Source organism: Arvicanthis niloticus, chromosome 6, assembly GCF_011762505.2.
Source record: "Arvicanthis niloticus isolate mArvNil1 chromosome 6, mArvNil1.pat.X, whole genome shotgun sequence".
NCBI classification, from domain to species: Eukaryota; Metazoa; Chordata; class Mammalia; order Rodentia; family Muridae; genus Arvicanthis; species Arvicanthis niloticus.
The window spans coordinates 79421919-79566097 of NC_047663.1; the positions used below are offsets into that span (position 1 = coordinate 79421919).

General features: G+C 39.9%; 4 protein-coding genes across 8 annotated transcripts; 3 read left to right on the forward strand and 1 right to left on the reverse strand.

Annotated features, from left to right (window-relative positions):
- Positions 1–33591: 33591 nt before the first annotated feature.
- On the forward strand, positions 33592–40064 carry Ccng1 (cyclin G1). The gene is made up of 6 exons (XM_034505133.1): positions 33592–33901; positions 34822–35082; positions 36252–36505; positions 37033–37111; positions 37192–37290; positions 37508–40064. Exons 2-6 carry the CDS (start codon positions 34822–34824, stop codon positions 37697–37699), a joined length of 885 nt encoding a protein of 294 aa, XP_034361024.1. The 5' UTR covers positions 33592–33901; the 3' UTR covers positions 37700–40064.
- A 6950-nt stretch (positions 40065–47014) lies between these two features.
- Nudcd2 (NudC domain containing 2) lies at positions 47015–52901 on the reverse strand. 2 transcript variants are annotated; one of them, XM_034505134.2, is made up of 4 exons: positions 52403–52901; positions 50689–50737; positions 50331–50482; positions 47015–47890 (listed from the first exon to the last, which is right to left on the reverse strand). In XM_034505134.2, the coding sequence occupies exons 1-4, from the start codon at positions 52589–52591 to the stop codon at positions 47807–47809; spliced, it is 474 nt and encodes a 157-aa protein (XP_034361025.1). In that variant the 5' UTR covers positions 52592–52901; the 3' UTR covers positions 47015–47806. The 2 variants fall into 2 exon arrangements, with proteins under 2 accessions (XP_034361025.1, XP_076793146.1); XM_076937031.1 differs by having other exon boundaries at positions 52302–52424.
- A 201-nt stretch (positions 52902–53102) lies between these two features.
- Hmmr (hyaluronan mediated motility receptor) lies at positions 53103–82974 on the forward strand. Its single transcript, XM_076937032.1, has 18 exons — positions 53103–53245; positions 56691–56789; positions 57444–57523; positions 60227–60286; positions 61857–62045; positions 63585–63671; positions 63762–63862; positions 69399–69473; positions 69931–70106; positions 70520–70668; positions 71987–72201; positions 75023–75139; positions 76904–77050; positions 77347–77499; positions 77592–77691; positions 78958–79134; positions 81065–81227; positions 81961–82974. Exons 1-18 carry the CDS (start codon positions 53200–53202, stop codon positions 81978–81980), a joined length of 2154 nt encoding a protein of 717 aa, XP_076793147.1. The 5' UTR covers positions 53103–53199; the 3' UTR covers positions 81981–82974.
- A 3028-nt stretch (positions 82975–86002) lies between these two features.
- On the forward strand, positions 86003–101367 carry Mat2b (methionine adenosyltransferase 2 non-catalytic beta subunit). Of its 4 annotated transcripts, none has more exons than XM_076937034.1 (8): positions 86003–86301; positions 91480–91557; positions 93006–93200; positions 95562–95676; positions 96095–96247; positions 98464–98657; positions 99914–100027; positions 100489–101367. In XM_076937034.1, the coding sequence occupies exons 1-8, from the start codon at positions 86272–86274 to the stop codon at positions 100657–100659; spliced, it is 1050 nt and encodes a 349-aa protein (XP_076793149.1). In that variant the 5' UTR covers positions 86003–86271; the 3' UTR covers positions 100660–101367. The 4 variants fall into 4 exon arrangements, with proteins under 4 accessions (XP_076793149.1, XP_034362795.1, XP_076793148.1 ...); XM_076937033.1 differs by lacking the exon at positions 86003–86301 and adding an exon at positions 88446–88636; XM_034506904.3 differs by lacking the exon at positions 91480–91557 and having other exon boundaries at positions 86009–86301.
- The last annotated feature ends 42812 nt before the right edge of the window (positions 101368–144179 follow it).

Genomic DNA, 144179 nt, shown 5'->3' on the forward strand with positions numbered 1-144179 from the left:
AGCCTCAAGTCTCTCACAGGTTAGGTTCGTCTTCTCTCACAGAGGCCAGACTAAGCAGTACTCTGCTGTATATGTGTCAGGGCCCTTATATCAGCTGGTGTATGCTGCCTGGTTGGAGGCTCAGGATCTGAGAGATCTCAGGGGTTCCAGGTCAATTAAGACTGCTGGTCTTCCCATGGGGCCACCCTTCTCCTCAGCTTCTTCCAGCTTTTCCCCAATTCAACCACAGGGGTCCCTGATTTCCGTCCAGTCCATTGGTTGGGTGCTAGAATCTGCATCTGACTCTTTCAGCTGCTTGTTTGGCCTCTCAGAGGGCAGCCATGCTAGGCTCCTGTCTGCAAGCACACCATAACATCAGTTACAGTGTCAGAGCCCTGGGCCGCCTCTTAAACTGGATTCCAATTTGGGCCTGTCACTGGATCTCTCTCTCTCTCTCTCTCTCTCTCTCTCTCTCTCTCTCTCTCTCTCTCTCTCTCTCTCTCTCTCTCTCTCTCTCTTCTGTCTGTGTTAGTACCGTTACTATGTTATCTGATCATTTCCCGTCACTTTCACTCAGAGACCTCTGCCATAAGAAATTGAGCAGGGGACATGGTTCATGCAAGAATAATCATCCTCATTTAGAGAACGCCAGGGGGTGGGGAAGTGGAAGTTTCTTCCCCAAAACTCATTATTACGTAAAATCCAAGGCATGTTTCTGATTAACCAACCTGCTTACAGGCATCTCCTCATTGCAGCCAGTGTTACAAGCTGACATGGTCAAATGATTTACTGATGGCCCCAGATGTGCGTTCCTACAACCAGCATCGCCAGCTGACCTGTAATTAAGAAATGGAAGCGCCTATAAAAGCAGGGACAGTGATGTAACACAAAGGAGTAGTAAACATACTGTTTTTTTTTTTTTTTTTTTTTTTTTTTTTTTTTTGATTGAGGAAAAAAAAAACAGTTCTCCATTACATCAGGGTTACCTGATGCAAGACATCACAACCTTTGAGGGGTTAAACAACTCTGACGTTGGATCTGTGGTCAGGGATTAGCGCTAGCAATACAGCTAGCTCACCCTTGCTGCAGGCCTAACATGAGCAGCAAAGGCAAAGGCAGAATGCTCAAGCAAGGACATGTGACTCTAGAGGATGCAAATAAAAGATGTAGACAAGAACCATGTGGAAAGAGGATAAATTTTCCACTCCTGCACAGCAGATTTTATTTCCAAACATCTCATTTTCCTCCCCAAAACTGCAGTGCAGATTTTGCAAACATGATGGGTTATATAAGTAGGATTATGTACTCTTCGTGCAAACTCCACAGCCAGCTGTCCATCCGGTTCCACTTCCCAAATAGGAAAAAGGATTACTACCCAGCTCCGACACAATGCTGGATAGATATTGATCAACTTCAAATTAGAATGGGAAAATTCCTATTCAACCAGAGTCTTTTCAAAGGCAATGGCATTTTGATTACATGACGGTGGCCTATATTTATAGAGACGATGTGTGTACCAGAGAACCACACAATTCATTCAAGTGTGAATAGTTTCTTCCCCCCCAAATCCGAATGTGAAAGTTTTGTTCCTTTGTTTTTGTGTTTGTTTGTATGAAACAGCAGCTTCATGGAGCCAGAAGGAATCCTAAAAATGGATTGTTTTATATCTGTTGTTTTAAAGCAAGGTTTCATATAGCCCAAGAGAGCCTCAAACTTGCTAGGTAGTCAGGCATGACCTTGCACTGACAATTCTCTTGATTCTGACTCCAGGATTCTGAATTTAAATTACTGGCATATACACCAACATACCCAGCTTTGAAAACCTTAAACATACGCATACAACAGAGAGAGAGAGAGAGAGAGAGAGAGAGAGAGAGAGAGAGAGAGAGAGAGAGAGAGAGAGAGAGAGAGAGAGAGAGAGAGGCCTTATTAGGAGATAGGGCCTTTATGGAGGAAGCCAAGTTAAAAAATGAGGACATGAATGAACATAGACTCTAAATGGATAGTGTATAGAAAGAAAATATTATGTGAAGACAAAGAATGAGAACAATAAGATGGTCCCCCAGAGAACACAGAAGATGACCTGCAGACTAGCAGAAGGCAGTGAGAGCCATGAAACTGATTCTCCCTCCCAGTCCTCAGCAGGGGTCATGTTTACCAATATCTTGGCCCTGCACACCCAACTTACAGAATGACAATGCAATAAATACCCATTGTGTAATTCATAGTGCTTCATTACAGCAACCATAGAAATCTATGTTGGGCAAGAAACACGAGAAAAAGAAGTATTACCTATAAGAACAGCCTGACTATGTTCTTATTGTATTTTCTCTAACAAAGTTATTTGGTTTTCTCCAGACCAAATAAAAATCTCTAAGTGAGAAAATTGCCCTTGTGACACACATTCAAAACTCATCTGTTTTATTCGGTAAAAGTAGATTTGCTCCTGATGTAACTTAGGAATTATCCAGGAAAGAACCTTAGCCGTCAACTTTGACTGTTCTCTGTGAAGTGTGCATGACCTCAAGTAAACTAGCTCAGGCCACCTTGGGCCGTGATGATTTAATTTCTCTAATTAACTATGTTCATTGATCCAAAGAGCTGGGAACAAAGGCCAGGCTTTCCATCCTCTAACCTTCTCTGTTTAGTGACCAACTTGGCCCTACTTCTAATGTCTGCCATGAACATTCTTTTCATGCTTCCTGGGTCCATGTGTTTTGCTCTACTCAGGATGGTATGAGAATAAGGATAACATGGGAAAGGCAAACGAATCTCAGCCTCCGTGAGTGTCCACTCGTCAGGTAACAATCAGGATGCTGCATCTGCTTAGGAGATTATCTAAAGCTTCTCATCATTTCTGCTGTAAGTGCATCGGCATCCCACCTAGCCAAGAAAATAAGATGATAAATCTGTTGTTCCTAATATCTCAGCATCCACCAGTTTCTCTTAAAGGCTGCTTTACTGGTGGAACAGTAGGAGTCCTAGCTACCTGCTCAGTGCTGAATTTGGGCATGAAACTTATTTTTTTTTTCATCAGTAAGTAGCAAGAAAGCAGAATTCACTGAAGGTGGCTGTCAAGATTCCAAGACAGCCCGGGGAATCTCAGATTGCTGCCGTTGCAAGCTCATAAGGAAGTGCAAGCAAACATAAAAGCAAAACATGTCTGGGGTATAGCATCACTCAAGAAATAAGCACACAGTTTTGATTTTGATATTGTTATCTTTTTTTATTAGAAAAGATAGCTCTTCATCAATAGCAGGGGCCCACTCAGGAATGCAAAGAACACAACAAATGTGTCAGCATACGCATTTACCATTTACGATGACAAATGCCAAGCTGTTTTATGTAAGTAGACTTCAAGATACATATGGCTGAGGCAGAAATAATGCTGCAAAGCCTCAAGGAATGTTTTCCATTTCAGCACATTCTTCCTCATTCCAAGCCTGCCCAATCCAACCAGCAGACATGCTTTGCTTCAGGATTGCTTATGCCTTTCAGTGAGCCTACTGGATTTGGAATTGGAATTCTCTTTTTGATTCTGCAACTCTCTTCGCATAAATTGTTCGATTTATTTCAAACTCCCATCCCTACAACCGAGAGTCATCTTTACCATCACCCATTACCAACTAGATGAGCCAAAGTCCTTGTTGTGGTTTCATTAGACCTGCCCTGTTTTAAGAAAAATCAGTTGTTGATGTCAAATGCCATATTTTAGTTTGCAGAGGCTGTCTTAGCTGCCATGTGTAGAGAAAAGATTCTGAGATAGAAGAGGAAAAGTGCAACACAAGACTAAGCCATCCTCACTAAGAAATGCAAAAATAAAGCACTTGTTTTGCCATTGCATCTCTCCTGTGTACCACTGAATTCCGTATTCTTTTAATTATTATCACAAATACACAGGTCATTTTAGTTAGTTCTATCTTCTTATATTTAGTTACTTTGCCACATGATTAAGTCCATTTTATCCACGTAGTAGCTGCCTTGCATTGCTCAGAGCTTTGGAAATGAGGTTAGCAAACTTAACTTAGAAAACGACAATGCTAACCTGACACATTATGAAACATTAACACATGCACTTACACTCTCTAGCCAGATTGCCTCCAAAGGTAATGAATAAAGACAGAATCAAATAAGTCATGTTCATGCAGCAGCAGATGGAAGAGGTGCTTTTTCAAGCATGGGTATAGGTCTATAGGGTCAATATTAATAAGATACAGGGACTTCGGATGATGAAACTGAGAACATTCCAGAAGATTCTGGAGAAAAGGAAGGTGCTTCAGGAAGGAAAAAGCATCAAAAACCAATCTCTTATTTTTGAATTTCTGAGTGTAGATGTTGAGTGTAAGGAACATCCTGTGAACAAGCTGGTGTTATATTTCAATTCTGGAATGTATAGCTTTGAAAGTGAAATTCACAACCTAAAAAACTACATGAATTAAAGCTTCCATGGTCTATTTTTAAATATATTTTGGGGTGGGGTGGGATTAAAACCAGCATTTAGAAAAGCATCCTTCTCTTGACACAATGATTATTGTTTCACGTTGGCAGGAAGACTTCACTTCCAGTGATATTTTCCAATTGTTAAAATAAAATTTTAAAAAAAAGTCCCTACTGCTTTCTGTGCAATCCATAATTTTGTGTTTTTAATTTAGATAACTGAAATGTTTCAAAGCAGAAATAAGCTGCATATTCATGAGCCCTGATTTGCTGTAATCATTAATTCTAAGGCTGTGCATCAGTGAAGACTTGAGTACCGAATCCTATTCTCGGGCAATTAGATCAGATGACTAGAAACTGAGGGAACAGGGGACCTTGTTCTTCCTTTCCTCTTTGAAGAATTCTGTTGGTCTATCAGAGGTCAAATTTCCTTGCTCCCAACCAGGGCTGATAATTAGTTTTTTTCAACCTCGGTAGGAGGGATAAAAGGCTATTTAATATACTAACTACAGGACTCATAACTTATCGTCAATCTGTCTTTAGTCAGAGACAACCAAGGGAAAATGGCATGTTGAAATGAACTGAACAGGTACCTGGAGAGATGGCTCAGTGATTAAAAACACATCTTGTTCTTGCAGAGAACCTGGGTTTGGTTCCCAGGACCTACTTCAGACAGCTCACAGCCACACTCCAGCTTCAGGGGATCTTAAAACTTCTTTGGGCCTCTGTGGGCACCGTATTCATATACACATACCCACTCAGAGAAACACTCATATCCACATCATTAAAATAAACTAAAAGTCTTAAAGAGAAGTCACAGCTTTTTTAGCCATCATTCTAGACTAGAACTAGCATTTCATTTAGGTTCATTCTTTCAAAGAGAAGGTGTGCAGAAGAGAAAGGGGCTCCAGGTGCCACCACTGATTTACCTTCAGTAAGCCCTCTGTAAAAATAATAGAACACAAGCCAGGCCATGTGACACAAATCTATTGTTTACTAGCTTTAGAACATTGGGATACTGAACTACTTTATCTGCTTCATGAAGCTACTTCATCCGCAAACTAGGGGTGAGATATTTATATCATTACATACTCCATTATGATTAAAAGATTTACATTATATGAAGAGACCACCATAGTAACTGAGCAAAGTGGTAGATCAAATGATATTTGTGTTGTGTCTATATTTACTTTTTATGTCCTCCAAGAAAAAAAAAAAAAACAGCAAGAAGAAACAAACGTAGTTGAGAACTGAAATTTCTTGAAATTTTCATGATTTTTTTTCACAGTTGAATAATATGCCATTATGGTACATATGCACACATTTTCATTATCTGTTCATCTGTGGATGGGTGTTTATGCTATTTCCTTTCCCTTGCTCTCATGAATATAGCAACAATAAACACATGCTAGTGTCTCTGTGGTAGGGTATGGACTCCCTTGGGTATATGCCCAGGCATGAAATAGTTGGGCCATATGGTAGTTCTATTTTTAATTTTTGATGATTCTCCATGCTGATTTCCATAATGGCTGAACTAATTTGCACTCCCAATGGCAGTGAATAAGGTCTCCTCTTCTCCGACATTTCTTTTAAAGTTTGTTGTCAGACTTCTTAATGATAGCCATTCTGACTGAGATGAGGTGGTACCTCAAAGCAGTTTTAATTTGCATTTCCTGGGTGATTGGGGATCTTGAGCGTTTTTTAAAATGTAGACTGGCCACTTACATTTTTTGTTTTGAGAACTACCCGAGTATGTATGTTCTGATTCCATCTTTAACATAAGTCTTTTCGAAGGTCTTAAGCCAAGCTCTTTCTGCCATGAGCACCTGAAGATAAATAAGCCTAATGTAATAAGTCTACAGAAAGGTATGGTTTAAGGCTGACTAGTTTCAATAGAATGGCTATCCATAAAGCTGCTGGCCGACTATGCTGAAAATACACAGCAAACCAAAGTAAATAATATTCTCTTCTGAACTATTTTAAGACTGGTGGTAAATGATCTTGAAAATATGCACTAGATAAATAAATAGATAAATATTCGTGGGATAGAAAAGAGAATAGACTCTTGACTCCTTTCTGAGAACAAGAGGTATAAGGTATTTTGACCATCTCTGACCTTGGATCTATCTAATGGTAAATATTCAAATATTTTTATCCATGATAGTTTCTATATATAGAATAGTCCAAACAATTTAGCAATTCTTCTGTCTAAACCAAATGATTGTATATGTTCACTTGGTAATGTGTGTTTGTACGTATGTGTGTGTGTGTGTGTGTGTGTGGGTGGGTGTGTGTGTGGGTGTGGGTGTGGGTGCACGCGCGAGCGCGCGCGCGCGTGCACATGCCTCCAGTCATTTGGAAAGTTCTTAGCACTAAACCTCTTTGAAAACATTGTTATAATTCATTTCAAAGAAATAGTTTACATAGGAAACAATCTCACATATACACTGGGTTTCTAGTGAACTGTAGTTTTTTTTTATAAGTGTGCTGAGTGCAGTTGAGATTAAATAACCCTGGGAATGATATATCCATATTTTTATTCCCTAACAATTTGGTATTAGCATTCAGTGTAATTTGACTCAAACTTTTTAAAGTACTTTGGTGATTAGGTAATTTTCCTCTTAGCTATCAATTTTTCTGAAGCTCATCTCATGAATTGAGTGCATTAATATTAAAGTTTGCGAAATAGCAATCTTGGGGAGGCAGGGGATGTATGCCCTAACTTTTCCCTTCCAGAAGTGACTTCATCATTGCCCCAGCTATTTGATGATCAATCGGTTGAATAATAATGATTATAATTAATATTAATTAAGCAGTTAAAATATGCCAACACAGTGCCAAGCACTTAACACACCTCATTTAATGCCTACAGCAACACTATTTGACAAATATTATCTCTATTCTGTAGACGAGAGAACTGGAGCTCAGAATAATAAGCTAGTAGAGTTTCACTTCTGAGAAATGGTGCAACTGGAAGGTAAAGCCAGGCAATCTGGCCCCAGAGCTCACCTACCTAACTACTTAGGAATAATTTCATTTAACCGATTGTTTTCTGGTAAAGGAAAAATCTCTTGACAGTGATGGATCTTTTTTCTATATGAGGCATTATGGTAACAAAGGCTCTACAGCCTGAATTTCCAACCACTGAGTTCAATATTTCTTATGGTCAATTATTCAAAACAATTCAACTGATAGTGACTGTAGATAAAAGTTTTCCAGTTGGGCAGCAAGGCACGCAGACACCCTTGTATCCACTACATCATCTTAAAAGATATACCTTCAAAAATGATGCAGCTTTTTATCTTCAAAGTAAGTATTGATTGAATTTTTTCCCCTATAACTTGAAAAGGTCGTGGAAGGAGAGTGAAGGAGTACGTTAGGCTGAGAATAGGATCAAGAAGGTGAAGATCAAAAACTGAAAGAAAGAATGTTTCTAATCACTCTTCTATTATAATGTTTCTCTTAATAGCTAATAGCCCCCACTTAAGCTCGGTAATTTGTCAGGAAAACTGATACCCTCTTGTGAAACTCTCCATTCCTTCCTGAGTCATATTAATCAGTACCTTAGTCTTTCGGTACTACACTTGAGGCAGGGTGATTTAGGAATAATAGAATAATTGTCTTTTCTTTCAGTTCTATCAGCTGGGAGTTTCCAGACCAAGGCTCAGGCAAGGGTGGCTATGTAGGGAAAACTGGTCTCTGCCCCCAAGCTGGAAACTTGTGACTGCATCATCACATAATAGAAGGTGGAAAGGCAAAGGAACCCAACTTGCTTCAACCCTTTCATGGAGCCCTGGTAACCTAACTATTCACCTCTTATTTTCATTACTTTGACCACTAAGTTTCAACATCTGAATGTAGGTTGGAGGGGATGTGTTCAAACTATAGCACAAGCGAAGCACAAAAAGGCTCATCAGAAATCTGTGGAGATCCTTGTGTGGTACAATTCCCCACCACCATCTCTCTCTCTCTCTCTCTCTCTCTCTCTCTCTCTCTCTCTCTCTCTCTTTCTCTCTCTTACACCATACATATATATACACATATATGTATGTGTGTGTATATATACATATATATATATGTATGTATGTATATCCTGTCTCTGTCTCTGTCTCTCTGTCTCTTTCTCCCACTCTGTCTCTGTCTCTCTGTCTCTGTCTCTCTGTCTCTGTCTCTGTCTCTCTGTCTCTCTCTCTCTTCTCTCTCTCTCTCTCTCTCTCTCTCTCTCTCTCACACACACACACACACACACACACACACACACACACACGGGCGCAAACACAAAACAAAAATGACCTTTCCTTTAAAAAGCTGTATGTTACCTCAACTTCTTATAGACATCTATGATCCCAATATTAATATTCATTCATTGCCACATGATCTCATCAAATATACATTAAGTTATGTGTCAGCATTACACCATGAATGTGGGGAGCCGACAGAAGGTGGCTATCATCCTTGCAGCCACCTTGAGCCATATACCCTGATAAGAAATTTGATTACAATAGCCTACAACAGCTGAGCACACTCTGATAACATCTTGCTTTAGATACCCAGGATCTTCCCTTGGGTGTTCAAGACTTAAAGCTGTGATTTAGAGCGGAGACTTAAGGATGTGACTTAGAGATCAGATTTAGAGACAAGGCCTAAGGGCATGACTTAAAGGCATGACTTAGAGGCGTGGCTTAGAAGTGAGGCATATAAAAGGAGAGAGGCAGACAGAAGAGTACAGTACAATTTGGAGTAGGAATTGGGCATTGAGGAAGAAGACACTTGGATTAGAGAACTCGAAAGAAGGATTATTAGGTGTTAGGCACTAGGCACTTGGAGGAAGAACTTGGAATTAGACATTAGGCACTTAGCACTTGGAAGAAGTAACTTGGAACTTGGAGGCACTAGGAACTAGGGACTAGGGACTAGGAACTCAAGACTTGGGACTTGGAGAGAAGAAGAGAGACTGAAGAATAAACGGGATTGAATCACACTCTGTCTGGTCTCCATTCTTCGAGTCCGACCTCACTCTCTCTCTCTTGCTGAACCCCAATCCACAAACCAGAGCTACTTGGGGCTGTGTGGTCCTCAACACATGAACATTATCAAAGATGAAAGAGCAAACATTTCAAGGCCAGCCTGGTCTACAGAGTGAGTTCCAGGACAGCCAGGGCTATACAGAGAAGCCCTGTCAAAAAGAGAGAGAGAGAGAGAGAGAGAGAGAGAGAGAGAGAGAGAGAGAGAGAGCAAACATTGCTGATTTTTAAGTATCTTTCAACAAATGCATTTTAAAAGTAGAGCTAGTACTTTTTGACCATTTCTACACCAAACTGTGTGATACCTGTTTTCACTGCCTCCAGAGCCTCCTGATGCAGGGTCTGTCATTTTCTCCATTTGTCACTTGAGATAAACTGAGCCTCAGATAAGGCAAGTAACTTAGTTATTTGCCCAGGATTACAGCCATATTGGCAGAACTGCTGCTACCTTTAGCAATAGAAATTCCCATCTATTAAGCATCTACTGTGTACTCAGGAAATGTGTGAAGCACTTTGTATCGTCTCCCATGTACTCTCATTATTCTCATTATAATAACAAGAAGATGCCTTTAATCCAGCACCTCAGAAGCAGAAGCAGGCTCTATGAATTTTGTGTTAGCCAGATGTACATAGCAAGTTACAGGCTAGCCAGGGCTAAATAGGAATACACTGTCTCAAAAAAAAAAAAAAAATAGTTAACAACTAACACTATCACAGTAGGATATTATGATGATAATCTTCCTAGCCAGAGAAAGTGAAAAAAAAAAGTATTTGAGAGCTATAGTTCTGATAACAAATCTAATTTCTTTCATAATTTTTCATAACCTTTATCCCAATCTACAAAGTATACTCTGAGGTCACAAAATCAGCTGAAAAGCAGGGCTCCATTCAAGTGCAACCACATAGTTTGCCACCTGATGCTCAAGTAAGTGGTTATTAACCATGTGTCTCAGAGCAATGCCGTCCAACCCTGAACATTGTATCTCATTAAACACTGTGATCACAGAAATTAAAACCATTTACTATCGTCTTAAATACTGTTCTAGAGATGTGGCTAGCAAGTAACTTTTTATTGATAAAAGTTGAAAAACATTCTGTATAATACAAGCGCGTTGGAGTACTTCAGAGGCTGGCACAGGGCAAGCAATTAATGCCCCTATCCAGGTACAAATTTATAGAGAATCAAGAAGATTTCTTTGTGATACTATGCTTCTGCACCACACTGATAGGGATTATGCATTTGTCTAAAAACAGTTGTTTTGCTCACCATGATGACTTTGCATTAATTTTGTCTTGATCAGAGTCACATACTCTTGCTCTGTTGCTATCACATGGACATTAAAAGAAACTTTTAATGTCCTGCAGAAAATCAAATAAAAATATGTAGCAGTGGGGAATGAGGAACGGGAGGTAACCACTAGAAAGTGTCGACCATCGAGAGGTTCCCAGGACCCAACAAGATGACTTTGGCAGAAATACACAAAAAAGGGGAGATAGAACCTGTAAAGACCACCTCCAGAAGATAGGCATGGCCCCCAGTTGAGGGATGGGTCATCCAACCATCTCAAAATTTTTAACCCAGAAATATTCCGGTTCAAACAAATGAAAGGGACCAAGAAATGTAACAGAGACTGAAGGAAAGGCCATCCAGATACCACCCCAGCTAAGGATCCATCCCATTTGCAGACACCAAACCCCCACACTATTGCTGATGCCAAGAAATGCTTGCTGACAGGAGCCTTGTATGGCTGTTCCCTAAGAGGTTCTATCAGCACCTGACCAATACAGATGCAAATACCCAAAGCCAACCATTGGACCAAGTCTGGGGACCCCAATGGAAGAGCTAGGAGAGGGACTGAAGGAGCTGAAGGGGATTGCAACCCCCTAGGAAGAACAATATCAACTGACCTGACTACCCAGAGCTCCAAGAAACTAAACCATCAACCAAAGACTATACATGGAGGGATCCATGGCTCCAGCTGCATATGTAGCAGAGGATGGCCTTATCTGACATCAATGGGAGGGGAGGCTCTTGGTCCTGTGGAGGTTTGATGCCCAGTGTAGTGAAATGCTAGAGCAGTGAGGCAGGAGTGGGTGAATGAATGAAGGAGCACCCTCACAGAGGCAAAGGGGAGGGGGAGAAGGGGGATGGGATGGAGAGTTGATGAGGGGTAAGCAGGAAGAGGGATATCATTTGAAATGTAAGCAAATAAAATGGTTAATATAAAAAAAAGAAAAAGAAAAGAAAAAGAAACCATCCTGACACTCTGTTCTTTAATCATGGCTGGAGAACTCAGGGTTCCTCACACCAGGCTGTGTGTAGTTGGCTGGGAATGCTCTGGGTTCCTCCAGGCTGGAAGTTAGGCCCCGCAGCTGTGGCTCCATGGTTCTTCACAGCTCGGCCCCAAACACGAGAAAGTCCATGGGTTTTTACAGGCTTTATTGTCATGGAGGATGGTGGATGGATCTGGATGGACCGCGCCCCCCACCCCCACCCCCCCCAGTAAAACCTAGGGAAGTCCTGAGTTAAATAGGGAGGGAAAGAGGGAGGAAGGGCTGGGGAGGAAAGCTTAATTGACTCCACCCTCTGGCCTTCAGGTACCTCATTAGTATGTAAATCTCTCTAGGGCCTGAGGTCTGTTACCTGTGCCCTATGTGACTGAAGGGTGCAGGTTGAATGGAGATCAGACCTCATGTCAGAAGCCTGGGTTCTGGGGGCGTGGCTGAACACCCACAACCCAAGAACCAGGATACCCTTCCACAGCCCGACAAAGGAGCACCCTCACAGAGGCAAAGGGGATGGAGAGAAGGGGGATGGGATGGAGAGTTGATGAGGGGTAACCAGGAAGAGGGATATCATTTGAAATGTAAGCAAATAAAATGGTTAATATAAAAAAAGAAAAGAAAAAGAAACTGTTCTGATACTCTATTCTTCTTGGAAAAAATGGGTATAAATATTTAATATATCTAATTGTTATAAGGAGTGACGGAGATATGTGCAGTCCCTGGCTCAACACCTGGAATTAGCTAATACTCAATATATGCAGCTTCCACCCCTTGGGGAAGAAGTGTCTATTGAGTATTTTCTTGGTTCACCCTTTCATTCCATTGTTTCCGTAATAATTTAAGAAGATCAAACAATCTTTATATTATCTGTCATTCAAACTGAATTTCTTTCCCAATAGGAAGCTATGTCGGTATGATGCCAAGGTGGTACTGGATTCAGAAAATTCTACTTGGGAGAAGGAACAGCCAAATATTGTTTGGCATGTTAGAACAACTTCCACAATCCATGGCATATACCCTGTGGTTTCATTTACCAATTAGACTCACATCCAGACCTAGCATAAATTCTTCTACCAGACTTACTGCATAAAATCAAAAATAAGTCTATTCTCTCTCAAACGTAGGCACCCCAGTAAACAGGACATTTTGAGTGCTAGAGGTTCCCATAAGTACTGGCTGGATTTGTATCAACTTGACACAAACTAAAGTTGTCAGAAAGGAAGGAGCCTATGTGAGGAAATGCCTTCATGAGATCCAGCTGTAAGGAATTTCCTCAATTAGTAATCAATGGGGGAGGACCCAGCCCATTGTGGGTGGTGCTATCCTTGGGTTGGTGGTCTTTGGTTCTATAAGAAAGCAGGCTAGGCAAGGCATGAGGAGCAAGCCAGTAAGCAGCACCCTTCCATGGCCTCTGCATCAGTTCCTGCCTCCAGGTTCCTCCCCTGTTTGAGTTCCTGATCTGATTTCCTTCGGTGAACAATGAAGTGGAAGTATAAGAAGAATAAAACCCTTTCCTCCCCAACTTGCATTTTGATCATGGTGATCCATGGAAGCAATAAAAATCCTAAGACACCATGTGACTTTATGGAGTAACCACACACTTCTGTTCTCTTCAGCTGAGTTATAGACTTACTAAGGGTATGCATCTAATTAGAAAGTACAATTAAATTCTGGCAATTAAGAAACGTGAATACAGGAGGAAGAGAGAATACATTGTTTCCACAGTAATTATTTAAATTACTTTTAGCATTTAGCTTTGGGTACAACTCAACAAAGGCAATAGAAGACAAGAATATGAGTAGTTAACTGAAGGACAAATCTCATCATTCCAAATTTATGTGCAAAAAAATTTTAATGCAAATAATCTTTGCACAAAATAGAAAGTGGTGCATGCTGTAAAAAGAAAAAAAAATCATACTTTGTGTGTGTGTGTGTGTGTGTGTGTTTGTGTGTGTGTGTGTGGTGTGTATTCAGTGTTTACAGTTTGTTGGCAGCTTACAGAAACAGGAGCTCCAGACTCAAGTTTGCCACCCAGGTGAGTGGTTGTGAACTCATTAGTAAGCCAGGATCTTGGTATCTCTCAGTGTAGAACAAGAAGTGATACCGCCTGTCTCAGGATGTTATTGTAAGGACTAGATGAAACAATTTATGTAAAGCCCTCCCCATGGTGAATTACTTCCTCTAGCTTGAATCTACACCCCTATGGGTTTAATTAAAACTCTGGCTTTCTTCTCAGTGAACAAAAACTTTGAACCTTGGTTGTCAAAAGGAACCAAGACCTCTTTTAAAACAAAATATTAAAAAAAAAAGAAAAAGAAAAAAGAAAAAAGAATGTCATAACAATGTGCTTGTAAGAAAGGTATGAACTAGCATTCTTTTCAAACTCTTAAACTCAGTGCCGATTTCTCAGGAAGCGGCACTATGCTGCCATCTAGTGGTCCTACAGAACCTTCCAAAAGTTTTTGTAATTAAAAAAAAAAAAAAGTACAAGTCTCAATTGGCAACAAAGTAGCAACTTCCTCCATCACAGCAATAAAGCTACTGCCAAAAGCAAGCAGCTTTCTCAAGTTCTCTTCAATCACGTGCCCACGCTTCAACCCAGGGTCTATCTTAGGTATAGTTGCAGTATTTATTCTAAGAGGTCCAAAAAACCATGGAAATGAAAATTTTTCAGTTTCCCAGGAAAATGAACAAGGCTCCTCAGGGGAGCCAGGAACAATGATCCACTAATCAATGATGGAGCTGACATTGAACCAAAAGGGAGGAAGACTCAGACCGAAGTCAGTTTCTGGGCTATAGTGGAAGGAGAAAACAAGACTGGAGCTGAATCAGTTCTTAAAATGCTTCAAGGCCTCATCAAAAATAATAGAACTAACATAGCAACCAATCAAAATTGTACTAAGGTCATTGCTGCACTTCTAGCCAATCATGTTAGAGGTTACCTAACCCTTCTAGAAAATTCCTTCAGCGATTCTTGAACACTAGCAGTCAAATCCTGTTGTCAGCCAGCTAGAGTGCTAAGGTAATCTAGTTAATTCACAACATGGTTTGTTGAACTTCTATGCCTCAAAATTATCCCATGGGGATTTGCATTTTGATTTGATTTCATTTAAGAGCCCATTTTAGTTTGCATCCTGTTTTATTCTGTACTTAGTGAAGGAGATACATCCTTAGAGCAATCTCTCAAACTTTTATGTACATCAAAGTATTCTGGAAAGCTGTCTAAGGCTCAGAAAACTGACTGCATGGCTACCTGTGTTTTATGAAATGTCAGGTTCTAATGGGTCTTGGGTGATAGGGTGATGGTGGTCCAGGGCGCAAACCTGAGTGCCAATGTTATCACTTCACTGGCCTCAGGACCTGATTCAAACAAGCCTTGTAAGAACCTTTATACCATAGTCCTTCCTCATGTCCACTTCAACTCCGGGCAACCTGTTCTTCATTCATTGCATTCTTGCTATCACGAGATTTCACAAGTCTTGTCTCTTTGCAATCTGACTGAGACCACTATAGAAAATACAGCCAATCAAAATGCAGAGCTGTAGAGCATAGTCCGAATGGACACATCTATACAACCCCCACAGCTAAGGCTCAAGACACAAAAAAGATGGGGTAGAAAGATTTTTGGTTTTGTGTTTCTTTTGGAGGGGTGGGAACTGTTTGGTTGCTTGGTTACAGTTTTTTGTTTTGTTTTGTTTTGTTGTTTGTCTCTCTATGTAGTCCTGTCTGTCCTACAATATCCTAAGTAGGCCAGACTGGCCTTAAACTAACAAAGATCCTCATGCCTCTGCCTCCAGAATGCTAAGCTTAAAGGCATATGCCACCACACCCTGCAAGGGGGTGAAAAGATTTTAAGAGCCAGAGATCAGGGTGTTTGCTGTGAAAATTGTGTCCTGGTAATGTCAGAAACTACATCTATAAAGTCTCACCAGTATTACTGCCCAAACATGATGTGAACAAGAACACCACCAATAGATATGCCAAACTGAACCAGAAAGGCTAATGAGGCTTCAGCACTACAGAAACAACTGTAGGCAACAAAGAACACTGAGAATGAAGAAATCAGTTTCTTCAGAGAAGAGCACACAGGCTGGTTTTTCAATACCAAATGGTCAGACCCCAAAACATGCATATGATGCATATGAGTAACATACAGACTGAACAAGTTATATTTAGGTATATGTATATATATATATATATATATATATATATATATATATATATATATATAAACAATTAATGAAAAGCTATGGCATGAATTTGAAAAAAGATCAGGGAGAGGTATATGGGAGGTTTGGGTAGAATGAAGTGTTTGGTTGGAATCCCTGCTTAGCCCTTGCATAAGTTAAAAACCCTGATTCTTCCCCCAATCACTGTCAGCAAGAAAAACTTCTGAGCTAACATGTCATCTCTCCTTATCTCCATTACCTACCCACCAATGCTTGCCCAGGGGCTCAGCTTTTTCACCTTATGTGTTCACAATCCCAGCTCCTAACATACACGTCATCATTCTGCGCTCAAGAAAACCAATAAAATCCCCTTGCTTTTAGCCCAGGAGTGTGACTTCCCTAACCTCTACCTGTGAGATCAGTGAACTCTCCCGGGGACTGCCTCTTAATAAACCTGCCTTTATAGTTTTGATTTGGCTTCAATCGGTACATATTGTCAGTGGAGAAACATGTTAAGACTTATGTAAGATGTTATGTTCTAGGTAATTGTTACTTGGCTAGCTGTTACTAGGAAAGTTTCTCATGCCAAGATTGATTACATATTCTGCTATGTTTTGTGCACTTGAAAACCAATCACAATAAAGGTCAGTAGAACTATTTTGTGTAGTTACCCACAATAAACTTGGACCTCAGCCAATCACCCATCAGCACTTCCTATACATGTGTATAAGTTTTTATGGTATAAGCTTCCCCTGGGACAGACCCCAACATAAGAGATACGATACCTGCACCAATATAAGAAACTATTTGGAATAAGTTTTCCATTTTGAGTAGAGGTCCAGTAAAGTTTAAGTTCCCGAGACCGCTCCAAAAGCTGGCATCCTACTTGGAGGAAAGAGACATGTATGTGGGTAACTGACTTCCTGGTTGGCAAGTTGAGACATGAATATTAGACAAGTCCTACTCTGGTAGACAAGTTAGGACATGCATATTAGACAAAGCGAGTCCCTTGCTATAGTTTAATACCCCAATCAGTGGGAGCTGGATAAATGTACAACAAAGACATGTTCCTAAGGAAATCCTTTATCCCTAAATCCTTATTGGCGAAATAACTTGGCACAGATGTTTGTAGAGTTGGAGTTTTAAGATCCTGTAGGATCTTAACTCAGGATCATGGTTCAGTTTCCGAATCTGGATCATGGCCCTGGTCGACTAGTCCTTGGGTATATGCTCAATAAACTATCCCTGTCTTACTGAGATTGGTGTCCGTGTGGTTTGTGATTGTGGGTTCAATTCCTGGACCCCAACAAAACCTATTAGAAAAGAAGAGAGAAATTATGTCACTATATTGTAACCTAAAAGGATTTTTTTAAAATAAGGCATAGAGTGATAAAGAACGGCATCTACTAACCTCTGCTCTTCACAGGTGAACACACAGGCGAGCATGCCTGCACACATACACCTACAGCACACATAAAGAAATAAAAAATAATACAGATAGATAGATAGATAGATAGATAGATAGATAGATAGATAGATAGATAGATAGATAGATCTGCTGTCCAAGAGAATAATAGAGTTGGTGAAACAGTGTGTTTAACTGACAATGTTAGGGTTTTCTTACCTCTAACATACTGTTCTCGAGAGTAAACAGGAGATTAAAGACGTGTAATATTATGAAGAACCACACGGAGCACCAAGCTTTAGTTCTCAGTCTAGAGTAGCAATACCTCGCACAGCTCCATAGTCACCTAATGCTCTTGTCCAGTAACCTTCCATTTTTAGTGCGAGCAACCAGACTGATTTGCATTAAAAACACAAAATGTGACCACTTCTGGAAGTCTGGGAATGACATTTAAAATGTCTCTTTGTCTTACTCCCACACCAGTCCCTGCCATGTAATGCTTTCTCGATAGGTCTGTATTTAATGAGGAAAATTCAAATGCCAATCACTCAGCCCTTAGTTCAAACCCAGTATGAATGTCACTGGCAATAGTCTCAGCACACAGCTGCAGCCTGATCGTTCTTTGTAGACTCCTGCATGATATTAAGTCCCTTTCCTTGGTCTTCCTTCACACATTAATATTTTCATCGTTATTTTTAATAATAATTTTAGAATGTGTTTAGGATGGTGAGTTTATTTGTCATATTCATGCATATATAGCATTCACTTTGCTCATATTTGCCCCATCACCTTCCTTTGTCCAACTTCTTCTCTCCAAATACTTACTTCTCCCCCTCCAAAAAAATATATTTTTTTCAAATGCATGCATGAATAAAGGCTCTTAAAGAACCTAATTATAAAGTTAGTAAAGATGAGACAAAGGTATCTGAAATAGTCATCTTGCAAATTCTCAGTTTTACTAGCCTGATAACTATGTTGTTTCAGAGCCTTTAAGAAGCATCCACACTGATAATGCCACAGCCCCTTAAAAATGTTTCTATACAAGTTTAAGCATCAATGACAAAAAATTACTAGAACATCCTCATCCTATTTTGATATTCTTGAATTTGGAAGTATATGTACTTGGACATGTATGTATATATGTATACTTTGCAATGTTCTGCATTGAAAACTTACTTCAGTCAATTCTAAGGAAAATATGTTATTTTCAAACAGAACTAGTCCATGGATTATTTAATGGGGCATATGTGTTTGCCTACCTGACATCTGACCAGTATTGAATGAGCTATGTAAATAATTCTCCCATAGGTGCCTGAAATGTCCACCAATTTGACATTCATTTCTTTAGAATTCACAGTTACTGTTCTAAAAATTCATATATTGCCATTGAGGTGTATGGCAGATTGTGTGGTTTCTAAAAAATAAGCACTGACATATTCATGGGTCTCACATTCTGTTCCAGAGTCTTGACACTCACATAAAGAAGTGTAGCCGCGTTTCCCTCCCTCTGAACTAGGCTGTGGCTAACAGCCGCATCAATAGAGAACAGAGGAGAATATATGCTATATTCAAGACTAGTTCACAAAGCATCAACCCTGGTCACATCAGTCTGACCAGGCCAATATAAGGTGAGGAAGCCAAACAGCCATGTTGAAAGATCACAGGTAAGCACTCTATTCAATGTGGAGTTTCCACAGAAAGCCAGAATCAAGGACATGTAACATAAGTGAGTGGGCGAGCCTTTGGAGAACTGTAACAGTGCCAATTAAAGAGGAGGTCATGAATTTGAGAGGGAGTGGGGCAGATGTGGAAGGAGTTAGAAAGGGGAAGGAGAGATGGAAATTTTGTAATGCCTTACTCATGTATAAAATTCTTAAAAAATGATTAACTAAAAAAATTTAAATAGAAGGGAAAATTAAAATCAAAACAAAAAGAGATTAGTGTTTGTGTCAGTAGAGTACTAACACATGGATCCTCCCTTGAGAGCAGCAGGAAGATCAGGTGTAGGGACAGCAGAGAAGAGAAATTGGCGGTGGGGGTGGCAATCTCTAGGTGTCAGAGACCTGGGATGGGGCAGATATCCCAGGGTTTCTATATGGAGATTCTAGCTAAGACTTCTAGCAGTGGGAGATATGCATCCTGAGGTGGCCACTTCCTGTAGCCAGGCAGGACCTCCAGTTGAGGGTTAAGGACAGCAACCCACCCACATAACCTTCAACCCAAAATATGTCCTGTCTACAAGATGTGCAGGGACACAGATAGAGCAGATATGGGAGGAATGGCCAATTAATGATTGGCCCAAACTGAGACCCATCTCATGGACAAGAACCAATCAATCCCTGACACTATTAATGATACTCGGTCATTATGCCTGCAGACGGGAATCAAACATAACTATCCTCTGCGAGGCTCTACCCAACAGCCACTGGAAAGAGATGCAGAAATCCACAGCTAAATATCCAGGAGTCTTATGGAAGAGTTGGGGGAAGGATTGAAATGTTCAAAAAGAACAGGCACTCCACCAGAAGACCAACAGAGTCGACTAACCTGGACCCTTGGGGCCTCCCAGAGACTGAACCACCAACCAAAAAGCAAACACAGGATGGACCTAGCCCCCTGCATATATGTAGCAGATGTACAGCTTGGTCTTCATGCAAATCCCCAATAACAGGAGTGGAACTGTCCCAGAATCTGTTGCCTTCTTGTGTATTACAGTCCCCTAACTGAGCCTTATCTGGCCTAAGTGACAGAAGGTGTTCTTAGTCCTCCAGTGACTTGATGTGCAGGTGGAATGGTGTGTGTTTGTGTGTGGGGGGGGGGGGGGGAGGGACTCTCCCTTCTCAGAGAAGAAATGGGAAGGGAATGAGGAATGATCTGCATGAGAGGGTACTGGGAAGACAGGGGGCTGATATTAGGATGAAAAGTGAATAAATAAATACAATTTTTAAAAAAGAATCATATTACTGAAGGTGATGCTGTTTAAGGAAGTGACATTATCAAGAAAGACTAAATAAGACTGTAAAACAAATATACAAATCATGAAACAAATACCAAAGTAACATCACAGAAATGGAAAGATTTTATTTCTACATTACATTTGCAACGATAAAACATTAGGGGCTACATGTTGTTTTTATATGGGCTCTTAACATGCTTATTGTAGTCTTTACACTGTGGGAGACATTGATAGAAGAGTGGTATACATCATTTTGCCCACATTGGTAGGTCCTTGTCTTCATCTTTAAGGACAAGCTTCTCTTCTGCATCTCCTCCCATGTTTCTTGCTCTTTTCTACCCTCCTTCTCCCAGCATTCCCCTTGCTTCCTGTCCACACTTTTTGAATTATTCCCACACGACTTCAGTGACAGCTTGCGTGTTAACAATTCCCGAGCTCTCCATCACAGTCGTCATGCCTTTCCTAAACTCTTCCTGCACATATGCGTCCTGCTACCATCTGGGTAGTTCCTTTGTAGGCACTTGAACGGATGAATAATATAATTCTCAGCCATGTCTGTTTAGTTTCTTGTTTGAAATTTAATTCCATTTTATTCTATAAAAAGAAGTAGAGAAGATCTTTGCTTACAAATCTAATGGGCATCATTCCTTCTGTTGAGGGTTAAGTGGGCAAAACAAAATAGAATCTGGGGAAGAGAGAGAAAGGACTAAAGGAAGAAAGGGAAGAAGAAAGGGATTGAGGAGGGAAGGAGAGGGCAGAAAGGAATCGAGAGGGATGGAGAGACTAAGAGGACTGCAGAGATGGCTCAGCACATAAGAGCTCTTGCTTCTCGTTGACAGGACCTGAGGTTCCCAGCACCCACATTAGGTGATACACAGCTGCTTGTGAAAGGGTTAAAAATTTTTAAACCTTCCACAGATGGAGTCAAGAGTGCAGATCAGCTTGTTCTGCGTTCTGGGTCCTAGGAAACTAGCTATCCACAAGACAAAATAAATGATAGATTGAATAGAGTTCAGAGCTGGGAGTTCAAGATAGCCTGACCAAGTGCTATGGGTACCAGGAACTAAAAACTGACCATAAGATAGATTGAATAGGGTTTGAGCTGAGAGTTCAAGTTAGCGTTCTTGTGTACCCTGGATACCAGGAGAGTTTGAGTTGGGAGTTCTCAGTGTGCCCATGCATCCTGGATACCAGGAACAAAACGAACCACAAGACAAATTGAATAGTGTTTGATATTTCCCCCTCGTTTCCCTGGGTTGCGGTTCTTACTATAAAAACTCTATCTTTTCCCTAAGTGGGGGTCGTACTTCACTGCTTGCCTCTGCGTAGGACAGGCTGGAAGTGCGACCTCAATGCGTTGATTGAAATATACCTTTTGCTTTTACATCAAGTTTGGTGTCTGCAGTTATTGGGGTGGCCGTGAATTCCCAAGAGCAGGGAGGGAGTTCCTCTCTGCCTGCCGGGCCTTACACTTGTAACTCCAGCTCCAGGAGATCCATCTGATGGTCTCTGCTGCCACCTATACTCACCTAAGCACAGAGAGAGGAAAGGGGGATGGGCAAAGTCTGTATTCTTAGAACATTGATCAAGTCTTGCCCTTAAACATATAAGCTCCTTGTTATTGGCTCTGGACTCGTCTTACAGCAGACACTCCTTGTTTCTCCAGTTCTCAGACCTTAAGATATAGATTGAGGCCCTGTCTCCTTTCTCATTTCTCCAGCCTGCAGATAGGAAACATTCTAGACAATGTGACCACTATTTCTCTTGAGAGTCCTGACAAACATAGATTTGTAATTATAAAGAAAAAAAAATGTGCACTTGCAGATTACCCTGTATGGAAAAAAAATAATCCTGATGATTTCACACAATAAAAATCCATATAATAAACTCATGTGTTGCAAGATGTGAAAAAATTACAAAGATCAATCGCATATCTTTATATGACTAAATTATGACTAAATATGACTATTGCTTTATATACAGCAAGTAATCCAAAAGGAAATTAAGAAACTAATTATATTTACAGTAGTATCTGACTGAGCAAAATGGGAGCCGGAGAGATAGCTCAGTGGTTAGAGAGTACATGCTGCTCTTGCAGAGGAAGGAAGTTTTGTTGCCAGCACCCATGTCAAATGGTTCATAGTGGCCTATGACTCTAGCTCCGTGGGATTCAATACCCGGTTTTGGCATCCCTGGGCACTGCACTCAGGTAATGTGCAATCACACAAATAAAAAAAATACAAATTTTTTATTTATTTTTTAATGAGAAATTAATTTTTATTGAAAGTATTTTTTATACAATATATTTTTATTATGGTTTCCCATTACTGTACTCCTCCCAGCTCCCCCCCCCCAACTTTTCCTCCAATCAGGATGAGACACATTTCTTTTTTTTTTTTTTTTTATATTTTATTTACATTTCAGATGCCATCCCCTTTCCCCATTTCCCCTCCCTAGAAAACCCCTATCCCATGTCCCCTTTTCCTTTTTGCTTTTATACAGTTTTTTTAAGTGTTAGTCAAAGGCTTTATACGTTTGGTAATGCTCAATCAGCACCAATATTTTATAATGTATATGCATACAAAATGTGTGTGTAAGTGTGTCACTAATAATGAAAAGTAGAAGAATATAATGTGAATGCAGGATGTGGTGCAGTGTGCAACAGGATTTCAAGAGAATGAAATACTGGAACACAGTCTTTAGAAGCAACCCTGCAAACGTTATTCTAAATGAATCAATCCACTAACAAAGGACTTCATGTTATTCGAGCCCATTTATACTAATGTGCAGAACAGACAAGCATACGGAGTCACACGATAGATTGTTGGTAGCCTCCGTCTATGGATCTGGGGGTAAGTAATAGAGAAACTCATGGATATTGGGTTTCTCTGAATGGTGAGAGGTGCTCCAAACTGAGCCTATGGTAAGAGTTTCACAGTTCTGAGAATACGGTAAAATTCACTGAATTGGACAATTAGATAAGTGAATTTTATACTATATCAATAGAATTCTTTGTAAAAGATGATTTGAAAGTGCTGGCTGACAGGAGCCTGATATGGCTGTCTCCTGAGAGGCTCTGCCAGAGCCTGACAAATACAGAGGCAGATGCTCAGATCCAGCCATTGGAGTGAGCTCAGGGTCCCCAATGGAGGAGCTAGAGAAAGGACTGAAGTAGCTAAGGAGGTTTACAACCCTGTTGGGGGAGCAACAGTGTCAACTGGCCAGACCCCAATGGAACCCCTAGAGACTGGATCACCAATGAAAGAGTACACAAGAAGGGACCCATGGCTCTGGCCAAGTATGTGGCAGAGGATAGCCTTGTTGGACATCAGTGAGAGGAGTGGCCCCTGGTTCTGTGTAGGTTCGACGCCCCAGTGTAGGGGAATGCCAGGGCAGGAAGGCAGGAGTGAGTGGGTGGGTGATGGAGCACCCTCATAGAGGAAGGGGGAGAGGGGATGGAATGGGGGGTTTCCAGAGGGGAGACCTAGAAAGGAGAGATATATATGGTCATGTATAAAAAGCACATTCAAGTGAGGGAAAGCAAAGCCACAAAGACTCACGTGTCCATAGACTCATTAAATTTTCTTCCATTTTGACCTCAATCTCAAGAGAGAAGACAGCAAGCAGCTCTGCCTTGGGCACGGTCTTTCCTACAACATTTTTTCTTCTTTTTTTTTTTTCCTCTTTTTTAATTTCTTGTTGATTTTAGTATTTGATTTCGTATCAAGGTGGGATTTAAGGATAAAATGGTGCCTGGGCTGGCTATGTAGTCCAGGTTAGACTCATGCTTTCAATCCTCCTGCCTCAGATAGGATTACAGGTTTCTACCCCTTCTCTTGGCACATGTGTACATACCTTTCTATAGATTACCTCATCTTGGGAGAAAGATGACTCAAGTAATACTGGCTATGTAAATGTCTTCTTTTTTAAAAAAGATATGCAGTGAGCTGGGCTTCAGAGACAGCTCAGTGCTTAAGAACACTTGCTGGTCTTACAGAATACCTGAGTTCAGGCCCCAGCACCCACATCAGGTAACTCACAACTGCCTGTACCTCCAGTTCCAGGGAATCTAACACCCTCTTCCAGGCTCCATGTACACCTCCACACACAGGTGCATACCTATACACACACACACACACACACACACACACACACACACACACACACCACACCACACCACACACACACAGAAAATATTTTTTTAAAAAAACCTACAAATTTACAGTGAACCAGCTTATATAAAACATCCTTTCATTTATTCAATGAATCAAGATTAAGAATGTATGAAAAATAAAGTGTAATCAATAGCTGATTAGAGGAATGTTTTGAGTTCAAATACTAAGAAGTTTTGTCACTTGATACAAGAAAAAAATAGTTTGAATTGAGGGCAGACAAATTTTTGGGTGTTCATGCAGGCTTATATAAACTTCATTTTCTTTACATAACTTACTATAGTCACAATGCCACATGTTAAATTCCCAGAATAGTAGAATGTGGTTGCCACAGGCTAGAGTGTGTGGGAAATTGGGAGATGTTGATCACAGGATCCAAACTTTCAGTTATCAAATGAAAACCATAACATTTTTGTGCCTTAGGTGAAGCAGGAATCAAAGCAGTCTGCTCCTGATGAACTGCAAGGTTGTGAAAGACAGAACTGACACTCTGTGCTCCAAAATGAATGCTGTATTTGTTTTGACCCACAAAAGATGGCCTTATGAATTTCCCTGTTTGAAAATGAAGTTTAAATCAGCAGCAATAATCTGACCCCAAAGAGGTTCTTATCACACTTGTCACCAGGAATTACATAACAAGGGCTATTCCTTCTTTAAATGCTTTGTGTTAAAAAGCTGTGTGCTAGGAAGTACCTGCATTAACTAGTCCTTGATATCTTACCATGAAATGGCTATCTAAAAATAGTGATGACTCAAAGGTTGGGTTTAATTTAATTAAAAAAAAAAAAATTTCCTGGAGAGATGGTTCAGAGGTAAAGAGCCCTGGCTGCTCTTCCAGAGGTCCTGAGTTCAATTCCCAGCAACCACATGGTAGCTCACAACCATCTGTAATGGGGATCCAATACCCTGCTCTGGTGTGTCTGAAGACAGCTATAATGTAGTCATATAGATAAAATAATTAAATCTTAAAAAAAGAAAGTCCAGTTTTAAAAAAAGGACACACACACACCACACACACACACACACACACACACACACAGAGAGAGAGAGAGAGAGAGAGAGAGGCACTATTCATCCATGAAAGACTTTGATTTGTAACAACCTGGATGGAAATGGAGGTCATTATGCTAAGTGGCATAAACCAGGCACAGAAAAGTGAATGCTAGCTATCTTGTTTCCATGAAGAGTCTTTTAAAAAAGACATTAATTTTATAGAATGTAAAAGTAGAGTGGTGGTTTAAACAGGCTGGAGGAGACTGCCCTTATATAGGAAAGTGAATCAAGACACTCACCAAGGATTAACTGTGTCTTGCAAAGTTCATTCACCTATGTCTTTCTATCCAGAACTCCCAGAATACGGTACACATTTTTAGGGCATGCATTTTCTAGGACTGTCATAACTAAATCTAAAATCCTTTAGGCCAGGTGGCTTAGACAATGGTTTATCTCTGGAGGCTGAAAGGTGAAAGAAAGGGTTCAGTATGCTTGTTTCTTCCATGATCTGTCTGTAGCTAACACATGTCTTTATGTGGTCTCTGTGGACCCTCCCTCTCTTTCTTCTTTTAAAGATTTATTTATTTATTTATTTATTTATTTATTTATTTATTTATTCATTGTATATTGGTGCTTTGCCTTGCATGTACATCTGTGGATCTTGTCCCTGAAGTGTCAGATCCCCTGGAACTTGAGTTACAGTTTATATTAACCTTCTTCTTAGTGCTGGGAATCAAACCCAGGTCCTTTGGAAGAGCAGATGGCACTCTTAACTACTGAGTCATCTCTTCAGAACCCCATCTTTTTGAAGTAGGGTTTTAGGTAATTCAACTTTCATATAGTTATAGAGACAAGGATGATCTTTGACTACCCATCCTCCAGCCTCCACTGGGTCTGTTTCATAGGTCTGCACAAGATGCCTGGTTTACATGGACTTGGAATCACACATGCATGATAGAAAATTGCTATCCCAACTGAGCTTTTTTTCTTAGAAGGACATCATTCCTAGTGCATTAAGACCTGAACTTACAATTAACTTTGTATACATAAAGATGCTGCTCTCAAAGTCCTTCACATTAGAGAATAAGACTTCAACATATAAATTCTAAAGTCCACAATTCTGACCTTAACACATTGAAATTCATATTTGCTGGGGAAGAAGACAGATGAGAGAAGTGAAATGACTTTTTCAGGGTCACTTGGCTCTTGAATTACAAATTGAGACTAACATTCAAAAAATTTTTTTTACAGTTCTATTTCTTCCCATTACATGATTAACAACCCTTCTGGAATTGCTTCCTCTGCAACTTGTACTTATGAGATAATTTCAACTTTATGAACAAAGAAATGTCACTTATCCACATAGGAAATCTGTGTTCAAAATCATGACTTGGTAATTTTTTTAATATGTATTTTATTTGTATGAGTACACTGTAGCTACCTTCAGACACACCAGAAGAGGGCATCGGATCTCATTACAGATGGTTGTGATCCACCATATGCATGCACAGTGATTCTTTATCTACTTATCATTGGTGGACACTAGATTAGAAAGAGATTCTGTTATAATACTGCAATGAACATGGACATGCAAATGTATCTTCAACATACTTCTTTCATTTATTTTGGCTATAATACTATGTCATAGCTTAGCTTTAATTTTTCTGAAGCCTCTCCATACTGCTTTCCATAAGTCATATGCCAGTTCGCTTCTCCTACTAAAAATATGTAAGGGTTGCTTCTTCAGATGAGGTTTTAGGATTTATATCATTTTACATTTAATTATGTGTACATGTGTTGATGGGAGGGGCAGGTGCAGAGTTGGGGGGGGGGAATACAAGCACAAGTGAGTGCAGGTGCTAATAGTATCCAGAAGAGGAAACTGGACACCATGACGCTAGGGTAGTGTTATAGGCAGTTGTGAGCTACCTGACTGCGGTGCTAGATTACAAACTTGTGTCTTCTGCCAGAAGAGTTTATATTCTTAACTGATAATACATCTCTTTAGCCCCGAGTAAAAAATTTCAAAATCCAGACTGGGGTTGGTGGGGCAACGTTTGGGGTATAAAATAAATAAATAAGAGTACTTTCAATAGTTTGAAAATGGAAACCATAAATATAAACTAGTTAGTTACAAGAAACAGCATTTATAAAACAATTAGTGGCGTTTTATTTTTTTAGTATCTATCCATGTAAAATTAGTTTCATTGTTATCTTATGTGAAGAAAGCTTTGCCTTCATGTTTGTCGGTGCACCACGGGCAGACCTGGTACTCAGCAAGTCCTTTTCCAGTGCTCCAAGCTGTGGTTGTGAGGCCCTGCCCCCCTCCCCCCCTTCCTGCAGCTGTCAGTTTCTGCTGCTGGATGGGACTACTGGAGTTCACTCTCCCTCAGAATCCCGATGGTTGGTGAGTGAGAGCAGAGGAGAGAAATCTGAAGTAGGGTGACATCCCACATTGCTGTGTGTTTTTAAAATAAAACCAGTCAGCTGCATAGTGATTAAGCCCACAATCCTAGCACTAGGGAAACCAAGACAGGAGGATTACAGGAGGGAAACCAAGACAGGAGTTTGAGGCCAGCCTAGGTTACATAGGGAGTTCAGTTTTTAAAAGGGAGAAATGAAAGCAATAACATGTAATGATGAGAATATATACATGTCTAAAATTCTCAAAGAATAAACAAATATATGGTTTTGAACGTCAAGGAAAGATACCAGTGGTGAATGCTATGCAAAGTTATGCACTTTGTGCTAAAGGGAAATATGAGAAGACATAAATCAAGGTGGGGGGGGTGGAAATCTCGGAAAGGAATCAGCTTTTGGGATCAAGGAAAAAATACTTCAAGGAGAAAATGAATACAATATGATTTTGCTATGAAAATAAAATGTAAGAACATGTGGGGTCTGGAAAACTGTGTGACCCAAGGAGTCAGTCCTGTGCAAGGCCTGTCTGAATCCCCACAATCTTATCCTGAGACTCTCAGAAACAGGCCTGCTTCCTCCTTGCTCTGGGCCTGCATGTCTCAACTCACCTAACCTTCTGTGTTCTCACCTCTGCCACCCTTGAGGTAATCTGATAGCCTGGTGGGCAGGTTTCAGGATAAACTTCCTTTTTCCTTATATGGACAAGGAATTCCTCTTCATGCAAATGAAGCATTTCCAGGACTTTAGCCCCAGCCAATATTATACACTCACCCCCAAAACTCCTATCTACTCCCCAAGGTTTACATTGTCCATGTTACCCCCAATCAACTGAGCTGTTTCACTGAAAACCATCTCTAGAGAATGCTCTTTTTCCTGCACTCACTCTGACCTACCCAACAAAGCTTCATTCCTTCCAGTCCAGCCTGCTGTGCAAGGGTGCATCGATATTTCTAGAAGAAAAGCGAACCCTGACTTGCTCTTGTTAGAGCAAGACAATAAAACATACCAATGAAAACTTGAATCATTCTGCAGGGTTAATGGATAAGGTAAGAGCCAGAAAGTGGACATGCAATGAGAGAGAACTTGCTCTTCAAAGATAAGTAAGAATTGTTTAAATAACATCAAGAAACCCAGGGGTGGGGGTGGAATAAAGCATGTAACTGCCAAATCAATCAGAAGCTTCATCTAATACAAGGCAATTAATTAGTGGGCACGAGTCTATTGATCTTGTTGCAAGCAGTACTGTGACAGAAGCTTCTAATCAAAACTCTCAAACTACAGTGGAAGCCAGGGGCTCAAGGGAACACGTCAGCATATGTAAAGCTTAGAGCGTTAGAGAGATGGCTCCCTGCTTAAGCACACTGGTTGTTCTGCCAGAAGACCCCAGCACCTACATGCTAGTTCACAACCGTAACTCCAGGGAAAGGAAACAATCTTAGAATTCACTGAGTATTGGGAAATTGGAGCGTGGGGACAGAAAAGCAGCACAGGCAAACAAAACAAAATAGGCAAGCAAACAAACAAACAAACAAGCAAAACCAGAGACAAGAAAGAAGAGGAAAAGACAGCAGTAAGGTAATAAGCCACGTGGTGACCTAACTCCAAGAAGTCCTTACCAGTTTACTACCAACCTAGAGAATGAAGGTTCTAGCCTACTGGGTCCCATTTTTTAGTACAACTCAAAGGGATACGAAAGACAGATTAAATCAGGAAAAAAATTAAGGCCAGCTATCTGCTGATGAATAAAACAGAACAGATTCACTAGAGGAAAACTGGGGTTGTAGAGGAGACGGCAATGAGCCAGAAAGCAGAGCGAAGGGAGTCAGCTAAGCTCTTCTGGACCCCAGCCTCCTTGGCCTTCATCAGACATGAACGGGCTAATGTCCAGACGTTTTGGGTATTTATAAGGGGGACCAAATAGAGAGTAAAGTACTTGCATATTGCATGTGCAGGAGGAAGGAAGAGCTCTTTCTGGGATGAAAGCATACAGCACCAATCAGAGATTTCCCTGAGTCAGGGAAGCAGTTGGTGCTGTGTTGGCTTCTGTTCTCGCCTTTCTTTTGTTCTTTTCCTTTTGTAGTTGTTGTTATTCTTGTTGCCGTTACAAAAGTACTCTTACAGAGGCAACTTAATGAGAAAAGGGTTCATTTGAGCTCACAGGTCAAGGTACACCATCAGGGCAGGGAGGACAAGGCAATAGGAGCTTGAAGCAGCTGGTCACCTGACATCTACAGTCAAGAAAGTAGAGAGCCATGAGTGCCTGCTGACACTCACACCCCTCTCTTCACTTCCAGGATGCAAGGCAGGGAGCAGTGCTGCCCCAGGTAATTGGGTCTTCATACTTAGGTTAACTCAATCAAGATAATACCCTGCAGGCAAGACCAGAGATAGGTCTCCTAGGCAAGTCTAGATTTTTGTCACAATGACAACACTACCCGTCACATGAACCCATCACTTTCAGACTTGCCTGTTATAATTCCTGTTGTTCAAGAGCACTTCTTTAGACTATAGCAGAGAACGTGATTAAATCTCCCTGTTATGGGATAGGACAGGGAAGTAGGCTCAGATATTTTGGTCATCCTGATAAGCCCTTAGAAATTGTGATCACGGGAGTGTTCACTGAATTGTGTTTAATGTCTTGCTTGTTCTTTGACTATTTGCATTTATTGTCTTGCTTCTTCCTTGACTATTTGCATCTATTGTATTGCTAGACCCTCAACCTAGATCTGACCTTAATACATGCATGTAATTAAAATGGTATAAAAGCAAAAAGGAGGAGGGGGGATGGGATAAGGAGTTCTAGGGAGGGGAAATGGAGAAAGAGGATGACATCTGAAATGTAAATAAATAAATTATCCAATTAAAAAAAATACTTATCATTGAGTCAAGGTAGCAATGTAGAAGTCAGTCATTTGAGAACTTCCTGATAAGAACTCATGATTAACTATAAGCTTTTAAAAATATTTTTAAATCATTATTAAAAATAGATTCTTCTCTTATACAATACACCCCACTGTTTCCTCTCCCTTCACTTCTCCCAGCTCCCCCCACCTCCCCTCTGCCCAAGTTTCATTCCTTATTTTTTTGTCTTAAGGGAAATGGCCTCTAAGCAGGCCTCCAAGAGACTAAAACCAAACATGACAAAACAAGACAATGCAAAGCCCTTATAGAAAGGCTGGCAACTCAATAGGAGGAAGAGTCCCAAGAGCAGAAAAAACAGTCAGAGGCACACCTGTTGAAAGCTTCACAGAAATACCAAGCTAACAGCCATAACATATACACAGAGAACCTGGTACAGACCCAGGCAGACCCATGCCTGCTACTTCAGTCTCTGGGCCCATGGCCCATATGAGTCCTGCTTAGATGATCCAGAGGGCCATGTTCTCCTGGTCCTCCATCCCTTCTGACTCCTACAATCTTTCCACAGTTTTCTCAATATCAATAGGGACCTGATAGAGGATATTGTTGCATTTTTTAAAAAATTGAAATAGCAGAGGAGAAATAAGCAAAGAATGCCTATTATATTTGTTTCTTCAGTGTCAGTGAAATAATTTCATGTAAAGAATTGAGAGTTAAAAAAAAAAACATGGGATCCTGAGAGAGGAAAAAAAAATTTTTTTTTTAACACATAATGTACTGCCAACAGTTCTCAATGAGAATTTTAAGCATAAGATGTAGAAAGTAACAAATGTAATTTGAAAATTCTTATTAGCATTAAGCAGTTCTAACACTCTAATACTCTCTCTAGGCTAAGAAGACTTGATAAGAGAATAAACAGAGCCAACTATTTACATAAAGCCCTTAAGAACAAACTAAGGTAATCATAGAAGGTCACCATTTACCACATGCTTTCCAGCATTTAATCCTCCCACTTATATATGATTATTAATAAGACATAAGATATTCTTACTGCCTATTTTTGAGAAACCAAGATAGAAACTCAAATGAAGAAAAGGGAGGAGAGATATGGCTCAGTGGTTAGAGCATGTCTTAGTTGGGATTTTATTGTGGTGAACAGACACCATCATTACGACAACTGTTATAAAGGAAAACATTTCCTTGGGGCTGGCTTACGGTTTCAGAGGTTTAGTCCATTATTGTCGTCGTGACAGGAAGGACTGCAGCACGCAGGCAGACATGGCCCTGGAGAAGTAACTGAGAGCTCTACCTCTGGATCCACAGGAACCAGGAAGAGCAAGTGAGCCAGGAGGCCTGGTTTTGAGACCTCAAAGCCACCTGCTGCTGAAGCACTTTCTCCAACAGAGCCACACCCATTCCAACATGGCCACACCCACTCTCTATGAATTTATGGGGGTTATTTTTATTCACACCACCACAAAGCGCTTACTGTTTTTGTAGATTTACAGAACCAATTCAAATGAATACTGTTCCCTGGTCAACTCATCACTGGCTGCCAGAAACCCCAGATCCAACATCTCTGGTCTCGGTCGGCAGCCACACTCCTGAGTACATACCCCACCCACCCACAACCCCAGACATAATTTTAAAAACGAAAACTTTAAAAAAAAAATTAAAGAGAAAAGGCCAGGCCTGATGGTGCATGTTTTCAATCCCAGCACTAGGAGAGTCAGAGACAGGTGGATATCTGAGTTCAAAGCCAGCCTACATACATAAGGAGTCCCAGGACAACTTGGACTACATAATGACCTTGTCTCAAATAAAACAACGCTTGTATCTAGTTAATGACCTTTATGGGTGGCCAGCTGGCTCGGGGCTCCTTCTTATTTTCATGAGATGCACTGGCCTGGACAAAGTCCTGAACACCCCGCCCCCACACACTCTCCACCCCCAACTCCTCAACTCCTCAACTCCTCACCCCACCGCCACCCACACCCAGGGCAGTCGTGAGAGCTGAGAACCTCTCTCTGTCTCTGTGCGTGTGCGTGTGCGTGTGTGTGACCTCTCTGTGCATTGCTCCTGAGGACACGCCCTTCCCCACCACCCCGGAAAGGAGTCCAGCAAGAGTTCAGGATTATTATTTTTCCGTTAACCTGGTAGAGAAGAGGCTTATAGAGATTAATTTTGTAAGAATGTTCCTTCACACCCTATTCTGAAGCCCGAGACTTTGCTCAATGCAGATAGGGTTTCCCGGCACTGTTCTTTGCTGTTTTCTGCCAAACACATGTCATTTTTAAGCCACTGATGACGGTATGAAGGTGCTACAACCCTGATCCATCAAAAACAAATTCAGAAAACTAGTTGAGGACCAAGAAACTACATATAGTCCAACTTCGTTGTAACATCTGAGAAGTTTCTCAAAAAGCAAAATAAGATAAAGATGAACTGATTTCCAAAACTCAGAGAGAACCCTCTGGAATGTAATGAACCACACTAAAGAGAAACCTACCATCTCATTATCTGTAAAGAGAACGGAAGCATTTCTTTTTTAACTTGCCATTGTGTTTTTAGAAAGAGGGGACAGAGCTTCAGTGAACGACAACAAAAGAAAAAAAGCAAAAACTTAAACAATGCAAAACAAAACAAAACAAAACAGAAAACCCTCGCAGTACATTCTGGTCCGCTATCCAGGCCAATCTGGCTAATAGCAGCCAGACCTGCCCGGGCAAGCCTTGGCACTGAACATTCAGTTCCGCAGCTTAAGGAAGAACAGTTCGTAAATGCTCCAATGAGAGAGGCTGAGCGAGTCGGGTGTGGCTTCAAGGGGGCGGAGAATTGAAGTCTGGACAATGGGAAGTGTGTGCTGATTGGCCGAGCTTCCTCAGAAGTCATCCATCAAAAGAACCACACCAATCAGCGGCGAAAATGCGTCCCAGCTAGCAAGCGAGGTCCCCAGCCTGTTCCCCCCCCTCCCCCCAGGCCGGGCGCAGTCCTTTGCTGCGCGCTGACCCCGAGGAAGGCAGCGCCTAGTCAGGGCCCTGAGGGACCCTCCACCGGGACGCCGGCCCCTCCCCGGGCCTCTGCTCACTTGCCCCCCAGCGAGTCCGTCCCCCTAGTCGGCCTGTCGGATCGGGGACGTGGGGCGAGCTGAGAGCAGGCCCGGGGTGGGTGGTCATCGTGGTGAAGACGTGGCTGTCAAGGTGAGAGGGGACTATTGGGTGGACCACAGACGGAACCCTGGAGTCTGGAACGCAAGCCCGGGCTAGTCTGCGCCTAGAGCGGTATTCCTGTGTCATGCCTCCTAGTCCCAACCTGCACCCCGTGAACTGAGTTAGTGGTTCTTCATCAAGACGACTCTTATATCTGTCGTATCTTTAAATTGACCAGGGAAGGATCATCCTCTGTATCCAGAGCTTAGATTGTGCCCAGGACTCAGAGGAAGTATGACACATACTTACACCAATGCGATTCCCAGCTTCACCTAACTTTTTCTTTTGGTTTTTAAATGGCGTTAGACTATTAGGAGCACTGTGTGCTAAACACCGCGCCACACTGAGTCATATCGTGTGTTATTCACAGTCACTCCAAGAAACAGATGTTGTCACTCTTGTTTCTCAGATGTAGAAATAAGCTCATTATCTGGCAATAATTGGGTACCTATGTATGTGCTGAGCAGTTTCTGTGACTCTATTTAAGCAACACCCAGTATAGGAGCTTAGGTAATAATCTTATTTCTGCTTCACAGGTAAGGAACTAAGAAGGTTCACGTTGTTAACATATATGGCAGATTATGTACTATCATTTGACTTTTGGTTTGGATGTATCAGAAAGAGGCAGTATCTGTTTGTGGCATGTACTAACAATGAAGAAGTCTTTCCTTAAGTTGGAAATAAAAATTTTTTTAAGTCATAGTTCATGTCCTATACAAACTCAGAATTTAGGAATGTGACCGACTGGGTGAAGGTAAAAATACTTGCAGTGTCTTAGACTTAATGGAGGGAGTTTCGGGGGTGGGATGGGGTGGCCAGGGGGGCACTGTAAAGCACTTTTTGGCACAGCGCAAAGGTAGCTAGGCAGGAAGGGTTCTTATGCTCTTTTTTTGGGTTTGTTCTATTTATAGATGATAGAAGTACTGACAACTGACTCTCAGAAACTGCTACACCAGCTGAACACCCTGTTGGAACAGGAGTCTAGATGTCAGCCAAAGGTCTGCGGCTTGAAACTAATTGAGTCTGCCCATGATAATGGCCTCAGAATGACTGCAAGACTACGGGATTTTGAAGTGAAAGATCTACTTAGTCTAACTCAGTTCTTTGGCTTCGACACAGAGACATTTTCCCTAGCTGTGAATTTACTGGACAGATTCTTGTCTAAAATGAAGGTATGTTGATGTTCCAATATCTCATTGCTTAATTTTCCTCCGTGTGTTCAAAGAGATCAAATTGCAGAGGGCTGGAGAAATGGCTCAGGGGTTAGGAGTGCTTGCTGGTCTTCTAGAAGACCTAAATTCAGTTTCAACACCTAGGGGGACAGTCGAAATCTGATGCTGTCTTCTAGCCTCCTCTGGCACATGCACAAATGTATCAAACAGTCATACATATACACATATTAAAATTAATAAAAAAGGAAGAGCCATCTAATTGTTGGATTAGGGATGGTATACAAAAACACCTTCAATGTGGCAATGCTACCTTTTCATAATCACGACTAGTGATACATCACTTGCTAGTTGAATACAGAAAGTAGAAAGTAATTTGCCATCAAGCAATTAATTGTAGTACTCCAGTAGTAGGAAAGCTGGCTGTATTTAAGAAACCTTTCTTGAGCCAGCAAAATAATTGAACACCTAAGAGTACTTGCTGTACGCGCCTCAGATAGTCAAATCTGAGTTCTGACCCGAGAACGAACTCCCAAAGTTCTGTGGAGGTGAGGACCACTGCAGGTCTCTCTGACCACTATTGTGGGTCTTGGGGATTGAACTCTCAGATCATCAGGGTTGGCAACCAGCTTCTTTTCCCACTGAGCCACCACACTAGCCCCAATCAAAACCTTTCTTGACAGACTGGATATTTCCATTCATCTACTCACAACCGTAGATTTAAACAGATTTTAACAGATTTCAAATTAAATCTGTTAACGTCCAAATGGTAGGTTGTGGATTAAGAATTAGGATATATTTCTTAATCACTACCCACATATAAAAATTCTAATTTCTTTAGCCATCTGGCATTTCCAGCTCCAGTAGGCATGCAACAGAAAAGGAAGCATTGTCAGGGGGAGGGTCATTTATAGTTATTTCCCAGTAACTGACAAAATATTCATATGGCTTTCAAAGCTTAACTCTTAAAACTGAAGCTGTCTTTCCTATCTACCCAAAGTCACTGGCTTCATGTAGGGCACGTAAGACCATCAGGCTCCTGTCAAAGTAAAATATGTTAAATCTGTTGTAACTGAGATATTTCTCTTTGATAGATTTTCATAATGATTCTTGAGTCCTAGGTTGCCTTTGTGTTCTACTGAGGCATCTTAAAGACACTGTTGTGTTTGTAGGTACAGGCGAAGCATCTTGGGTGTGTCGGACTGAGCTGCTTTTATTTGGCTGTGAAATCGATTGAAGAGGAGAGGAATGTTCCACTGGCGACGGACTTGATCCGAATAAGTCAGTATAGGTTCACAGTTTCAGACCTGATGAGAATGGAAAAGATTGTGTTGGAGAAAGTGTGCTGGAAAGTCAAAGCTACTACCGCCTTTCAATTTCTGCAGCTGTATTACTCACTCATCCAAGAGACCTTGCCATTTGAGAGGTATGTGAACTTTTTTGAACAAAAACACGTTTGGAAATCAAAGGGATACTGTCTGGGTGTTGCATAAAATCGGGATTTTCATCAGAGAATTCTGATCAAAATAAGTGTATGGCACTTGTGGTCCCTTGGACTTTGCTGCCGAACAGAAGTGAAAAGATGCCTGTCAGTCATTTGCTGAAGGCTCCTCCTTACGATTACAGCAAGTTTCTACTCTACAGAACCTAAGAAATAAGTATCTAACATAAATTATAGAAATATATTCAAAAGATGCAGAATTTTTATTGAAATAAAATCATGGTATTTGTGGTATATTACTTACTGTTCACGGAATGGTTTTTGACCAGAATCATTTAAAACTCCTGTTTAAGAAGTTCCTGTCACTGACAGAAGAGAATTTCCATTTCTTAAAAATAAATTTTTATAGTGTATATGAGTTTTATTTTAAAAACTGCCTTCAATACATTTCTAAAACTGCCAACTTGATATAATACTGTCTACATAAAATCAATCCCATTTTCTTTTTAAAGGAGAAACGATCTGAATTTTGAGAGACTGGAGGCCCAACTGAAGGCATGCCACTGCAGGATCATATTTTCTAAGGCAAAGGTACATACTTTATGTGATTAATCCTAATTACAGAGACCTATTTTTACCGTTGACATTTACTTTCTATTTATCTTTTTCAGCCTTCTGTGCTGGCACTGTCTATCATTGCTTTGGAGATACAAGCACTGAAGTATGTGGAGTTAACAGAAGGAGTAGAATGTATTCAGAAACATTCCAAGGTATGCCAAGGTTATAGCACTGATCCTGTTAGCAAGCTACAAGAGAAATGTATCCACTGTGCCTCCTAAAGTAAAATAAGAGGCTGTGTGTTCATCTGAAGCTTAAATGATTCTCCCTTAACTCCCTTTGGATGGTGAAACATCTTAATGAAAATATATTTATTACCATAACTACAGTGGGGTTTTTAACTTGTGTTTTTTTTTAATTTATGTACAGATAAGTGGCCGAGATCTGACCTTCTGGCAAGAGCTTGTTTCCAAGTGTTTGACTGAATATTCATCAAACAAGTGCTCCAAACCAAACGGTCAGAAATTGAAATGGATCGTGTCTGGGCGCACGGCACGGCAACTGAAGCACAGTTATTACAGAATAACTCACCTCCCAACGATTCCTGAGACCATTTGTTAGTTGGTAAATCTGGTTGTTATTCTCTGTATCCAGAAAATTTTCCAGTGTGATCATTTTCTGCTACAACTGAAGAATTGAAATACTATCTTCAATACAAAGCATATGGGATGAAAATAGTAAAGGAAAAGTGAGTTTGTTGATCTAGATAGAGAATACTAGAAGGCATTCACTGTGTACAGTGCATAGCAGTCTTAAGATAAAGGACGCATCAAACCTCTAGATATAAGCTAAGTCAAAGGATTAGTATAGCAAAGAGAATCCTCCAAACCTGAATTTTAAAAGTAATTACTAAAATAGCACTTTCTTAAATTACTTATCACCCCACTGTAGCTTATAAATAAGCTACATACGTTACATAAGCCCAAGCAGAACAAGAAATGTGACCCATATATGAACAAATTTTAATCTGTCCATTGATTAGGAAAGTGAAGTATAACTTGGTCTTACAAAGTAATACAGGCATGCCCACCTTGGGTTTTTGGAAACTGCCAGGGTGTCTCAATTCTATATTTTCCCTCTATAGCAGTTTGACTAATACAAAGTAATTATATATGCATGAAAATATAAAATTGGTCTCTGATACATATACATTTTTGCCATCTAAATTTCTTAATCATAGCAAGGATTTATGTTTTTAAGGTAAAAAAAATAATTTTTTAATGGCGGCACACGCCTTTAATCCCAGCACTAGGGATTAAAGGCAGAGGCAGGTGGATCTCTTTGAGTTCAAAGCCAGGCTGGTCTGTATACAGTGAATTCCAGGACAGCTAGAGAGCTACATAATGGAGAGACCGAGTCTCAAAAACACTCAAAACAAACAACCAAACATCAAGTGTAAATGCTGCTGGGAAGATGGTTTAGAAGGTAAGGAAGGGTGCTTGCCCTCAAGCCTGACATCCTGACTTCATTCTTCAGGACCCACATGGGAGAACAAACTCCCAAGTTCTTTGGCAAGTTCTGCACATGCCTTACTACCCCCCTGCAATAACTATTTGATCATGCATCTGAGGTATCACTGTTCACATTTAGCAGCCTGCCGTCTGTAGGCAGATTTCTTCTGTTGAGTTCTTTGCCTACGCAGTGAGATTGCAGTAGGAGCAGCAACAAAAACGGTCCCTGAAGTCTTTCTCTGCCGCTCTGACCTGAGTTTCCTACGGTACAGGGTTTACTCTAAGAAACCTCAGCACCTTACCATGTTAGCGTTGGCAGGATGGCCTCACGGTTGGGGAAACTCCTGATTCTAGGCTTGGGAGAGCTATGCTTAGATTTGAATTCACCCACAAAGCATTCAAATCAAGGCTAAAGACATAAATGTGAAATAAAACTGTGATCCTTCATTTTAACATTGCTCTAACTTCCCAGATTTGAGCAGTATATACTTAGGTGGTATGAAAAATGGTAAAGTGCTTAATTTAAATCTCAAAGTTTAAATAATGAGGCTTACATCAAAACCAACATTTCACTAAAGCACTTTTAAGGTATTGAAAGAGGTATTTTAAGTGATAAATGGTTTCTTGGCACCCATAACCAAGTAATAGTTAATTTAGAGGTCGGATTTTTTTATTGCTATGAGAATTACATTTTAAATTGTAGGTGTTTTATATAAGGCAGATTTCACAAGTTTTGAAAATTTGTTACCTTTAAATTTCTTCTAGAGAATAGGTGTTTGTATCCATAATAAAAGAAAAATTCGTCAGAATTGCTCCCTCAATCTAGTCCCATTTGAGAAAATTTGTTTCTACTGTCTCAATAACTGGATGAATTATCACTCTGAAAATTTACTTATTGCACTAATGTTAGTTTAGGCTTGATAAAACACTCCAGAATTTTTTTTTTTTTTTTAACCACAGACTGTTTCTATAAATCTGCTGCTGCTTCTAGTGTAGAATTTTGTTTTTGTTTTTGTTTTTGTTTGTTTGTTTGTTTAAAAAACAAAACAAAAAAAACCAAGTTTATCTGCAAAAGCTTCCTTTAAGTCTTAAGGGAAGTGAAGAGGCACCTCTATAATTATAACACCACCACGGTTGTGTTCATATGCTCCATGCTGGCCTTGAATGTATGATCTACACTGTTAAAATATTGATAGCTCCTCAGTGCCCTGTACAGCCTGAGTCTATCTAGAATAGCTGTAACCATTCTGACATGTAATGGAGAAGAAAATTATCCATTGAGAAGCTGAACAATAAACCAAAGAACGGGTGTATTTTATTCTTAAACCTTTGTAAACCACGTTTCACTGAGAACATTTCAGTTCTTCCTATATGCTTCGATTTGAAAACAATATTGACTTTGAGTGAACAGAAGTAAACTTACCAACTACCGTTATGTTCTGAATACACCTTTCAATAAAATTATTGAAATGCAACCTTCCCTGGTTTTGTTTTGTGATTTCAATATTTTAGCACTATTATGAAATAAGCTTTATTTGTACTGTATATTAGTTTTGCTAAAGTTAAGATGCACAGAAGCAGACACAAAATCTCTTAGTAGTACAGTTATCAAGCTAGGTATGGTGGTACACACTTCTAATTCCAACACTGGAACCAGCCTGATCTTCATAGCAAGCTCCAGGCCAGCCAAGCCTACATGGTGAGACCCTATCTCAGAAAGTATAGTGTCAACATCACCCAGTTACTTTAATTTTTAAAAGAAAAACACAGGTTAAGTATGTTGGTCGAATGTACACTGAAACACTATTTTGTATGCATTATTGTTAATCAGGTTTTTCATTTAGACCCACCAGTGCTATGGATGTTATTAACAATAAAAATGTATGTGTGCACTTCTTGCTGAGCTTAATTAAGGTTATTCACTTAAGCGCGGGACAGAAATTATTTATTGGAACATAGGAAGCTTTCCTGTGGACGCAACCCTGCAGAAAACAACTGTGCTACCTAGTTTATATCGGCTTCACACACGCCAGCGTCATCTTAGAAGAGAGAACTTTAACTGAGAAAATGCCTCCACTGGATTGGCCCGTAGGGAAGCCATAAGGAACAGGCCAGGAAGCAGCACTCCTCCTGGACATTTGCCTGAGCCTGCCTATTTAAGTTCCTGCCCTGACGCCCTTCTATGCTGGTCTGTGATATGGAAGTGTAAGCACAATAAATCCAACCCCCAACCCATTTGCTTTTAACCCATTTTCTCAAAGCACGAGAAATCCTAGTGACTTCCCCTAGTCACCTTTGTCAGTAGTCCCTTGGGGCCTCTCGAATCCTTTCCTAGATGAAATGTGAATGGACCCAGTTCCTTAGAGCATTTAGAGAGAGTTATAAAGCAGGCATTGTGAGGGAATGACAATAGCCCATTGTAATTGACACTACTTTCCAAGTACTTGAACTTTATGTATTTCCAAATATAAGATATACACATACAAATCGTTGATATTTCTGATCTTATGACTGTGGCAGGCAGTGATTTGTTGGTATAACTATAACCCACTTCATGTATGTCCTAAACTGAATGAAGATAATCAGTTACCAAATACGTCAGACACAAGAAGTCATTAGTACTTTGTGGATAGATAGATAGATAGATAGATAATAGATAGATAGATAGATAGTAAGTACTAAGGGTTAACATTAAAATCCACATATTTCTGACTCCAAGGCCTTTTGCTCTTATGATTCTGCATATTGTCCCAAAATGAAGAATTAATTCATGTGAAATTGTAACCCACATAATCCAAACCATATTCTGTGCTATCATGAGGGAATTATATAAGGACTTTCCCTCTTTATAATAGCAAAGTAGTCTTTATCAAACATGTCATCACAAAATATGTTACATTTTACAGTGTTAACTGGGAAGCTTATAATTTTCCTAGTCCAAAACCAGGTGATAAAGAAACATAATCTGTTAGTATTCAACAACATTTTTCATTTCTTTTTCTGTTAGTCTGCTTTTGTTGTTTTTCAAAACAGGTTTTCCTCTGTGTAGCTGTCTGGCTCTGTAGACCAGGCTAGCCTTGACTTCAGAGATCCACCTGCCTCTGCAATGCTGGGATTAAAAACTGGTGCACCATCACAGAAGGCTTTTACCTGCTTTCTTGAAGTTCAGCCTGATAAAAAGGAAGCATGGTCACCCTGCAGGTAGCATTCCACATAATGATGACCAATGTGTTCACCTAGGCACAGCTAATACCAGGCTGATCAATTTCTCTAGCCAGTATAATCAGGAAAGGTGAAGATGTTAATACACCCTAATCTCAATACCTGGGAGGCAGGCGATCGGGACAATTCAGCCACAAAGTCATTTCAAGATCAGCATAGACTTCCTAAAGACTATCTCCAAAGCAAACAGACCACAGAAGAGCGGGGGGAGGAGGGGGGAGGGGGGGAGAGAGAGCCTATGAACTAGAAATGGTAAAATGAAACTGATTTACACAGGAAACTCAAGGAATCAAAAAGAATCCACAAAAACAAACCAAGCAAAACCCACAAACTGAATTTAACAAAGCCACAGAATACAGAGTCAACAAACTAAAATCAAGCCTGTCTGTATACAGGATAATACTAAATTATAAAATCAAGAGCAGCCAGGCAGTGGTGGCACACGCCTTTAGCCCCAGCACTTGGGAGGCAGAGGCAGGAGGATTTCTGAGTTCTAGGCCAGCCTGGTCTACAGAGTGAGTTCCAGGACAGCCAGGGCTACACAGAGAAACCCTGTCTCGAAAAACAAAACAAAACAAAAACAACAACAAAAAATCAACAGCACTTTAAATTGTTCCACCTAAAATTGATTATGGGGGAATGAAGACACAAAGATCTTTAAACCGACAACTACATTAAATGCCAATAACTGAAATCAAAGGGACTCAGTGTAGACACTCTACTTGTAGACTGGAAAGACTTAGGAAATTCCACCCTGACTGTCTTTCTGAATTCAGATCTGTCCAATCTGTATTTATGAGAGAATTAACATCTCTGAGAGATTTTTTTTTAAATTACATCATTTGAAGTGACAAGACATACTTCTAATCTGGATCTTTGAGGTGGGAAGATCCACCTTTAATCTGGACCACACCTTCTGCTGGCAACCTACATAAAAGACAGAAGGCAGCTTGCTCTCTTCTTGCCTGCCTGCTCTGGTTCTTGCTAGCAAGTCCATGCCTTCACTGACATTACAGCCTACTTTTTTGGAATTTCAAGGTATACTTAAGACCAGCTGAGACATCCAGCCTTGTAGACTGAACAACTAATTACTGGGTTCTTGGGCCTCCCATCCAATGTTGGACTAAATGGACCACAGATTGTACACCATTCAAATAAATCCCTTTTATATAGAGAGATTCACTCTCTAAGTTATGTTACTCTAGAAAACACATTACTCAGTGAAATCTCTCATAGATACAGATTGGATGGATCTGAACTCAGAAAGACACAGGAACTAAAAGGTCAATGCAGCTTTGAAAAAGACTATAGTTGGAATCATGCTATTCAATTCTGAGCCTTGGACTGTAAGTCTATGATAATCAAGGTAGTGTGCTGCGGGCAAACAGACGGCTTGACACATAGTTCAGTAGAAAAGGGTCCAATACCAGACTCACATACATATAGAACTGATGTATGTTTTGGCACAGGGTATCTACTTAGTTTTTTCAATAAAATTATTCTGAAGCTAGTGGGTAGGTATCCACCTTCAAGAAATACTAAATTTCCACCCATGCTTTCTAGCTTACATGAATTAATGTAATTCATGTAATGAATTACATGTCTTATGTTAAAGACAGGTTAAAGGTAAATGCAAAATATCCGATTAGTAGCTGCCCCGTACCCACACTGGGTAGTCTCACTGCTTCTCTGTGCTTATTTCTCATAATCAGGTTTTTTTTTTCAACAATCCATGACCTTTCTTTGAGAAGCCTATCTATGCTTTGGAATATCTATCTTTCTGAGCACTTCTCTTAACTTTTGTGCATTGTCTATATTAAAACACCTTTATTTAATAAAACCACAACTTTGGTTTTTAAAATACATATATATATATAATCTTAAGATAAGGACAAAAGAAAAAGTTCTTTTGTTTGTTTGTTTTTGTTGTTTTTGTTTTTCAAGACAGGGTTTCTCTGTGTAGCCCTGGCTGTCTCGGGAACTCACTTAGTAGAACAGGCTGGCCTCGAACTCAGAAATCCACCTGCTTCTGCCTCCCAAGTGCTGGGGCTAAAGGCGTGCGCCACCACTGCCCGGCCAAAGGAAAAAGTTTTACGACCAGAAGTTCCCATAAAAGTTCTTAAGGGAAGACAAGACACCAAAAGCATAGTCCACTGACAATACAATAAACTAGACTTTGCCAAAATAAAAATCTTCCAAAAACACTAGCAAGACAGTAAAAATAATGGATGAAGGGTGGGGTGCCTGCAACCCCTGATCAGAGGCAGCTAATACAGGAGGCATTCCAGTTCATAGCCAGTTTGCATTACATGGCAAGACATCTCAAACAAAACAGAAACAACAACCAAATAAAGTCCACAGGAAATTACTTAAAAACCATATAACTGATAAAATGTACCCAGATTATTTACTACTTAACAATTAGACAACCCAATCTAAAAATGGGCAAAAGATTTGAATAAACACTCTTTAAGGAAGATACACAATATCCAATAAACACAAGAATACTAGCTATAGCTTGCCTTCACGGAAACGTAAATCAAAACCACAAAAGGCCTGTGAGATGACTCAGTGGGTAACAGACTTGTCACCAACACCTGAGAGTTACACGGTAAAGACAGAAACTTTTTTTGCACACTGTGGAACATGGATGCCACCTCCCACTCCTCAACATAACAATGAATAAGTGTACAACATATGTAAGTATTCACATCCACAAAGATAGTAAACTAGTTACTATCACTAGAATGACTAGACTTGAAACGCCAGCTAAGAATAAGCGTAGGGAGTGATGTGGAGAAACCAGCACCCTGAACACCACAGGTAAATGGGTAGCTGCTGCTTTGGAAAACAACCTGGCAGTTCTTCAAATGATTAAACTGAAGACTTAGCACATAACCTAAATGTTCTGCTATGAAAGTGTCTTAGCTAGGCTTAGTATTTCTGTGATGAGACACAATGACTAAAACTAATCTGGAGAGGAAAGGTTTATCCAACTCATATAACCTGACTCACAGTCCACTGAGGGAAGCCAAGACAGGAACTCAAACCCAGCAGGAATTAGGCAAAAGCTGATGCAGAGGCCATGGACAGTGCTGCTTACTAGCTTGCTTCTCATGGCCTGCTCAGCCTGCTTTCACACAGACCCAGGACCATGACTGCAGGGTTGGCACCGCTCACAATGGACTGGGACCATCCCCTCACCAATTAAGAAGCCCTAAAGGCTTGCCTACAGACCAATTCTATAAAGGTATTTTCTCAATTGATGTTCTCTTCTAAAATACTCCTATTGCAACATGAACTAAAACTGGTGGAAACCGTAAGAAGACACTTTTAAGCACCTAAAAACTGGTCCCACACACATTTACAGCAGCATTATTCAGCAGCGCCCAAACAGGAAAATATCTGAATAGACATCTTAAAAATGGACTGTGTGATAAGGCCATATAATGAAACAGTGTTCAGACATAAACCAAGCATGGGTGAACTTCCCAAAGACTACACATTCTATAGTGCCGTGTGTGTGAAATGGCTTTAACAAGGAGATGTATGCAACAGAATATCCGAAGCTGGCTGGGGTAGGAAGGCATGACAATTGACCAAGAAAGGATATTTATGGTGATGAAATGCTTGAAAATTTACTAAGGTGATGGCTGTATACTCTCGGCATGTTCAGTTACATACTTAGAACGGGTGAATCTGTGGTATGCAAATTGTCTCAGTAAACACTTTGAAAAGACTTTGTGATTTTGTTTACATTATATATTCTTCGAGACAAAATTATTCATCAGAAGAAGGACTTGCAGAGTTGAAAGCTACTAATGTGATTACGAGGAAAGAACTTCAGTGTTTCTCAGGTGCCTGCACTGTTTGAGGGTAAATGGGAAGGCGCTTACAGAAATCTACCTATGGGCTATAAAATCCACCAACTTGTACATTAGAAAACATTAATTTTACCTGTAAATCTGGTCAAAATATTACTGAAAATAATGTCGAAACCAACTAAAGAAAATGCCTTTCCCCCCCAAGAATTTATTCCTAAAATGATTAAGGAAAGTAATCAAAAAAGGCAGGCATCATAGAGTAGGCCAGCTGCCGGTGTGCAGTGCTGGACTCAGACTTCGAAGACACCCTGCTCAACATAGCCTCACACTTGAAAGGCACTTGTAAGATGACCCACAACAGGCTGTCAAATACATTAAAAATGGTGGAAACCAGGCTACTGAAGAGAGAAAAAGTAAAATAAACCCATAAGATTAGAACTGGGTATCTAATGGGAACTCATGATTTCCATTTTCATGTAGAGGTTTAATGTATGCATGATAAACACATCAATAGTGTTCATAACCAGCATGCACGTCTTGCTTTTAAAAACATGTATCCACTAAAGGGAACCAGAACCAGGTTCTTTAGCAAAATGCTCGATTATTGGACTATGGCAGGGGGTGTCTAAGTCTGGAGAGTAAGAAATTGCTCAATGATGTAAACATGTCAAAGGGTAGAGAAGCCACCTAGACTGGTTTTACACTAGCCAAATTATATAAATCTTAAGCAAAAAAGTAATGACAATTTTTACCCCCTGAATAAAACAGTAAGCTCAAAGTTTGGTTAGAATCAAGAGGTGCTTTAAAACTAGTTTCCCACAAAACACCTAAAACTTGGTATTACTGTGAAGAAACCCAGCAGATACTACCTTACTCCCTGACCAAGGCAATACTGTCAGCATCAACAATAGGGTGAAATTCTTAATTCATGACAGGGAACAGGATGCAGGAATATTATAGACAACAGACTTCATCCTGAACAGTCAACAGACAAAATTCCCATCATTTTCAAGTGCAAAACTTAAGCTAGGCACAGGTTCAGATCTGTAATCACAGGGTATGGGAACTCAGGCCAGAGAGTATCACCATTAGTTGGAGGCCACAGTGCCCGGCAAGATGCTGTCATGAGAAAAGACCAAAGCAGTAAAAGCCAAGGAAAAAGTGGAAACTTGTTCCAGGCTGAAGTGAACTACAAAAATCTGCTGGCACATCGTGAATACAAGACTTTCTTATTTAAAAGACACTGAAGGTATTAGTTCAGCATAATGGCATAGGTCTGAGGCCTAAACAATAGTTCCATGTCCATGTTGATTTTCTAACTTTAATGGCTGTATTGTTGAGAGAACAGACTTTTTTGAAGAAAAGAAAAAGTAAAATACTGAGGTGACAACATGTCAATTTATTAGGAAAAAAGTGTTAAGATTTTCAATTTGTTAGTATTTTACTTGTAAGCTTTTTACACACTTCAATTTTTTTTTTAAGAATTAAAAAACACAAAGAGGATGAAAGAATTTTTTTCTAGACCATCTGTCTGAATCATTAAAATTAAATGAAGCCAGTGACTTATACTCAGGGGTCTAAATTGTTTTCAGATAGTAAGAGGCAATTAACGCTTCTGCTGTTAGTTAGTGTTTTAACATTTTTCAATTTCTTCACATAATCACTTAGGCAGCACCAAACCAGTTAGAATTTTTCACTAACTCAAGTTATCCAAAGTACTTCGGTGTACTTTTTTCCTTTATTAAAAATTTTCCAGTTCTGTACTTTCTGTGTACAGAGAGCATATTTAGACAAAGGGTACACAATTCTTACTCAAATTTACTCAACATTATTTTTGCATCACACACACAAAAAAATATTTTTCCATGAAGGCACCTTTTCATTTCATATGATTTGTACTCCAATGTGTTTGTAGTAAAAATACAATTAAATATGAAAATGTAGCATATAAAACTTAATGCAGAGCAATAAAAGTTACCATCTATCCACAGGAAAGCTTCTATATCTCCTATGCAAACCATATCTGAAAGTAATCTTTTACAACCATATTGAAATACACTTTGCAATCTTTTAACCGTAGACATCGGATGTTTCGTCCTTCACATCATCAGCTGCATTGAGTTGCCAGCACCTGCCGGGATCCACAAGACAGGAAAACTAAGCAATAGCAGTCATTTCTCAAGGTTCGAGAAATCTGGTCCACCCTTTGTGTAGTTCCCTGAGATTTCTGCTCCACTAAAGTCAAAACCAGGATTCTGAAAGACATAAAACAGTAAAACTTACAAGGATAAGATAAATTCATCATTGACAAAAAACCAAAACGTCAAAAAATAAGAAACAATATCAAACTTGAAATCACCTAAGGTAAAATTAAAATTAAGAGGTTCCTTCAACTTTCAGATCTGTAAGCATTTAGAAGACTGATACCTATATACCTGTGTGACCTTGGTAGTAACTGTATAATGAAACATAACTTTCTATTTCACAATGAAATCTGTTTGTGATTTATACAAATAAACAGACTTTATAAGCTTTTTCCCCTACTGGAGGGCATATTATGGATTGAACATAGGTCCTCTTGCAAACAAAGCAAGTATACTATGCTAAACTTTTTAGTTTTAAATTTAATTTTTAATTCTTCTGAGACATGGTGTAGCTATGTCACCCAGGCTGGCCTTGAACTTGAGGTTCTCTTGTCTCACTCTCACAAGTGGCTGGAATTAAAAGTCAGTATCATCAGTCTCAGCTAATAGTCAGCAAGGTTTTGAAGCTTACTATATGCTGTGCAGAGTTCTAAGGGCGATATTCATACTAGCATATTGATACGTATCATATATTGCCAAGTACTCATTCAAGCTTTAGACTTTTCAGGAGAAATTTCATTTGCTTAATGGGACTCTTTTGAATTACTACTACTTAGGAAATACCACTTAAACAAACGTGGATTTAAAAAATTAGCAAATAAATTGTCCTAGAGGAGCTTACACTGTAGCAGGGAAACACAAATAAGAAACCATAAATATTGAGCACAGAACTTAGGAAGTCTGACTTGTACAAGATTCAGGTAGTAATCACTTTAGACTTTCTAGACTACATGACCTCTGTCACACTCAACTACAAGAAACTGCTATGTGTAAGATAACATCCTGAGGAGTAAACACAGGTATCTCAGTAAAGAGACATACAGGGGGCCAAATTTCCCTAGGCCACATTTTATCAACCTGACTTAGTGTTAAAGATTCTAAGTGTTATAAGAAAAAGATACAGGAGAAATAACTAGGAGAGAAAATTATAGCCTTTACAGGATAGTAAAAATGTGTTTTACTGAGCAATCAGCTGAAAGCTAGAGAACACTGCAGTCAGAATCAGCGGAGAGCCAGGCATGCTGATTCACACATGTAATCCCAATCCCAGTACTTGGGAGGCAGATCTCTAAATTGAAGGCCAGCCTGCTACATACACAGTGAGACACTGTCTCAGAAAAAGAAAAAACAAAGGAAGGGTAGCAGAGTAACTATTGATGATCCCATTAAGAGAAGGAAAATGCACTGATCTGACTTGCCCTATCAAGACTTCTTCAATTGGTACTGTCTGAGGACTGTCCAGGAGGCTAGTTAGCAATTTATTCAAGTAATCCAACAAGAGTGCTAGCAGATGGGGCAGTGTGAAGTGGTAACACTGTGAATAGGAGTGGAACACAATGCTAATGAGATTGCCTAAGAGTCCCCTGGAGGGTGTGCAGGCTGGCATGTAGGACTAAGGGGTCTTCTTCATTTGCTCTTCCTGCTTGTATTGAGGGAGGGTCTCTCAATAAACCTCAAGCTCCCAAATTCTTTTTTCCGGTTTTTTTCGAGACAGGGTTTCTCTGTGTAGTCCTGGCTCTTCTGGAACTCACTTTGTAGACCTGGCCTCGAACTCAGAAATCCGCCTACCTCTGCCTCCCAAGTGTTGGGATTAAAGGCGTGCGACACCACCGCCTGGCAAGCTCCCAAATTCTAAGTAGTCCAGATTGACAGCTTGCCTCAGAGATCCTTTCCCTCTGCCTCGGGAGTGCTGGGATCTAAGGTGGCCACCACACCTGCCCACTTTTGCATGGTTTCTTGGGATCCTCTAATAGGCCTCTGGTGCTCGTGCTTGCATGGCAAGTGCCATAGCCTCTAGACCTCCTCTGACTCCCTCCTCCCAACCCTTAATCATGAACAACTAGTCTCCATTAACTAAAATAAAAAGTAGAATAAATGTGGCAGTGAAATTAGTTTGCTCACCTTGGACATGTAACATCTGACAGACAGAACTGTGAGTATGTGCAACAAGTAACTGAGGAGTCTAAGCTCATAAACTTGGAAGTAAGCATGATGCCAATGGAAACTACACACTAAAAGAGCCCGATCAAAGAGAATTAGGGAGAGGTAAGAGGTGGGGAATCGAATAAAGGGACATCTCCTTTTTATACTATGTACGTACAGTGATCCAGGTCTTTAGGTTTATTATTCATGAATTATTGATGTGGATTCAGCAATCAGGGTCTTACAGCAATGCATACATGTGTGAAATTTGAAACCTACATAATAGGCAATTTTCTAGCCCTTCACTTTAAAATTCACCCAAAAGGCTTTATACAACTGTGTATACCTTATGAATACATGTGCATTTGGATGGTGTAACTGTACATACTCACTCCTGCATCTGACTTACTTCTTTCTGGAATCGCTCTAATGTAAGTTTTCTCTGCATTTGGTCTTGCACCCAGGGGTCAGCTGCATATTCAGATTCTAGAAGAGAAGTCCAACAGTTTGCGGCATCTCTCTTGGTTTTTGTCAGAACAATGCGGACCATTTTTCTATCCTCTAAGAGAAAAAGGAGAGATGTTACAGGGAAACTACAGTTCATCATTAAACATTATATTTTCCAAAGGCTAGTGGATAATTTTGATAAGACAACTGTTCCCAACACTTTTCTCCATCTTTCACAGCTACAAAGACTTAATATAAAGGAGAAATGATACCATGATTCAGTTTTTAAAAGTGTAGGAATCATAACAGATTACTCTTACCCAAAGTCCATGTTCCTTCATCAGCAATTGTAGAATCAAACAACTTCCCCTGGAAAATAAGTATAAGGTAATAAAATTGCAGTATTTCTTTAAGTTTTACAAATTCTCATCATTAAGATTTGCCTCATTTTAAGCTAAGGTGCATCTTAGGCCAATTGTCTCTATTTGTAGGGGCTCAACCTTGAACTTCCTCCTGAATGAAAAGGAACCCAGTTTACAAATCTGACAACTTTACCATGGGGGGGTGGGGGGGGAACACAGGGACCACTACACAAAACAGAAGACACACCACTCCTTACGATAGGATGTAAACTTAACATACAAAATGCTTTACCAATTAATATGAACATGACTCCTACTGAAACTAGAAAAAAATGTTCTATTGTTTTCCTTCTTTCTTTTGTTTGTTTGGGTTTCTTTTTTTTTTGGGGGGGGGGGAGACTCTGTGTATCCCTGGCTGTTCTGTAACTTCCTCTGTAGACCAAGAGTCTCAAATTTTCTCCTCAAACTCACAGATATCCTGTCTCTGCCTCCTGAGTGCTGGGATTAAAGCTGTGTACAGCCCCCACCTGGTGACTATTTTTTTGTAGGGTCTCTGTCACATATCGGATATCCTGCATACCAGATATTTAATTACAGATTCATAACTGCAAAATTATAGTTATGAAGTATCAAGGAAGAAGCTAATTTTATAGTTGGGGGTCACCACAACATGAAGAACGTTATTAAAGGACCACAGCATTACAAAGGTTGAGAATCACTGCTCTGTGTAGTCATGGAACTGGCTAAGTAGATCTGGCTGGCTGGCCTAATTTGAAGAGATCCACCTATGGTTCCCAAATGCTGGGATTAAAAGCACGTGCCATAAAACCTGCCTTACAAGTGCTATCTTTTAAAGTCGATGTTATTAAACCTAGTTTAACTTTTCAGAAGCTGGTACTCAGAAAAGCCAATTTCTTAAGAAGAATCGAATCCTATATTGAAGAATTGATGTCAAATTAGCTGGACTAATTTTTCTTCTCCTCCTGCCCAAGGTTACAAAACGCAGTATCATGTCTGCACTCACCACTGTACTACATAGTTATCCAAAAGGCTATCTAATCTAGGTGTAAAATATAGTCTAATTGTTATGTATGAGTCTTAATAAATTCCTAACCAAAAAAGGGAAAGTATGACCAGACTAAATAATTGGTGAAATCAAATAACTTCACACACACCTTTTCATTATCTTGAAGATCAACATGCAAGAAGCTTATTTAGAAAACCAATCTGACATCTTTGAAACTTCATCCTATTAACCTATATCCTTGCTTGTAACTGCCAGTATCAGCCTACACCACATGAATAGAATTCAGAAACCTTCCGTCTAGTCTCTGGGACTCACATCAGTGCCTAGAAGAGGCATATTTGTTCTTTTGACCTATTTAGCCTTCTGTCAGCAGAAACTCCACGGTTGCTAAAAGCACCCCAAATCTATTTCAGAAATAAAGTGGAAAACAAAATCTTTGCAGTTCTACCCGCGCAAGATCTGCTCTGTGGATGGGGTGCTCCGTTGAGACCCACCCCTCGCCAGAACAAATTTACAGCTTTCTTTCTACCAGCCAGGAACTAACCTTGCCACACCCAGCAGTCATCCCTCTGACACCGTGAATTTTAGGGCTCGGGGTGCGGGGAGGCCACAAGAAGAAACTCGGGACAAGCCCTGGCTTGCTACCTTGAGGATCTCGCGGCCACCCACGGCCAGAGCCACGTGCCGACTCTGCAGGCCGCACTGGATGTCCTGCGCGCGAGTGCCCGGGGGCACCTGGACTTCAATGAACACCTCCTCCAGGGTCTGGTACCACTGTCCCCACGGAGTCCCGCAAGGAACCACCCCGCTGCGCTCCTCAAACGGGGCAGACATTCTGAAGACGCCACGCAGGGACACCGCTCCGGGAGAGCACTACACCAGAGGGACTAGACTCAGAGCTGGCTCTCGGCGCCTTGGGGTCACTGCACATGCGCAAGAGTCCACACTGGCGTGTCCGAGTGTACAAATTTTTCCCTTTCAGAGCCCATTTAAGACACTCGCGAGACCTGGTGAAAAAGATCGAAGCCTAGAGATGTTGACATCCCAAGAACACTGGCGCTGGAACAAAGGAGAAAAACTGCCTGCGATCTTTTAACCTGTGTGACGCCAAAATTCCGACGCTGCCACGGGCCTGTGAAGTGCGCTTGCGCGAACTGTGCAAGCCCGTAAAATGAAATAAAACCAGACGTGATTGGATGGAGCTGTTTGCAGCGGCGAACAAGAGCAGTCTCTTATTGGCTACCAGCTTAAACTTACAAACTTTCCTATTGGGCGGCGGTAGAAATCTCGTGCGCATGCTCTTTGGCCCATGTAGGATTGGCCAGATAGGTGTAGGTTTTCTGATTGGCTGACGGAAAGAAGTTGGGGTAAATTTGAATTCAGACGAGCTGACAGTTTGGTGGGGCGTTTGGTTGCTGTCGCATCTGGACCCAGGAGTGAGAATGTCTTTTCCTAAGGCGCCCCTGAAAAGATTCAATGACCCTTCGGGTGCGTACGGGTGAGGGAACAGGTTGGGAAGGGGATGCGCCCTCGTTCCCCAGTCATGCGGAAGCCAGATTAGGGCTGGGGCGGTGTTTGGTTTTCTCCAAATTCACGCAATAAACACTTGGCAAGCGCTGTATAGGATGGTAGAGATGCGGCTCTAAGTGAAATGGATCCTCCACACACACAGCGAGCCTTAAAGCGTGAAATTCTATTTTATTTATTTATTTATTTATTTATTTATTTATTGGTTTTTTTGAGACAGGGTTTCTCTGTGTAGTCCTGGCTGCCCTGGAACTCACTCTGTAGACCAGGCTAGACTCGAACTCAGAAATCCGCCTGCCTCTGCCTCCCAAGTGCTGGGATTAAAGGCGTGCACCACCACCGCCTGGCAAGCATGAAATTCTAAAATAAGCCATCAATACCTTGGAGAAACTACAGCTGGCTGAAGGAGATTAGGAGTTGGCAGGTGCTGTGTACTTTTTAAAAAGAAGTTACTCTCTTTAGAATTTTCTACATTGACATTGCATTCAGATGTAAAAGCATGAAGACCAAGACATCAGTTCAGAAATAACAGCTGCCCAAAGATTGTTTTCCACTCATGAAGCAATTCTTAAGTAATGTTCAGCATTTTAATGAGAAAATACTGGAACTTGGTGTGTAGATGGTGGTAGCGTTTAAAAAGTTAGAATACAGTAATTTTTAATGTTTTTGCCTGTAAGAAATGGATGTTTCCAGACCCAGTGGCCTGGGCTACATAGAAAAACTGTCACTGACCCTGTTCTACAACAAATTAATAACAAGTTGTAAGTAAAAGAAAAAATGAGACTGAAATCTACTCAGTGTTATTAAACTAAATTGGCAGGAATGGAGTGGAAACCCAGGCTTCCGTGGACATATCCTATGCCCTTAACGACTGTGGTGTATAAGGACAATAACTAGAGCCTTGGGTATGAGGTGACAGATGCTAACTGTGCAATTGTTGTACGGTCTGTAAGTTATTCCTTTGAGCAGCCAGATGAGAAAAGTACCAAAGTTGTACTGTTTACAACTGAGAACATTGAGGGAGTTTCTAACTGTATTGTATACAGCCAGCAAGTAAGTGATGGAGCCAAACTTGAAAGGCCATTTTATACCCTCGGTAGCATGTACCGGTTCATAGTCTACATCTGTGATTTCTGTCAACACTACTCCATTCACAAAGTCGAGTGAGTGAGCAAATTCATCCAGCTCAGTAGCCATACCATTTCCAGGGTATTCAAACAACTTAGGTTCTGCAGAACAGGATAGACTTTTTGTTTTGAGACAAGGTTGCATGTAGCCCAGGCCAGCCTTGAACTCCTGCTAACACTTCCCAAGTACTGAAACTTAAGGGACCTGCCCAAAACATGTGTCTCAGCTGGTGTTTGGTTTTAAGGAGCAGTAGTTAAGGCTTACAGTATCAAAGATAATATGTCAGATATTTAATATTTGTGAATCCATGGCAGCTGCTTTTTCTCCCTGAAGGAAACTTAAAGCATCCTGGGGGAAAAAAGGAGGAAATCTAATTTTTTTTTTTTATTGGATGCATTCTCCATATGTCTACAAAGTGTCTAACACAGTATTTTCTGTAGCTTGTCAGAGAACTGATTTTGAGTCCTTGTGTGGCTAGTTACAAAACCCTAGTCCATTCTCACATCCCAAACCAGACTTTTTTTTCTAGACTGTTCAACACAACTATGAGCTAAATACTAGAACAGTAGCAGCTACTCCCAAATTGCAAGCAGTTTTGTCTAATGTAGAGATAGAGTAACTAAATCCTTATGAAAGCATAAGATGTCATTGTTAGGAACGATAGCTGGTGCCCTGAGAATTTTCTAGCATGATTTTTTTGGGGAACTCTGCAAACTCTAGAAGATTTTGATCACATTTGTTCACATTGAGATCTGGAAGGTAAATGAGAATTGGCAGAACAAAATTGAAAGTAGACTATAAATTCTAAATGGCTGGCTAGAAAATACAGAAGTGTGGAAGTTTGAAGGTTTTATTTGATGTAGCTCATTACTGAATTCGCTGATTTGATTGTTTTGAATGAGAAAATGTTTATGTCTAAGAGACTCAAACACACTTGAGACTATCATATGTAGACACCAAAGAGACAATATGGACATATTTAAAAGTCCCTTCCAACACAGTTGTCTACAGTCCTTAGCTGCAGCTGTGTTGTCACTTGGCAAATTTTCAATGCTCAAGGCTAGATCTACATACATAAGAAAGCTCTAAATTTTATTTATGTAAGGCCCATAGTTTCCTATACTTGCTTTATAAACATATAACAAAATCCGAGGTCCAAAACTGTATTCTTCCCATCTGCTTCTTTCCTTTTAGCTTATATGAAATGGAAGAGAGTTGTTTGTCTCTGACACAACAACTTGGTTTTTACTGCACTGACAGGTTCTTATGGATACTACTGTTTTCCATTCTGAATGCAGAAAGCAGAGTTATTCTTTGCTCTCTGCTTCTAAGAGAAACTTCTGCGGAAAAGCTTGAGTCATACTGCTTGTGATATGGCAAGCAGCCAGGGACAGAAGGAAACTTTAGAAGCAGGTTGAATGCTAGTATACTAAACTTATCACCTGGCCCATACTTACAAAGGGGCAAAGTACTAGATAAAGGACAGTACAGTGAAGCTGGGCATCATGCTACATGTGATCTATGCATCCTGGAGGCTGAAGGGAGGGGATCATGGAGTCAAGGCAAGCCTAGAGTATACAGTGAGCTCTGGTATGAGTATATAGTGGATTTCTGCAAAGACAGATCAAGACCAAGGAAGAAAGCATATTTAAGAGCATCATAGTATATCAGTATATCTTGGAAAATAAAAATTTTCTGGAGCAATTTATATTGAATCATCAACAGTGACTGAAAAGAAACTCAAGAGTGAGGGGCAGAGTAGAAGGCTTTATTTGGTTTGTAGGTTACAGTTTATTCTCAAGGGAAAACAAGGCAGGGACTGAATGAAGCACAAATGGAGTTCTACTTACTGAGTTGCTTGTTATACAACCTAGGTCCACCTGCCCAGGAGGGGACTCCCCACAGTCCCATCTGGTGAGAGCAGTTCCTCAACTTAGATTTCCTCTTCCTATGTGTGTAACACAGTGGCTCTCAACCTGTGAGTCTCTACTCCTTTGGGGTCCAGGAACCCTTTCACGGGGTCACACATTATTATTTAGGTGTTTATATTACAATTCATGATGGTAACAAAATTACAATTATGAAGTTGCAGTGAAAATAATTTATGGTTGGGTATCACTACAATATGAGGAACTATATTAAAGGTTTGTAGCAGGAAGATTGAAAACCAGTAGTTTAACTTAAGATCGTAGATTCTTACAAGCATTGCTAATATACTAATAGTAGTAATAAGGTAAGTAATGTTAAGTAAAACATTGCTCTCTTGTTTTTTCTGTAGGTTGTGCTCCATCTCCAGGTGCTTACGATGTTAAGACTTCAGAAGCAACGAAAGGACCAGTGTCTTTTCAGAAATCACAAAGATTTAAAAACCAAAGAGGTAATGGGTCCTTAAACAAACAGTGGTTAAAAGGCCTTATAAGCTGACATAAGCAATACTATTGAAATTTTAAAATGCTTTTGTACTTCGAGAGTTCCATGGTCAGAAATAGATCTTAATATCCTTATTTGGTATGTTTATGGAAGAACCAAGTACATAGTGCTGTTTTCAGTTAGACTGTATGTAATGAGAGAAATTGAGCAAGATATTTACAGGTAGTTTTCCTATGATAATTTGCTTATCCTATCTATCGGAATGTGGGACTGTCAAATGGGTTGGAGAACGAGCTCAGTAGTTAAGAACCCATACTGCTCCCTCAGAGGACCTGAGTTGGCTGAGCACACAAGTACACATAGGCCCTCCTACCACCACCACCACACACACACACACACACACACACACACACACACACAGACAAGTGTATTTATTTTAAAAAAAAATAATTTGGCTTTTGAAAATAAAGAATATCGGGAAGGTCTTATGTCTATAACAAATAATTGTGCAAGTAATTATTTGAATTATACAATCCAAAGGAAAGCGTACCCTATTAGAAATTTTATTATATTTGGTTAAAACATGTAAACAACACTAGTGACCATGTTGATTTGTTTTTTTTTTTTTTTCTCTCTCTCTTTCTATCTTTTTTTTTTTCAGAATCTCAGCAAAATCTTAACATTGACAAAGATACGACCTTGCTTGCTTCGGCTAAAAAAGCAAAGACCTTGGTGTCAAAGGTGAGAAACATCTATAAGACAATTGGTATATTCTTTGTCACTGACTACATACTTACCAGATGTGTTTGCTTGAAATGGCTAAGTGTGTAAATCAAATTTATAAGTAAGTTGGGGGGTAGAGAGTCAGCTCAGTGGGAGCAGTCATTGCTCCTCAGAACTCGCTTCAGGTCCCAGGACCTGCAACTGTAGCTAAAAAAATCTATCAGTTAGTGGAATAAGTATCATTAGAATGCAAGCATGATTCCCGGTCTGCGTAAGTTATTAGGGAGTCTCTTTGAATGTGCTCCTGGTTCACAGTTACAAAGCCATGTCTTTATAGAGGTAAATCTGATAGTCGCCTTGTAAGCCTTTGCAAACCTGCCGTTCTTTGCTGTGTTATCACCATCAAAGTTGCGTGCCTTTGTTTGTTTGTTTTTAGCTTGTCTGATATTTTTTGTGGGGGAAGAATAAGTACGTGTGAAAAAAAGAGAGAAATTAAAATACCAGTGGCTAAACAGTTGTTACTCCAACTGTTGTAGAGTAGATTAAATTCTTCATAACAGAGTTGGTGATGTAGCAGAGTCAGGAGGACGTGGCGTTGCAGACTTTAGTCCATTGTGGGCCATTCCAGGGCTGCTGGGCCTGGGTGCTATACGAAAGCAGGCTGAGTAAGCGATGAGGAACAAACCATTAAGCAACACCCCACCGGGGTCTCTGCATCAACTCCTGCCTCAGGTTCCTACCTTGCTTGAGTACCTACCCTGATTTTCTTCAAAGGTAGACTGATAGTAAGCAAAGTAAACTCTTTCTTCCCCCAAATTGCTTCTGGTAATGGTGTTTCTTAGTAACCGTAAAATAGTGTGTGAGCATCTGTATGTGCATGCAATGCCCATGAAGGCCAGAAGACAGTGTTCATTAACATGGAGCTGGAGTAACAGATAGTCCATAGTTGTGAGCCACCCAGCATAGAAGCTAAGAACCAAACTGGGGGACTCTAGAAGACCTCTAAGTATTTTTAACTGCCGTGCCATCTCTCCTGTCCTGGAACTTTAAGTTTTTAGTTCTCCTACCTGTTCTGTGTGTGGTATTGAGAATCAAGCCCAAAGCTTATACATGGTAGGCAACTGATTCACCACTAAAAGCAATCCTCTATTTAGATCATTTCTAATTTTTTTAGAAAAACGTTAACTATATTTTTTTTATAAAATATAGATAAATACGTCTGGCAGAATTTTTAGATTTAAACCGGGCAGTGATGGCACAAGAGTTTAGTCTCAGCCCTAAGGAGGCAGAGGCAGGCAGATGTTTAAATTCGAAGCCAGCCTGGTCTACAGAGTGAGTTCTAGTACAACCAAGGCTACAGAGAGAAACCCTGGCTTGAGGCCTGCCCCCCCCCCCAATGCATTTAATTTGATATGTTATAGGTCTGAATAAGACAACTCAATTGAATTTTTGTACTCTCATAAATTTATACTAATATTAGAAAAATTGAAGTGCAATTTGGCTTACATTTTATTTGTATGGAATAGTGGACATGTGTTTTTATGGGAATGGATATGAATGACATGACTTGATTTCTTTGGTAAAACAATTTAAAATTTTTTAATTAATTGTGTATGCATAGATTTAACAAATGATAAACCTTTTCTCGTAGAAAATGCCAACAATTTTGAAGTGAATAAGATTGGGCCTTTCAACTTAGAAACACATAGAACAAACCTTTTTTTAATACTGTATAAACTACATTTTTATACACAAGATTATGTAAAGACTGTCTTATGTAAATAAATGCCATGAAAACAATCAAAATCATAGATTGTAGGGTTACAATTTTTTTTTTTTATTTTGAATGTAATCAGGTTGGGGGGGCTTTAAAATGATTTTTCTCTAAAAGTTTTTTTTCTTTTGGTTAGGTAGCATAATTATTCAAAATATGCTACTGTCTATTGTTAAATAGACACTGAAGTTTTAGTCATAGAACTCTCTATATTATATAAAGAAAAAGCTATTTTTCTGATGGGCTGAAACTTTGAAAACTAAAATATTTACAAATTTTAAGAACATTTTAGCTGGGAAGTAATGACACACACCTTTGATTCCAGCACTTGAGAGGCAGAGGCAAGCAGATCTCTGTGAATTGAAGGTCAGCCTGGTCTACAGAGTGCCAGAACAGCCAGGGCTACACAGAGAAACCCTGTCTCTCAAAGGAAAAATAAAAATAAAAAAAAATAAAAAAAAAAGCCCGAAAATACTATTTTCTGTCTCATAAAGAATGTTTATAAAATATCTCATGACCTTCTACAGTGCTTAAAATAGACACAAAAATGGGTGTGTTGGTGTGCAATTTCAATCCCAGCCCTTGAAGGTTGTATTGTATTCATGTTCAAGGTGTACTGTGTAGTGAGATGTCTCAAAAGTCTAATGATTGGAGGCTAGAGAAATGGCTCAGTGGCTGCTCTTTCAGGGGACCTAGCTTCAGTTCCCAGCATTCACTTGGCAGTTCACCACAGTTAGAAGTTCAGTTCAGAAGATTCAGTGTCCCTTTCTGGCCGCTGCAGGCACCAGGCACACACATGCTCCTCAGTCATATAAGCAAGCAAAACACACAAAATGGGAATTCTTTTTTAATTTGGAAAAGGACCAAAAATAAATAATTAAATATCAAATTGGGCTGTGATGTTTGTGGCATGTAAATTCATAATTGTTCTTTTGACTTTTAAACAGAAGGAGCCTCAGAAGGAGTCTCAGAAGAATGATAAAGATGTGAAGAGATTAGAAAAAGAGGTAAGCCATCCTTTCAACTTACAGAAAAATAAATGCTATATAACAGAAAGAGAATTATATAGACTTTCAAGCTAAGATTCTAGCAATTTCGTATCAGAACCTTCAGGAAATAGTCCCTTGGCTTAGGCACTGGTCTCATTTACTTTAATATTGAAGGTCTTTATTTGAGACTCCATGGCAATGTGGATCTCGTGTTTGATGCTTATGCATGTGGTGATTGGCTCATTGCTTATTGGTGAGTGGCACTGCCAAGATTAGGACTTACTATTTGGATCAGATTTTAGGTTGGCAAGGTGTTTTGTTGTTTTGTTTTTGTTTTTTTTTATAAGATTTATTTATTTTATGTATATGAGTACAGTGTTGCTGTGTTCAGACACACCAGAAGAGGGCATTGGATTAAATTACAGATGGTTGTGAGCCACCATGTGGGTGCTGGGAATTGAACTCAGGTCCTCTGGAAGAGCAGTCAGTGCTCTTAACCACTGAGCCATCTCTCCAGCCCAGGTTGGCAATCTTTTACCCAGACCTTACTTTTCATGGGTGTGTAGTATGCATACTTGTATGTATGCGTGTTCACATGTGTGTGTAGATGTGGAAGCCAGTATCTTCGTAGATTGCTCTCTACCTTCATTGAGGCAGAGTTTCTCAGAAGCTGAGCCCTACATTTCAGCTCATCTGCCTAGCTAGATTGCTCCAGAGATCTGTTTCCATCCAAAGCACTGGGTTTAGAAGTGGGCCACACACCTTAGTGGCATTTACATGGTCCTGGAGCTCTAAACTCCCATCCTCAGATTTCAGCAGCCAGCTCTTGCTTACTACTGACAAATGTTAGCTTCTTTGTTTTTCTGCTGTTTGTTTAACTAGTAGTAGCAATGAAACTGATGACCCATGGCTGTCTATTAAATTCTACTGAGGACACTGCTTTCTCAAAATATTTAGCACTTCAAGCTATAATTTGTGTAGTTAGGACTGGCAAAAACAAGATTGTTATAAGTTTTTTTTTGTTTGTTTGTTTGTGTTTTTTTTTTTTTTTTTTTTTTTTTTTTTTTTTTTTTTCGAGACAGGGTTTCTCTGTGTAGCCCTGGCCATCCTAGAACTCACTCTGTAGACCAGGCTGGCCTCAAACTCAGAAATCTACCAGCTTCTGCCTTCCAAGTGCTGGGATTAAAGGGGTGTGCCACCACTGCCCGGCTGTTACAAGTTTTAGGTGACTAAATAAAGCTATCTTATACTTGTAAGTTTGTGGCAATTAAAAGTCATTGTATTTGTTGGTGGTGTTTGTATGTGACTGTGGCTGTGTCTGTGTATATTTGAGACAGGTTCTCAGTCTGTAGCTCTAAATGGCCTGGTAGACCAGCCTGGCCTGAAAAATAACAGACATCTGCCTGTTTCTACCTCTCAAACGATAATCATGCATTTATAAGACATATCTTTAAAATAAGGGAAATATGATTATTCCAGTAGCAAGTAAAATAAGAATATCTGAACATCATATCAAAATGTGGGTTTGCTGGTTTTGAGGCTTCTGGTACCACTAGGATCATGTGTTTATCTTCTCGTTTTCTTCCAGATTCGTGTTCTTTTGCAAGAGCGAGGGGCTCAGGACAAACGGATCCAGGACATGGAATCTGAGTTGGAAAAGACAGAAGCAAAACTAAATGCAGCAGTTAGAGAAAAAACATCTCTTTCTGCAAGTAATGCTTCACTGGAAAAGCGGCTTACTGAGCTCACCAGAGCCAACGAGCTGCTGAAGTCTAAGGTACTTGAACTTCATGACAACATCACAGTTGAATGGTGAGAAGCACCGTCACGCTTGGCAGGTTAAGCTTGTGAAGCTTGCAAGTGTAGGTGAGGCTGTTTATTCACTACACTGCAAGTAGAGTGCTTGCTTTCACCAGTCCTGATCACACAAACGAGAGAGACAGTCTACAATGCTGAATGCTGGTCTATTTCAAGGAGGCTAGAATGGTTCTGAAAAGAATGAAGTAGATAATGCCAAACCATTAGTCTGGCTCTGACTGTTAAATTAACTACTTAAATGTTAGATTACTTCTGTAAGAGAGTCTTACCTTCTTTTTTTTTTTTTTTTTTTAATAAAAGGGAACTTGGTGTGGGTTAAACAAAATGCAGCTTTTTGTTTTGCTGTCTGATATTTTCTCACCCCTGCTACACTCCAGTACAAATGACCATCAAAGAGTATTTGAGAATTTACATTTTGAAGTCTCTTTTTTTTAAAAAAAAAAAAAAAACCTTCCCCTGAAAAAGATGTAGTGTCACATAGGAGTAATACTGCACTCAGAAGCTGAGGCAGAAGGGTTTGAGGCACATCTACACCACATGGCAACATGTCTTAACAAAACAAAACAAAAGCCACTCTTCTAAGGGTTTTCAGGGAATGCAGTCGGGAATAATGGAGTGAGTGTGCTCAACACATAAATTGTGTTTATAAGTAAGTGATGTCCTAACAGATCCTAAATATAATATGCTTCCATTGACCAACGGTAGAAATAGAGGGAAGAGACAAGTCACGGTTGGGTTGAATTCATTATTTATTCAGGGCCTGTGACAGGCTTTCATGTAGAGAGTACGTGCTCATTATACAGATAGTGAAGTGTCTATTAGAGCCCAAGGGACATTCTGACCTAAAAGGCCTGAGTAGGCACCACATCCTGCATACTTCAGATGTCCCAGGTAGCTGAGACTAGTCTAGCAAACTTAGTTCCACAAATCTTTCTGAGGAGGTTTGTCTTAGAAATGACCACTTAGACTGTTTCAAAAATAAACTAGAAAAGCAAAGAAGAAAGAAAAGAGACGACAGTGCTGAGCTCTTCTCTCTGCCACACAATTAATAGCTCCAGTGACAGGCACAGTAGTCATTTGTTTGCTTGCTTGCTTGTTTGTTTGTTTGAGACAGGGTTTCTCTGTAGCTCTGACTGTTATGGAACTCACTCTGTAAGCCAAATGGACCTCAACCTCAGAGATCCACCTGACTCTGCCTCCTGAGAGCCGGGATTAAAGTTGTTTGCAAACACAGCCCAGCTCCCTTAGTCAGTATTTAAGCAATTCTTTTTCTTGGTGTTTTGTTTTTTTGATTTTTAATTTTTGGTTCTTGTTTTGTTTGTTTTGTTTCTTGAGACAAGGTCTTATGAGGTCCAAGCTGATCTTGAGCTCCTTGCTCGTCTTTGCCTCTATCTCTCAAGCACTGAGATGACAGACATTTGTTACCACACAGAGCCTTAAGTAATTATATATGTGATGTGACAGAATATATATCTGAGTTCTTATATGTTTATTGTAGTTTTCTGAAGATAGTCATCAAAAGAACATGAAAACTCTAAGCCTGGAGTTGATGAAACTCAGAAATAAGAGAGAGACAAAGATGAGGGTGAGTGCTTCCTTTGGTGTGTGTCCTGTCTGTTGACTCCGGGGACCTAAGAATGTCTCATTTCCTAAAATAGTCATCTCTGTTGTGCAGAGTCTGATGGCTAAGCAGGAAGGCACGGAGCTGAAGCTGCAAGCCACTCAGAAGGACCTGGCTGAGTCTAAGGGAAAAATAGTCCAGCTGGAGGGAAAACTGTAAGTGGTACAAAGAAAAAGATTGTTGACTGTGACAGTGGCTTAATCTTTTTCTGCATTTAACTGTTCTCTCAAACTGTACAGATTAATAGGGTTCTAATGTTTCAGTGTACATACATATTTTTTAATGAGGAAATCAAATTAAACATCGGAATCTCCTCATTTCTTTGTAATGAAAACAGCCTAGCTTTTTGTGTTATACAGTCTTTCCTGGCCTTACTGTATAGCACACCAACTTTCTGCTCCTGTCTGTATTAGAACTCATGGACCAAACGTGCCCATGACCAACCATTCCCATTCTGACCTTCCTCTGTTTCCCCAGCTTCAGTAACCAGTGGTCTAGGATAATCAATTTTTTAATTTCACACTTTTGTGCAACGGTATGGTATTTGTCTTTCTGAGCCTCCCTTATTTCATTTGACATAATGAACTCTAGTTCCATCCATGATATCACAGATTGCACTCATTTTATATATGCTTAAAAACTACTCCATTCTGTATCATTGGTACCGTTTTCTTATCTATTCATCTCTTGAATAGTTACCCATGGCTTCTAATTACATGGCTCTTGTATATAGTGCTGAGGTTAACATGAGACGGTAGCCAATGCTTCTGTATGCTGATTTTGTTTTCTTTGCCTGTATAACCACAGATGGAATTGTTGATCTTATGGTAGTTTATTTTCAATTATATATATATTTTATATTATATTATATATATATTTATATTATATTATATATATTTTATATTTATATATATAATCTGTGTTGTTTTCCATAACTATGCCAAATGAGTTTCCTATCACCAGTATACAAAGGTTCTTTTTCTTCCACATGCTCACCAGCACTTGTTAACTTCAGTCCTTGTATTTGTCTTCATGTGTGTGAGGATTTTGTCTGTATGTATGTATTTGCACCATATGCATGCCTGGTGCCCATGGGGATCAGAAGAGAACATTGGATCCCCAGGAACTGTAGTAATAGGTAGTTGTGATCCCTGTGTAAGTTCTGGGAATTGAGATCCTCTGTAAGAGCAATGAGAACTCTTAGCTGCTAAGCAATGTCTCTAGACTCCAAAATCAATCTTCTCACACACAAACACCTTTTTTTTGGTGCATTGATAGGAAGGGGTTTTGCCTGCAAGTGTATCTGTGCACCATTTGTAGACAGTTTCCACAGAATCCAAAAAGAAACTTTCTGTGACTGGAACTATAGATGCTATTACCCATCATGTGCTACTAGGAGCTGGACCTCGGTCATCAGGAAGAACAGCATATATAGGCTCTTAACCACTGAACTACCTCTACAACCCTAGTCCTTTTTTATAATCATCAGGGTTTTTTTTTTAGTATATTTTTAATTGAAATACAATTATATTATTTCCTCTCTTCAGCACCTCTCAGGTACCCTCCTTTTAACCCTTCCTATGGACCCCACTTTGAAGTTGATAGTCTCTTTTTCTTTTATTGTTAGCATTATGCATGTACATGCTGTGTGTGTGTGTGTGTGTGTGTGTGTGTGTGTGTGTGTGAGAGAGAGAGAGAGAGAGAGAGAGAGAGAGAGAGAGAGAGAGAGAGAGAGAGCGCATGCATGCACAAACACACTCAAACACAAATATAAACTTGTAGGCATTGATTCTGGTTTTTGTTATTTAATGATTATTCTTTGGTGAATTAATACTTTTTTATTTGCATTTTTTCTGGTAATTAATGATATTAAGCTTGTGTAATTTTTGAAAGAAAAATGTTCATTTATATTTATTGCCCATTTTTAAATTTGTTTGAGGTGTTTTGTTTTTACTATTAAATTTTGTAAGTTCCTTATATAAGCTAAGTATTTGTCTTAGTTAGGGTTTTTCTTGATGCAAAGAGACACCATGTCCACCTCTTATGAAGGAAAACATTTAATTGGGGCTGGCTTACAGTGTCAGAGGTTTAGTCCGTTATCATCATGGCAGGAAGCATGGCAGCCTCCAGACAGACATGGTGCTGGAGAAGGAGCTAAAAGTTCTACATCTTGATCCCCAGGCAGCAGCAGGAAACTATGTGCCACACTAGGCCTCACTTGAGTTTATAAGCCTCAAATCCCACCTTCACAGGAACCACTTCTTCCAACAAGACCACACCTAATAGTGACACTCCTTGTGCGTCAAGAATTCAAACACACAAGTCTTTGGGGGCTGTTACTATTCAAACCACCACAGTATCAAAACTTTATTAGAGATAGACTAGAGAGTAAATATTCTCTCCAGCTCTGTAAGTGGTCTCATCATTCAGTTACTTCCTTTGCTGTCTAGAATGTTGGTATAGTTACATTCATCTAGTTTTGCTTTTTCTGCTTTGGGGAGTCACACAAACACACCAGTACCAGTGTCCTGAAGCATTATCCCTGAGTGTGTGCTAGTAGTATAATTGTTTTAAGTATTAAGTACATAGTTCATTTTAGTTGACTTCGGAAGCTGATGGGTGAAAGGGACCTACTCTCATTTTTCTGCACGAGGACTCAGTGATCCCAGCACGATTTATGAGGTGTCTCCTGTCACCAGTGCTTGTGCTATGGGTGTTTGTTGCTTCCTTGGCTCTATGCCGTTAACATATCCAATTAGCTTTTTTTCACTCTGACACAGTGCTTTCACTTCAGTAGCTTTGTACTATGTTAAATCATATAGTAGAATCACTCTTGCATTGCCTGTTTTGCTCAAGATGTCTTTTTGTTTTATGATTTTTTATTATTTCATATTTTCATACAAATTGTAGATTTCTTGCTATGTGAAGAATGTCCTTGATGTCTAGTTAGAGGTTGCATTGAATTTATGAACTACTCTGATAACTATTGATTTTTTCCCCCATCTGTAATATGAAGAATTACTTATATCCTCTTAAAATAGTTGTATATTAATATGTTATTGTTTTTTTTTTTTAACAAAATCTCAGTCATTTGATTTTACTAATAAAGACTCAGGAGCCAGATGTTGGGTTAAAGCTTGTTGCTAGCTCAGAGAGACAGAAAGCACCCATCACCCAGCTTGATCTTCTTCCTCAGCTGATGTCCCAAAAAGGAAATTCTTCTCCTTGCCTTTGCAAAAAAAAAAAAAAAAACCTTCAAACAGAGTGTCCCTCCCTTCTATTTCCTGTATGTCTCTACCCATCCTCCTGACTTCCTCTTACTATGTTTTTTTCCTGTTATCACTCCCTGTCAACTGGTTGCTTGCCCTTAACCTATGGTTGACTTTATTTAGTCCTGTTTACAGTAAGCAGAAAGCTCTTGGATTAAAGGTGTGTGCTAGGGCTGAGCCAAGTCACAACTAGAAACAGATTTTTCCAGTAAACAAGACAATCTCAGGGTTCACAGTCTGATCAAATATCCTGTAACACTATACTTTTTATTGCAGAAAAAGGATCACTTGTTGTGGTTTTCAATGGCACATGCCCCATACAAGTTTCTCTTTTGAATCTGTTCCTAGTTGGTCATGTTGTTGGGAGGTTGTGGGGCAGAGCTAGAGGAAGTAGGCCTGTGAGGATGGCGCTTGGAAACTTTAAAACAAAACAAAAAATTTCAAGGGATCAATGAAAAGAGCCAAATAAAATACTGCAGCATTTGTGAGGTGGAGGCAGGAGTATCAGGAAGTCAGAGTGAATTCTGGCTACCAAGTAAGCTTTGTTTAGTCTGCATTGTGTTCATTGTGCTCTGACTTTTATATTTCCTTTATTAATTTAAGATTGCAGCAAGTTGTTAACCCCTTTGTGTTTGCCTTTCTCTGAAAATTAGAGTTACTAAGACTTTCCTCCATGCTTTGTTCATTCCTTCACTTAACCCCTTAAGTCCCAGGTAAATCCTAATCATTCTCAAACACAGTGAATTATGTTACCTTTCACTACTTTCCTGCATCTGCAGTTAAGAACAGGGAAGGTCTTAAAATCTTTATTCTAGCATATTATATTGAAATAGTTGCCTAAAACGACCCCAAACTGAAACTCTGGTATAGGAAGATAGGATTAATGTTCAATTATTACTTTGTAAAAAAAAAAATTACTGAGCTATAAGTTCTATATAACATAATACAATGTAGTGATCATGTTTGTAGTTCGATGACATCATAGCCATATATATAAAACATTAACCAAACTGAAAACATTTCCAGCCCTGGGAGTGCTGCCTCTGTAACCTTGTAAGGTTCCTCTCTTTAGTAAGCATATAAGAGTGGGATTCTCAAGCCAGAATCATGCATATTGAACATAAGGGCTGAGAGATAGTTCATTGAACAAAGTACCTGCCAAACAAACCAGAGGACCTGAGTATAGATCTCTAGTTCACACATAGAGTGTTGGGCCCAGGGGAATGTGTCTGTAACATCAACACTGGTGAGCAGAGACACGCAAATGCTGGCTGCCTACTGGACAGTCAGTGCAGCCAAAGCAATGAGCTCCACATTGAGAGACCCTGTCTCTGAAAATAAGGTCAGATGGAACAGAGGAGGCCACCTAATGTTGGCTTCTGGCCTCCATAAGCACACACATGGATGTATGTACCTGCATACATAAACATCACATACACCACTTACACATACACACCACATGCACACAGAGCTGTCCTGCTTTATAATTCTGCAGCAAAGTATGGTCTTTAGAGTTGTTCTGTATTCATTGTGTTTGATATTGCTGGTCTATTTCCCCTTTCTAATGGTGTGACATGCTAATTTGTCATTTGTCTTTGTTCTTCCTGTTTGAAACAAGGTTCTGGGTCTCAATTAGCCCAGGAAGTGCCGGCCGGTGGTGGCGCACACCTTTAATCCCAGCACTTGGGAGGCAGAGGCAGGCGGATTTCTGAGTTCGAGGCCAGCCTGGTCTACAGACTGAGTTCCAGGACAGCCAGGGCTACACAGAGAAACCCTGTCTCGAAAAACAAAACAAACAAACAAAACAAAACAAAACAAAACAAAAAAGCAAAAAAAAACCCAAAGTAGCCCAGGAAGTCTTCATAGTCTGGATCCTCCTGCTTCAACCTCCCATGGCGCTAGGATTTACAGACCTGGACCATACAGCCTGGCAGTAGTTTAATACTTTAAGTTGTTATTAATGTTGACTGCTATCATGTGTTTTATAGACCTTACATATCGTCTATTATGAAATGTCTATTTAACGATTATTCCTCACACTAGATCATCTTGAAAAGCCTTAACCACATAAGTAATTGAATACCATAAATACCATACAGCCTGGAACAAAAGCCTCTTGGCACACAAAATGTGCTTTGGATTGGGAAGGAAACTAGGAAAGTTGCAAAATAAGATCATTTCTTATTTATAAAGTGGTTCTTGTTGTAGCTCTTTCAACAGATCAAGTTTGGAAAGCGTATTCATGCAAATAAAATCTGATCTGTGTTGATATAAGTTGTCAATTTGAAAAAACTCACATGAAATTATAAGAATTTGACCTCTAGAGTTATCTTGCCTGATGTAATATTTAATATATATTAAATACTATGCATTAAATAAGTGAATAATATGTATTTACTTTTTTCTTTTTACTTTTTTTCAGTGTTTTAATAGAGAAAGAAAAGATCGATGAAAAATCTGAAACAGAAAAACTCTTAGAATACATAGAAGAAATTAGGTAATATATAGTAGCTTTAAAATTAATTTCCAGGCTGGAGAGATGACTCAGCAGTTAAGAGCACTGGCTGCTCTTCCAGAAGATCCATTTCATTTCCTAGCACCCACGTGGTGGCTTATAGCCATCTGTAACTCCAGTTCCCAAGGGAATCTATCCGATGCCTTCATCTTGCCTCTGTGGGCACTGCACATATGTAGTATACAAACATATATGTAGGCAAACACTCATAGACATTGAATAAATAAATAATTGAAGTGAAAATTAATAAATAAAATGAACTTTACTGGTTTGGGATGTAATGTTGTTGGTAGAGCACTTGTCTGGCATTTGGGAAGCCCTGGAATTAGTATCAATTTTTTTTTTTTTTTACATGTAGAAAACAAAAGCACCTTATTTTGTTGAACATGTTTTTCCAGTACCTTAAGATAATTTCTCTTCAAAATATCTTTTAATACAGCTGTGCATCTGATCTAGTGGAAAAATACAAACTAGATATTGCCCATTTAGAAGAAGATTTGAAAGAGAAGGATGGTGAGATTTTAAGTCTTAAGCAATCTCTTGAAGAAAACGTTACATTTTCTAAGCAAATAGAAGACCTGACTGTTAAATGTCAGCTGCTTGAAACAGAAAGAGGTACTGTGCTGTTTCTATTGCTTTGTTCTTTCAAGGCTTAGATACTGTCTATAAAAAATGTACAGCTGTATAAAAACAACATTTTCATAATTATTTAATAACAAAAAATTCATGTGCTATATTTAAGAAGTTTTTTAACAGTATGGTGTTTTCTATTTATTTCAACATATTGTATTCTTTGATTGAAAATAAAAGTATTAGTTGATGACTTATGCTCTGGATGACATTTGTAATTGGTGCAAACTCAAAACTATCTGTGTAGGGAATGTGGAATGTAATAAGCTAATGACTATATTTGTCCTCCCTCTTTGGAAACATTTTATCTGTATAATGTGCCAGAGAGATGAAATATCACAGGAACTGAGTCCCTTAACAGTAGTTAGTGATGCACGTTTCCTGCTTTTCTTTTACAGACAATCTTGTCCGCAGGGATGGAGAAAGGATTGAAAGTCTCAGTGCTGAGGTACAGATTCTAACAGAGAAGCTGGTTCTGGAAAGGCAAGAATATGAAAATCTGCAGCAAAAAGAATTGCAAAGCCAGTCACTTCTGCAGCAAGAGAAGGTAGCTAACTACATTTGTTTTGTATTTTTAAAACAACTACTTATTTGTGTCATAACTGATTATGTCAGAAAACCCTGGAGTATATCCTTTGAATGTTTAGCCACAGATACTGGTATGTGCTTATATTAAGTGAATGAGATACATATTTGTAATTATCTTAAAAAGAATATCTAGGCTGCTCATGGTGGCGCACATCTTTAATCCCACTGAGGCAGAGGCAGGTGGATCTCTACAAGTTCAAGGCCAGCCTGTTGTACAGAGTGAGTTCCAGGACAGCCAGCGGTACACAAAGAAACCCTGTTTTAAAACAAACAAACGAACCAAAAAAAAAAAAAAAAAACAAAACAAAAAACAGAGAGAAAAAGAATATATAATAACAGGAAAAAACAAATTGAAAATGCAGCTTATATAAATAATTTTATGTATTGGTGAGGGAAGAAAGTCCAATAAATAATACAAACAAACAACAAACATGGGCATGGAATAGAAACAGACAATTCTAACATGACATTCAGATAACTTATAAACATGAAATGATCCCCCCCATAGTAATTAATAGAATAATTTGTTTACAAGATGTGCAGAAACTAAACCATTTCACTGTGACACTTCAGTGAAGGCTGAATCAATAAGAACGGACATGACTCATGTGATATATTTTGGGGCAGCAGACAATGAAATGGGTTCAATAGGTTAATATACATTGACCTTAAGATACCAACTATTTTTACAATTTTACAAAATGTTTGTTTAAGTACAGAGAATATATAGCATAGCCCCTGAAAAAAAGTGTATACATGTATGAAAATATGGGCAATATGTCCTCTAAACCAAAAGTTACGTCTGGAAAAGAAAACTAAGATTGAGATAAGGACTAGTAAAAACTAATATGCATTTAAAATCTGGAATTTAATATTTTTTTCTAGATGATTAAAGTTAAAAATCTTTGAAATGTGTGTATCTTATACATTTTATGTAACATCGAGATCATAATATATTTTTAGCATATCTGAGTAGATTATATTGAAGTACATAAGAAAATAGAATATATTGAAATATATATAAAAGCCAATTGTAAAGTAGATATAAAAAAGGCAGTGTGACGATTTTACAGTAAAAAAAGCTAGAAATTACATTTTCCATAGTGTTAAATTACACTATATAATCTAGGGAAAGTGAATATGGTATTTGTACTTTCTGTGTTTTCTTTAAACTTCCTAATTATTTTCCATACTTCATTATCTGTACTTCCTTCTTGTCTCCATGAAGGGTCCTCATGCCATGTCTAATTATACTGTGATAACCTGTCTGAATGCAGGAACTGTCTGCTCGGCTCCAGCAGCAGCTCTGCTCTTTTCAAGAGGAAATGACTTCCGAGAAGAATGTCTTTAGAGAAGAGTTAAAGCTCGCCCTGGATGAGTTGGATGCGGTCCAGCAGAAGGAGGAGCAGAGTGAAAGGCTGGTCAAACAGCTGGAAGAGGAAACGAGGTCAACTGCAGAACAGCTGAAGCGGCTACACGACCTGCTGAGAGAGTTTGTATCAATGGGATCTTGTGCATGCAGGACTGGAGATATAAACTATTTTCTAGTTTGTCTTAGAATTCTCATGTCACCCAAGTACATGCATGGAGGTTGGGATTATCTTGCAAAGTAAGAAAGAGAAAACCATGTTAAGAATACGTATACACTCACACATGTATACACTCATTGTATGTGGGCAAGTATGGCACTGAAAGTAAAAACTAGCTGGGTACATTTTTAATCCCCTGGAGGTTAGTCTGGATTGCACATTGACTTTGAGGCATCCTAGGCTATAATAGTGAGACTTTGGGTCCATAAAATAAAATTTTAAAAAGCCCTTTTCCTAAAGCTAAAAACATATTTATGTGATTCTTTACTACTCCATTTTCTAAAAGTCGTTAGACATCAGTGTTAAAACAATTTACTTTATATTTGAAAACATCTAGACCTTTTAATGTTTTACATAGCTTTCTTGGGAGAATGCAAACACTCATTAATTTGTGTGCGTGTACCCATATACATGCACAAGCACACATATCACTGTACGCTTGTGGGAGTCAGAGGACAACTTTCAGAAGTTGCTTCTTTTCCCACTGTGTGGGGTCCTCAGAGTATAAATCAGATCACCAAGGTTAACAAGCACCTTGATTCCCTTAGCCAATATTGCTTCAGGAGTAACAATTGGAAAGCAGGTTATAGTGGCTCAGACATGTAGTCCCAGCACCTCAGAGGCTGAGACTAGAAGAGTGCAGTGAGCTTGTGGCCACCCTGTGTTGTAGAATGGAATGCTATCTCAAAGAAAAATAAATGCAGAAATAAAACAATCAGAGCTAGCTGATAAACATTAAAAAACAACATTCTTATTAAAAGTAAAGAATTTAATGCCTGGTAAAACTTTCTTCTTTCCAGGTGTGGTGGCACACCCCTTTAGTCCCAGCACATAGGAGGCAGAGGCAGGCAGATCTGAGTTCAAGGCCAACCTGGTTTATAGAGTGAATTCCAGGGAAAGCCAGGGCTGTTACACAGAGAAACCCTGTCTCAAAAAAAACCAAACCAAACCAAAACAACAACAACAAAATAAAATAAAAAAGGAAAAACCAACCCCTTTCCTCTCTAGCACATACATTTAAATTAAAATTGACAATTTTATTCTTTTATCTTTAATTTTTGTTATTTACTTTGAAAATATATTTTAGCCAAGTATGGTGATACACACTAATCCTAGCACTTGGGAGGCAGAGTCAGGCACGTGTCTGTGAGTTCAAGGCCTACAAAGCTAAGATTTCATGGAACTCTAACTTGAAAACCAAAACTAATACATATATCAGCTTATTATTGTTGGGTGGGTATATGTGGTGTGTATGAGTACAGGTGTGGGTAGAAATCAGAGGACAAAGTTGAAATATTACTCCTCTACCATGGTTTCACTGGTCAGACATATAGATAGTCAGGCTACAGAGCAAATTCTTTTATCTAGCCCTGCCAATTTGATTATTGAATTTTAACTACAAATAAGTTTATCATCTAAGTTCTTAAGATTCCATCCAGGAAGCAATCTACTTGTGGATGAGATTTGAACCTGTGGTGTTATTGTGTATCTCATGCCTGCCCTGCTGAGTACTTTGCTAAATCTCTTCTTGTTTGGTTTTTGGTTGGTTGATTTGTTTGATTGTTTGTTTTTGTGATTCCTGACAAAAAGGCACTCCAGGTCTTTGTATTCCTTGCCTTTAGGGAGTAATACAAAGGTGTTATTACAGAAATTGTTCTTAACTGTAACTGATTTGGGGGAACAGGACCCCTAATAAGTTGAGTAGACAACAAATTTCCTAAAGGGGTGTTGGGAGTCATTCACTCTGGCTTAAAGAGTTCTGATTACACTAAGATCTTTTACAGAAGATCTTTATTTGGTGGCTTAACTAGTTAACTGTGGGATTCCCAGGGAAATGGTCTTGTTGCCTTCACATCCTACTTCATTGGGTGTTATGTGAGATGCTTTTTCAAGTCCCACCTACACTGGACATTTTAGGCTCAGATTCAAAGACAAGAACTGAAAGTTACAATTGATTGTTTTTGCTTCTGTCTTCCTTGTTGTGCAATTACTTTGACCTACTGTTTGTCTTGAGTGTTCACTTAGAATTGTGCAGTGTTCATTTTTAATTCACGAAATTCTTTCAGAGATCCTTCATAAGCTCATATTTCTATCCAAACATGTTTTAATATACAATATTTGAAAAAATATTTGAGATTTGTAGTATGTATTTAGAAAAATGAGTTAAAACCTATTTGTTACTATATGAAACTGTTGAAAATTTCATTAGTGTTGGGCATCTGAAATACTTTTATTTGTAGGCTGGGATAGGAGGATCCTGAGTTCAAGGCCAGCTTGGGCTAAATAGCAAAAAAGAAAATTGAATAATAACATCATTGCACATAGTATCGTAACTACCTGTCAAAAGAGTTTTTAATGTGAAGTGTCTTTAACTATGTGTGGTATCTACTGTCTCAATATAAGGAACTAAAGTTTATTAAGTCTCAGAGCTTTTAGTTAGCATTGCGTTCAGTCTTTAGACCTGACTAGTCTGTAAGATTGGCTTTACAGGTTGCTTTAAAGGTTTTGGTTGTTCTTCCCTCTATATTACCTATATAATTTAGGAGTCATGAAAAGAAATCCAGGCAAAAATACAGTTGAAGCAAGTAAGTAAGTTAGTAAACCATCATGCAAGGAGATGAAGTGATACATGTATATTTTAAAACTGTACAACAGTTACTGCACAGGATTATGAGACATAGGGAGCATAGTTTTTGGTCATTAGTAACGTTTTCTTGTTCTTAGGAAAGAACTTGAACTGGAGAGAAGTACTGCCGCTCACGCCCAAGCCACCTTGATTGCACAAGAGAAATATAATGACATAGCACAGAATTTGAGAGATGTCACTTCTCAATTGGAAAGGTATTCTTCTTTGTAGTACCCATGACTGAATATGTGAATGGAGAGAAGTGTTAACCTACAGAAATCTATGAACAGAGCAATCCAATGGACAATGACTGCTATTACCTTAAATTCCATGACTGGCTGTAAATGGGCACTTAGTGCCATCTAGTAAATCTTCCTATACTTAGGTAGATGTTCCCTTTCCTACCATCCAGTTCAGACCTCCTGCACCTGTCACAATACCATGTTACTATTCTCATAGCATCATTTAAAAAAAAAAAAAAAAGCTTTTAGATCTTCATCTAACATCAGCGCACTGACATTTATCCTGTCTCCCTGCTTATTCAATAATTTCTTAGTTTTCTGTTTCTTTTTCCCTCTGCCTGCCTTTCCACCCTTCCCCACACTTTCTTAGATACTCTTGCCATGATAGATATCACTGACTAACCTGGTATTACCTATGTACCCCAGACCGGCCTGAAATGCATGGCAGTCCTACCACAGCCTTAGAATGCTCATGTTGCCAGAATGCTCTACTGTGTGTAGAAGCTAATATTTTAGTCCTTTTAATGTTCAGTGAGCCCTGAAATTAAATCATTTGCTCCTTGTCTTTTGAAGTTATTCTTGGCTAGGCTTGGTGGCTCACAGGTGCATTCCCCTTCACTTGTGAATTCTAAAATAGGATTACAGTAAGCTTGAGGCCAGACCAAACTACACAGTGGTTCAACCTGATGTAGAGAGTGTGACCCTATCTGAATGCAGAAGAGAAGTTAGTAATGTTTTCAGTCAATGTTAATATATTAGGATGTGCAGTCATTTTTTAAATCATAATTTAAGAAGAAAACTTCATGGACACTCAATTTTTAAGAATATTTATTTATTTAATGTACATGAGTAACACTGTGTCCTCAGACACACCAGAAGAGGGCATCAGATCCCATTACAGATGGTTCTGAGCCACCAAATGGTTGCTGGGAATTGAACTCAGGACCTCTGGAAGAACGGTCAGTGCTCTTAACCTCTGAGCCATCTCTCCAGCCCCGGGCACTCAACTTTCTTCATTAACTATTATTCCCAGCATCATCGTAGCACAAAATTCTATTCCTCTCACATCTGTCCTCTTGGGAAACAGTTGTTTCCATACGCTACACAACTATACACATTTCTCTCTACTCCTACCACTTCTATTTCAGGTTTTCAATATTTTCTTTTCTTTCTCCTCCTCCTCCTTTTTTTTCTTTCTTCTTTTTTTTTAAATCTCTTTTTGTAGCCCTGGCTGTCCTGGAATTCTCTATGCAGACACAGCTAGCCTTGAATTCACAGAAATCTGTCTGCCTCTGCCTCTCAGGTGCTGGGATTAAAGGTCTGTACACCTGGCACTGTTTTCCTTTTTTTAAAAAAGGACACTAGGGCTGGAGAGATAGTTCACTTGGTGTTTAAGAGCACTGAATGCTCTTCCAAAGGACTCAGGTTCAGTGTCCAGCACCCACATGGTGGCTTAGCCATCTGTAACTCCAGTTCCTGAATATCACATTATTTCTGAGTATTTGTGCACTGCACACATGTGGTTCACAGATATACGTGCAGGCAAGACACTCATAAACAGACAGTGTTATGTAAACTCATTACTCAGAGTACTTAATTCTTGCCTGTGTAAACACATGAATATAAGGTTTTTCTTCTGCCAAGAAGTACATAAAATCTGAACCTTGTGAATATAGTAGTAAGAAAAAAAGTGTTAACTGTTGTTTTTTTTGTTTTTTTTGTTTTTTTTTTAATAAGCTATAAGTCATCGACACTTAAGGAAATAGAAGATCTTAAACTGGAGAATATGACTTTACAAGAAAAAGTAGCTGTGGCTGAAAAACGTGTAGAAGATGTCCAACAACAGATATTGACAGCTGAGAGCACAAATCTAGAATATGCAAAGTGAGTAACAAACACATTTACAATTGTTTGTTTGTTTGTTTGTTTGTTTTGAGACAGAGTCTCACTATTTAGTTTTGGCTGGAACCTGCTATGTAGAGCAGGCTGCTCTGAATGGAGATCCACCTGACTGCCCCTTATGTGCTACATTTAAAGACAGAATCCCACCACACCCAGTTAGAATTGCAATTTTTAAGAATTGTTTCTGTTTGTTTTTCATTTTGTCTTTCCAAAAAGAAGGGGGTAAAAGTTGAAATCACTATCAAATGTTTAGTGGATTCTTCTTTCTCAAATCTAAGGATGGTTCAAGATTTGCAGAACAGATCAACATTGAAAGAAGCAGAAATTAAAGAAATCACATCTTCATTCCTTGAAAAAATAACTGATTTGCAAAATCAACTCAGACAACAAGATGAAGACTTTAGAAAGCAGCTGAAAGAGGAAGGAGAAAGGTAGGTCAGGCTAGACCTTAAATGCCACGGAACATGGTTTGTTCTAATGAATTGAAAAAAAATAATTTTTTAAAATTAATTTCCCCATACAGAACAGCAGAGAAAGAAAATGCAATGACAGAATTAAGCATGGAAATTAATAAATGGCGTCTCCTATATGAAGAACTGTATGACAAAACTAAACCTTTTCAGGTTTGTTGCTTGTCCTTAAACTTGTGGCCTGGAGAGATGATGGCTCTGTGGTTAAGATACTACCTGTTCTTCCAGAGGTCCCGGGTTCCATTCCCACTAACCACATGGTGGTTCCAGACTGGCTGTAACTCCAGTTTCGGGCTGTCTCACAATGTCTTCAAGCTTTCTGGGTGCTGCGTTGCACAGACATACATGTAGACAATACGCTCATACTCATAAAATAATATAGATAAAAAAAACTTATTTTGATGTGTTTTAAGAATGTATTTTCCTCCCATTAGTATTGACTATGACTTGGTGCTTCTGCAGCATCTCTTCTTGGTTACAATAGTTTCAACTTTTATCTGGTAGTGAGCTCAGGGGTAGAGTGTGCTTGGTATGTACACGAGCTAGGGTTCAATTCCCAGTACTACACAAAACCAAAAGTAAAGTGATAAAAATGAGCAATTTGTATGCTATTTATCATTTCTCCAGCCAACTGACAAATTTAGTAGACTCTAAATTTGAGTGTAGTTGTTATATTTAAAAAATGCTTTCTAATGAACAAGTTGAAATTAGTACTCCTGAAGGCTCTCCTCAGAGGAACATCAGTCATTTACCTGTCACTTTGTGATGGGTATTTTGATATGATCCATCATGATATTTCTCAAGTTACTGTAGTGATCTTTGTGTTGTATTTTTGTCCTTTGGTTTTAAGACAAGGTATCGAACGATAACCCAAGCTGGCACAGTGCCAAGCCTGGAACTGGATGTGCTTCTTCTCCCCAAATTCTATCATTAGAAACATCAGCCTCTATGCCTGATTATCTTTTTTCCCTTGAGACTCTAGGCTGTCCTAGAATGTTCTGTGGAGCTGAATTTGTCCCTGAATTCCTGACCTCTTGCTTTTGCCTCCTAAATGCTGAATTTATAGCCATAGACCATCATACATGGCAATACCCCATCTCTTTATAAGAAAAAAGTGCCAGGTGTGGTAGCACACACCCTTACTCCCAGCACTCAGGAGGCAGATGCAAGTGGATCTCCTGAGTTTGAGGACATCCTGATTCCAAGTTCCCAGACAGCCAGTACAGTAGAGTGAGTCTATCTCAAAACAAGCAAACAGGCCTACAAACAAACAAAAGGCAGGTCTAATTGGAATGGAAGTGGGTGTTGGAAAAGTTTAGTCCAAGCATGCCACAGTGCTTGTGCTTGTGAGGCAGCAGCAGAAGGGTGCGCATGCTCGTCTTGGTTTCAGTACTAATAATGCGCATTTGTCTTTTCCAGCAACAACTGAATGCCTTTGAAGCAGAAAGGCAGGCATTGTTGAATGAACATGGTGCAACTCAGGAACAGCTAAATAAAATCAGAGACTCGTATGCACAGCTACTTGGTCACCAGAATCTAAAGCAAAAAATCAAACATGTTGTGAAATTGAAAGATGAAAATAGCCAACTCAAATCGGTTTGTAAAATAACATTTATATTCATATATGCAATTTATAGAGGAGAATATGAGAACTAAAGGACTCATTTAATGTTGACCAGATGAGTATTCAGTTTTACTTAGTTTTATAATGGCTACTATAGTTGGAAACTATAAAATTTTACACGTTCATTTCTACTTACAAAATAGCCATTCTTTTTTGTAAATACGATGAAGTTAAGCAGTATTCAAAAGAATGATTATGTAATTTCTCTTTCCTTTTAGAAAGTTAGTATATATATTAGTATATATTTTATTTATTTATTTATTTATTTATTTTTGGTTTTTCGAGACAGGGTTTCTCTGTGTAGCCCTGGCTGTACTGGAACTCACTCTGTAGACCAGGCTGGCCTTGAACTCAGAAATCCACCTGCCTCTGCCTCCCAAGTGCTGGGATTAAAGGTGTGCGCCACCACCGCCTGGCGTTTATATTTTATTTTTGGCATACAATATGCAAAACAGTGGGTTATATTACCTGAGATATGGGTGTTTATAGTATGTTGATTGTGGTTCTTCCTGGTATACCCAAAAGCTGTAAGCTGGATCATGTAGTAATGTTAATTTGCATTCTGATACTGTCCTGGTGAAAAGAACCTGGCGGTCCTCCATCAGCATAAGCCCTTAGCACTCACATGTCTGCGATCCAGTTTTGAGATTTGATAAGAATGCAGTTCCCCTGTGGACGGGTCAGCAGAAAGGAGAAATCCATGTTGTCACTATATAACTGAGAGGACAGGGATTGGGAGCTATCGTGGGAAGGAATTTATTGTTTAAAACTAAACTACCATGGAGGCCTGTGACTAGGAAACAGTCACAAGTCAGGGAGCCTGAGGTTAGCCTGCCACAGCTCCCTGGGCATCAGACAACTCTGGAAGCAATTGCCCACAAGCCATAGTGCAGGCAGTAGAAGGCTTAAACCAGTGAAATGATAGGAGAAGGTAGCCCTGAGCCCAAGGTCAGGGGTAATAGATTGCTGGAGCTTCCGAACTACAGATCAGTTCTGTAGGGTCTGAGGACTCTGAATGTTCAGTGATCTACTTGACCTCCCTTGATATTTGTGACCCCAGGGGGCCACTTTTATCTGTCTTCTCCCCATTGGGTAGACTCTGAAGCTAGTATTTTAGCACAGAAACTGGGATCGTGTATCCCTCTCTCTTAGTGCCACCTCTGCCCTTGGCACTGTGGTTCTTAGTGACTTACAGGGAAAGGGAGTGAGGAATAGCCTCAGTTTCTCTCAGTTTTGTGTTTACTTAGACCCATTGTTATGTGCTAGATGAGAGTGATCAGGCCCAGTGATTCCAGAACTGCACAAGTGCGGCTGAGCAAAGGAGATCTTCTGTCCTTACTACCTTTGCCCACAGACATCAGCTAGTAGTGGCTGCTGGCAAAATGGACTCTTCCTGGTTAGGAGCCTTTGGGAGTTGGGGAGAAGGAAAGCTTGTGTTCTTGACTATGTGGTTTCTAGTAGGGAGGGAAGGAGTTCTTTGGTTTCAAATGCCAGGCAAACTTTTGTGGGTCTTTCTGAATAGCTGTTTCTTCTTTTGTTGTTCTGCTTTTAGGACACTCTCCAGAGGAAGAACACAATTGCTTGCCTTTTTATATTATCTGGTTTTATGAGGAAGCCTGCCACAAACTGTTAGCCTGTCAAAACAAAAGTTGATTTGGTGCAATTTATTTTCATTTCATATTTGATCAGAAAAGTGCACCTATAACTATAGAGGGACAAGAAAATTTAAAATACTGTTTCCTTTGCCAGAGCTGTTCCAAATCCCTTTGTAATTCACTCTTAGTGAATATGTGATAGTTATTTTTGCCATTACCTTTTATACATAAGCAACTTTTCGGAATATGTCTGCAACGATGATAACCACTGTGCACTTTAGTGATTATTTATATTTTTCTTTCATAGGAGGTGTCAAAACTCCGGTCTCAGCTGGTTAAAAGGAAACAAAATGAGCTCAGACTTCAGGGAGAATTGGATAAAGCTCTGGGCATAAGGCACTTTGACCCTTCCAAGGCTTTTTGTCATGAATCTAAGGAGAATTTGACCCTCAAGACCCCATTAAAAGAAGGTAAGGAAAAGTGTATTTATGCTCCTGTCATTCTCCTTTTTTCCCCCTTTGTATTCACAGCAGTTGGGGATAAAACTTTTTTATAACCTATGAAACTTTATTGGTATCCTCTAATATAGAAGAAATTCTTACCAAGGTGATGTATGCGATGCCATTTTCTCCTCCCTTCTTCGCTGCTGCTGACCCAGATCGCCTGTCCTTCCAGCCCCATTGCATCTTCCATACTCTGTCTTTTATTGCTCCTATCAGCAGCCTCCCTCCCTATTCCCTCTGAACTGCATTTCTCTTTTGCCAAGGTCAGTCCCTCTGTCTAGAGCCCACATGGTGTGTCTTAGATCCATAATAAATTGTCTTTTACATTTCAAGCTGAGAGAAGTTGTTTTTCTTGACAGAAACTTTGTATATTTCACAATTAAATTCTAATTGCTTAAAATACTGAATATATATATATTATAATATATATGTATATATATATATATTATAATTTGTGTGTGTTTTATATATATGTATATTATATATATTATAATTATGGTACTTCTTCTGTCTTTAAGAAGACCAGCCTAGTTTTAGTTAAGTTTATAATGGCTTAGGAATTTGGTTTGGTTTTCAAGGATTTATTTCGATATTCGTGGGTGTGCTAGGCAAGTTGTGCCTGAGCTACATCCATAGCCCGGCTCATCTGTTAGTAGTTTTAATATAAAATACTTAAAGTCTTTTGTCATGTTCTTTTCAGGCAACCCAAACTGCTGCTGAGTCAGATGCAACCTCAAGAGGATCATGGAAATATATGTCCAAAATACTTGCTGAAGATTATTTTCTTCATTATTCTTGATATTATGTTTACAGTATATATTATATGATATATTTAATTTCTACTGCCTATTCTCCGGTATATGAAATAGTAATTCAGCATTTGTTGTCAAAATGACTTTTGATCTTTTATTTTCTATTCTGTGCCTCCTCAGTCTTTACCTGCATCACCTCACTCTGAACCACCTGTTTGCTTTGCTGCATGCGTTGCCCTACCATCAAATTGACTTTTTTTTTAGATCAGTATTAAAATTTTCCCCCTATTCTGTATTCCCTCTGTGTTTTTAGCTTGACTCTAGAGTTCTTTCTACTCCAGTAAAGAGTGGAAAGGCTAAAAGCCTTTGGCTTGCTCTTGTCTTTACCTTGATTTACTGATCATGCTCGCTCTGCTCTCTTCAATCTGTCTCCTTTTCACCTCAGCCAGAAATAAGGATGCCCTTAACCCCACAGTTGCCTTGAGTTTTCTTTCTTTTTTTTTAATCAAAGTGACTGAATTATTTATTTGCAGATTCCTTGACTCTATCCCAATTCTAAATTAAGACACATAGTTTGGCCTATAAACCTACATTTTTTTTTTTAAAGCATTAGCCTGTTAATTTTTAGACACACTGGAAATCTGGATTTCCCCCCCCCCCCCCCCTTGGTCTGAGACTGGGTTTCTCTGTGTAGCTCTGGCTGTCCTAGAACTCACTCTTTTGACTGGATTGGCCTTGAACTCAGATCTACTTACTTATATATCCTAATTACTAGGATTAAAGGCAAGCATCACATGTTCAGTCTCTCAAGCAAATCTGAAAAATTTTACACATAGATTTTTAAAGAATTTTTCATCTGCGTATCCTCTGAATGTGTGTGTAATATAAAATAAAGCCATATAGAAACTCAGACACCCAACCAGTGATTAATTTTTATTTAATAAATTACAATATTGCTTCTTTTTAAGGTGTATTTAATTGTGTCTACCTTCCCTCCTAATTTTTCCTGGAATAATAAATGATACCTTTTCTTTCTTCTTTTTTTTAACCCCTGATTTATGCCAGGAGTAGTGAAACACAACTTTAATCATAGCATTCTGGAGGTAAAGGGAGAAAGATGAGATGTATTTGCATGGCAAGTCCCAGGCCAGCCAAGACTTTTGTAGGCCCGTTTTTCAAAACCTACTTTAATAAGTGTACGTAAATGCTACAACCTCCCTTCTAGCCTACCATCCACTATAAAAGGGCAAAGGAGGATGTGGACCTGTTGAGAAATAATTCTTTGGGGCGAATCCAATCTTCATTGTCAGGGTATCAGCAGTTCAGTTCACTTGAGTCAGTGGTAGCTTGATCCACTTGAAACACCATTCGCAAATGGAGCATTTCTCTCTACAAAGTCTCAACAGACAGTGACGACAAGGCAAACCAAGGCCACAGCATTGGCAAAGGAGACCAGCAAAAAAGTGGCAAGATGAGCCAACACCACCTAGCTTAGTTCACAGTCTGTTGGGTTATATTTACACCCTATCCAAACATCAGGTGTTCTGTCAAGTGCCTACTCTAGCAAAACATCACATGCCCTTTTTTTTAGGCCTCTTCCAGAAGAACACCACACTTTTGTTTCAGCAAAACATCCTTTAATAAGGTAGTTTCCAGAAAGAAACCAGAAATTTCCACTTTCGACTACATATTTATTTTTACATTGAAAACTCATGTTAGTCATTCTTCTTTTGGAATTTCATAGAGATTTATAGCATTTCATCACAGTCACTAGACACAGGGAGAACAGAATAGTCGGCTCCCTGTGGACTGCTAGCTTTGTACTATCTACAAGGTAGCATCTGTGGGGCTAAAGATTCACAATCATGAGGACTAGAGTTCCAGCCTTAGAACCCAGTTAACAAGCCAGGTAGGTGCACACCTGACACCCCAGGGCTGAGACCTGTAACAGAATCACTAGAACTCACTGACTTCTGGCCTAGCTGCCCCGGCCCACGGGGATTCAACAAGACCTTAGGGAAGGGGGCAAAAGAATGAAAGGACAAGAGACACTAAGAATGAGAGCAAGTCGGGTTCTGATCAAGCTCTGAAATCTTAATTTTGGGTGCAGGTTATAAAGACACACCAAACCGGGAAGTTTGGGCGAGAGTCATTGCTTAGGGCTATTTTACTATGGAATCCTTATTGTCTAAGACCAGTCCACTGTCATATCTTTATTGTCCCAAGACCATCCCATTATCATAACTGGCTCCCAGGAAATGCCAGACGTTCTTTAAGTTCCTGGGACCTGAGGCCTGCTAATGTCCTTTCTTAACCTTGTACTGACTAGTCTTTCCAGAACAGCAGGTAATTTCCTGAGGCTCTCTTAGGACAGCAGGTAGTTTCCTTGATTTGGCTCCTGCTACCTTGCCACAAAGACAGCAAACTTCAGGTTCAGGGAGGGATCCTACCTCTAAAGAACAGGTGGAGAGTGATAGAACCACACTCTACTGCACACACACACACACACACACACACACACACACAGAACCGTTAACTTAGGCTTATTTAAGTGAAATTTCAGTAGGTTTCCTATCTTTGATTCACGAGCAAATCATAACCAACACCCTAAGCATATGTGGGTTTATGCATTTATACTTTTCTGATTGTTCTTTAGCTCTTTGCTAAAAAGTAAACCTTGACTTTGGCACTTGATTATTATTATTTTTAATCCCTGGGCCCTGTCATCCTGTGGTCTGTTACTACCATGGAATATTTTGATGTTGGCTGACTAGAAATGAGGACCCTGGAGGCATACCATTTGTAGTGGTTTGAAGGACAATGGTCCCCATAGGCTCATATATTTGAATGCTTGGTCACCAGTTGGTGGAACTGTAAGGGAAGAATTTAAGAGGGTGACTTTGTTAGAGAGCTTATATCACTAGGGGGTGGGCTTTGAGGATTCAAATGTGTATAAAAATTCTGTGTTTTAGCTAGCCCCTATAAAAAGACAAATAATCCAGGTATTTTATTTATAAGCCATAATCCTAGATTGGGCAGGTTTGGAACTATTCTAACTTATTTTCCAGCCATATTGTCTCTTGTTACTTGCTGCTTTTCCTGGCGACATGCTCATTGTCCATCTCCTTTCATGGAGGGCTCCTCCATCACCCCCATGTCATGCTGTCTTCCCACTCTCCTTGCAACCCCCACCCAGGTAACTGAAAACCCGCCTACCTTGACCTATTGCCCAATCACAGGCTATAGCCTTTTATCACCAATTAACTTGGGGAGCAAGGTTACATAGCATCATTTGGTATATGTGACGATCTCCTTGGGGACAGCCAGATATTGGAGGTGAATATTTAGCATTTCAATACATACCAGTACCAGTGTTGGTACTGGTAAAATCCAAAACCAGGGGACCCGCCACGCATGCCAGGTGAGGCAGCTGCCTCGCGCTGCCCCGCCTTTTCTTGGTGGCCAGCCTGCATAGCCAGGCAGTGTCTCAAAGCTGAACTAAGCCTAAATTGTCTTTGAAACTACTAAAAATAGCTGTCTGTGCTTCACTTCTAGAAAATGGCTGTACTCTGTTGGTGGTGTTACAGGCAGGTCTGGGAAGTACTCATCAACAGTATTTAATGCTTGGCTAAATTTCCACAGTTAATGGAAATGACCAGATCTATGTAGTGTTGCCACTAGAGTTTTTAAATTGGCATTTGAAATCGTTAAGCTAAAAAAAAAAAAAAAAAAAAAAAAAACAAAAAAAAAAAAAAAAAAAAAAAAAAAAAAAAAAAAAAACAATGGGGGAGTTCACTGAAGTTTCCGTTAATGTAAGGTGGAATATTTCACAACAGGAATCAATTGCTCAATGTGCTTCCCAACCGTTGGCTCATGCTTGTCTTTCTCCAAGAGACAAAGTCAACAAGTTCTACCAGGGAATTGCAGGGTTTGCTTGTTTGTTGTTTGTTTTTAGTTAGTTCTGCCATATGGATTTCAGTAATGGATGCTCTCTTGACTTGCAATTAAACATGAAACTTCTCATTGGGTAGTTTCAAAACTAGCAGGAGGAATCAGCTGCTAGCTTACTGCACTGTGGAAAGCTGCACGAGATTCCAGGATTGGAATGGAAATGCTAATTTAAAAGGTCAAGCGGAGCTGCGCCTCACGTTTTTGGCGTCCGTGTGCTCGGTGCGGGCGGAGCGAACAAAGACCCGGCCAGAGAAGCCAGACGCCCAGATTTCCTCTCGCTGCGTTTCCCCCAAAATAGTTCTGGAATCATGCCTGAAATGCCGGAGGACATGGAACAGGTAAGAGCTAGAAAATTCAAGACACGGTGTCGACGCCGCGTTGCCTTAAAATCGCAGAACGGTTGCTACGAGCAGAAAGGGTGTAAAGAAAATATTAGCCGGTGCCATTTATTTCCTTTTAGAAACGTTAAGCTTGGGACACAGAATAAACTATCTGGGGTTTCTGACCCAGAAAAATCAAGCCCAGTTTAATAAATAAGTAAAACGTGAAGCAGAACGATGGCTTCATTCTCCACATTAAATGGAACTGGAGCGAAGGCTCTGTGTAGTGTAAGATTTAACCCGTGGTGCCTGCCCAGGCTTTTGTCTTGTGGGGCTTGAATCTGCTAATGGGACTTTCCGTTCCAGTTTGCACTCTTTTGAGAGGTGACCCCCACCCCCATCGAAGTCCGACACTGACTGTAAACAGAACCTTTTCTTTTTAAGCAAGCTATGCCCAACTTTTGCCGGACAAACGTCAACCCGTCTTCTTCTATATAGGCAAGCATTTCCTCACTCTCTTACAAGGTTGCTCTGAGAATCACACTAACTGCGGACATCTTTTGCGTCTTCCTATTGAGGACGTTTTATGGTCCCCTCCAGGAAGCAAACTACACACTTCCCAACTAGAAACTTGAAATATTCCCAGTTTTAATAAGGATGAGGGATCTTGGATTTGTCCCTCCCTCGGACTTCTTCTAATTATTCTTATAATTTAGTGCTGGGTTAGCTAGCCCTTTTAATAACCATAAGACATGGATTATTAAAAATAAAATCGAAAAAAAGGGGGGGGGAGGGTAGGGCTCAGGCTGCCTTTGTTTTCTCTTCCAAAGAAACGTGAGTGAGCTAATAAATTCTTTAGTGGGGGGTGGGGAAGTGGGGAGGAAGAACTATCACCTGACTCTGAGGAAAACTTTTCCCAAGGGTCAGCTTAATCTTCAGTTTAAAAATAAACTAAAAGGATTCTGAAAATAAGGCCTTTGGGGAAAATTCAGGCAGTAGTCACGTTTTGGGGCTAGTTTTGAAGTCCCTTGTGGTAGGTGTCTGGATGGAAACAGACTGTAGGGTAGAAAGTGGGCGGAGAAAGAGTGTGTCCGGGTTTTTCTCAGTGTAAACTTCACGGGCTTGCCTGTTGCTGTACTTCGGAGCTTGTAACCTGCAGGTTACAGTTGAGAGCTGAGTCAGACCCTAGGGGCTGTTGTTTCTGATTAACTTTTGAACAACCGCACAGGGTTGGAAGAGTGCCCGGCATTACGCCCTTCCTTGGCTCCATCATTTTAAGTCTTTGCAGCTCCTCCAAGGCTTGGCTCCAGAAGGCCCCTAAGTCGAGACCCCTAAGTGGAGCGTCCAAAAGGCACCCAGGACGCCTGTTAAATCCACTTAAAAGTAGACTGGACTTGTTATCACAGTTGAGTTTCTCGTTCTGCGGTTCTGAGGAAAAACAAAAAAACGAAGAATATGCCTTTTAGAAAGTAATATTCTCTCCCACACCTTTTTATTTTTAATTAGCTAAAAATAAACTTTACAAAAAAAAACTTCACAGCATTTTTTAGCATTCCAGAAAAACATAGCTTCCAGAGATGTTAACGACTCAGAGTACAGGCCTATTTTTATACTTTTCTCCTTGCCTTAAACAAAGGACCAACCACACCTTTCCTAGATTGGTTGTCCACTCCTACAATCCCAACCCTTGGGAGGGGAAGCTAGAGGATCATAAATTGAAGGTCTTTCTCTGAGCCCAAGGGCAGCCTGAGATTGCGACTGCCTAGAACCAACCCAGTCCAGCCTCTGTGTTCATGGGACCACCCTTACCTTCTTGCCTCTTGTAAACAACTCTACAGATGTTTTAGTCTACTTTATATAATAATACATGCTCTGTTGATTCTTAGGCATCTGGCAGCCTGAAAACCTAGGCTGCGAGATGCCTAAAGATTCCTTACCCCTTCACTAAGAAGGAAAAAGTAGAAGGAGAGATTATAAAAAAAAACAACAATCCTAAGCCGGAGGTAGCCTGCATTCATTGCTTGGCATCAGTGTTTGTGTTTAAACGCGCTATCTCTTTAAGAACTGGCACATGGGCTGAGAGCGTCCCTTGAAATCCCGCCTTTTTTTGAATGCGTGGCGAGAGGTGGCCAATCAACAGGCGCGGCCAGGGCGGCGGAAGCCGGAAGCGGCAACCGGGGTCGGCCTGGGCCTAGGGGAGGAGGGCCAAGGGCGCGGGCGCTGCGGCCCCTGGCTGTGCTGCGCTAGAAGAGGCTGCGGTCGCGACTGAAGCGGCGCAAAGACTGCGGGCATGGTGGGCCGGGAGAAGGAGCTGTCCATCCACTTCGTCCCCGGCTGTTGCCAGCTGGTGGAGGTGAGGTTCGAGGCATGGAGCCCGGGGTGGCGCCTTTGAGTTTGTTTACCTCTCTCCCTGTAGGGCTACGCTGCAGCCAGGGAAGCTAGGAGGTGGAGGCTTGTTCCCGTTGGAGTTCTGTATTCATCATCTTTGTTTTGTATTCCTGGATCTTTAAGGAGAGAGGGAGAGTGACTTTTCCTAAATGCCGGTGTTGGAGGTGTCAACTTGGAGAATTCATAGTTTGCACAGGGCGCGTTACTTTCAGGCACTTGAAGGATGTCAGTATTCCCAACTGTGCGGTACTGTTAACGCTCAGTCTCACGGGTAGGAAGACAGGCATCGCCTGGAGTTTATTCAGTAAGGTTTGAGCAGGAAATCCAATGTTTGGCGTTTAGTTCCTAGGCTTTCTAAGCCACTGTATTTTGCATGGTGGAAGAAATTGCATGTCTGGTAAACTTCCCCCTGCATGTTCCCAAATCTGGTCCACGGTTCCGTTTCAAGGCTCTTAGCACTTACTGACCTATAGAATGTACCCAGCACAGTCGATGAGACTGTTAATTCCCAAACTGATGTGTCTTGCAGATATAAAAACGTCTAGGATCTGGCCAGTTTTTTTTTTTTTTTTTTTTTTAATGCAAACTTTTAATTTGGGTGAGGGTCTTGTGCTTGCTAGAGTAATTGGAGATAAGGGAGTCCAGGGTTGAGATAAGGTAGCCTTGATTGAGAGAATGTCTCCCTAAAATTAGGCTACAGGCTTGCCTGTAGCGCATTTTCTTAATTGGCAATTGACTTGGGAGGGCGGAGCCCCTGGGCAGGTATAGTCCTGAGTTGTTTAAGAAAGCAGGCTGAGGAGCAGCCAGTAAGCAGTTTCTGCAAGGCCTGTGTGTGAGCTCTTGCCTCCACACAGGGTCCTGTCCTAACTTACTTCAGGGGTGAACAGTGATGTGGAAATGGTAAACTAAATCAACTTTCCTGCCAAACTGTTGCTTTGATGTTTTCACACAGCGATAGTAACCCTAACTAGAACTTACTATGTGTTGTCCAGGCTGGCCTTGGACTTGACAAATTCTCCTGTTTCTGCCCGGAAGAGCGCTGGGATTAAAGGTGTGAGCCACTACAACCAGCTGTTAATGGGAAATTTCACGTTTGTGAGATGCACATTCAGTATTATCTCCAAATGCCTGGCCCTTATCGAAAGTTTGAATTCATTTGCAACTCCAGACTGGTGACAGCATGTGACACCAACGGTGTGTGCACAAGAACATGCATTTATGTAGGTTTAATGTGTTTGCACGTTTCAGTAAAAGAAAAGTGGAGAGTGGTAAACTGGGTGTGCTAACTCACAGGTGTTTGATCTCAGCACTCAGGAAGTTGGTAGTGGTGGGTAGATAACAATTGCTTTTTCGGGTGGCCTTTTTCGGTATTGATTTGTTTTGTTAAAACAGTCTCACTGTTTGTGTCTGGCTTCAAATCCATGGGGATCTGCTTGGCTCAACCTCCAGTGGACTGGGATTAATGATGCCACCACACCCAGCAATCTTTTTCATTAAAGAAAAAAAAATGGTACAGTAGCTTGGTGTAGTGGCTTATACTTCAATCCCATCACTCTGAAAGCTGAGGCAGGATGATTTTCAGGCATGCCTAGGTTACATAGTGAGACCCTGTTTCAAAAAAGAAAATAACGGCAATAAGGTGCAGACAGCTGTGATTTGCATGCTCCTGTTGCTCTCTCAACTTGTGCCACTGAGATTCGCTCTAGTTACCAGCTGAGAATTGGCATAGTTAATGTCCGCAGCCTGTGTGAACGAACAGTGGGGAAACAGGGAGTTGGGCTGTTCCCTCTGAATTTCATTCCTATTAAGCGATCTGGATACCTTGTTTCTTAAATCTTAAGGGTGTCCAAGGATGTTAGAGAGGCAGAGAGTGAATGTGAAACTTTCTGGTTGTTTTTGTTGTTATTGTTGTTTTGGTTTTTTGCAGACAGGCCTCTATACTCAGGACTGGTCTTGAATTCATTGAGATCCTCCTGCATCAGATGGTCTTTTTTTTTAAAAATTATGCATGTTTGCTAGGTGTATGGCTGTGTACTATATGTGTCCAATACCCAGAGACCAAAAGAGGGTGTCCGTTCCCATAGACTTGAAGTTATAGGGAGTTGTGAGATGCTGAAGACCCACTTCCAATCCTCTGCAAGAGCAACTTTTTTTTTTTTTTTTTTTTTTTTTTTTTAAAGATTTTTAAATGTCATGTGTGTGGGTGTTTGGCCTGTATGTGTTTGTTCACCACGTGCATGCAGTACTCTTTGAAGTCCACAGAGGACATTGGCTTCCCCAGGAACTGGAGTCACATATATTGTCGTTACCTGCCATGTAGGTGTTGGGACTCAAACCAGGCTCCCCAGCCCCAAATGTTTTCCTTCCTGGTGTTTTCCCCAGGCCTCTTCATGGTATTTGTTACATGTATCGTGTTCTCTGACTCTATACTAGACTTAGCATGCTTTGATCCCATTCATTTCAGCTGTTTGTGTACACATAAAAGTACAGTTTTTGAAACAGGGTCTTGCTCAGTGGGCCCCACTGGCCTGGAATTCCCTAAGTAGTCCCAGGTTGCTGATATCCTCCTGTTTACTGAGGTCATCACTACATCTGGTTTACAGTTAAAGCCTTTGGAGAAGTATTTTCTTGCCAAAGTTCGAAGAAAACATTTTGCCGGCTCAAGTCTTCATTTTCATAAATTGCCTGGCTTAGAGCCAAGTGGTGTAATAGCCACCACATGAAGTCTCATTAATTTTTAAAAAAATATTTTGAAATTGGTTGAATTAAAATCCTTAATAGATTTTTTTTTTTTTTGTATGCTGCCAGCTCCCATCCCTCTCAGCCCCTTCTGATTTCAGCTTTTGTAGATGTTGGAAACAGCTGATTTTGGTGTCCTTGACTAAAGTATGTATGTTTACTAAATCTTTTACCTGAAAATATCTTTGGATATTGCCTGTATATGTGTGTGTGTACACTTTTTCTTCCCAACTCAGAATTAGGTGACTTTAACAGGAATAGGGTCTTGTGATAAAATTTAATGAAAGTTTGAGCACAGAGCTCATGCTTCAGTTACAGGTGGTGATTCTCTGCTGGCTAAAAGCAGTATTTTTAAAAAGGAAAAGTTGGCTTTACTTGAGAATTTGACAGGAAAGTTTTACTCGATTTTTGGAACTTTGAGTTGGATATACAGAAATCATATTATTCCTTAAGCAGTAATTTAAAATTTTTTCTATGAACACAGATAATGTTTTTTTCCAATGGCAACACAGATTTTTTTTTTAACCTCCTGTATCTATTAGTCGTAAGTATTTCGTGTAAGTAAATTCAGTGCTGACTGAGACATATTAGTTGACTTTATTCCAAATAAGCTCTTAGGAAATATTGACAGATTTCAATCCTGTCAAAATGTGACACATCATCTGAGCCTTGTGCATTTTCAGAGTATCTTAGAAGATATGCAACTCCTGTTGACTATTCTTGGGGTGATATGATCACTTCATCCATCGTGAAATCTAAATCAAATGGGAAGTTATTGGTGGTCTTATCTTAAGTTCTTTTTCTTGATTATTAAAATTGTATTAATATTCATTAAAAAGATATTTTACGTGCATGACTGTTTCTGTATGTGTACCATATGCATACCTGGTACCCACAGAAGCCAGAAGAGGGCATCAGATCCTCTGAAACAGGAGTTAAGGACAGTTGTTAGCTGCCATTTAGATGCTGGGAATCAAACCCAGGTCTTCTAGAAGAAGAACCAGTATTCTTAGCCACTAAGCCATCTCTTCTACCCATTATATTTCTTTCCCTCTCCCTCTCTCTTTCTCTGTCTCACACACACATGCATATATGACCAGAAGAGGGCAATCAGATCTTCTGTTATAGGTAATTATAAGCCACCCAATCTCTATCTTTTACAAAAGTGGTTTGCTCATAAACAAATCTCTCTAGTCTCAAGGAGACTGATTATCAGTAGGGACTGGAAAGATGGCTGTGGTTAAGAGTTCTTTGTTGATTTGCAGAGGACTCAGGCTCAGCTCCCAGCACCTACCTGTTGGCTCACTGCTTGTAACTCCAGTTCCAGATTTTATACCCTCTTCTGATCTCCCAGGCAATGCAGGTAGTACACACACATGCATGCAGACAAAAAATACTCAGACACAGCAAATAAAATAATTAAACACAAATTCATTAAGTCATGCAGTTGTTGATGCAGTTTGATTGATTAATCTAGCTTTAAAACTGACTTTTAGGTATGTGGTATTAATTTAAAAAACACTTAACATTTCAGGTATTTGGTACACAATAATATCTTTAAGAGGAATGTGGTTTTATCCCCTTCATACATCTAGGAGGAAGTGAACATCCCTAGCCGCCGGGTTCTCATTACTGGTGCCACCGGGCTTCTTGGCAGAGCAGTTTACAAAGAGTTTCAGCAGAGCAACTGGCACGCTGTTGGCTGTGGCTTTCGAAGAGCAAGACCAAAATTTGAACAGGTGAACCTGTTGGATTCTGAAGCGGTTCATCACCTCATTCATGACTTTCAGGTATGGGTTTACATATTTGAAGTTGAATATGTGTTCTATTAGGAATTGTCTGGCTTATACAGAAAGTGTGCGATTGGTTGTGAGAAGTTGTACTTGAAAATTGTGACCTGTGGAGCCACCAGAACACAGAATGCATGACTTGGAGTGGTACTTGGTGTTGGGGCCAGAGGTCACCGAACATGCTGGGCAGGTGTTCTATCTATCCCAGAGCTCTTAACTCCTCCCTGTCCTGCACAGCCTTGTCGGGAGGCATGGCTTGTGTTTATGCAGTGCTTTCCTTGTGATACTTGCCATGAAGTGTTAGGGTGCTATCTGGGAACTGGGGAGGGGGGGAATGGAAATATTTCTGCTTTAATGTTAAGAAAGTATGGTCAGAACAACTTTAGTAACCTGTTTGCCATAATCCGAGAAACATTAGAGGAAAATGAAGACTTTGTTCACATTGCCATCAGATTTCAGCTTTGGTTCTCTCTAAAAGTGTGGTTCTGGGAACATGAGTATTAGAAATACAGGGAAACCTGATTACAGGCTGCATGCCCAGAGTGTAATGTATTAAGTCTGTCAAGGGGCCTAGGATATTGTAGTTGAAACATCCCAGATTCTGCACGTGCAAGTTTGAAAACAATTCTTAGCAATCCTTGAGCAATTTTTGAGAAAATTGGGTGTGTGAGCAGTCTGTCTCTGTCTGCCTCCCCCCTGCCATCTGTCTGTCTTATTTATCTTTATTTATTTTCTGTGTATCGGTGTTTTGCCTGCATGTATGTCTGTACAATACATGCATATAGTACCTGTGGAGGTCAGAAAAGAGTGTCTGTCTGATCTCCTGATCTATTTATTCTTGTATTATGTGTGTGTGTTGGTGCTTTGTCTGCACATGTGTGTCTGTGAGGGTATCAGATCCCCTGCAACTACAGAGAGTTCTGGCTGTCTTGTGGGTGTTGGGAACTGAACCTGGATCGTTTGGAAGAGAAGCCAGTGCTTTTAAACCACTGAGCTCTGTCTCCAGCATCTGAAACTGGAGCTATAAATGGTGGTTAGCCATGTGAGTTCCAGCCTCCAGCACAGACATTTAACACCAATCTTAGCTCTTGCTCTGTTCTTCTTGCATTAAAAAAATTTTCTTTAGAAGATCTCCTGCATGCCTCTGTTTTGATGTGTCAGGCTCTTTAAATGTGTCTCTTTTGCTCAGATATGAAGACCTTGTTCTGTGACCTTATTGGTGTGTTGTGGTTAGTTATCAACTTTATAGGAGCTAGAGTCATCTGCAAAGGGAATTTCAGTTGGGAAATGCCTCTAACATGCTGGTCCATGGGGCATTTTGTGATTAGTATGACTGTGTGTGAACCTGGGTTGCTTAGGAAAGCAGGCTTGGCCTGCCATGGGAAGCAAGCCTGTGAGCACAGTTCATCCATTGTCTTGCTGCCAGTTCCTGCTTTGACTTTCTTTAGTGATGAACTTTGGGGTGTGAGTGATAAGCCATTTCTTCCTCAAGTTGTTTTTGATCCACAGTAATAGAAACATAACTAAGACATGGGGGCTTACTGCTTTTATAGTCAAATAGGCACGTGGTTTCCGTAAATAGTTGATTCTTGTTAAATGAGTGATCAAAGAAGCTTGAGTTTATGAATTTAACTTGCAACTGATGCTACTTGCCTTTTGTTTAGTAAGTGTTAGAGTTAGAGTTTAGCCTCGTGGCAGAGGCTGTATAGGGCCTGGGATGTGATGAATAAAAAGTCACAATTGTCGGTCCACAGTGACTATTTCCCACTTCATTGGGATGGAGGCTTATTTTGATTATAGGGAGTTACTTATAGTTTTTTTTTTTTTTTTTTTCTGCATGTTTGTCTAAGGATTACTAAGTTTTTACCTTGTCTAAGAATGTAGCTCAGGGGTTCACGCACGTGGCTAATGTAGTGTGCAAAGTTCTGGGTCTCTAGCACTGCCCAAAAAAGCATATACAACAAAATAAATTGTTCTTTCCTTGACAGAATGTGTGTGTGTGTGTGTGTGTGTGTGTGGTTTTCTTTTCTTTTGTTTTCTTTTTCTTTAAGAAAAAAGAAGTATGACAGATGGTGGTAGCAAACACCTTTAATACCAGCACTTTGGAGTCAGAAGTGGGTGAATATCTGAGTTCTGGAACAGCTAGCTAGGGCTATACAAAAAACCCTGTCTTGGAAAACTAAAAAAAAGAAAGAAAAGAAAAGAAAAGTAAGTGAAATAAAAGGAAAAAGAAAAACCTATTTATTCTTAATTAAAGGTGTGTTGACTTAAAGAGCCTTTTCTTCCCCTGAACTTACTCTAAGGAAGCCATGGTTCTCTGTTCTCTCCATTTTGGGTTAAAACTCAGTGTTTGACTTTCAGCCTCACGTCATAGTGCATTGTGCTGCTGAGAGAAGACCAGATGTTGTTGAGAGTCAGCCAGATGCTGCTTCCCAGCTGAATGTAGGTGCCTCTGGGAATTTAGCAAAGGAGGCAGGTAATTATCACTGGATTGTTTTTTCGAAATATACTTATTTTATCTCCATGTATTCATATGGTACATATATGTCTACGTACCATATGCATGCCTGGTATACTTGGGTCCCAGAAGAGAGGGCTTCAGATCCCCGGGAACTGAAGTTGCAGATGGTTCTAAACATCCATATGGGTTCTAAACACCAAACCCCAGTGCTCTTGAAGAGCAGCCAGTGCTTTTAAGTGTCAAGCCATCTCACCAGCCTCCTTCATTTTTGTTTTTTTGTTTGTTTGTTTGGTTTTTTTTTAATTGAAAGTTTTGTGGCTGTCTTACATGTGGTTTTGTTCATCTCAGGGAAAACAAAGCAAAACATGAGACACCCAAACACTCTAAATTCCATGCAAAAATAATACACTGGATTTATCTTTTCTTTTTGTAGCTGCAATTGGAGCATTTCTCATCTACATTAGCTCAGATTATGTGTTTGATGGCACAAATCCGCCTTACACAGAAGAAGATATACCAAGCCCCCTGAATCTGTATGGAAAAACAAAATTAGATGGAGAAAAGGCGGTCCTGGAGAATAATTTAGGTAAGGTTCAGCATGCTTGGCTCTGATCGTTTTTGAAGACTGTTGTTCATGAAGAGATGTGTTCTTAATTTATTAAAAATATACAGAATTGGTGTGTATGTCGGGAGATTGTGTTTTACATTCCTGAACCCCAGCACTCAGAAGCTGAGGCAGGAGGATTGTGAGTTTTAGGATAGCCTGGGCTATATAGTGAGCCCCTGTCCTCTCCTCTTTTAATTAAAGAAAGAAAGGGGGAAATGGATTATAGGTTACTAGAAATTAAGCAGTACTGGCAGGTGAGAGGTCAGTAGGTAAAGGTGATTGCCACCAAGCTGATGACACGAGTTGATTCCCAAGATCCACGTGCTAGAAGGAGAGAACCAGCTCCCTGCAAGTTGTCCTCTGATCTTCACACATGTACACACACACACACAAATAAATGTAATATTTTTTGAGGTATTCTATACCATCTTTTTCCTTTTTCCCCATGTATGTTTATGTTTACACATGTATATATAAAAATAATTTATTTAGCTGGGCAGTGGTGACACATGCCTTTAATCCCAGCACTTGCGAGGCAGAGGCAGGCGGACTTCTGAGTTTGAGGCCAGCCTGGTCTACAGAGTAAGTTCCAGGACAGCCAAGTTTACACAGAGAAATCCTGTCTCGAAAAACAAAAAACAAAAACAAAATATTTAAAAATAATAAATTTAAATCTGGGAGCATGAACTCTCTCCCATGTGCTGATTCCTCAGGAAGACAAGCACAAAATGAAGGTTCCTAAGATAGGAATTTTTGTATAATATGTTTTCAAGTGTTTTCGTTTTGGTCCATACTCTGACTTGCTTCTCGTTATATGTGGTACCAGTTCTGCCATGGCTTCTTCCTGTCTGTGGAAGTACCATTCTCAACTTAATTTCTATCCGTGGCAGCATCATGCTCAACGTCTTGGCCCCTGTGGAAACTGATGTCTTACATTATAGAGTACTCCTGCCCACCTACCACCGGTTTGTGATGCCCTTGTTACAGGAATTTTAACTTGTCAGGGTTTTTGGTTTTGTAATATTCTGACTCAGTGGTAGAGGACTTGCTGGGTGTGCATGGGGCCCAGGGTTAAATCTGCAGTATGGCCAAAGTACATTATAAATGAACCAGCAACCCTGCAGAAGTCTCCTTAGCACCAACCTCTCCTCTTGCTTTGCTTCATAACAATGCACAGAACGGATCATTTATCAAGAACTGGAATTTACTTCTCACAATTGTGAAGACTGTGAAATGCAATATCTAACAGCCAGTAGGTATGGTAAAGGCCTCAAAGAACCTAACCAGATATAGCTCAGCTCTTTCACACTTGTGTCTTCATGACCTAAACATTTCCATGGTGCACCTTCCTACGCCAACACCCCCCCCCCACATACACACACCCCAACACACCCTTCCCTACCACCACCACCACCACCTCCCCACACCCCGACACCGTTGGGTTAGGAATTAAATTTAAATATATAATTTCTGGTACAAAATTCAAACCATAACAAGACTTTTGTTTACTTGCTCAGTAATTATAAAAGGAAATACATATCTACTTAAAGTGCTAGTAATCTAAAGACTATCAAATTCCTCACCTAGGACCAGTATAAAAGCTAATTCTGAATAATTCTTCAAGGTTGTAAGAGTATGAACACTCAACCATACCCCCAGATTGATCTGTTTTTGTTTGATACTTTTTGTTTTGTGTGTGTATACTTGGTCACATTCAGTGGTGAATCAATTCTCAAACACTTGGTTATGTATCTTCTAGGGACAACAGCATTGTTTCCATAATCAATGGCGTGCTTACAATCAGGAGGAAAACTTACACTGTTGTACTCCTGCTATTAAATACGTAGCCTGTAGAGATAGTTTCTCACTTGTTCCTGAATTGTCCTTCACTGCTATTGTCTTCATTTTACTACCAGTCAAGAGGATTCATTTCATTTGGTTGTCTGTATAGACTTTATTTATAATGGCCATAATAACAAATTAGATAAAATTCTGTTTATGACAGTAGGTATTTAAAATACTCGTGATTATCCTTAAGTTCTTTCAATATGAGCTACTACTTACCGTCCTTTTATATTTTTATTAAAAGGCAATGTTTCTACTTTTCTACTGTTTACATCCACACAATTTCTCTTTCTACTGAAACTTGGAAGTGTATGAGCCAGCTATAAAAAATCCTCATGTATCATCCCTAGGGGCCGCTGTGTTGAGAATTCCTGTTCTCTATGGGGAAGTTGAGAAGCTTGAAGAAAGTGCTGTGACTGTTATGTTCGACAAGGTGCAGTTCAGCAACAAGTCAGCAAACATGGACCATTGGCAGCAGAGATTCCCCACACACGTGAAAGACGTAGCCAGTGTGTGCCGGCAGCTGGCAGAGAAGAGGATGCTGGTGAGTCCTGAAGGATGGGGCCTGACTTATGTCTTAGTGAAGGTCTGCTTCTCTTCCATGCTTGAACTTATGTATACATAGATTATCACAGACTGAAAGTTGAACACTTTTTTTAATACTTTATTTAATTTTATGTGCATTGGTATTTTGCCTGAATGTATGTCTGTGTGAGGGTGTCAGACCTCCTGGAACTGGAGTTACAGACAGTTGAGTTGCCATGTGGATGCTGGGAACTGAACTTGAGTCCTCTGGAAGAGCAGCCAGTGTTCTAATTGCTGAGCCATCTCTCCAGCCCCCGAATGTGCTTTTTAAAAGTAGAAAATCGAACAAAAGCAAGTTATATACAAAGTAGAGGCTGTATTCATGAGGTTTGTATACAGAAAATAAACTCAAACACAAAGATCCTGTCTCTGTCTTCCTAATGCTAGGATTAAAGACCTAGTGGATTAACTACACACAGCTCAAGTTTTTGTTATATTTGTTTGTTTTATTATGCATGTGTATGTCTTCATGAATTTGTGCACCACATGTGTGCAAGTGTCCAAGGAAGCCAGAGGCCATTGGATCCCTGGGAACTGAACCCGGGTCCTCTTAAAGGAACAGAAAGCACTCAGAAGCACTTAGCCATCTTCCAACACAGAGTGGGAATGAATTTTAAGCATTTGAAGAACAGTATTGGTAAAAAGATTGGGAACAGTTTAATTTAGAGTGCCAGTAATGCTGGCTATAGCATGGCCACAGTTTTTGCTGTATGAAACTTATGCCAGTGTATATAGTGGATAAACTGGCTCTTTCTTAAAATAGGTGGAAGGCAAGTGCCAACACCAGACATTGCCCTTTGACCTCCACATACATGTTAGGGCATGCACACATGTGCTCGCTGAGCTGGAGAAGCTGGAGTGAGCCTCATCTACAAGCTCACTTGGAGGATAGCCTTGGCTGTGTGAGCTTCTGTCTCAAAACTATGTTAAATTTTGATACTACCTTAGAATAATTTAAAATGATCAATAAAGTTAGTCATTGTCTGAAATTGAAGCCATTTGTATTTTTTCAAAATGTTCTTATGTCTATAAATTGCTTTTACTGTCAGAATATTTTAGACATTGATTTTAGGTATTTTGAAAAGAATATTTTTAAAAAGTAAGTTTACATTCTTGGACCTTTCAAATTAACTTTCTGTTAAACCTTACTATTTGGAAAGAGTAATTTGAAACTGTGTTGATTTTTTTTTTTTTTTTCCTTGTAATTGTTGTTAGGATCCATCCATTAAGGGAACCTTTCACTGGTCTGGCAATGAGCAGATGACCAAGTATGAAATGGCGTGTGCAATTGCAGATGCCTTCAACCTCCCCAGCAGCCACTTAAGACCTGTAAGTCTTGATACCCACCTCCTGACTTCATAAGGCTGTTTTTGTTGATAACACTTTTCTCTTTTGGGTAGCTAGTCAAAATGAACTTGGCTTGGATCCTGACAGTATCTGGTGGTAAATTATTTCTAGAGGAGTCTGAGTGTATTGATGATGTCTTAGAGAAGCATGGGTGGGGCTGGTGAGCTGGCTGGGAGATGGAGGGGGTTACCTGCTGCAAAGCCGATGCCCACTGGCTGTCTCTGGTACTGTCTGCAGATACTCTCATGCAGGCAGGCACACACTCTGTGCTGTCTTGATGGCAGCATGCTCTTTTTTGTTTGTTTGTTTGTTTGTTGTTGTTTGTTTTGTTTTATAGCTGTGGTAATACCAGTTTTCCAGCACTAAAGAAAAACTAAAATAAAGTTATCAGGCCTCAAGATGCTACTTCCTTTACTCATGTTCTCTATTGTTTTTCTTTAAAGATTACTGACAGCCCTGTCATAGGAGCACAACGCCCCAAAAATGCTCAGCTCGATTGCTCCAAATTGGAGACCTTGGGCATTGGCCAGCGGACACCATTTCGAATTGGAATCAAAGAATCCCTCTGGCCTTTCCTCATCGACAAGAGATGGAGACAGACTGTCTTTCATTAGTTTATGTGTTGTGTATTTTTTTAAATGAAAAGTATAGTATGTGGCACTTTTTCAAGAATAAAGGAAATAGTTTTGTATGAGTAATCCTTAATTGTGACACATGATCCTTCAGGTAAATGATGCTGTTGCACTAGGGGAATGTTGGACGACTGAGGGCAGTCATGACTTTCTGTTGATTGTTTTATTCTGGCTTACCTTGCTATACAAGTAATATAAATTATGATCCGTAATGTCCGAGGGTGGGATGAAACAGGTTGTTAAGACTTTGGATGAAATGCATTGCTCATTCCTATAACTTCCTTTTTTGTTGTGGTTTTGTTTGTTGGCTCTTGTATGTTGATAGTTTCAGTGTGTATAGAATCATATGAAAATCATCGGTATTCATTATTTGCATTGCTTGAGCCCGGATCAAAATGCTTGGAGAAAAGAAAACTTTATTTTTGCAACTGTAAGTATGGTTTTTAAACGCTTGATTCTTTAATGTGTTATGTATATCAGAACCTGTATAGCCTATTGCCTCCTTCATAGCACCGTGTGGCAAACACTTGAGTGAGTGCACGTGTGTGTATTTTTTTAATATAAATACATATATATGTCTCTTTCCTTCTATCTCACTAAGTGATGTTTCATACATGTGGTTATAATAATGAGCCTTGTAAGTCTTTTGACCACTTCTGAATAATAATAAATACTATTGCTGGCATGTAACACTTTGACTTCTTTTATATTTGCTTTCTTTTTATTGTAAAGATTCCTGGATATGGTAGTCGTGTCGTCAGTCCCATCAGAAGCAGGTAGACCTCTGCCTTTGAGTCTAAGCTAGTTTAAATATCAAGTATTAGGCCAGCTGTAGAGTGAAAAATTATAAAAATCATTTTATAAAATGTATATAGGCTTTTTTTTAGACCTCACTTTAAAGGGCATGGAAAATTTTCTCTGAAGCAAGCTAAAAATGTAGACTGGCCGGTTTCAGGAACCGGCTAACCTCAAAGGGAAGAGAGGAATGCAAGTCATCTAGGTGGTGCTGAGAAACTAGTGACCATGATGACAGGGCAGGGCCGTGTCCAGAGCAACTGAGAAATAGTTGAGCAAGTGACAGGGCAAGGCCACAGTGACATGGCAAAACCACATTTTTGAGAAGAATGAGTATACAGAGTGTTTTCCACATGACCCTGACTCACTTAGGTTGGGTTCCTCTGGAATTTTCCGCTATTTTTATGTTATGTTGCCTTGGTAACCTCCTCACCCCCCTTAGTTTGTGGTTCTGCTCTATATAAACCCTCCACTCCCAGCCCACAAGGTCGACACTCCTCTGCCCCTGCATGGGTCATGAGTCTTGGCCTCAGTCGACTGATCCCGAAATATACCTCTTGCTGTTGCATCAAGAATGGTTTCTTGTGAGTTATTGGGGTAGCCGCGAATTTCTGAGGCTTGAGGGAGGTCCTCCCTTCATGGGGGGGGGGGTGTCTTACATTGTGGTGCATGGGCCGGGAAGTTGCGACCACCCTAATCTCCAAGAACCCACTTGGAGGTAGGATTTCACCCACAGTTTTCTGTCTGGTTGCTCTGTGCGGGTTTGTCTAAATTGTCTGGTTTCTCGTGTGCCCATCTGTCTGAATTATTTGGTTTCTGAAAAGTGCACTTTCAGTTTGGACTGGCAGTTTCTGTCTCGGGAGGAGACAAACAGGTGACTGACAGACATGCTGTGGGGTGTGTTTGTGTGTTTGGGTGCAGCGCCACTGGTTTTGTGTTCTGGTTTCTGGTTTCTGGCAGCTGCCGTTGTGAGACCCTAAGGTCCAGAATGGCCAGCTGCGGAGGCAGATGTGCTAAGGCCCACAGGCTGCACTCTGGAGGGAGACATCCCACGGAAGAATGGGGGTCAGAAGAGCCTGACTACCCTTTTTCAGAACGAAGGAGACAGTGCTTGGATTTATAGATATGTCATGGCAGTTGAGAAAGTATTCTTCCGAGTGACACAAGAGCCTCCTACTTTAGAAATCCTACCACAGAATAATGCTACCCTCTGGACAGAGGCTTTAAGCATCTGGATATTTGGGAAGGTGTCCTTTTGGAGCTCCAGTTCCACAGGCTTGATGCCCTCTTCTGGCCCAGCAGGAACCTACACTCATGCACATAACCACACACATGCACATTATCCTCCTGAATTTCTGACATGAGCATATTTACATAGTTCTGGAAATATATTTAAATAGATTCTAAAGAAAAATTTCTTTGCATGTTTTGTCAAATGACTTCTGAAAGCTTTTTTCTTTTATTTTAACCCCATAAATGTCAACATAATAGGATTTAAGGAAATAGCACCTATTGTCACAAGACCTGGGGACCATATAGTTATCCGTGGAAATGGAACCATTAACGTTTATATGTTTATTTACAATGGATTGTATCAAATCAATTAACACAAAGGATTAATTGTATTAATCAAAATATGGCCATGAAGTTGCTTCATTCCTCCAAATAGCTGTCTTCTGCTGTCCCCTACTTGACTCTTGTTTTACAGCATACATACATACTACATGTCTCTGAGCAATTTCAATTTTCACACAGTGTGCTGTAGATTGCTAAGGCTGCCATTTTTAAAATGTAAATTTGACAAAAGGGTTTCATAATGTTTCAATTTGAGATGCCAAAGCTTGTTGAGTGATAAGCACTGTTGGGTTGGAGGGTTGGGGATAGTTGTTCAAAGTCACCCTTGCACTCTGTGTATGCCCTAGTTACTTCCCTGTTGCCGTAGAAACACAATGATCAAGGCAAGTCATAAAAGAAAACATTGAATTGGGGGCTTCTTTAACACTTTTAGAAGCAGAGTCCATAACCATTATGGCAGGAAACTTGGTGGTAGGCAGGCAGGTATTGTGCTGGAGCCATAGCTGATCCCCAGGTATGGGACCAAGAGAACTTTATTGGAATGGTATGGGCTTTTGAACCTTCCAAACCCACCTCCAGTTACCTCCTACAAGGCCACACCTTCTGGAACAGTTCTACCAATTGGGAAGCAAGCATTCACACATGCACTGTGGAGGCCACTCAGTCAAACCACTTAAATATGCTTTAGGAAAATATTGCCTGAGGAAAGCCATTCTTTCCCGTTCTACCCAGGTCTTCAACCCTCCCATATTACTAAGGGGTACATGTCTGACTCTTAATCCACTAACATGACTGTTATGCAAAACACCCACATGAAAACACCTAGAGTAATGGATGCCCATTGGTCCAGCCAAGTTGCCAGACAAAATGTAATTAAGAATCACAGTGCCAGCATCCCAAGATGTTCAGTATACCCTGTTTTTTTTTTTTTCCAACCTTAAAAAAATTGTGGGGAAAATATCTAACATAACCTTTATCATTTCAAGGTGGAAATTCTGGTACAGTTAAGTATATTCACACATTTCCACAACCTGTTTCCAGAACTTGAACCTTTGTACTCGTGACAGCTCATCCCATCACTCCTGTCCATACCGTACCCCTAGCCATTCTTCAGTCTCTGAGTTTGACTCATACATAAGTAAAAATCGTACAGTGTTTGAATTTGACTGGTTTGTTTTAGTTAGCATCATAATGTCCCCAAAGGGTCATCCTCAGAGCATGTGCCAGACCTTTCCAAATGCTAAATCATGCCTTGGTCTCTGTATATACCACATTTTATTAACCTGGTGTTGTTGTGGGGAGCCCCAGCCTCGTGTTTCGATGGTAGTTCCACTCCTGAGAGGGGCTGCAGAGGAGGAGTGAATCTTGTGAACCTTCTGTCCAATTGAATTTATAAAATAAAGGCTAGAACCAGTGATTGGGCAGTAGAAGGGGAGGTCTGGAGAAAAAGGCTTAGGGGAGGAGTCAGAAGAGGAGGAGTCAGAAGAGAAAGTTGAGGGGAGAGAGAGGCTACGGAAGGGCTACTGAGGAGCTATGGAGGAGCCAGAAGTAGAAGGACAATGGAGGAAGAGGAGGAGGAAGAGGAGGAGGAGAAGAACGTGGCCTAGAAAAACCGTAAGTTATAAGGGATCTCATAGTTGGGAAATAGAGTAGTGCAATGGCAAATCTGCCCAACCTAGGCTTGCAGTTTATAATCATAAGTATTGAGTTGTGTTTTTCTTGTGTTTTCCTTGACCGGACTTATTTGGGTTGGAGATCTTCTCTCAAGCCATCCTCTTCCTATTCTGCTAGCACATGTGGCACTACCTAGCAGAGATAGCCAGGCCTCAGCCTCAGCTCTGCTTAGCTGGAAGGACCAGGAGGAACACCAGGAAAAGTTCTCGGCTGTGCCTCTCTCAGTGAAGCGAAGATCAGGGAAGATGTGAGACCCACAAGCGTTGAACAGCTAGCTAGCTGTATAAGCAAGCCTGGCTCAGTCTCCATCACTGTCTGCCTACTTGTGTTTATACTTTTCAACCATCTCATGTCCTCCATGTGTCTTGCCTGAGCTCATGTGCCTGTCTCAGCTGATATCACTCTGCCAGTGAGCCCAAATCCAGTGAAGCATCAAAAAAAGCCATACCACATCATCAGAAGTTTTTTTTGGCACGGCTCTCTATGGAATCCCGACAAATGGAACTCACCTATGAAATAAAAGGCAGACCAATACATACATGCATGTCATTAGGGAAGAATTCTTCATCAAATGTCTTTTCAACCCTGTCAGGGGCTCTAAGCACTGACCCCCAATGGCTGCCTGCCTCAGTTTGCCCACCACATGGATGCCAAAGCTGGTAATTGCCAAGTGGGCAAGAACACAAATGAACCTTGGGAAAAATGGGCCTTCTTCAAGACAGTACTTTGTGAAGAGACCAGGTGGCTAGGATGAATACTGTAAGAGGAACTGGGTTGGACTAGGTTGCTCAAAATTGGATGGTTTTAAGACAGTAGTTGCCACCTCTACATTCTAAGTATTCTTCAGAGGTAAAATCAGGCTTCTTGGTAATATTCTATACATCATTGCATGAAAGATGGAGTGGGAACAACAACAAGCTGGTCTAAGCTCTCCTGATATACTTAGGATTAAAAACTAGCCAGGATTGGAGAGATGGCTCAGTGGTTAAGAATACTTGATGCTCTTGCAGAGCACCTATAACTCCATTTACAGGGAATCCAGGTCCCAATTGTAACCTCCACAGGTGTAAAGCACACACATGATGCACTGATGTTTATTTGAGCAATGCACTCATATGCATAAAATAAAATAATTAAATATAGAGATAGTCAATAAAAACGGGCCGAGCAAGAACAACAGAATGTTTGGCTCAATTATGAAAGTCTGAAGCTTATTCTCTTTAGCTCTTTGGCTTCAGTATGGATATGTAGCCATACGTTTCTGACCTATTAAGTCTCAAACCCTAGGACAAATGGCTCAGGTGCCTACTTAACACATCAGAGCAGACCTGGCTGCCAGGTTCTCCCATTCTCCCTCAGTCCCTATCCATTTCAGGGTATGGCTGGCATACCAGACTCTCTTTCCCAAACAATCCAGCCCAGGGGCTGGACTGCCTTTCTGCAAAGGCTCTTCTCAAAAAAAAAAAAAAAAAAAAAAAAAAAAAAAAAAAAAAAAAAAAAAAAAAAAATCCAGCCATTTTGATTACCTGCCTACTTTTTTACTTTTGCTGCAACCTGGTTCCCCTCTTTCCCCTCTCCTTTTTCATCTACACTCTCCTCACATGGCTCAGGGGCACATCCACTCTGGACCCTCCCACATGTCTCTGATTCTGGCTAGGCTCTCCCTTTTATATACAATGAACTTTCTCTACTATCACACTTATGACAAATCATGTCCTTTCATTTTTATTCTTTTTTTCATTCAATCTCTTGACCATCATCCTAAAACTTCCCTTCTGTTGGGTCACCCACTCCCCATAGTCCATTTCTTGTACTGTAGCATGCTTTCCCGATTTCACCACACATCCTTCGGCAGCTTTCTGAGAAATGATTCATAAGAGAACAGTGTTAACTTTGACTAAGTGCCTGGTTCGAGTCCTAGCCCAGCTGTGCTAGGTCACTTTCATAGTTAGTCTCAGCTGTCAACTTGACACAACCTTGAGTCAGTTGGAAAGAGGGAGTTTTAATTATAAATTTGTATCCATTAGGTTGACCTGTGGGCATGTCTGTATTTTCATGATTGCCTTTTGATATAGGAAGGCCAACCCATTGTGGGTGGTACTGTCACTGGTCCTGAAGAGTGAAGGTATGGCTGCTCGTTCTCTGGTAGTGGCACATAAGAAACAGTCTCAGACCTGCATTGGGAGGCCTTTTCAGTGAAAGTGAATGAAGGTAAAGTTATCACAGAAAGAGAAGTTAGGAGACAAGGGCTGAGCACATCACTGCTTCACCATCTTGCCTTTAAGCTCCTTGGAGAAGCAGGAGACAGAAGGACTAGAAGCGACATCAACTTGGGGTCTTCTCTCAAGCCATCCTCTTCCTATTCTGCTATTCACATCTTAGAGATTCCATAATTAGTAATGTAGAGAGCCAGTGCCCGAACCATATGCATTTTATATGATAGTCTGTATTTCTTAAGAATCTTCAATAAATCTAGTGGAGGCCTAGCTTCATAAGATAGGACAACCAATTGTGGTCTTCTTGCTAGAATATGTTGACATTCCACACACACAGTTTGAAGATATGGAAGTTAACATTCTACCTTCCTATTCTCAAATTATTTTCCTACTGGTCCCTATATCCTCAGCCTCTCCATCTATAACTCATTAGTCCAGAACTCATCTAGGTTGGTCTGTCATAGAAGGAAGTCTAGTAAACAGGAGGCAGTGGGGAGAACATTGATTTGCTTCTTATTTTTAATTCATCATTCCTCTTATCCAAGATTCAGATCTATGCTTTGAAGAGGTTTCAGATTCAGGTAGTTTCTTCCTCACCTGTCACACTGCTGCCTCGAAGTCAGATTTCTCAGGGGTGGAGAATGGGCAGATGAGGGATGAAAGCTAAGTCTCTAAGCATTAGTCTCTTTGCTTTCTAGTATATAAAAGTTTGTTGTAGCTCTCTCCTTTCCTGTTCCTTCTGTCCTTATTACCTTATGTCTTATTTCTTTTCCCTAAGGAGGGTTTTTTTTTTTTTTTTTTTTTTTTTTAAATAAAGTTTGATCTGTGTTTCCACTCGGCTTCTTAATATGGAGCAATTGTATTCCATTCTTGATTTTGGTGGGCTTGGATGCTGTGTGCCTCTGACCTGCCATATGGGATGAAAGTCTTGGTTGTCTTTAGCCCAATAACCTACAGAACAGTTTGCAAACCTTGGGCTCATTTGAATTGTACGTCTTTGTCATTATGCCTTTGGGAAAGTTAATTACAACTGGAACATTCTGAATGTTAGATAAGGTCATCATTTAAGTCAGATGAAGTACTAAACTAACCATTTTATTTCTACCCATTAATACTGACTGCCTTCACCTAGAAAATGGATGTTAATATTAGTCATGATTCCTATTATTTTCTGAAGTATCTATAGTTGCAAAGACATGAATATTTTTTAACCTTGGTGGATTCTTATTATAGAGTATCAAGGTTAAGCCTCAAACTAGCAAACGGCTGATGCTCTCATTCCTTCCAAAAGCAATTGGAACATGACTAAGGGTCAGGATCCATATTAACATTCTTGATCTGAGAGCTATTAATTTCCATCCTTTTACCCAATGTTTCAATAAGTTTCTTAGTACTTGCCACCTTCTGAAATGAGACTAGACTAGGTTTTCCATTTATAAAATGTAGTTTAACTTGGCTTTAGTGAACAGTATTTGTAGTCTATGTGAGATAGGACTGAGTAGATGCTAAATGCATCAAAATTAATACAATAACTTCTGTATTTGGGCACTTCTGGGATAATCAGGGTATGATGACACAATGTTACCAAACTGTTTTAGTTTTCTATGTGGCATTGAAGAATTACCAGAGATGCAGTGTCTTGAACGATTCTAATGTATTATCTCACACGTTTGATAGATTAGAAGTTTAGGTCTCTCTGGGCTAACTTCAAGGTGTGTGTGTGTGTGTGTGTGTGTGTGTGTGTAGAGAATACGTCCCAGCTCATCTGGGTTGATGATGGTATGCTTTAGTTTTATCTGGGTTGATAGTGGTCTTCAGTTCCTTGTATCTCTGAGAGAGACGTTTCTGTTTTCTTGCTGGTTTTACACTGAGGGCTAATGTCAGCAGCTAGAAGCCACTAAATGCCTTGATTTACTTTTTAAATCCTTCATTTTTTTAAAAAAAATTATTTATTCGTGTATTTTATGTATGTGAGTGCTCTGTCTTCATGCACACCAGAAGAGTAAATCAGATCCGTTACATATGCTTCTGAGCCACCAAGTGGTTCCTGGGAATTGAACTCGAAACCTGCGTAAGAGCAGCCAGTGCTCTTAACCACTGCGCCTTCACACCAGGCCACCTTGCCTTCATTTTCTAAGCTACAGGTTTAGTCTTGATGTCAACTCTCTCCAATGGCACTACCCTACCTCCCTCAGACCATAGTCAGGAAAGGGTTATTTCAAGGATGTATGTAGTTAGATTTGGAACTTGAAAGAATCCAGCATCATCTTCCCATCACATGGTCAATGAACTAAACTCTACTACAAGGTTCATTTTGTCATGTCAGGTTATGGGAATGTAGGGCTGAATACAGTTTGATTCATAACTAAAAAAAAAAAAAATTAAAGTTGGTAGCTTTAAACTTCAAGGTAAAATTTCTCCTAAACACAGTGAATGCACTATTGTTTGCTTAAATGAAGACTGTAGAACCACAACAAGCTTTAAGTATATATTTATTTTAATTGATGCATACTGGTTATGCATATTTATGGAGCACAGTATGTCTTTCAATATGTCAGAAGCGCCTCTTCATGTTTTCCCTTTTCTTCCCCAATTTGAATATTTTACTTTCAGCTTAACCCTCTGTTAAAATTCTACAGAATAACAAGGAAAATACTTAAAAACAAGCAAACAAACAAACCAAAGCCAGGCATGGGGACACACTCCTTTAATTCTAGCACTTGGAGGCTGAAGCAAGTGGATTTCTGTAAGTTCCAGGCCTGCATGATTTACGTAGGAGTTCCAGGACAGTTAGGGCTACACAGAGAGACCCTGTCTCAAAACAAAACAAATATATATTTTTAAATTATTAACAACATATGTCCTGAAAATAGACATTTCAGCAGGGCAGACAGAAACGGGAGAACTTCTTTTTACTATTTTTGTATGTGACAATGATGTTTAAATTGGAAGAAAATTAAAACACAGACACTAAGTAGTATAAAAGGCCAACATCATGATTTTTTTTCTCTATCTTTTACCCCAGAACTTTAGTGCATGATCCTGAGACAGACTGGCAACATTGTCTACTGTCTTTTATCATGCTCCAAAAAGCAGTGATTATCTTGGAAGTGTTTCAAAGGCAATTAAGAAAATCCCTTATGTCAAGTTACATTTCAGACAGGACAAATTGGATGTATGGGGAAATGTCCTGATAAAGTACTCAAGAAATAATGAATCTGTGTACAATTTGTAATTGCTCCTGAAAAAAAAAAAAAAAAAAAAAAAAAAAAAAGCTCTCACAACATAAAAGGGCCTGTTAACCTGCGCCTGGAAACTCAGTCATGGATCTTTTTCTCTTTCATTACAAATGCAAATGTCTTATGAAATGGAGCCCAGAGCATTTTTTAAATGTCCAAGCTGCAATTCAAACATTGTTTATTACATTTCTGTCTGGATGCTTCATGGCATCACAAGCTGCCTTGTAAATGGTGATTGTTCAGCCAGCAGGCCTGTGATGAAAAATGGCTGGTTTGGCTGATGATGGCAGAGCATGTCCAGAAGGGCCACTCCAGGCCAGAATGCAGGGTTAGGGTTAACACAAGTGCCACCAATAAATAAATAAATAAATAAATAAATAAATAAAATAAAATAAAGATGGTGATGAATGGCAATTGGAAAGGCATTTTAGTAGTTAGGTGCCCCTGAGATGGCTGTATTGAGTTCTTTTCTTTACACATTAAAGATGAACGTGCTCTTCAGTTTGCATAACCCCATTTTGGTAGCCATAGAACTGTATGGATTGTGGATAATGAGCCTGAGGGGGTGGGGTAGGAACTGGAGTGGGTATTGGAGACTGGGGTGCCTTCTGAAGCACTGTCATCTCTGAAGAGTGCTTTTGATCACAATGCTGGGAAATTCAACTGTGATTTCTTCCCTTACACAACGCTATTTTCCCTCCGAGTAAAATGGTAATTACAACTCTTCCAGATGACTTGGGTTTTAAGTTGATTTTCTAACTTTTGAAACATGGGTATCCCCATCACTAATTTTCATCCCCAAGACGAGCATTAGCAAGTAGGGACTACTACAGGGTTATCACACAGTATTTATAGATCCCTTTGTAGCGTTTATTTGTAGCATTTGAAGGTCTCTTAAATGCGAACTGCTTCCAAATAACCTTGGGTTCATTTTTCATCTTGATCCAAATCCCATGGAAACAAACCAATCATGAAGCTCTCTGAAAAGTCATCGGGAGCCCCAGGCTCAGAGCCCAGCTGTGCAGCTCAAACTATTAGGTCCTGCTGCTGGAAGCATCGAGTAGCTGAGCCACGGGGACTGATGCTCATTTAGGAATCAAAGTCAGTGTTTTGCTTCCTGAAGCCTCCGCCTGAGCTGAGCAAGTGGAATAAATCCCACCGAGGGCTGCAGATTGTGTAGACTTCATCGTCCACACAATTCTTTTTGAAATGATTCAACAAAGCAGCATCTTTCATCTTTAAAGACTAGGAACCAGCCACCACAGAGCCAATAAGAACAAAGTTCCGGATAGTCATTTTTAACAGAACAAACAATGTCTAAGGTTGTCTTCATTACTGTTCTCTATTCCATGTCCATTGCCCATATTCTTTCCTGACAAGCTACTTCACCCTATCTTCTTGGGTGTGTACTCTGAAACCCCGAGCCTCTTCCCCAACCCCTAATTCTTTTTCATCCCTGAGCTGTCTTTTCTGACACAATACTATTGCTTACAAAGAAGCTTTCTAAGTATATTACATGTATAATTTGCGTTTTGCTTAATGTAGCCTACAGGGTAGTTACTAATATTGTGCCCATTTTATAGGTGGAGGAATCTAAGAGAGAAAGACCCAAAGGTCAAGCAGAAGCTGGTAAGCAGTGGAGTACATGCTCATCCTGTGTGACCTAGTCACCCTACATCTGCTGCTACTGATAGCTCTGTAGTGAGATCCACAGTTTTTCTTTTTTAAATTTAATCTTGCGTGCGTGTGTGTGTGTGTGTGTGTGTGTGTGTGTGTGTGAATGGTAAAGGTACCATAGTGCGCATGTGTAGGTGGGAAGACAGCTTGTGGGAGTTGCTTCTCTTCTTCCACTGTATAAAAACTAGGTCTCTAACTCATGTCTCAGCAAGTGCCTTTTACCCGCTGAGTCATCTTGCTGACCATAATTCTAGTTTTTGGGTCAGAGGGATGTAGGGTTGTGGGTCCGAGTTCCTTCCACTGCTGGGCACGAGGTGAATTTGACGCTTAACCCATGCATTGCTGGATCAGGTGCTTGCTGGTAGGGAAGCAAGGAGACACCACTCCAGGGGTGGGAAAGCACACTCTTAGGTATGGGAAAGCTGGAGCTGGTTCGGGTGTCCCTTGGGCCTGCGAGGAGGTTGGAGCCATGGGGTTCTCAGGCTCTTGGGCATCTAGGTGCCACTGGGAGTCTCAGAAGTACAGAGAATGGAGTAGGGCAGCTCACTGGCTATGTCTAGCCTGGGATGGGGCAGGGGGTGGAGGGAGGGTGGGCCTGAGATTAAATACCTTTTGCAGGGAGGAATGTCTGGGAATGGAAGCTTATTGGTAATACTCTCCAGGCCTCTAGGTACCTCATTAGCATGGAGAACTCTATTTTGAGGTAACTTGACTGTGGTCACATCTCTTTTTCTATTGTCTTGGTCAGAGATGGTAGATCATGGCCTCATCTACATGTGGGAGGGCTTGGGGCATTGCCCTTATATGACTGAAGGCCACAAATATCTCTGGGGGGAATGTGTTTGCAGCTACGGAACAGGGGCCTGGTGCTGGGAGCAGGTGAAGCTCCAACCATCCCTTCAGGGTCTCTAGGGCTTTAAAACTTTAGGTCAACCTTACCAGGCTTCCTCTCATGGTCCATGTTCCCTCAGAGGGACTTGGTTTTGAGTGCAGATGTTGACATGTAAGCACCATAAATATCTGTCTGATCTTGGGCAAGATGAGTAACTCCTCAGTGATTGAATTACCTCAGCTATGAACAGTGATATATCTGTGGAGAAAAGAAGCAGTAAGGCCAGAAACATTGCTGTCATTTAAATTGTTTAGATATACGATATCGTTTAATCCTGTGTGTCAAAGGTTTGCTTCCCAGTCTGGGGTACAACTGGAAGATGGTTGAGCCTTTCAGAGGGAGGCTTGGAAATTAAGCCATTGGGTGGTGGTGTGTGACCTGTCTTGATTGTGAACTTGACAGGGTTTGAAATTATTCAGGAAACAGACCTTTGGGTATGTCTGTTAGGGTGATTTCAGGGAAACTTACCTGGGAGGGAAGACCCACCATAATGTTACAGTCACAGAAAACCAACTAACATGATCTATAGTAGATTTTTGATGAAGTTTAAGATATTAACCACCAAGAATTCATCTTCAGTGTTTTTATCTAACTCTGTAATTTTATATGAAATCAGATGGTTTGTATGTTGATAAGTAAGGCGGTTTATTATGTTGCCTGATCCAGTGTTCACATCAGGAATCTTGGTTTTTTTGGGGGGTGGGGGGGGTTGGGGATGGACTTCCCAGTACTCCAAGCCCCAAGTCAAAGGCTGTATCTTTTCTGACACATCACAAAAGCACACTTTTTTCATCATATACGTTTTTAACTAGAGCTTTTCTGTTTTACATTCATGAGCTCATTAATGTGGGCTTCAGATATGTTTTGAATTAAGAAATATAAGCGAACCGCCGGTGGCTCGGCCCTTAAGGCTCCCGCCCGCAGAGGGCGCCCCGTCTCTTGGTGCGCCGGTTCGAGTCCCGCTGCCTGTCAGTCTGTCTGTCTGTCTATCCCGATTGTGTCTGTCTCCCGCGTCATCTCGTGGGAAAAAAAAAAAAAAAAAAAAAAGAATTAAGAAATATAGCCACAGGCACAAGCTGTGGGTTCTTGTCACCCCAGGAAGAGTGGGTAGGCTGGGCTAGTGCTTCAGGATGGGCAAGGAGACACAGCCAATGCTTCTGAAGAAGTCCACCTCCCTCCCTGCCTACCAGACCAGCTGTTTCTAACTGTGCACTGTGTAGTGGGAAGCTCACTTTCTAAGCTGGATCGTTTCTGGGAGCTACTTGGTCTATTAATTTTATAGTGTCAAATATAACTGCAGATGGCATTGTGAAGGGCTGGGTGTCAGGGTAGACATGACCAGTTACATATTTTCTAGGGGTGAAAGGAGAGTTTGATCATCTCTCTTTACATTCACCACCGTAGCAATTACAATGGCAGGCTCTCATCAGATCTCAGCAGAGCTTCTCTGTGTGTGATGAGAGGGATTTGATGTATTGAGTTGGACACTCATATTATATTCATGACCAGTTTAGACCAACCTTTTGCTATAGCCCCATTACTTCAACATTTGTCCATGTGTGGATGTCAATTCACAGACATCTAATGAGTATTTACTATATGTAATTTTCTGTGGACATAGCACTATCAAGAGAAACAAAGTGTGTCTCTTATTCTCAGGATCTTAACTCTAGTACAAGGTAAATATTGAAAATGCACACACACACACACACACACACATACACACACACATACACACACACACATCTTAAAACAAGGGTAAAAAGGATAATACATGTTCTGTGTTGACTTATTTTATTGGACACTATGATTTTATCATTTCTTAGCTACACATATACTTTGTTCTGATATTTTTTAGTAGCCTTTTGGCATCTTATTAAATAGAAACTAGTTAGTTTATTTTTTATTGCCTTATTGTTGTTTTTGAGACAGGTCTCATGTAGCCCAGCCTTGAAGTTGACATGTGAGCAAAGATGACTACGAACTACTGTTTTCTTCTCCCTCCACCTCCTGAGTGTTGGGATAAGCCTCCTTTCTTGATTTGCCTTATTGTTTCAGCTTTAACCTAGCTCATCAAGCTCATTTACCTTATCAGTATAGAATTTGAATAACTTTTAATTGATTAAAATTGTTCCTCAGCTTCCAGTCTGCACCTCCACCTGCACCTGTGACAGATCAGAGTGTTCAACCCTCACCCCACAGCCCTGCCTGTCTCCCAGGAGGCCTGTTCTAACCAGAGACACAGCACTGCCTACATCCTAGGAGTCCTGTTCTAATTTGGGATGCACTGTTCCATCTGCCCGACCCCCGGGAGGCCATCTGTCCCCTATCTGAGACACACAGGCCAGTTAACACCAGAGACAACTAGATAGTGAACAGCAAGTACAAGAGCATAATCAACAAAAGCCAATGCAATTTTGGTACCAACAGAACCAGGTTCTTCTACCACACCAAGCCTGGATACCCTAACATACCTGAACATCGAGATTCTGACCTTAAATCCCATCTCATGAAGATGATAGAAGCCTTTAAAGAAGATATAAATAAAGAAATATGGGAAAACATAATCAGGGAGAAGCTCTTAAAGAGAAAAATCTCTTAAAGAAATACAGGAAAATACAATCAACATGGGAAGGAAATGAATAACAGAAAGCTGACATACTCATGGAAACTGAAAAACTTTTTACTCAATGATAACATGGTCAGGGAAGAAATAAAGAAATTAGATACTTTCTAGCATTTAACAAAAATGAAGACACAGCATAATTAAACTTATGGGACACAATGAAAGCAGTGTGGAGGAAAATTTGTAGAACTAACTGCCTTCATAAAGAAATTGGAGAGATCCCATACTAGAAACTTAACACAACTGAAAGCTCTCGAACAGAAAGAAGCAAACACATCCAAGAGGAGCAGAGGGCAGGAAATAGTCAGACTCAAGGCTGAAATCATACAATCAGAAATAGAGAACAATGCAAAGAAGCAACAAAACCAAGAGCTGGTTCTTTTTGAGAAAATAAACAAGACAGCTAAATCCCTAGCCAAACTAACTAAAGGGCCCAGAGACAGTATCCAAATTCCTAATCAACAAAATCAGAAATGAAAAGAGAGGCATAACAGAAACTGAAGAAAGTTAAAAAATCATCAGGTCTTACTACAATAGCCTATACTCGACAAAACTGGAAAATTTAAATGAAATGATTGATTTTCTAGACATATACCACATACCAAAGTTAAAAATCAGGTAAACTATCTAAATAGTCCCATAACTACTAGGAAATAGAAGCACTCATTAAAAACTCTCAACAACAACAACAACAAAAAGCCCAGAACAAGATGGTTTTAGTGCAGAATTCTACCAGACCTTCAATAACACCTAATACCAATACTACTCAAACTATTCCACAAAATAGAAACAGAAGGAACACTACCCAATTCATTCTATAAGGCAACAGTTACTCTGATACTTAAACCACACAAAGATCCAACAAAGAAAGAGAACTTCACACCAGTTTTGCTTACGAACATCAATGAAAACATGCTCAATAAAATCCAACAAACCAAATTCGAGAACATATCAAAAACATCATTCACCACGATCAAGCAGGCTTCATCCCAGGGATGCAGGGATGGTTCAGTTAATGGAAATCTATGAACATATAAATAAACTCAGAGAAAAAATTCACATGATCATCTTATTAGATGCTGGAAAAGTCTTTGACAAAATACAACACACCTTCCTGTTAAAAGTCTTGGAGAGAGATCAAGAATTCAAAGCACATACCAAAACCTAATAAAGGCAATATACAGCAAACCAATAGCCAACATCAGATTAAATGGAGAGAAACTTGAAGCAATCCCATTAAAATCAGGGACAAGAAAAGACTGCCCACTCTCTCCCTATCTATTCAATATAGTACTTGAAGTTTTAGCTAGAGCAATAAGACAACAAAAGGAGATCAAGGGGATCAAAATTGGAAAGGAAAAAGTCAAAGTATTCTTTGTATTGTTCGTATTATTCGTGGATGGTATGACAGTATACGTAAGTGACCCCCAAAATTCTACCAGAGAAGTCCTACAGCTGATAAACAACTTCAGCAAAGTGGCTGGATATAAAATTAACTCAAGGAAATCAATAGCCTCTTTGTATACAAATGATAAATGGGCGCAGGAAGAAATTAGGGAAATAACACCCTTCACAATTGCCACAAATAATATAAAATATCTTGGTGTAAGTCTAACCAAGCAAGAGAAAGACCTGAATGACAAGAACTTCAAGTCCCTGAAGAAAGAAATCAGAAAATGGAATGATCAAATATGGGGAGAGACAGGAGAGAGTCCCAGAGAGCCAGAAGAATGAATGGAAATGTGCAGCTGCTGGGGTTGGGGTGGGGGTTTGGAGGAACCTCTAGGAAGTCCCAGAGATCTGGGATGGGAGAGATCTTAAATGCAGGACTCAATGTGGGAGACCTTAGCTGAAATGCCCAACAGTGGGAATACAGAACCTGAAGAGACTACCACAGTAGTCAGATAGGATTCACCCCCACCCCCACCCCCAGTGGAGCGGTGGAGACACCAACCACCTACAAAACTTTCGACCCCAAATTGCTCCTATTTAAAAGAAATACAGGGACAAAAGTGGATCAGAGAGTGAAGGAATGGTTGACAATGACTGGCCCAACTTGGGATCCATCCCATGGGTGGGCCTGATACTATTACTGATGCTATGTTGTACTTGCAGGAGTCTGCAAGTCCTCAGAGAGGCTCTACCCAGCAACTGACTGAGACAGATGCAGAAACTCACAGCCAAGCATTGGATGGAGGTTGAGGAGTCCTGTGGAAGAGCTAGGGGAAGGACTAAAGGGAATGAAGGGGATGTCAATGCCATAGGAAGACCAATAGTGACAACTAAGCTGACCCCTGGGAACTCGCAGAGACTAAAGCCAACCAAAGAGCATACATGAACTAGTTGGAGCCCCCTTCCCACCCAGATACATAGCAGAGAACTTCCTTGTCTGGCCTCAGTAGAAGAGGATGCACATAACCCCTTAGAGACTTGATGCCCCAGGATAGGGAACTGTGCAAGGGGGACCTGAGGGGGGGGCAATATTTGGGATGTAAATAAATAAAGTAATTAATTTAAAAAAAAAAAACATGCTCTTGAGCTGGGGAGATGGCTCAGTGGGTAAAGGGCACGAAGTGCAAGCATGAAGATCTGAGTTTTATCTCCCAGAACTCACATAAAAGCTGGGCCCAGTAGTGTTATCTGTAACCATGGTGCTCTTTCAGGGAGATGGGAGGGAGAGATAGGAGACCTGGACAGGTTCAAACCAGCCCGGGTCGAAGCATGGATAGGCAAAAGTAGAAACAAAGTCCCACCCTTAACCAAGATTTTGGCAACTGAAACTTAATGGCAAAGGGAATATCAGTTTTCACAATGGAGTGGCACTAGATTTATCAACCATATTGGGGGCAGTCCTGTGTTGCTCACAACAGGAGCTCCAAACATTTTTTTGTGAGATTTTTGTTTAATTTCGACATTTTTTTTTTTGTTTTGTGGATTTATTTGTTGTTGTTTTTTTGTCTTTTGTTTTGTTTTCAGGTTTTTAAAGACAGTGTTTCTCTGTGTATCCCTGGTTGTTCTGGAACTAACTCTGTATACCAAGTTAGCCTAGAATTCAGTAATCTGAAGGCTTCTGCTTCCAGAGTGCTGGACTTAAAGGTTAAAACTACTACACCCAGCCATTTTTTTGTTGTGATATTTTATTTATTTATTTATTTAATGAAAGAAAGAGAAGGCTTAGTGGGTAGGATGGATCTGAGAGGAGTAATGAGAGGGGGAAATATCGAAATATAATTATGAATAAAAAATTTTAAATGAATTAAAAGAGAATCAAGGGAGAAAGATTTGAACATGTAATTTGACTTGGTTGTGCTTTGAAGCCAGTGATGTCACCTTGAACTTCCAGTGACACCAATTTCCTTAGAGAAATGGCTCATTTCAGGGATAGAAATACAGAAGGAGCATAGACTAGATACAACAAAGATATGCTCAGAAAATGTAACATTATAACAAGAGGACGCAGGAACTAACTTGAAAAAAAAAAAACATCTCCCAAGGGCCAAACCTTAGGGCAATTTTAGTAAAAAAGTAATGACACACTGATGAATTAGCTCATAGAACAATAAGTGAATCTTGAAATCATGGAACAGATCCTATTTACTCTAGAATTCCAACACAAAAGTATCAGTTGCATAGGAGAGAACAGAAGTTTGCTCTTCGTTTGGGCTAACCCCAGTAACAGTTGCTTCAGAGAGTCACCATTGAGTTTACTAGAAGTAATGGGTGAACACACAGTCACATATTTATATCATATGTAGCTGTCACTCGACAAAAATAATCAATATTTACATCAAGAAAAAGACTAACCCTACAGTGAAGAATCATCTTTCTTTGCAGTGGCATCTTTCTAAGTAGATCAGAGTTAGCATGGCCAGCCATAAGACATACTGACACATACCTCTTGAAATAATGAGGTAAGAAAGAGACATAGTTTCCGTAGCATTCTTAATAAGAATATCAATTCCTGTACCATGAGGAACCCAAGACAAACTTAAATTAGCATCTACAGCTAACAATTCCTTCTTAACAGGCAGACATTAACATTCTCTACCCCTCCTCTCTGTAAGGTCTCAACAACAAACTGAGGCATCATTCCACTGGAGTTCACTCTGGGGAACTAATGGATTTTCTGGGCTTTCTTAAAGAACACAGGTGGAAGGTTACTTACAGCACTGTGTGTGCTGTATGGATCCCACAAAAGATTGGACCAGAAAGCCTTTAGTCAGTAAGGATGATAGCTTTCTCATAGCTGCATAGATGAACCCCCACTTCAGCCATTCACTATCCATATGCTACATCTCTCAGCTATCCCTCTTGTAATTAGTGTAGAATTATAAGTAAGTGGTTGGGAGGGTGGCTGGGTGTTCAAGCAAAGGTCCCACAAGCCTCTTCTTTATCCCCTCTTTCTATGAGGAAGGGTAGAGTTATCAAGGCCAGCTGAGATGATCTTATATGAGCAGTTCTGATGATGATGGTAGCAATTTGGTCTGGAGGGTAGTCCTGTACAATTTTTTTTTAAAAAATAACTGTCCAGTTGTGTGTCTGTTGCTATGCTCCCTGCCATGATGGTCATGGACTCTGTCTTAATTAGGTTTTCCATTGTTTCTGAAGAAACACCATGACCAGGGCAACTCTTATAAAAGACAACATTTAACTGGGGCTTAGTCCATTATCATTAAGGCAGGAAGCCAGATAGACATGGTGCTGAGAGTTCTATATCTTGGTTTGAAGGCAACCAGGAAGAGACTGGAATTCCACACTAGAAAGAACTTGAGCATAGGAGACCACAAAGCTTGCCCCCACAGTAATACACATACAAGTTACTAGTCTGTTCTCTAGTCTAGATACTTCTAAGTTCCTCCAACAAGGCCACACCTACTCCAACAAGGCCACACCTCCTAATAGTGCCATTCCCTATTGGCCAAGCATTCAAACACGTGCATCTATAAGGGCCATACCTATGCAAACCACCGCAGACTTTAACATTCTGGAATTGTGAGCTGTGAGTTAAATGCTATCTTTTATAAGTTGCATTGGCCATGTATTCTGTCATGGCTGTAGAAAAGTAGCCAAGACAGGTCATTGAGTTTACAAATTCACGAAAGGCCTTGAAACAGAAGTACTTTAGATCCTGATCCACAGGAACTATGTTATGATACTGTTCATTATTTAAAAAGAAAGAGAAAAGCTCAAGAATTGACCAACATTAGAGGAAACTAAGGGAAAATGAAGCCCTTTAATGTAGTATCTAGATTAGAGAGCAGACTAGTAAGAACAGTTACAAAATTTCAAGGCAAGTTTCCTCATTAAGGACTTCATCAATATTAGCATCTTGGCTTTACTAACTGTGTGCAGTTACTGAGTGGTTTATGCTTGGATCCTGTCTGTCTTGGTAAATACCATCTAGAAACTCCATGTGGTATTTTTGCATTTTTTGAAATAAAAAATTGTTTTTTTTTTTCGTCTTTTGAAACATAAAATTACTTCAAATAAAAACATTATTCCCTGATGTTATGGTAAATGATTTGAAGCTGAGTTTCTTTCATCCAAAACTCAAATTAATGTCTTCATTTAGGAAATGTACTTCTCTAGATTTTTTACTACAAGCTTATTATAGATAGCTTATTATCCTCAACTACTGATCAATAAATTAAATCATAGGATGTTTAAATAACTTAAGTAAGATAACATAATAAAAAAAAATAGAGCAAGGATTTGATTCCATGCTTGCCTGCCTTAACATTTTTATTAATAAGACAGAACCAATCAGGCAACTGGATAAATAAATAATCTCTCTTACTTTAACATTCGCGGTATTTTAAACAAAATTTTAAATTAAACTTCTATTTATTTATTTAGCATATGTGAGAAAGCTTATGTGTTTATATGTTTTTGTGTGTGTGTGGTGTGCATATGTGTGTGTGTTTGTGTATGTGTATGGTGTTTGGTATGTGTTTGTGGTGTATATGTGTATGTGTGTGTGCATGGTGTGTAAGTGTATATGTGTTTGTGTGTGTGGTGTGTGTGTATGTGTGCTTGCGTGTATGTGAATATATGTATGGAGGCCACTGGATCACCTGGGACTAAAGTTACAGATGATTGTTAGTACAGGTCTTCTGGACTCACAACCTCTTACCGCTGAGCCATCTCTCCCACCCCTTAATCATAATGTTAAAGACTCTACCTGGATGCATAAAGGACTTCAAGCAGAACACCCAAAAGTGGGCTGTAGATAAGGCGAAGGAAGGCAAAGAAAGCATAAGAACGCAGTTCAGTGTTTGTGTCTCGTAAGCATGCAGAAGAACTCTGTAATTATACAGTGCAGGAGGCCATGCCAGTTAGCCTCAATTTGGAGTTCTAGAAATAATTAACATTTGACAGACAGTATGATCAAATAAACTAGATAACAGGCATTTTTTCCAATGGGATATATACTGGGCTTAAGCCTTTGATGAACTGTTTTTCTATAGTGAAGTGGTTTAAGGGAAAGCAAACAGTAGGTCATGTTAAAATATCCATTAACTAAACATCCTGAAAGGGTGTAAAATGCCTCCAGCTGCCAAGAAACAATTAGGCTGCAAATATGCCTTTGGTTACCTAGCCACACATTCCCTAAACATTTAGTTCTAATTAATTTTCTTCATTACACAACAATGCCTCTCCTAATTACACTAGAGAAATTCTATAAACCTACTAGCTATTCAAAGTCTTTATTGCACAAATTATTCTGGAAGGTCCCTATTATGAACAAATCCTCACTCTCTATTTCATACATACCTCATCTCAGTGGATGTGAGCTACTTAGTAAACCCTTGACAGCCGGGAAAACTAATCTGTTATGTGACCATATTTCAAATTAGTAATTTTTAGTGAGATGGAACATCGAGGATGAATAATTTAAAACATATCAAGGTAAAGGTGGAAAGTACAACTCAGGAAGCATGTAGCATCTAAATTCCTACACGTGTTGCCAAGGCTTCTGATCCTAGAGTCAGCAACAGAAGTTGACTCAAAGGAGCAAAACTCTTGAGCTTTCAATAACTCAGAAATGCAAAGGGCAGGAGTGGCTGTCTTCAAGCAGCAGACGCAATACAAAAAGCGGAATCATATGGAGGTCTGAGCAGAATGGAGGACCAAGGCTTTTAAGAGCAGGCAAACACTATCATTCAGTGAGTGAGAAAAATCAAAGCTATGGAGAAATGCTGTGATATGATCCAGTCATGGTCAACATTCCAGTTGTCAGAGCTGGGAGTAGATGTAAGACTCCCTGAGTCCAAGACCAGTATAAAACTCCCTGAGTCCAAGACCAGAGTTGTGTACAGAATATACTGTCTCTCTATAGACAAATTAAGTCAATTTATCAGCTTCTTCAGGTAAGTGTTAATTCTGTTTCTTTGTACACTTGGCAAGAAGATGAAGTTTGGTCCTTGTTGAGGCATTTTTTGGTTTCCTTCCCCAGGCACATAGAAATTTATGACCTTGTATATCACGGATTTGGAGGGTGGCATGAAGACCGGTTAGGGCAAACACATCTCTAATTCTTAAAATTCAAAGCCAACTGGTAGGAGGTAGGGAAACGAGCCAGTTGGTAAAGTGCTTACTTTACAAGCAGGAGGACTGGAGTTCTGATACCCAGTACTCATGTCTAAAGCTGAGGATGGTAGCATGAGCCTGTAATTCCCATGCTGGGGAGGTAAAGACAGGAGGATCTTGTATTAAAGGTGTGTGCTAAGGCTGAGCCATACCACACTTGGTGGCTAACCAGCCTAGCCAATTAGCAGGTTCTAACTTTAATGAGCAAATCTGCTTTTTTTTTTTTTTTTTTTTTTTTTTTAGAAAAAGGTAGAGGAACAATTGAGGCAAAGGTGTGTCCCAGTGTCGATCTCTAGCCTCTGAATACAGACATGCACACACACACACACACACACACACACACACACACACACACCCCTACCTGATGATATTTTAGCAATCTCATTTTTTTATGTCTATAACCTACTGGTTAAGGAACCACTTCAGTGCAAGTGCATTAGTTATTTTTCTCATAGCTCTGAACATGCACCTGACAATGGGCTTATTTTGACTTACAGTTTGAGAAGCTTTATCACGACAGGAAAGCATGGTAGTAGGAGTGGGGGCCAGCTGGTCACATGACACCTACAGTCAGGAAGCCGAGAGATAGATGCTCACAATCAGCTGGCTTTACCCCATCTATTATTCATTGTGGAATCCTCAGACCACTGAATGTTGCTGCCCACAGGTGGGGTGTGATGTGCCTTCCCCCTGTGGTCCAACATTTTCAGAAATATCTTGTAGGATATTTGATCACACTGTGAACCCCGAGATTGTGTCAGTTACTGGCAAGACCTGTTTTTAATTTTGGTGTGGCTCAGCCTTAGCACACACCTTTAATTCAAGAGCTTTCTGCTTGAATATTGTAAGCAGAATTAAATAAAGTCAATCATAGGCCAAGAGAGCAAGCAACCAATTGACAAGGAAGTGAATTTAGGATTATTAAGAAAAAAACCATAGAGAGTATGAGGAAGTCAGGATGACAGACAAAAAGACACACAGAAAGTAAGAGGGAAGGGCATTCAGTTGGAAGGAGGTTGTTTTGAGAGAGGAGGAGATTTGAGAGAGGGGTTTGCTGCTGGGCAGAGAAAGCCTCTCTGAGGTAGCAAGCTTTCACCTCAGCATCTGGCTCCTGAGTCTGCATTGATAAAATCAAACAGTGGAGATTTTTGTTACGGAAAAAAGAAACCATAAATACCTTTATAGAGGCACCAGGGTGTATTTCCATATGAATCTAAATCCATTCAAGTTGACAATAAAAACTGAACATCACACTGGGCTTAAGACTCTTTTTATTTTTTAACAATTATTTTTAGAACTTCACACCTAATTACTGTATTTACGTTATTTCCATCCCCTCCATCCCCGCTCCATCTTCTCCAACTCATCATGTATCCCCCACAAATCCATCTCAAATTCATAACCTCTTTTTAAAACACTTTCGTTACATAACATCTCACTCCTCGATTCTTTTTGTTCTTTTGTGGCGCTGTGTTTGGGACAGGTGTAGGTGTGTGTGCTCGTGCAAGAACAGGTAGAGGCTCATGTGCAGGATGTTAGAAATCTTCTTCTATTGCCACTCACATTACTTTTTTGAGACAGAATTTATCCCTAACCCTATATTCTATCACCCGTACTAGTTGGGCAGTCCAATGAGCTCCCTGGATCTGCCTGTCTCTGCCCACCAATGCTGTAGTTACAGGGCACATAAAAACACACGCTCGACTTTTCATTTGCATGTCGGAGATTTGAACTCAGGTTTCCTTGCTTTCACAGTGAGTGCTCTTACCCATTGAGTCTCATCCCTACTCTCATTTCTAAGTATGAGTTTTTGCTCCTGGTGTTACATAAAAAGAAAAGATGCAGGAGTTTGCTATTCAAAGCCTGGTCTTCAAACCAATATGATCCAGCGCTCTATAGTTCCTAAATTTACAATTTACATTTTTTTTTTTTACAAGCTCCTCACCAAATTCAGACTCTCACTGAAGTTTGAGCAGCATGAATCTGCAGTGACGGTCCCAGAGTTTCCGAGTGCACCAAACTCATGGGGAAAGCACCTGCCTCTAGAGTCCCCGTGTGAAGCTAAGAATTTGCATTCTAAAGAAGAGCCCTTTGAGACAAACCTTCTTGACTTCTGATGTAAACTTAGAATTTTATAATTTTGCACATGTGATTGATGCTAGTCAAAGATGTTGCTAGAGTTGTTTCAGAAAGTAGAGGTGTGTGTAGTCTTTTAAAGCTGATTTCAGAAATCCTACATATTTAAAGGACGCCGAGTCAATAGTTCAATTTTAGAGGAAGGCTGTTAGATACTACAGAGTAATGGCCCCATCACAACCACCAGGAGAGTCCCAGAATATACTAAACCAGTGGGTCCTGGAAGAGATTAAGCAATCTGAATTTTTAATAAACACCCAGATGTTTCTCAGACAGGCGACTGATGGATGGATCCTGAGCAACATTGCTTGAAATAAAAGTCCTAGAGAAAGAGCAGAGTGTACACCCTGTCAGCAACACAACGTCGGTGATCTGCCAGTGAAGTAAGCAGTAACAAATGCATCTCACAACTTCGCAATTGAAGCGTTTTCAGGAAATTGGTCAACTGGGCCCTTCTCTTGCTGATGCCCCAGCAGACCCCACACACTCCCCGTTTCTTCATTATGTCTAGCCAGCAGTGAGCTCTCCAGCCAATGCCCTCTTTAATCTATTTATGCATCTTACAACTTCAATTAACCAGGTGCAGCCATCCATCTGGATAATCCGAGGACAAGCTGTTCGTTTGTGAGTGAAGAAAAAGGAGTACAGACAATAAACACGCTAGTAAGGAGCTCGGGGAGAGAACACTGACCACAGGCTTTGGGAAGCTGAGTGAGGAAAACAGAGGACTTAATCTCTTTTCAGAAAAGAAGGCAATGTTCTTTGGTGGTGGGAAGAGAAGACAGAATAAAGGCAGCTCTCGGTAGTGATGTGACTTGCCAGGCCAGCTCTGACCTTAGGGTCTCCAGATCTTATAAAATAGATAGACATGCTTCCTCCTCTTCTCAGGGAATTTAGAGAACTCCGTGAGATGGAATGAGACAAAGCAGTTTAGAAACCGCAGAGAACTATTTTGTTTTATTTTTTTAAATTTATTTTTATTGGGTATTATATTTACATTTCAGATTTTATCCCCTTATCCCACTGCCTCCCACCACCCAGGAACCTCCTAACCCATCTCCCCTCCTCATGCTTCTATGAGGATGTGCCCCCACCTACCCCCACTCCCTCTCCCACCTCCCCACCCTCACATTCTCCCGCACTCAGTGAGAACTATTTTAATAATGTTAGGTAGCTTTTCTCTATTTTATATAAATATACGAGTGAGGGAACATGTTTCCGTTTCATGCATGCCTGATATTTTACAATTAGTGTTTCTTTTTTTTTTTTCTTTTAGCAAGAAGAATATACATGCTGATTACATAGTAGCTTTAATATTTTTAAAAACTTTATTTTATGTGTATGAGTGTTTGGAAACATTGCCAGCATGTACATATGGGCACTCTATGCATCCCTGGTACCCTTAGAGTTCAGAAGAGGGTGTTAGATCCTCTGGAACTAGAGTTACAAGTGGCTGTGAGCCACCACGTACACGTTGATCATTGACCATTGAAACCAGTCCTCTGCAAGAGCAATGAGTGCTCTTAACCACTGAGCAAACCAGCCTAACTTGTTTTCTTAAAAGAAAAAAAAAAAAGGTTGATTTAAATTCTTCCAAGTGGGTGGCAATTTAAGGATTCATTCTCTAGAGTAGAGATGGACGAGGTAGCAAAAAACATGCACCCATAACCTTAGATGCACCTCTGTAACTAACTGTGCTGGCTAGTCTTACATCAACTTGACACACAAACTAGTTACCTGAAAGAAGGGAACTGTAACAGAGAAATTGTCTCCATAAAATCTATAAGACATTTTTATAATTCATGATCAGTGGAGTAGGATTCAGCCCATTGTGGCTGGTGGTTCTTTGGTTCCTGGGCTGTGGTCCTTGGTTCTATAAGAAAGCAGGTTGACCAAACGATACGGAGCAGGCCAGTAAGGAGCACCCTTCAATGGCCTCGGTATTAGCTCCTGCCTCCAGGATCTTGCCATGTCTGTGTTCCTGTCCTGACTTCCTTCAATGGTGAGCATCAATGATGCCAGTGTAAGCAGACTAAACCCTTTCTGCCCCAACTTGCTTTTCATTCATGGTGTTTCTTTGCAGCAACAGAAAACCTGACTAAGACACCAACCGTGTGCTGAGCAAAATTTCTCTCTATGTTCCTTTTAATTTTTAAAAGCTTTCTACCCAGTTCAGGAGTTTATGATCAAGCTGGGGAGACCAAAGAGACCCTATAAAGCACTTTGTGAATAATTACTGAGCCAAACAAACTGTAAATGTAAAACAGCGCTGTCTGAAGTTCCCAGGTGAGTTGAAAGTTGCATTCCTAAAAGGGGAAGTAGGGATTTAAAGCCGAAATGCTGAGAAAGACTGCTTTATCACTTCTACTCTTTAAAACCAGCTGGAGCCAAATCTCCGACTTGAGTTCCGTCAGGTGGAGTAAAATGCAGACGTCGCTGTTGGCACTGTAATTACATAAACTCAGACTTCACTATTGGCACTGCGTAATTGCATAAACTTCGAAAGTACTGTTTCGGAGTGTGAGCAGTGCAACATTTGTAGAACTACCTTAGAAACCTGTTCACGGTGCAGGGAAATGATGACCTCCATTTTTCTGAATGCCAGGGAAGCATTCCAGGTTACTGTCATTGCCTTGACTTGCCTATGTGTCAGAGGTTATTCCAGAACACAGAGGAAATGGGAGAATCAACCACCAAAATCTGTGTGTGTGTGTGTGTGGGGGGGTGTTGTAGCAGAAGTATGTATTCATGCATACAGGTGTACAGGCCAAAAATGAATGTTGAATATTTTTATCTCTCTTCATCTCCTTTTTGGAGGTAAGATCTCTCATTAAATCTGGAGTTCATTGATAGGTTATACTGGCTGGCCAGCAAGGCCCTGGGATTTGTCTGCTACATTCACTCAGGTCCAGGGCTACAGGTATGTGTTACCGCTCCCAACTTTTAATACGGGTGTTTAGGATCTGAAGTCAGGTCCCCTTACCTACAGAGCAAGCACTTTCCCCACTGAGCCATCTTCCTAGTTTTTTATTTAAAAAAGACTTTATTAGTTTACATCCATTGCATGTGGTATATGGGGTTACATAAGGACTTTTCATACAATCATGTAACATCCAGTTTCCCACTGCATTGATGATATAGCTCACAAATAAAGTCTTTGATGACATAGTATCCTTATATGATTTCCAACGAGATTTCTAAGTGGCCTTTTCCTAGTTCTTGCATAATAATTGATTATACAATATAATAATTGATGGAAGCATTCCCACTATAGACCTTGTCCTGTTTCCTGCCCTTTAAGTCGCTCTCATCTTTGTTTCATAGGCTACATGAGATCAAATGTAGCTATCTCAAGCCTTGTAATTCATTCCTCGTTAACTTAGGAATACACATTAAGATGAAGGTGGTGACTGAGTGCCAAGTACCATTTTCCATGGCGTTTATCTTGTAGATGCTCTTGGGGAATAAACAGGTAGGAATGAGCATACAGTACCAGGTAAAAATGAGGATCACTTACATAGGTCTAGACTTAACAACGCTCAGCGTGAAGGACAACTGTCATATTAAAAATGTAAGGCAGCTATCTGAGGTCATACAAGGTAGTCTAAGCATGGGAAGGGGCTCAAGGACTCCTGAATTTCAACACATGTTATCTAGGGTTTAGTCATTAATGACCTACCACATTAACACATAAAGACTTTTGGCTTTAGTGTCTCAAGGGAAAGAGACAGACCCCAATAATATCTGTTCTGCAGAAAACAGGCAACGAGAGACTTGACGGGTTATAGTTTGAGGCATGGAAGCTTTTTCATTGATCAGTGAACATTGTGCCGGCTTTCCAAAGCCTGCCATTCTGTTTTCTATGGATTTGATTTGACACCTATTGGTTTCCCCCTCTGATACCTCATCTTTCCTTTGTTTTTAAATCAATGAAGAGTTCATATTGTTAGGGGCTGTGTTCAGTGTCTAGTTTCTCTTTTCAAGTTGAATACAGTGCTATTTAATGTGTGTTCCTGGGGTCAAGCAAATCAATAAGAGAGGCCAACAAAAGCCCATCCTCGAGCAGGCTAAGGTTCACTGTGTGTGCGTTGTGGCAGAGACTCTTGGCTTTAGTGTCTCAAGGGAAAGCGACAGACCCCAATAATATCTGCTCTGCAGATATTGGATGAAGAGAAACTTGACTAAAAAGTAGCTGGAGTTCCTTGCTGGGCTTTCATTTGTCATTTCAAAGATGAGCATTGTATTAACTAGAAATCTGCCGTTGGGTCATTTAGAGAACACTGGAGCATCTTTACTTTCTAATGGAAATTAGAGCCAACATCTTTGTGATCCCATCATTTGTCTCTAAGCATCACGAATAAATGTTGCAGGGATTTTTCTCATTGGTTTTTTTTTTTTTAATGTGTGTGATTCAAACTTATGCAAGCATAAATGGAAGGAGAGTACTATCTAGGCTTGACTGATGTAGGCACGGAATATTTTGGATATTTTCTTTTAAACTATTTTAAATTTTTTAACACCTTCATACATACATAAAATATATCTTCATATCTACCACTGATTTCAATTTCTCACACCCTATGGTGCTTCTATAACAGGGCCCCTCCATGACCTCTTCCTTTTCTTTTAAAATAACTCCCCGAGTCCAGTCAATTTCATCTGCACGAACTTAGACAATGTACCAGCAGTCACACTCCCTAAGAAGCATGGCTCCTCCCAGCAGTCATCAAGAAGCCAGAGGTGGAGCCTCATGAGCCCCTTCTATCCATGTTAGAATTACTGATTCTTCAGGTTTGTATTCAGAGCCTCCGTGAGTGACTATCTCTTACTTGCATGCAAAGTGATATAATCATATTCCCTGCTCCTATTACCTCCTGTTGTTCCTCTCCCATGCCTGTTGACTCCTTCATCTCCTCAACCAGTTCCCCTTCTACTTTCAAATCTTTACATGCTTTTACATCCTTTTTTTTTTTTTTTTAAAGTGTGTGTACGCCTTGCGCAAGTGCTCACAATTGCTGTGCGTTTGCGATTCCAATGGCCATGTCATACTCAGAAGACAGCACTTTGCTCTACTCCTCCCTATGCTATAGCTCTTATAGCCTTTCTGCACCCTCTTCTGAGACATTACTTTGGCTTTAGAGTCAGGGATATAGATGTTCCATTTGGGCACGAGCACTCAGGTGTGTCACTTACTCTCAGTACTTTGATGAGTGATGATTCTCTCTGCTTTGATGTCTCCCACTGCTGAAAGAGGCACGAAGAGGTATTTTGATTGTTACAGAACCATCTCTCAGGCAGAGTAAAATCAGAATAAAGTGAAAAGTGTCAGCATTTTCCCATCCCCAAGGAACAATATCTTTTCAGTCCTATCTGTGGCAGAGTTTGAGGAAGGTCCAAACATGGTTATTTTGATCATTCTGTTGCACAAAAATTGTTGGCTCAGTTCTAAGAAATTTTCTGTGGATTTTTTGGGGGGAGGGGGCAGAAAGAAATTGTCTCAAGTACAAAAAATTTTCTAGGCTCTATCCTTGCAACATAACATATAGGGCGGCAAAATTATAGGTAGACACAAAGCCTTCTAGAAGCGAAAGTTTAGGCCTGCTTATCAATGCTGACACAGAACACATGGCCCTGTTCAGGAGCTAGCTGATGCTTTTCTAGTTTAGGTGAGGTAGACAGACTTTAGCCTGCAGGGTTCCACAACTAGAGCCATTAGAAGGAGCCCAAAGTCTTTCTTTAGCAGTTAAGTCACAAAACATGTGTTTAAATAACCATCTCTTTCTTCCTTTGTGCTAATTTCCAGTCAAGGGAAGCGTATGATTCTGAACAAAGGATTTAGTGCATTATCTCCCTGAGAGACTTCTGCAAGGCTTTAGGCTGTCTTTCTTATGCTCTTTTAGAAATTTTAGCATAAGTGTGAGCGTGTATAACTATATATAAATATACAAATATATGTACACAAGCATATGTATATGTTGGTTTCATTATATGTATAGCTTTCTTCCTTTTAAAATTTGCTTTTGATCTGAGTTAATATTTCATTTAGTCCTATCTGGCCTTGAACTCCCTACCATGGGCTGGAGAGAAGGGTTGGAGATAAGGGCATATCCTCTTGTTGAACTTCTGATCCTTCTGACTCCACCCACCAAGTGCTATGACCATGCATATCACCATTGTGCCTGGCTCATTGTATTTTCTATTTAGTGGGATTTGTCATTTTGAAGATTTTTTTTGTTTTGTTTTGTTTTGTTTTTTGAGACAGGGTTTCTCTGTGTAGCCCTGTCTGTCCTGGAACTAACTCTGTAGACCAGGATGGCTTCGAACTCAGAAATCCGCCTGCCTCTGTCTCCCAAGTGCTGGGATTAAAGGCGTGCACCACCAGCGCCCGGCTTGAAGATTTTTTAAAAACTATTTTTTTATTTGAAAATTTTAAACATTTATATGGTATATATTTGTCATTTTCATCTACTACTACCTTCTCCAACTTCCTAGTCCTCTCCTCCTCAGCTCCTCCCAGATTTATATTTTCTTTAATTGCTTTGTTATTAATAACCCTGAACTGCGCAAATGGGAGTGGCCTTCAGATACCTACCGATTGTTGAAAAGTTGCCACTTTACAACTCTCCTCTCTATTTACTGACTCCAACATTCTTTCTTCTCCCCTCTTCCATAAATTCTCTGTGCCTTTAATACTTGTGGTTGGTATAGATGACCTGTCCACTCAATTATTTACACTTGGAATTTTGACCAGTTATGAGTCTCTGTGCATTAACCACCATCACCCTCTAAGAAAAGAGGCTTTTCTGACAACAGTTTAAATATATGGTTGTAAACAAATATTTATAATACAGTTTGTTGATACATTTAGACAAACAACATTATATTCTACCCTTTGGGCCTATGGCCTCCCCAATCATGGGCTTTTGAGAAGGTTTACAGTAGTACATATGAATTCCCTTCTATGGAACAGGCCTTCTATCCAAACAGAAAATAGTTATCTCCATTACTTTCCTGCCCCCATTGTACCAGTAAAACCTATCTTGTTAGTGGGTCAGTGTTGTAGCATGACTTAGCAAGCACTGGGTAAAACCACTGCATCTTTTTTTCCCCAGAAGCCCGAGTTGAACCTTCTAGCACAATGCATGCTAGCCCACAAGAAGAGTTTTCTATTCAGTTCAAGGTTGATTTTGCTGTCCCATATCCAAACTAAGTAAATAGATATTACGTTGGCTATACGTATTACTTGAAACAATTAGACATTACCATCTATTACTTATGGAAGGCAATCAGGAGTAAACTAGCCTGTGTTGTTTTGGGTACATCTGGGATCTTCCTGACCCAATCACTTACAGAAAGGTAATTTCTGCCTAGCACTGATATTTTCATCTAATAACCTATTTATCCTGGGGCAGAATTATCTACCTATGTGAGGTACCTTAAAGCTTTTTCATGTATCCTTAGAGTTGGCCAACTCACCCTCTATGCCATCCCACACACTGTATCTGAACCACCATTCCTAGTTAACCCTTTTACCTGAGTATATCCTACTTCTCCTTTTATGTCACCTGTATTCTTTATTTTTGTTGACAAATTGTGTTTATAAATTCATAGGAAAAAACCCAGATCCTGAGTTTAATTCACTCCATCATCCTTGTTAATGGAGAAGTAATATAGTTCATAAGTCTCATTGCTGTTAGCCACTGCACATAACAGAAGATACGTATTCTTCAGGCATCTTATTCTTCAAATATTGTTTTTGGTGAGGTATATTTCCATGCCTTTTGGAAAGAGACACCTTAAAAGTTCCACTGATCTTGCTCATCTTGGTCATTTTGGTAGTCATAGCCCTGCTACGAAGATTCTCAGCTCACCTCTTCATTTTCATTCCATCCTGAGGAAACTGCTGGAATTTGACAGCATTTGCGATTTCATCTTCTACAGAGTGGGTGCTGTCAGAAAGGAATGAATTTTAAATCCATTTCTTTTCTCTTCTTTCTCTTCTCTTGTTTTCTATTCCTTTTCCCTCTCTCCTTTCCTCCCTCCTTTTTTCCCTCACTCCTTTCCTCCCTCCTCTTTCTCCTTCCTGCCTTCATTTCTTTCCTGTTTATTTCTCTTTTCTCCCTTTCATGACAAGCTTTATTTCCAGTTCCATGATAGCTGCAAAGACAAGAAAACAAGACCAAGACTAACAACACAACAACAACAAACCCAAACTTACTTGTGTTCTTCTGTTCCATCTGATTGACTTCTTCTCTTGGGCTGGAAGATTATAGGTTTCCAAATAGCTTTGTCATACATAACACACTTTACTGCAGTTAAGCCTTCTGCCAACACCTGACTCCCTGTTCCTCTCCCCTTCCATGTTTGAACCCTGCTGCATCTACTAAGCTCTTTCTCCATTTTCATTTTACCTGTGCTTTACATTCCTTCCCTTAAGGGGCCCACCCATAGTGGCCCACTTCTAGTTTCCTGGCTTTCTGTTGCTTGTAAACTTATATTGTTTTGTTTTGAGGGATAACTTAAAAAAAAGTTTTGTGTGCGTTCGGAAACGCCTTCTTATTTTACTATATGCATTTTTTTTTTTTTTTTTTTTTTTTTTTTTTTTTACATATCTTGGCCCTCTCTTTGTTTCTTTTAAAATGTTTTCTTAATTTTGACTTTTTGGAATGTCATATATAAGTACTGACTGTCATTTCCACTTCTATCTCTCTGTGAATTTTATCTTCAAGTTTAGTCCTTTAGATCTTTATTTCTGCCACCACATTTATTTTGTTTGTTTTTTGTTTTTGTTTTTCGAGACAGGGTTTCTCTGTGTAGCCCAGGCTGTCCTGGAACTCACTCTGTAGACCAGGCTGGCCTCGAACTCAGAAATCCACCTGCCTCTGCCTCCCAAGTGCTGGGATTAAAGGCATGCGCCACCACTGCCCGGCTTGCCACCACATTTAAAAACTAGCTCCATTTGTGCATTTTAAATTAAAATAATAGTGGTTTCCTTTCATGGATGATACGTTCTCAGCTTGCTAGACATAGAAATGAAAACATTCGACCTGTACCTTCTGGTCTCCTTTACTCTTTCAGTCTGGTGTGTAGCAAGTCTATGGGCATGTGAGCATATTTTGTTTGTTTGCTTCTTTTCTTTTTTTTTCTTCCTGATAGAAAAGGTTCTTATTTGTCTGGTTACAGTTAATTGCTCATTTGGAAATCTAGATATTCTTTCTTTAGGAGTTTTCAGCCCAAATCACAGTTGAGCATAGAGTACAGACATTACCTGAATCCTCTTACCTTCGTGCACACTTCCAACACTTATCGTCACAACTTTTGAGCTACAATAGACCTATCACTGCCACTGAAGGCCCATAGTGGACAAGAGGGTTCACTTGGCACTTCTCACAAATGTGCAATGATGTATAACCACCGGTGCGGTATCATACAAAAGTCCTCTGTGCTCCATTTATTTCCCCCTCAATGCCAAACCATGTATTTATTTGCTTCATGGTTTTGCCTTTTCTAGAACACCAAAAAGTTGGAAGCACATAAGTCTTTTCACTCTTAGCCTTCTCATACTATCCTTTCCTTCAAACAATTTTTGAGACATGGTCTCTAGCTCAGACTGCCCTAACACTCATTACACAGCTGAGAAATACCGTGAACACTTCTCCCTCTACTTTTTCAGTGCAGGGTATATGAATGTGTCATATGTGGTCAAGTCTTTCCAATAAAAAAAAAAAGACATTTGTTTATGTGTGCGTGAGACTCTGCATGAGTAAATATGTACCACATGCAGGGAGGATCCCGAGGAAGCCAGCCAAGGGCAGCAGGCACTATAGAACTGCAGTTATAGGTATTTGTGAGCCTTCAGATAGATGCTGGGATCCAGATTTGGGTTCTCTGTAAGAGCAATAAGTGATGAGTCAACTCTTCAACCCCAGGTCATTTCGGTTTTTAAGAACACAACACAAAATGCCTTAAAACTCACAGAGAACATAGACTGTCGACTGTGAGGGTCACTCAAGGTGATGTCATCAGTTGCTTCATTGGTTAACTCAAAGTATTAATACTATGATGCTTGGTCTTTGCTTAGTCAGAGTTCCTAGAGAAGTCTTCGGTCATGCTCTTCCCAGAGGATATAATTCAGGTACCAAGAATCTGGGTTCAGTTTTTGATAGAAGATTCCTGCTTATTATTCCCATGTTGCTTTCAATGGCCCTCTGTGTGGTGGGGGCTTGGCTGAGTGACTATGTATGAAAATATAGACTATGACTATAAATGACTGTCTATGAAACAGCTTCTGCCAATTTCATTTTTTTGTGTTTTTCTTACTCCATGCTACCCAAGGTATTTAGTGCTATAGACTGCATAAGTTTGGGCTCTGATGCATCAATCACTGGTTACTTCTTGGGTATCTCTACTGCGTCTTTAGGATTTTGTTTTCTTGAGATCTATGACTGGATTGTTTTGGTTACTTTTAATTTTAAATTAAATTGATTCATTTTACATTTTTATGCATGAACATTTTTTTCTGCATGTACATTTGTGCACCCCGTGCATGCTTGTTGTTCTTGAAAGCCAGAAGCGGGCACTGGATCCCCTGCAAGTAGACAGCTGTGAACCACCATGAGAGTACTGGGAATCAAACCTAGGTCTTTCATAAAAGCAATAACTGCTTTTAACCATTGAGCCATCTCTTCGGTGCCTGTATTTTTTTGTTTTTGTTTTTATTTTTGATAGGGTTATATATAGCCCACGTTGGCCTCAAACTCCTTATGAAGACAAACATGACTTTGAACTTTTGATCTTTCTGCCTTCACTCCTAGCTGTTGAGTTTTTGTTTGTTTGTTTGTTTGTTTTCCACTATACCTGGTTTATGAAGTGTTGAGGATCAAACCTTGGGATTCATGTGTGCTACTCAAGCACTCTACTGACTGGCTGAGGTATATCCTAGGCATTAATTATTAGTTAATTTGTTTTCCGTGTCCCAAAATTCCATTTTAATTCTCCTTTTAAATCTCTTTACTATTGACAAAGTTAGGTTTTTCGAGGAAGAGGGTGTATCTGTGCTCTGAATTTCCTTGTGATACAGTTTTTTTTTTTTAAATCATCTTAAGAATTTCCTCTGCCCACTTTCCATCTGTATTTTGGCAGGATTCTTACAAGTTTGAGAGGGGGATAGATTAATATTCCAGTAACAGTTTTGTCCACACTGTCACCAGGATCCTAGCCACTCTTCATCTTTCAAATCTAGTAACATGGATAGTAAAGCCTTTATCTGGTTTTAAGTGAAATGTACAGTAAAGCCTTCATGTCTTGCTTTGAATGAAATGTTTCAGCAAAGCCCTTGCTATGTTTGGGTTAATGAATAGAGGCTGAGAAATTGTTTTGAGACTGTTTGAACCTTGAAAAACTGCTGTTTCTCTAGATAATCTGCACTTGGTGCTACATGAGAACTTACACCCACACAGGCCTTGGTCCTAAGATACTTTTGGCAAACCTGGAGTTGTTACTTTTGAATATGGCAATCCATGGTCAAAAGAGACTGAAAATTGTGGGAGTTGTCTGCTCTCATAGACAGCAAGGGCAGGATAACTTTAGTAGCTGGAACCTGTCCCAGCCCCAATTAATGTTTGAATAAAATAACTGGAGTGATCCAGCTTGATGTCAGTCTTCTTCAAGAAGGCTGAACCCCTCTGCTTTATTGGGAAATGAAGGTTTAGCATCTTGGTGAGCTTCTCACTCTACTGTGACACCTATAACCAACATCAATCAATAATCTATACTTCTTCACTTGTGAAATGGAGGTTTGAGGAGGTACTAGTTTCACATGAATATTTAAGGATTGGCTGAGAAAGTAGGGGTTATTGACTATCTCTGGTATCTGCCACATAGTAGGTGACCAGAAAATGAATACTTTTAGACTTATGCTCCTCATGGTTCCAAATGAAGATATTGACTCAAATAGTCAATATTGAGGAATTAAGACTGTTTCTGAGCTGTGGCTTTCCATAAAAGAGAATTTGTTTGAAAGTAAAGACAGCAGCTTAAGTGGTTTATTAGATTTTTCCATTAATTTACTTATTTTTTTTTTAAAGAAGATTTACTTATTTTAGTTATACGAGTACACTGTAGTTGCTTTCAGACACATCAGAAGAGGGCATCAAATCCCATTACAGATAGTTGTGAGCCACCATGTGGTTGCTGGGAATCGAATTCAGGACCTCTTGAAGAGCAGTCAGTGCTCTAAACTGCTGAGCCATCTCTCCAGCCCCTAATTTACTCATTTATACATGTTTCATCCCAATTACAGCCCCTGTGCTTCCCCCTCGCCTTCTCCTCTGAGAAGGGTGAGGTCTCTCCCCTCCTCTCCCCCATACCAACCCACCTGGCACCTAAAGTCACTGTAGAACTAGGAACATCCTCTCCCACTGAGGCCAGTGAAGGCAGCCCCATTAGGGGAATAGGTAGGTTCCATAGGCAGGCCACAGAGTCAGGACAGCCCTGGCTCCAGTTGTTAAAGGACCCACATGAAGACCAAACTGCACATCTTGCACATCTGCTACATACAGACAGGGTGGCCTGGGTCCAGCCTATGAATGTTCTCTGGTTGATGGTTCAGGTTCTGGGAGCTCCAAGGGTCTAGGTTAGTTGACTCTGTTGGTAAAAGTAAGGCCTTAATTCATATAACAGAGGTCAAATGAGGTCAGTAAGGTGGATCTAAATGTAGTATGACTATGTCTTTACAACAGAAAAATATCATGTGAAGCTAGACACAAATGTTGGAATAATACAGCAGAAATACCATAGGTGGATAGCTCAGACAGAAGGGAGAAAGATGCAAAGAAGGATTCAATAGAGAGTTGCAGAAGAAATATAGATAGACCTGTGGTCAGCTTGACCCTGGGACACTTCCTTCCAGACCCGTCAGAAAATAGACTTGTGGTAATTTGTAATGTCAGTATCAGGAAACTAAAAGACCATGTTCTGCATTTGGTTATCTCCTGGAAGGCTAAGGGTTGGTGATTGCTGAATTATATTTATTTTTCTGCCTTTGCCAGCTGGAATTCTTTGAACAGAAGAATCTCTTCTTTTTCACTAAGGCTATTTGCCTTGCATTGAGATTTATTTACTTAGAAAGTCATAACACACACCGACCTTCCTCCCCTTCTTTTTCATTATCAAATTTCAGAGTAATGAGTTGGAGCTCTTCAGTGATGACCAATGAGTTTATTTAATTCCCAACTTCCCCTTTCCCCCCTTTTGAATATATTATGGGCTTATGAAGAGAACTTATTTAAAGAAAATGTCCTTAATAAATTGTTCTGGGCCTCTGGGCTTCTCCCATTTGTAAATGAAATGTAGGATTGGTATCTCACCCTTGAGTAAAATGTTCACCAAGAAAAATGACCTTGTTAGGATGTCTAAGAAAATGTCTTTTGGAGCCCCAGTGGAATCTGTTGACGTTGCAGTATAGTCAAAGTTGAATCTGGTTCAGATAATTCTCTGAATGCTAGTATAACATTGGGTGTAAGTTTATTACTATGTGTTTTCTAGTTTGATAAATCTTTATCTCCTTAAAACCATGACCAGCCTACTTGGAAACAATTAAATTCAGATGTGCTCCCAGGATTTCTTCCAATCTCAAAATCATTACTGAACCATAATTAGAATCCTTGTTTTTATAGTGCAGGTATGAGCAGGATAAAGAGTTGCCTAAGATTAGGGAATGGGACATCTGTGTTTACGAGACATTGACCTCAAAGGCCAAACCTTGAGCTCAAGACTGATTGTTGGGGAAGTGACCTTGAAACTGCACATGTTTAGGAAAATCAAGTTACAGTCCTGCCTTCTTCCATCTTCCTACTAAATTCAAGCTCTCTCAATGCAAGCCTAACTATTGCATTCCTCAAAAATCTGTTATAGGGCTGGAGAAATGGCTCAGTGGTTAAGAGCACTGACTGCTCTTCCAGAGGTCCTGAGTTCAATTCCCAGCAACCACATGGTGGCTCACAACCATCTCTAATGGGATCTGATGCCCTCTTCTGGTGTGTCTGAAGACAGCTGCAGTGCACTCACATACATTAAATAAATTAAAAAAAAAATCTGTTATAAGTTTTTTTTTTTTTTTTTGAGAATATGCACTCAATAAATAAATAACTTCAATTAGAATCCAGACAATTAAAGTTCCTCAGAAGACCAGTATACTTTAGACAAATTTAGGGCAATGAAGACAATTATGCAAGAAGATAGAATAGATCCAATTACCATAAAAAGGATATATTGGCTGTATCCAAAGTAGCATGGAAGCATACTAATAAAGATGTCCATAATATAAAGTAGGTTATGTTATGGCACAGAATGTCAATGTATTAAGAAAAACAGTAGGTGACTTACCATATGAATTATAGAATGTTAAAAGACTATTAATACACATGATAGGTTTTATTAGAATGCAATTAAGGAAAAAAAAGAAACAAAATATTTCAAGATAGGGAATTTAGCATGGAAATGTGTTTACAAGGTTAGACTGTAAGGAGAAGAGGGGCTGGCTGCTGAGATGTCACAGGGACACTCACTGTGGGAAGCAGCTCTCTCCCATCAGAATGCGAAGCAAGAGATATGGTTAGAGTGTATCAGCGCCTCAGGGAATGGGCATGACTGTTTGGTTTTATTGTCCTTTCCAAAGGAATACTCCAGGAATGGTTGAGAAGTTCTGGAGGCTGAGGCTAAAGTCAGGTGCAGACCTGGGGCCTAGGGCCATTGGTACCTTAAGGCTCAAAAGAACAGCGAACGAGTAGGAAATAGGAAAAGATAGGAGGCGGAATATGCTTCCTGCTTTCCAGTCTTCCTTCAGTGAGGTATGAGCCCCCATTAGGAGCACAATCAAGCAGACTTTGGGTGTAGGCTTGTAGCTGGAAGATCAACAGCAAGGGCTACACATATGCTACAGGTTTTTCTATGTGCTTTTGTTTTGTTTCAGCTGAGTCCCAGAGCCAACCTTGCTTTGTGATACTAGTCCTATGCCTGTCTGAGCGCCCCCCTTTTAGCGTGACTTATAGTAGCCTTCAGACTCATGCAACGAGCCTTACTATCTAACCTGATTATTTTCATCAGGTCCAGAAGATATCCTACGACCTTTAGCCCTCACCTTTAATTCTCTCACCTGCCATTGCTCCTGCTCTAGGTCACCATTAACCTCTCTTCTGTGTCCATGAATTTCTTTTTCTTTGGACATTTTATACAAGAGATGTTATTTGATTAGTTCCTATTAAATTATAAAATTTCATCAATGTTCATTCATGTTGTGGCATATCTTAATACATCCATTATGCCATATGGACTGACTAATAACCAGTTGTAGGAACATATGACATGTTGTTTGTTGATTAATGAATTCATGGACATTTGGGCTATTTCTATTTAAAAGTTCTATTTAAATCATTTATATTCTTGTTGATCATTAGTATATATATTTTGAGAAATGTCTATTAGTCTTATGAGCATTTTTAGAATGGATGGTTTGTCTTTTTGCTGCTGTGTTTTAAGAGTTCTTTATTTATTATGTATATTAGCCCTTTATCAGATACTCCAAATTTAACTGCAGTCTCCTATTCTATAATATATACATATATAATATAATATACAATATATATACACACACATATACATATATGTATTATTTTTTGGTAAGTCGAAACTTTGCTATACATAATTTTTAAAGGCTAGTAGTATCTTCCTCTTGGGTAGATGTCCTTGTATAATTTCATTAAGAAAATACTCTTAGTACAACTGAAGCCTATTGTCTTTCAAGTAGTGAGAGGAACACTGTCAGTGTACACTCAGCTGTCTTTCTGTATCAGACCATGATATCTGAGTAGATATTCCAAGAGGGTAAACCATGGCTGAGTTTTCAAGGGTGACTCCCGTGTGCTGTTGATAACCATCCTGTCTTTAGGCATCCAATGAGGAAAAAACAAATTTCAAATACTTTTTATGAAGTCTAATTTATCTAGATTGCATTTCAAAACATCCTTTTGTTTATGTGTATAAGTATTTTGTCTTCATGTATGTCTGCATACTAGAGGAGGGCATCGGATCTTATGTATCTAAATTAGACAGTTTGTGAGCTGCCATGTGGGTGCTGGGAATTGAACTAATAACTTCTGAAAAATCAGCCAATGCTATTAACTGATGAGCCACCTCTCTATTCCTGTCTCATTTATCTTTAGCTGCTTTTGTTTTTCTTTTTTCTTTCTTAGATTTTTGTGGACTACAGAGTCCAGGGCTTCATGCATGTTAAACAACTGTTTTACTACTAGGTTTCATGACACACACACACACACACACACACACACACACACACACACACTTCATATTTGTATTTTTATCATTTCACATCTCAGCATTCATTGCTTAATATAAATATTCTTTTAAATATTTTATAGTTTTAGTTCTTCACTTGGGTCTTTGATTCAGATGGAGTTAGTTTTTACATATGGATATCTGGTTTTCTCAGCATTATTTGTAAAACGTGTTTCCATATAAAATTATCTTAGTGAACTTATTTAAAATCAATCAACTTCTAGACGTAATTTTATGTCATTGGTCTCTCTCTCTCTCTATTTTAAAGATTTGTTTATTTCATGTGAGTTCACTGTTACTGTCTTCAGACACATCAGAAGAGGGCATTGGATCCCATTACAGAAGGTTGTGAGCCATCATGCAGTTACTGGGAAGTGAACTCAGGACCTTTGGAAGAGCAGCCCTTAACTGCTGAGCCATCTCTCCAGCACTGAATGGTCTATATTCTTATCTCTGTGCTAAAACACACAGTCTTCATTGATGAGGCTACTCTCTCTAGTAAAATTTTAAATTAGAAAGTATGAGTACTACCCTACAACTTTACTCTTTTCAAAACTATTTTTGCTGTTTGGAAGAGCTGTGCATTTCCTGTGACTTCTGGGAAAACATCTCCATTTCTGAAATAAGGCAACGGGAATTTCGATAAGAATTATATTGTATATCATAATGCCTCACTTTTAGGAGAAATGATGTCATTATTATTTTGACCAGAAACTCTATTCTTTTAAGATGCTAAGAGATCTTCATAACATATTTATAAATGTTATTAAACTGTCTCAGGTTAAAATTAAGATTTTTTTATCTCTCTGAATGCCAGAAAATGATTCATTCATTCATTTATTTGTGTATGTTTATGTCCACTGTGTGCATGTGTACATGTGTGCATGGGTGCATGTTCACAGAAAAGTGTGGAGGTCAGCATATGTTTCTGAATTTCCCCTCTACTATTGTCTGTCTTCTCCTTTGAAGCAGAGTCTTTCTCTTAACTTGGGCACCCACATTTTCTTAGCTATGGTGAAAGCCAGCAAGCTCTAGCAATTCTTCTGTTTTTGAGGGTTATAGGCAGGTATAGGACCCCCAGCTTGTTAGGTGGATGCTGGTATCCAACCTCTAGATTTTGTAAATGCACAGCAAGCTGTTAACTGCTGAGACATTGCTGAAGCTTCCTGTACTTCTTTTTAGATAGTGTCTTCCTTTATGGTCTATGTTGGCCTTAAATCCACAATCCTGCCTATACCCTTTGAGTACTGAGATTACAGGCAGGTACCACCATGCCAAGCTTGGTGGTACCTATTCTCTGTAATAGAACATACCACCTTATTATATTTAAATTTACTCGGGTAAAATGGATATCTGTGGGACACCGTGAGGACAGGTGCTATGTTGATTTTTGCTGGACATTGTATCTTTAGGTGAAGTGCAACATCTTTTCAGTAGCGAGTGAAGGGAGTTATTCAGAAAGGCAGATGTTGTATCGAAGAGCTGGGGGTGGGGCAGGGAGGGTAAGTGGTTCTGATCTGTCTTCACTGTGATACCTAAGGTGCTAGAATAGTTAAACACAACTTAGCATGTTGTGATACATATGAACACAATTACAAGTTCACTCAAAGTCCCAGAACTGGGAATGTAAAGTACTCCAAATGTGGGCCATTTTTTAGGTTAATAGAAAAAAAAATTTTAAACTGAGACTGTGGTGATATCTGTGTGGTGTTTAATAATATATTTACATGTGTACACTTAAAAACACGGACATTTATTGTTGTTCTTTACTGACCAAGTCGCTTTCTTGTCAGGAGAGGGGTGGTTTATGTACTTTTGGATGTTGTGTTCTTCCCATTCTGACTGGCTTGCTTTGCTGGAGAAGGTCTTCTCACTCGCTGACCAGGCTCTGAGTTCCTGTTAAGCACTTGAAGAATGCCTATCCAGGAATGCCTTTATGGTATTATCTTGCCATGCTGAACTTAAATGATGTAGCCAAAGGTGGCTATACAAGCGGATTGTGGAGAGCCAGAAAATGGAAGCAGAAAGCGAAGGAAGCTTACCCTGTCCACTTGCAGGAGTCAGCAGGGAGCCAGTGAGGCAGGAAGCCAGGTAAGGGCACTATGGCAGAGGACTGAGTGATACCGTCATTAGCTTCATGAACTGCACCTCCTCACCATCCAGCTGCTTCTGATGACATTTTATTGTCCTCTTGATTTCCTTTCCCTTCATAAGAAAACTAAGCTCAGAGCCCAAGATCTAATTTGAATGGAGATTTTATTATAAATAATATCCATACTATTTAAAATGGATATATTTCTCTATTTATAAGCGACTTATATTTGTGAAAAGTACATTTTTAGGTATAACCTTTAAAACCTTATTGGAAAACAGCTGCAGTATTTACTTTGACCACAAGAGGGCAATCGTGTCACGTGTAAAAAATGCCTGTCTACCACTTTCTGAACAGATAGATGGCACATTTGTTAGACTTCATTGGATGTATTTTTCCTTTATTGAAGCACAGGGGAATTTCACATTTGCAGGTAGGATGGGCAAAGATAGTTAAAATTTTATACTGTATTTTTATCTCTTTGTTTATGCTGATAAAGGTAGGAAAGGCAATTGATTTATCCTCCTTTTTTTTGCTGTTTTGAAGGATTAGTGTGTGAACAAGCTTAGGTGAGCATTCTTCACCACAACGACCCTGCAGAAGATGTTCTGTTGGTTTTGCATTTAATTGGAGATGT

Bases quoted from the DNA above. Each gene is read 5' to 3' on its own strand.
- Hmmr (XM_076937032.1), top strand. From the start codon at position 53,200: ATGTCTTTTCCTAAGGCGCCCCTGAAAAGATTCAATGACCCTTCGG. The intron at 62,046-63,584 runs GTACTTGAACTT...TGTTTATTGTAG, and splicing joins ACGAGCTGCTGAAGTCTAAG to TTTTCTGAAGATAGTCATCA. The intron at 79,135-81,064 runs GTTTGTAAAATA...TTTCTTTCATAG, and splicing joins AAAATAGCCAACTCAAATCG to GAGGTGTCAAAACTCCGGTC.
- Ccng1 (XM_034505133.1), top strand. From the start codon at position 34,822: ATGATAGAAGTACTGACAACTGACTCTCAGAAACTGCTACACCAGCTG. The intron at 35,083-36,251 runs GTATGTTGATGT...TTGTGTTTGTAG, and splicing joins GATTCTTGTCTAAAATGAAG to GTACAGGCGAAGCATCTTGG. The intron at 37,291-37,507 runs GTATGCCAAGGT...ATTTATGTACAG, and splicing joins GTATTCAGAAACATTCCAAG to ATAAGTGGCCGAGATCTGAC.
- Mat2b (XM_076937033.1), top strand. From the start codon at position 88,574: ATGGTGGGCCGGGAGAAGGAGCTGTCCATCCACTTCGTCCCCGGCTGT. The intron at 88,637-91,479 runs GTGAGGTTCGAG...GTATGCTGCCAG, and splicing joins GCTGTTGCCAGCTGGTGGAG to CTCCCATCCCTCTCAGCCCC. The intron at 100,028-100,488 runs GTAAGTCTTGAT...TTTTCTTTAAAG, and splicing joins CCAGCAGCCACTTAAGACCT to ATTACTGACAGCCCTGTCAT.
- Nudcd2 (XM_034505134.2), bottom strand. From the start codon at position 52,591: ATGTCTGCCCCGTTTGAGGAGCGCAGCGGGGTGGTTCCTTGCGGGACT. The intron at 50,738-52,402 runs GTAGCAAGCCAG...CTTATTTTCCAG, and splicing joins GTGGCCGCGAGATCCTCAAG to GGGAAGTTGTTTGATTCTAC. The intron at 50,483-50,688 runs GTAAGAGTAATC...TTTTTCTCTTAG, and splicing joins TGAAGGAACATGGACTTTGG to AGGATAGAAAAATGGTCCGC.